Raw genomic sequence first — 144179 nt, 5'->3', positions numbered from 1 at the left:
CAATTAAACTCCTGCCAAGATCCAGAGAACTCACCAGCTGTAACACACTAACACTCCTCAAAGCTTCTTTAATCTGAAACTAGTTTACTACCATGAACAATCATAACAACCTCCTGCTGCCATTCTGTATCCTTTCCGGTTCTGCTGTAGTTTACAGTGATGGTAATGCCAGAATCTTTGATATAACTCACAAAATCACTTCCCAGTTGCCCACTTTTGACTCCCAGAAGGGACTTGGTCACTTCATTTGGCTTGTTTCCAGCATTAAAAATGGGTCCATGGCTAATATTTCCGAGTTTAAGCTGGGAACCCACACTGGAACTCACGTTGATGCCCCTAGCCACTTCTTTCAAAAGTATTATGAGGAGGGCTTTGATGTTTCCACACTTAGCCTGCAAACACTTACTGGTAAACTGGGCGTTTTTTTTTTTTGCCCTTTAGCTTGGTGTTTTCATTGTTGGAAATTTGGTAGTTCTTTGCAACTTAGCTCATTAATCTCTATGGTTTGCTAGAGGTGGGGATATTATTGATGATCATATATGTTTTATTGTTTGTGTAGGTCCTGTTCTAGTAGTTGATGTTCCAAGAAACAAGAACATTACTGGTATGATGGACTTTCCGTTTTAATTTATGATCATACATGTTTTATTTGCTACAACTTTTGGGGGTTCTAAATGTCACTTCAGCTCACTCTACAATAATTCCTGTTTCTGGGATTTGTATGCAGTTATAACTGGTTTAATCATAAAACCTTGCCTGCTAGTTATAATCAGGGATGCTTTCGAGTTTTGGCTGTTGAACATGTTAGAGAATCATGTTGATAACATGAAAAGAGCTCAGGGGCGCCTCTCGATGCCTGAACAGGCTGAAGAGGTCAGGGATGGATCCAGGGGGGTGCAGGGGCGGTCGCCCCTCTTGGAATTTTCAGATTTTTGTATTTTATATATAAATTATGATGTATTTTAGATTTGGTGTCCAGATTTTATAACATTCGCCCCTTGGTCAAGTTGTATTTCATATAATTCGCCCCCTTAAGCTCTAATACAAGGTCATGAGTGCAAGGATGCTCTAATACAACATCACAAAATAGATCTCTGTGCATCATCTTTACAAACTTTTATTTGTGTTGAGTTGTAGTAATCACTACCTAAAATATGTTCAACCTACAGCTGAAGTTATGAAGTCGTTGAATATTCCCCGGGGAGTCCATCGTGTGCTTTTCAAAACACTTAATACAGACAGGTAAACATAAACGTACTTATGTTCGCATTTTACCTATTCATAAAGCAATCATAGTAATGCTGAAACGTCGTGGAACTACATGTCAACTTTGGTGTTTAGGAGGTTGATGCATAGAAGAGAGTTTGCTTCAGACTTCACAGGGTTTAAGAAGGATGGGGCGCAATGGTTGGTTGATAACACCGACATCAAACTCGTTGGTAAGATTTCAGTTTCTCTTTGTTAACAACGAGACATGTTGGGGTTGAGAGTTGAAACATCTGTGCCATAGATTGTGCTTTAATTATGGTGCATAAATGTAGGTCTGGTCGTTATTTCAGTTTAAAACTCGCCTCAACAGAACGTTTTTAGTAACAATTGATCTGTCTGTATGAATTGTAGGAATCGATTACCTATCTATTTCTGCTTATGTTGATGCTGCCCCTACTCATCATATACTTCTGAAAAGTAGGGTAAGAACAAAGAGGTTTCTCATGTTAATTTTTAGTTATATGAACAAAGACTAGTGTTGGAGTGCATTACTAAAACTGATTGATTTTCTTCAGGAAATCGTTATAGTCGAAGGTCTAAACCTCGATGGAATCAAGCCGGGGAAGTATACGGTTCATTGCCTACCTTTGAGGATGGTTGGTGCAGATGGATGCCCAACAAGATGCATTCTTACTGCATAAAACAATAATGCTGATTTCAAGTTGGTAAGATATATGCCAAACCACTTAAGGAATGCATATATGTTGTGCTGATTTTCATGCCTTTGCTTCTAATAAATGAGAGGATATGTTTAAAAACGCATTACTACGACATGTTTAATGCATGTATCATGTTCGTATTTAGAATTTGATTCGACTAATAATTTGAAAAAAAAAATGCAAAATATGATATGCAAGCTGCTATGTACCTTCAAGTGAAACTAGTGCAGCATCCCTAAATAATGCCCTTCATATTACCCTTCATAATTTTATTATAATCACTGAGGTATAGTCATGGCAAGTTTGATTGTGGAGCTAAATTTCGTATTAAATTTTTAGAATTGATGCGTCCAACAATCTCTGTATCTCTATCGAAGCGGTCAGTGGAACTAGAGCTTGATCACCCTCAAGCTGCACCATGTCTGTACGACTCAGCTTGAGCATTGATTCGATTTTCCATAGCATTGCCAACCCCCTTTTCTACCCCAAAGCACTTCATACGAGTTTCCTCCACACTAATGATCGGATACACAGATCCATATACTAATATTTGTCTCTATGAACCAAATGCATACTCAATGATCAGATACATGGGATTCCTCCATCACACCAATGATCTCATGAGAGCATACATCAAGTACACATAAGTACACGGCTAGAAGGCATGGAGCACGAAGTGTGAAGCCCTTCAAACACGCTACAAACATGTCAACTATACCCCGAATCACATCTCTGATAGTTTAATAGGACATTCTCTTTTGAAGATTATCAAAACATGAACCATTCATAAATATCATGATAATAACATAACCAAAATCATTTTATTATTTAAAACATACCAACCAGTTTCAAAATCATCAAACCATGATAGTTCATATCATAAGTCATCAAGCTTAACTACTTAATAAGCTATGTAAGCCAATTGAATTAGGCTAGCACAAATCGTAACACATCGGTCTTTTCTCTCTTGAAGTTTCGATCATTTCTTTAACTACATTTGATAATTCAAACATGAAAATAATATTTGATTCTCACATTCAAACAACAAATCATTCAAATTAAAAATGATATACATTAATTTAACTTGATTATTTAGAACCCTAATATATGATTCTTACATAACTCAAAATTCTCCCGATCGAATCTAATTCCGACTTTTAAATTATATTATAAGGACCACTAACTATCCAAAAACACATCTAAATTCGAGTTCTTTACTTCCCCTCTCTAAAATTTATAAACATTCAACAATGGTAACTACTCAAACTACAAGAAATTCTAGAGGGACTTAAGGTTTTGGAGAGCTTCTTCTTCCTTCTCCACTTGATCGAAAATGAGAGAAACCTTCAAATTTTCGTTTTTCTTTTGTTTGCCAACACTAGAGAAGAAATGGCCTTAGTTTCCTTTAATTTTAACTTAAACAAGTTTTAGTATAATTAATCTAATGGCAAATATCTAATGGTGAAATGGTTAGTGGAGGTTAATGGAACCAATCAAGGCTTCCCACTAACTAAATGAAGCTAAGGTTTAATTACTCTCAAAGGCTTTGCTTAATTATTCACTTAATCTTTCTAATGTTTGCTACTTTACTAATCAGTCCTTATGCATTAATTACTAAGTAATCAATTCTATTCTCTAATTCTCTATTCATCTTGTAAACTTCTCAATTTAATTCTCCGAAATAACTCGGTTTATAAAATTGGGCTCCAAAATCAAATTTTTCGACATCGACGAATAATGAATCGTTACACTAAAACTATTATTTTATTCGTTATTTATTTGATGTAGGTGAAAACCATTTTGTGGATTTATTTTGAATAGGAAGTCAAATTTAATAATTATTTTTAATAATAATTATTAAATATGTTTATAATTGGTGCATGTTGGTTAACTATTTTAGTTTTTTTATTTTTTCAAAAGGAATGGCAACTTTGAGGTCAGGGCGATTTTTTTTTTTCATTTTTACCGCTCGAAATTTTATATATTAATTTTTACAAAATTAAACTAAATATTTGATTGAGTTTCTCTCAAGAATGGTTAAATGGTGCGGTTGAAATATTACAGTATTTTCCATCACTTTCCTTACCATTCAAATACTATGTTTATCCTGCTGTGATTAATTCTTTATGCAGCATGGAACACAGTCACGGGTTTTGCCTTCAACTTAGTAAGAAAAAAGAAAAATTGAAAAAGTGGTCCACAATACTACTCGTTCTAGAAATCTGGCATGCCCAAAGGCTCATCTACTTTGTACTGGATAAAACAATGGTGTCAGCAAATCCAATGGTAAGAAGTTACTGAGTTACTGAGTTTGAGCTTTGACCTTGTAGTTTAACTCCAAATTTAGTTGCAACCCGATGTGATTAGCGGATGTAAAATGATTCGCTGCATCCTCACTGTCAAACTAGATAGGAACATATATATAGCAAAAAGTGTAAATAGTATAAAACAAAACGAGGAACGTGATGTCCCCATCGTCTCCCAACTCCATTGCTAAACCACTTTTTGGATGGTTTGTTCACATCAGTATTGGCAGCAATTGTATGTCACTATGTGCTGTGAGTGGGCTTCCTTGTTGGCTCCTTTCATCGGGAGCATCAAATTTGTCTGTGTGAGAGGTTTTGTGCTGAAACGATGGCGAAAACTTTCAAAACCCTATTTTGTAATATTGTAGGTCAGTTGGGATTTTGACATTCTAACTAATTTAGTATAGTGGTGATGAACTACTAATAGATTGTTGTGAGTGTGACAATCATCACGGTGTTACTGCAGATTTATTAGTTCAAGGACAGCAAAAGGACGCTTATACTCCAGTGAACTCAATGAAACTAGGGTAATTCTATTTCTTACCATACTTATTTACTGCAATTCCTTTTTAACCAGAAGATTACCATGTCAAATGCCCTTTTCTGTCATCCAAAATTGTTATCAGAAGTTTCTTGAAATGCTTGCCTTTGCCTTTTTTACCAGCTTTAGGTAAAATGGTATTCCATAAAGTGTAATTAATATATATTTATTGCATGAACGGTATAAAATACAGTGACAAAATAAAGGGGTCTGTGGGGGCGAAAGGTCAAGAGCCGAAACCCGCCATAGATCCCCATTAAGCATAATACCAGACTGGGGTTGCAACAGGCTCTCGTAGTATGGGACCATACCGCACAAGTAAAATCCGTATAGAATTATCCGTCTTCTATTTAATATTGATTAGAATAAGAGTTTTCAACCCTTAAATAGATCTAATCGAAACTTCCCTTTTACCATTCGTTTTTCAACATTAGTGAATTTCTTCTCCTCTAATTGTGATTTTTTTCCAAAAGGATTTTCACTTAAAATATGTATTCTTATTTTTTTCTTATTTTGCAATCATTCTATTGCCATTATTGACGTCTATTATAACAAACGAATCTAACGTGTTAAAAAATATATCAATATAATTTATTCATACAATAGGTAAATATATATTTACAAATTGAGACATTTATTTTTAAAAAAAATATTTTTTAAATTTTGAACTAATTTAAAATCTGAGTTATATTAAAAAAAAAGAGTGCAATTAATTTTTTTTCCAATAATTTCTTGGCCTTTTAATAAAAATATTATATTATATAAGCAAAAAAAAAAATGTTGGATTGTAAGCAACTCCATTCTCTCGAATTTACTGAAGCCTAAAAGCAAAGGATGTGTTAAAAGAGAGGGAGTGGGTCTAATATGATGAAAATGGCTATACTTACAATATGAAAAGTTGGGTTTGGGACTTGGGGCAATCACTTAAAAAACTTTTATTGCACAAACACAGACCCTGTTTGAAATTCTGTAGCCTCTTGCCTGCAAAAAGATACTCAAAATCTTTGTCTGAGAACCAGACATACATAGATACATGCAGGTGGGGACAGATCAGACAAGTTTCAAAGTTGGGAAATTCCATTTCCGTACATTGGAGTGAGAATATTCACCGTTTATAGCCACTATAAAATTTAATTTTCAAGAGGGGATTATTTTGTCTTAAAATTAAAAATGACGTACCAAGTTATTAATTAACTGAGTTTACAAGAACTATACTTTCCAAGATCACATATTGAATCTTAAAATCTTAAAATTGTTAACTTTTTCTTGCTCTATCCGAAAAAAGATATTAGAGTGGGTTTGGAAGACGGTGTGTTTATCTGTGGTTAGTGTAAAGCCAACGGTAGTAATAAGATTAGATACTGTAACGATACTGTAGCGTAAGATAAAAAGTAAGCTAAATGCACCGCATCGTACCAAATCACTCATTCAAACTCACCCTTAGTCAATAAGAAAATGACATGTAAATCTTAAAGTTGGTTGTACATTTTTTATGTAAAATAAGATAAAAATGATAATTTAAGTACCATTTTAATAAATAACATTAAACAAGGATGGATTCAAAATTTTACATCAATGGGTTAAACTTTTAAATCTGAACGACCTTCTTTTTAACGTAAAAAAGTATCAATTATTCTTGGATACTTTTTTTTCTTCTTATCAAATAAATCAATTTAATGTTTTTTAAAAAGAAGGAATGATTTAACTGTAAAAAGATTAAAAGAAAAAAATCACATTATATAAAATTAAATATTTCTTTCTAATATGCAAAAAAATAACTAATACTATACTACAAATTTCGTAAATATCATTATAATTCCAAAAATTAAATTAAAAAAATTTGGCTTTAATCCTATTTCTCAATATTAAGCATCCTAAATTACACCCTTCGCTTTTTTATAAGATCGAATTCATCAATGATAAAATTTGTTGAAAATTCTCGAGCTATCTCTTTTTTTTTTTATGTATGACACCAAGTAACTTGAAAGAAAATCATACTCCATTCTGTTGCGAAGCCTTGTCTTCACAATTTTCATGGCTGAAGATGCTCGTTCGATTGTTGTAGTAGACGCGGGAAGAGTTAGCACAAAATAATTCTATCAAGAAGAGGATAAATACTTAACTTATTTGTCTTAGCTAGCACTTGACACAACTCGACAACAGTAAAAACTTTCTACAACTCCGTGCTTTGATGAGCATCAAGTTGAAAATGTTTCAATTGAATCTTCATGTGCAACTTTTCTATATTATTATTAAAGTTATATAATTAAAAACTGAAAAATACTTTGTTAATATAAAGTATAACCTTATGACTTAAGGGGCGAATTATATGAACTACAAATTGGTCAATGGGAGGTGAATGTTATACAATGTAGACACTAAATCTAAAATACATAATAATTTATATATAAAATTTAAAAATCTGAAAATTTCAAAGGGGCGACAGACTCGGTGCCCCTACATCCACTTTGACTTTAAAGATAAATATATGAATTAGAATGAAATTTAGGAGCAATTTGCTATTAAAGCTAAAGAAATAAAATAAAAAAGTTTTGAATTTATATGATTTAAACCATGTTCAAAGGTTTGATATCTAAAAACTGCTAAAAAAATATTGTTGTAGATTTAAACTAATAAAATTTAAAAAAAAATCTTTGTTTCTATTTTTTTTTCCAATTTTATCAAAAATATTTTTAGTAAAAAAACGAAACCCTTTTTTCTCTTCACCAAATTTCAATTTTATTTTCCAAGAATCAATTTTAATTTTTCAGTAAAACATTATTTTCTTTAGTATTTTATATATTGCAAGAAAAGTAGCTAAAATTTTAAAAGCCTAACCCATCTTTAATATGAAATGTATAAAAAAGCTTAATTATTCTGAGTAGATGGTAGCAAAGTGAAATTTGAGGCGCAAAGTTATTGTGGATGTCTGAGTGACCCTGGAAGACATAAAAACCTCCAATAGTTCATTTGTCCTTTTCTCTGACCGTGAAAAGGGACTCTTGAGGCCCAAAAGCCAACCCTACAACAAGCCATTGGCATTGCAATAAATCTTATACTGCTTTAAGAAGTGAAATTTTTTTATAATAAAAAAATGTAATAACGCAGAGCCATTAACCCAGGGAGAAGCTCCCACCCACCCCCATAACCCTCTTTACTATTTTTTTTTCTACAATGAGTCATAATGGGAACTTTTTATCTCATTTAGAGGTTAGATTTTAAATTTAATCAAAATTTAATGTGATTATCAGATTTTGGACTGTGATTTTGGGTAAGTTTTAGATGAAAATGAAGGAGGGATTGCATTATTCCAGGACAAAGGTGTCCTAAGATGGGTAACCAACCAAGCAGTCGCGTCAGTTCATTTAGTATGTTAGATAGGGTTGTTTATTAATTAGACAAGTCAAGCTAATCGATGAGCTGTTCTTGCTCAGCTTTTATCACACAGTTTCAATGTCCTTTCCTCTGTCCTCGCTCAATTTACAACCCTTTCTTTGATTATAAACCCATTTTCTTTTTCTTTTATTCTTTCAACTTTATTATATATATCAGTTTATTCTGTCGATTGAGTCTTAGTTTGATTAATATAAATGTTATTGTCAATATAGATTCGAGTGTGCTGAAGCGTATTATTCTTTTATTTATAAGTTAAGGAGGGGCATGAGTAATTCTAGACATTATGTCAAAACGAATAGATATTATTAGAACGAATACTGAGATTGTTCAAAAAAGATACAGCTTGTTCTAATCTTAATTTGATTATAAATGTCAACGGCTCGAATCTAAAAGTGATCTAAACTAGAAAGGTTCTAAAGTTGAAATTACCCCAACTTAAAATAACTTGAAATAACTTAAAATGATCTAAGTCAAAGATGACTCAATTAAAAAATATATCATTAGAAAACGCAAATGATCTGAATCCAACTAATTCCGATTCAAAATACAAAAGTTCATCATTGTAAAGTCCAGTAGTGGAAAGTAAGATTTGTAAGGTAGATAGTGGATAATATTTTAAGCAAGAATGTCTCAAAGTGGTAAATATGTTAGTAAGGGAAAAGGATTGTATAAAATTGTTATTCCACGTCATCCTTATCTTTTTCCGGTAGGAGAATGACAAATCAAATTTTTTTCTTCTGATTTTTAACATTTTTAGTTGGATTTAAACTTTTTCATGAAGAAAAAGCTAAAAATCAGAATGATTAATTTGATTTGTCATTCTCCTATTGGAAAGAGATATGAATGATGTGGAATTATAGTTTCATACAATCCTTTCTCATATTTAAGCTGTTGATATTCCAAAGGTATATTAAGTGACAGAGTTGGATGACATGTTCCCGCAATAATGAAGCAGGTTGTACAGATTGAAGATATGGTTACATTACAAGGGGTTGAGGGGGCGACATGGTATACAAATTTGGCATTTGGTGGAGATAGTGGTCACAGCCAAAACATTGGATGCCGATTGGGTACTATCGGGCATTAACTATTTAACACAAAGGGATGTAACAAATAAGGAGTTTGGCACAATTATTTGGTTCACGCAATTGATATGCATTGCCAAAGGCAAGTTGACAGTGATCTTGGGGTGCCCTCCATTTCTGATTTCATTGGGTCCATTCCCATCAAATATTGCTTCCTACTCCATTTGCTCTCCCTCTATGGTATGGTCCCCCTTGCCCCATATATTTACTTATGACTTTCATGTCTATTTTTACATATTTCTTCACTTGTGTGTAGGCCATCAATGTTACGGTGGCATATGGTAGACTTCCATATTAAGGTCAAAGTTTCCCATTCCCCACATTCATTCCCAGTTATCACTTCTTGATTAAAGCTCGTTACCGATATTAGGTATGGCAATAGGGCGGGTTTTTTTCTTTTCTTTTTTGTTCAATCATCTTATTTCGATTTCCTCTCAAGTCTGAAATTGTAACATTCAAACTTGACCTTGAAGAATGAAAAATTTTCTCAAATTCGACTCGTTCTGTCTCGAAATATTACATACTCTTTTATATTTATATTTAGATTCACGGTTACAAAATTAAATAAAATATCTTAAAATAACTTTTTTTAAAAATTATAATCAAATTATATAAAAATAGTTATAAGGTTAAAATAAAAATATTTTCATAATTTTTTTTAAACAATTGGCAATACCGATCCGACCACAAACCTAGTTTTCCAATAAAAAATCGCATACAGTTCGATAAAATCAAACTAAAACCAAATGAATTATAATACGATTGGAACTAACCCTTAATTATGTATGACAAATTAAACTTCACACCCGATTTTAAATTTGTATATGTTAAATGAACCAATTTTTATCAGGTGGAGTAATAAGGAGTTTGGTATCTCTTAAGTAAAATTTTAGATTCAAATCTTGTAGATAGGAAAAACATCTTCTAACCCCGACTCAAGATTGAATTAAATCCAAACCTAATATAACCACCGATATCGAAGAGTTTCGGACAAAAAAAAGTGTGTGTGCATATAAGATTATTATCATAGGTTAGGGGTTACAAGTGTGAAGAGAAAACAAACAAATGAGTGGAGAAAAAGTGGATTCCTACGGCTCACTCACGTTGAAATTTATGTTGTGTTGAGAAAAAAAAAGAAGAAGAAGCATTATTGATAGGTTGGGATGATAACATTTTAATTGGTTTTTGTATTGGGGATTCGGATTGGAGTCAAAAAAGGAGAACAGATGGAAGAAGGTAGTATAAAAAAGTAAGCCATGTTTTTTTCTTTATTTTCACTGCTTCTTCATATATGGTCATCCCTTTTGTTGTCCTTTTAAACTTTACAGCTGGTTAGCAAGAAGTTAAAATATACAAACCACACCAGATGGAACCAGAAATTACATGAGAATTGTGTAGGGTTTTTGGTCCAAAATTGTAGTCCAAAAGGTTTAATTTCGTGTTTCGGTTTTTATACTCTTCATACATTTTATGTTTAATCCCTCTAAAGGGATAACAGTTCGGGTTAGATTGGTTTTAGAATGAATTGGTTACCGAATAGTATTTTGGTCTTTTAAAAATGGAATGGAAATCGAGTTGAATATACGAGGTAATTGAACCTAACTGAATTCATGGATTTAAAAAAAAATTGTATATAGTTTTCTAAATATTTTTCCATTAATTTTAATATAAAATATTTTTTATATTATAAAAAAGATAAAATTAAAATTAAATGAAAATAGAATTTGATTCATTAAGTTTTCTTTTAATCTTGTGAACCAAAAACTAAACTAAACTAAATTACTAAATAGGTTTAAGTAAAAATTAGATAAAAACCAAATCGAATTAAATATAAATAGAACCGAACAATACATTTCAAATCGGTTTTTGATTTTCTCAATTTTTTTGTTCAACCCTAAGTCCCTCTACTTTTAATTCCAAGGATTTTGCTCCTTATTCGATTTCTAAATTAAATTTTAATTGATAACACTGTTAATGATTTTCACTGAATTTGAACATATGGTGTTCTAATATTCAAATGCATTTAAAGAGTAAGGGATTTGCTGTGGGATGTAAAAATGCATCGGTAGGGAAGCGTTTCGCCTTAGGGGGAAGCACCCGCGTGAGCGGTAGTAGACGAAGCGGAAGTGAGAATGTCGACTTGAGTAATGCAAACACTGGTGAGAATCCAATGTCCCGAAAACCCAAGGGTTCCTCCGCAAGGTTCGTCCACGGAGGGTGAGTCAAGGCCTAAGATCAAGCCGAAAGGCATAGGTCAATTGATTGAGTCTTAACTCAATTGACATGTGCATTGTTGTTAGTGTAAGAGGACGTGGTTTGAGTGCGTTGAAGCGCATTATACTCTTATTTAACAATGTAAATAGTTTTCATTTTATATTTTTTGAAAGCTGAAAAATATGATTGGCAAATGAAAATAGAAATTTGTTTTCAATAATGAAAACAGTGAAAACATGTTTAGTATGTATTTTTCTAAATAGATTGAAATGTATTATTCAATATAAGAAGATAAAAATAAATATATAATCATATTAATATTTTTATAGATAAATTCTTAAGGTATAAAATCATTGTAAATATATAAAATTTCGACAAGATTATATAATTACTATATATAAAATATAAGAGCAAAGCATTTAGGGTACTAATTCAATTTTAAATCAAGTTAAATTAGATTCTTAAACGAAGGATAAAATTTTCTCAAAATTATATTTTCCTTTCAAAAAATTAAAACCCGAGATTTTCTTTAAAGAAAATCGAATTTTTTACCGCTCAACTCAAAAAACATTTATATATATATACCAACCATAAAGTATAGAAGAAAAGAAAAGCACCCCAACACAATCTCTCATTATGTCAAAGATTTTGTCTCCCAATATCAAAATTCCCCTCCTTTTTCATTTAACCTTTTTATACGGGGTTGATATTTGTATTATGTTAATATTTAAAATATAATTGTAATATTATGTTTTAGATTTTTATGTTCCTATCATGTAGAGGTGTGTATGGGTCGGGTTGGGCCAGATTCAGGCTGGGCCCGTTTGCTAGGCCCGGGCCCGGCTCAGCCCGAAAAATGGGCCTAAACTTTTGCCCAAGCCCGATTGGGATAAAAATGTTAAAACCCAAACCCCGCCCGGCCCGCCCATATTAATTTTTATATTATTTTAAAATATATATAATACATCAAAAATACTAAAAACATCAAAATAAATATTTCCCAACAAATTGAAAATAAATTTTAAAAAATATGTTTACTTAAATAACACTAAGATAGATGCAACTTAACAAACAAATGCCTCTAAAATAATAATCTTTAAAATAATAACAAAACTAACAATAAAATAAGTTTTATACAATATCCAAACAATAACAACAAAATAATAGCAACATAATAGTAAAATAGTAGCAAAACAGGGAGAAAACAACAAGAAAATAATATTAAAAAGCAAAAAAAAAGATTTTTTTATCTTTAGTGAATTTAGGATGGGTCGGGCTGGGCCCGGGCCAAAAATGTCTTACCCGAGGCCCATTTTTTGGGCCTATATTTTTGCCTGAACTCTCCCACATTTCGGGCGAGCCTTCAGGCTGGGACAGGTGGCCCGACCTATGATCAGGTCTACTATCATGTAATCATGTTTAAAATAAGCTTTTATTGATTTATTTTTGTTTATGGTATTTCATGTTGTTGACCCAAAACCCGAATATTATCTCGAGCTATCGATCCACAACTCGAATAAATGTAGAGGAATCAGGGTCCCACAAGGTAGAGACATTAGGGATTAGCGGGATGAGCTTGCAAGCTAGGCTTGCATGTTCGTGGGTGCTCGTAGGAAGAAGATGCGAAGTCAAGTGGATAATTCGATGAATATGTGTTGACATGCATGGAGCCTACCTAGGACGTTATTTTAATTAACAGTAATTGTATTTTATAAATATCTAATTCCCCTCACCTAGAGAACACACAACAAATCATTCAACAATTTTAATGTAATTTTTTAAAATCTACATATGCAATTAATACATAGGGATATCAATTTATTTTATTGATTTTGTTAATTAAATTCTATTCCTTTAAACAATATATTAATGGGTGAGTTGAAAATAAAGTATAAGAGTAAGACCAATCTACATTTTACTATATTAAATGAAACAAGAGAAATGATTAATTGAAGCAAATGAAGTGGCACTATTAACTTTTTCTTCCCATTTTTTTAACTCTTTTTTAACCTATGCATTTAATGCCACCAACATCCCAACATCCTGTTTTAAATCTAATTTTCGCATTTTACATATAAAAAAAAATTCATTTATGGGTTAAATCTCGTACCAGATCAAGGGTTCTAATGTATTTTAATTCAAACGAACAGCCGTAAAGCTGTTGACATCATTCAGATTCAAAAACATATGTAGAAAATTTCAAATCAGCTCTAATTAGGAGAATCCATCAGTTTTTATTAAAACTCCTCCATTAGAGTACTATTCAACATATCCCTTGGGATGAGAACAAGTTAGCAGATAGATTAGTTAAGTAAATTCGTGACAAGAGAATAAGATTACGCCTTTTAAAAGATCCCATTTGAGGGCCTAGTTTAATTTCTTTGTTTTGCTTTTATTTTGTTACACACAAAAAAAAAATCATTCATAAAATATTTGAAATTTACTAGCAGAAGTATTATACTTATTATTTTTAATACAATGCTTAAAATTATTCATAATCCCTTTCCAATCCGTAAATAGGAGAAAAATACGTTTTAACGCAATCGAATTCATATCCTCTTGACAATACTATCTATATTAATCGAATTAAAGACTCAATTGACAAAAAAAAACACAAAATTAACATTAAAAAGAAATAGATTGATAGATCATTTTTTTTTTGGTATATCAAAAAGTGGATAAGCATGCTCTATCTTTATAGATTCAAAGACTTCAAATATTACCATTCATTCCAACACGCGAAAAAAGTAAAAGAAAATTGTTCTGCGCCCGTATAAAAAAGATTATATATATATATAATAAGATTCTATTTTTAAAGGGAACCTCCCAAAAAGAAATAATTAATTAAAGTTTTGATGTATATAAGTGATAATCTAATGTTTTCTTCTTCTTCTTTTTTCCATATTCAGATTTGATTTTGTATTTTTTTTTTAAATTCTTTTATGCAAAATAGGTTGGAATTTGCAAACACTTTGGGTTTTGAAAGTAAAATTTTAAATATATTGCATCAAACTGAAATATTAAATCATTTTTAAACTAGCCCATTCTTATTAGATTTTGAAAATATAATCGAAACTTGATTTAATATAATTTAATTTTTTTTAAATGATATGAACTCAAAATTATCTGAGCATGTAATGAACTTTCCTGAAAAACTCAAATTCAAAAATCAAACCCGAAAGCGATGCGAAAATTTTAAAGTTAAAAAAAAAAAAAAAGGAGGTTAAAGGCTGAAATAGGGAAAAAGAAAAGTGTAGGGGGAAGAAGAACATTGAAAGGGTTTAGGGTAGTGGTACTTTAGGGTTATAAAGGTGGGAAGGATTATGGTGGATTTAAATGGGAGTTAGTCTAATCTGATTTTAAGTGAGAAAGGAATGGAAAACAACACAAAGGGAAGATTCCAACAAATAAAAGTTAAAAGGAACAAGGAAGCATCCCCTCCCTGTGAGAGAGAAAGCATTTTGTCACCATTCTTTATAATTTTATGCTAAAAAGATTAGATTGAATCACTAGATTTTATGAGGGTCTAAAAATGGAATATAACCATTTTATTCAAGAGGCTAAGCCTCTTCCTATCCCTTTCGATTCACCTTTGGGAATTTTGTATGGGGATGGAAATAAAATTTTCAATTTTCAATTTTAACAGAGATTAAATTAAGTTATTGATAATTTGGGAGGGACCAAAACTGCTATCATTCCATGTAGTAGGGAGCCAAGGCTTTGACTGTTCATCAACTTCTTTTTTCGGGGAAGTGACTTTATCAGTCCCTATATTTTAAGTTTTAAGATTACATAAGTTTATTTTATTTTTATATTTAATTTTGAAGCAAATAAGTTAATGGGTAAACTACAAAAATAGTCACTTTTGTTTACCTTAGATTACATTTTAGTCACTTATGTTTGAAATGTTGCGTTCTAGTCAGTTATGTTATCGTTTTGTTACGAAGTGGTCACTCTATTATTAAACTCTATTACCTCCCTAACGGCAATCCTACGTGGTAGTCCAAATAGGTTTTTAGGACTACCACATAGGATTGCCGTTAAGGAGGTAACAGAATTTAATGGTAGAGTGACCACTTCGTAACAAAATGATAACATAAGTCACTAAAATATAACATTTCAAATATAAGTAACTAAAATGAAATCTTAGACAAATAAAAATGATTATTTTAATAGTTTACCGTACGTTAAATTACAAAGTACAAAAAATGCTAATTTTAAGATTTATTCTTAGTTGATTTTAAAAGCACCACAAGTTAATATAATTTTTAATATTCAAGGTTACTATAATTTCACTTTGCGTAAATCATGTGAGTCGGGATAAAGTTAAAAAATTGTTTTAACAAAAATGAATAAAAAAATTGTTTTAACATTAATTTATGGCTTTTTTTAATAATTAAAGGACTAAATAGAGAATTTTAAATTTTTTAGGAGCTAATATATGAAAATTCTCATTTATTAGGAATCAGAAGTTAAATAATATCTCTAATAGTTGTATTTATATAATTAATATTTTATTTTTAAAAAAAGAAAAAAGAAAAAAAGAAGAAGATGTTGATGATTGGTGACCTTAAAAGGGAAGGTTAGTCAAAGTCAAAACTCCAAATCCAAAAGTCTAAAACCAAACCACTCCAAACCCCACTGCCCGACAACTCATTTCTTCCTTTCACATGCAAACAAACCCTTCTTTTTCTTTATTTTATTTTCTTTTTTCAGGATTTTTCAATTAAAAATTTAAAACACTCTTACCATTATTTTTCTATTTTCAAGATTTAAACTCGAGATTTTATTTAAAAAATATTATATTTTTTACCACTTATTATTTAATTTATTTTATGCATCTCACTCAACAATTTTCCATAGCTAAACACACTCACATTAGGTAAGTATCAAAGGCTTAATATAATCTTTGATACTTGAATTTGACATTTTTTAAATTTGGTACCTAAATTTGATATTTTTTTCTTAATTTAATACTTAAATTTTTTTAGTTCAAGTTAGTACCTAAATTTATTAAATGTTATACAAATTATGCAATACTTTAACGATGTTAAAATTTCTTTTGTTATGCTACAAGAATATTGGCAGCATTAGAGAAAATTATGTTAAAAAATTAGATATTGAACTATGCTTAACGAATTGATATTAAATAAGAAAAAGAAAAGAGTTTTAAAAATCCAAATTAAAAGAAATTTATTATTTTCAATTAATAAAATAAATAAAACTAAAAGTAATTGAATATAAAAAATACAAAAAAAATCATATCATTTGTCACATGTCAATTATACGTTGATTATTTTTGGTACCTCATAAAAATGACATTGTTAGCATATTGGAGTAATTTGTAAAACGTTTCACAATTTAAAGTACAAAATCGAACATGGGAAAAATAGTCAAGTTTAAGTACCAGATTGGATCCCAAAAAAGATTAAATATCAACTTAAGAAAAAGTGTCAAGTTTAGATACTAAATTTTAAAAAAAAAGTGTCAAGTTTGAGTACAAAATTGGACTGAAAAGAATTTACGTACTAAATTAGGAAAAAGTGTGAAATTGATGTATGAAATGTGATATTAAGGCTAAGTAAAACAAAATTGTTTCTAAATTCATTATATATGATAATGATGATGGTGGTGGTGGTGGTGATACAGTAAAATACTCAAAATATGTACATATAAAACTATTGCTTTGAAAAGACACTTGTAGATGGAAACATGGAGGTGCCAAAATACCCAAAATACATTCTTCAATTTCAATGCACCTTTTACTTTGTTTTTTTCATTTTTTTTAACTTAACATTTGATTCCTTGAACCAAAAGGAAACATAAGCATAATAAATATAGATCTTTTTGGAACAAAGAAAGAGATGGAGAGAGCGAGGGAGAGAGAGAAGGGAGATTTAATTAAGAAGGGCTGCCAACAATGTCTACAAAGACTCGGTTGAGTGATGGCAAACGCATTACTTGCTCTTGGGCTCTGCTCTTCTTAAAAGGTGACTGCTGCTCAGGCGATAAGGACACCGTGCCCCAAGAATCGTTCGAGCTATCACTGCCAAATGCAGCATCAATCACTCCACTAGGGCTGCTAGGAACCCTCTCCTCCACCTTCCTCTTACATGCACCACCATTGCCTTGGGCCTGGGGTCTTGTTGATACATCAAGGATGAGCTTGTAACAATCGTTTACTTTTTCCTGTTTCCCAGCCAAACCAAGTGGAGCAGCAGATATTTAATGATATGCTAATAATTTGCTATTAATGGAAAATGCATAAACAATGATGAACAAGAGACCATTTTAACTACTTTTACTCATTCAAACACCAACCTTGCTAATTTTAAGAACACTCAGCAGCTGATTTTGGTAGTCAATGGGATTGAAAAGCTCAACTTGGTCTATGACGTGCATCATGGTTGCAGTAGCCAATACAGAGGGAAGATAATGGATGGGTCTTGAATCTAAAAAAGGGAAAACACCCGATACATAAAAATGGAGCAAATGGCGAGGAAAGAAAACAGGTACAAAACACAAAAGGGTGTATCTTTGTTCTGTCCTTTTGGTTGATGAAAGTGGAACTTACCAGTGATTACACAGAGGAGGAGATGCTCACATCGCTTAAGAAACTCCCAATGGAGGTGGGTTTTCAACCCAAGTCTTCTTATGATGTGATCTAGAAATGAAAGGGGTGTAATTGGATGCATCTTCCATTTCAGTGTGGAGAGCACCAAAAGCTCCATTCTTTGTATAGTTTTGGCCTCGAAAACATACTTCGTCTCCTCCACCTAAAACAAAAAACCGAAACAATTACATGTTACAGGGCGTAATAGTGTTTAAACGAGGGATAGCTGTGAAGATTGTTGTTTTGAACATACTTGTAGGTCTAGGAGCAGAGGCACTTGTGTCTCTTCAACTTTTGCAGCCAAAGAGAGACAAGTGACAGCCAGGAGTTGGATCATCCAAGGATTATCTCTTTGAAACTGAAAGGTACTTAAGAACCTGTCCAAATAGTTAATGGAAAGTACAGCCGTGAGAGTGGTGAATCCAAATCGAGCATTGACTTTAAGCATCCACTCGACAGCCTCTCGGCGAGCCATTGCTAGGGACTCATCGGTTCCCACATTGAAACAAGACGGCTGCTGCTCTGTTTCTTTAGCAAAAAGTGAAAGAAGCTCCCCGTCTTCCCAAAACAAATCCTGCTCTAACAACAACAGTGGGAAAAATGAAGGGTTTCCGCCATTGTTACAGCCCACACAAGAACTCTCTTCCTCTAAAACTTCCCCTGCATCCGCTTCTTCCTCACAGTAGAGAGCATCTAGCAAGAAGGAAGGGTGATTCTCTTGTTGTTGTTGCTGCTGTTCATATTGCTGTATTGCCATCTTCTTGTCTTTGCTTAGCTCAGAATACAGAAGAAAAAATCCATGAAGGAAAGGAGCTTGAGAGACCCATATCTCTCAAGTACTGGGTAGGGGAAGTGATGGAAGAGAGTGTAGAGAGGGTAATAATATAGGTGTATAGACGGGGATAGAGAGAGCTTGGAGGAAGAGCAAGAAGAGCAAAAGGCATAGAACAAAGAACGAAATAAAGGAAAGAGGGGATTGAATTTTTATCAGAGTGGGTTTCACGCTTGTCCTTTTCTTTTTATCAATAAATTTATTTGTATGTTTGAGAATTTTGTAATTTACGTTGGTTGCTTTTATTTTATAAATAAAGTTATTAAAATTTTCACCAACTTATGCAAATTATATAATACTAAAAATTCTATAAATTTTTTTAAAAAAAATAACGTAACATAAATAGTGAAATATATTATTAAAACTAATTATTAATACTATATAAAATATGTACAATATTAAAATAAAAAAATAAATTAAAGTGTGATTAAAAAGAAATTTAAATATGTAAATATATTGTATTAAAAAATACTGAATGCACAACACTTGTTTATCATGGTGTTGGTATAGAGTTAACTTGTGATATTAACTCAACCAATAACATTATCAATATATACAACTGATGGGAAAAATAAAGTATGTAGATATTATCTTTTATTAATATTTTATTTTTAAATATAAAAACACATGCTAATTTTTAAATGGTAAATTATGCCCAATGTTACTATATTATTAGTAAGTTTATATTTTGGTCACTCAACTTTAAAAAGTTACAAAATGGTCACTAAACTATTTGAAATTAATTATTTAAGTCAATGGGTAGTTAACTCTCTCTCTTTTTTTTTTAATTAGTTTGGCTAGCGAGCTCAAAAAAAAAAGATTCGACGATAAGTATAGTGGATTAGTACCTATTAACAAGTTGAAAAATATACCTTAAATACAAATCAATCTTGCAATTAGTGTCAAAGATCAAAGGATAAAGTTTTTTTTTTGTTTCTAGTCTATAAATTTGTGACGTTCAACATTGTATAATGAAAAAAAAAATTAAATTATAAATGAGAAGGGAAATGAAAGTTTTCGATTAATGTAGACAGTATAAACAGAGAAGATCATATAACAACGATTTAATTAATTTACAGACTTAAACAAAAATTTTAAAATAATTCAGTAACTATAACTTACCCATTTATGTATATATATTGAATTCCATTTCCATCGGACCGGAGTTCTCTTCCTTTTAGGACATTAATTAATTAGTTTATTGATAAATCTTTGTCTTCTTTTCTTGGCCCACCTCTTTTAATCCAGGTCTACCTCTTCCGACTATTATTTTTATTTTTATTTTTTTATGTTCATACGTTGCTGCGTAAATAAAGATTAGAATAAAATTCTAGAAAATGTCTTTTTTTTAAAAAAAAATTATAAAAATAAGTCGATTTTTTTTAAAATTTATGAGAATGGGTTGATTTTGGTAAAACGTTTTTTGAAAGCGTTTTTTGCGTGTTACCAGTTAAATACTTCTAGCTGGACGCGTTTTCAGCATCTATATAAAGATCTCTTTTGTAAATTTTATTTCCACGTTAATAGGTGGCATCAAAAAGTAAAAAAAAATTGGTGCCGCCACTTTTAGAGCTGATGTGGCGCGCTAGCGATTTTTTTGAGTTTCCCCTGAAGTTGGAAGTGTTTTACCGAAATCGACCTATTCCTGTAAATTTTTAAATTTTCAGCCTATTTTCATAATTAAAAAAAAGAATTTTTTAGTATTTCAGCCTAAAGATTATTATAGTTTTGATTCGGTTAGATTTTGAAAGAAAAAAATTATGATATGAATTTTTTTACTTTTAAAAATTAATTAGTAAATTTTTGCGTTTTTTGATAAGTTTTTTAAATTTTATTTTTAATGAAAAATAATAACATAAATTATATTTATTATAAAATATTATATAAACATTTCCTTTAACAATCAAAATTTATTTTATAATAATATAGTATTTTATACATATATAAAGAGAGAGATAGGGCTTGGCTATTGGGTCATGTAGTTAACTCTAGAGTCGGCCCAATAGCCCAGATACTAAATACTAATTATATACGTTTAACCTAAAATACAAATATCATCCCTATGTTTAATAAAAAAAATTATATTTTATTTAAATTTCATTAGTGAAAATTTTAAATATATATTTAGGATATCTAAAAAGTTTAATAAATATTGTGAGTATTATATTAAAATAAAGTTTTGGTTTAGTGGTCAAGTTAATATTTTATTAATATATAATCCAATCACATATAATTTTTTATTGAGTTTTTTAGGAAAAAAAAATAATTAAAATACCCTCAAATCATATAATTATTTTAATTACAGAATGTCTTTTTTTTTTTAATTTTTGTAACTGAGTTGGTGCCCGGTTGACTCGGGACATCAACTAAGGGTGGGTTTGGATAGGTGGTGGGGTGCGCTTAGCTTACTTTTTGTCTCACGCTACAGTATTTAATCTCACCATCACCATTGTTCTTACACTAACCGCAGGTAAACACACCGCCCATCCAAACCCACCCTAAGTCAAAAAGCTTAAATAATAATAATAAACATAATTTCCCTAACTTTGTTGGTGCTCGGTTGACTCTTGACACCAACTCAATCATAAGCTTAAATAATAAGTATAGATATATAATTGATGGAGGTAATAAAATATGCATAATACAATTAATGTTTTATTAATGTAAATAGTATAGGTTCAAATCCAAATGACGTGCAAATTTTTATTGGGTTTGTTTTAGATGAAAAAGACTAAAAATGCCATTGAATAATATAATTTACTTTAATTACGTAAAGACATTTCTGTAATTTCTTTAACTAGTTGATGCTCGATTCTCTCATGACACTAACTCCAACCAAAAACTTAAATAATAAAAAAAAGAGGAGGGATCCACTTACACTAATGTAAAACTTAAGTGGTTTTACACCATTCCGTAATTTTTTATACAATTAATATTTTAACAATCCAACCGGCGTATTTCATGCTCTATTCATATAAATTATGTATGTCAAATTTGGTATAAATTAAAAATTTCTAACTATTCATTTTATATAAAAAAAACTTTCAACTGTTAAATATATATCAATATAGACGATATTTTATATCGATATAATAGAGATATCAGATCAATTAAAAAATTTACATGCATGACAAGTACTAATATATTAATAAATTCAATGATTAGATTGTCAAAATATTAATCATATAAAATATTACAAAAGAAAATAAATCACTTAAGTTTTACATCGATGTAAGTGAATCCCTCCCATAAAAAATATAAATGGTAAAAAATGGCATAATAATTTTACTACTGAGTTTAAAAATTTCAATAATTAGAAAATAATAAATATTTAGAAAATATTTAGTTTTTTTTTAAGTTTATAACTTTCATTGGAATAAGAAAAATATTTTTTTAATTACGAAAAAGTTTACCAATTTACTTACCGAATGATTTTTTTTGGGAAGTACATTACACTTTTAAGGGGATGACCCAGGTTTGAACTTTTGAAACAATATTGTTGGGAGGGGTAATCATGAACCCCGAACATAAATCGTAAAACAAACATGAAGTATATAAAAAAATATTTATATATTATTTTTAATTTATACCAGCATCAAATTCAATTTTCAAATAACCCCAATCCTTTTGCTTTTGATATATTAAAAAAATGGAACTCAAATTGTAAAACTAAAATTAAAACTAGAGCTGCTCATGGGTCAGGCAACCCAGCTCAAGTCAAAAAGTGGGAGGGTTTGAATAAAAATATAGGCCTAAAAAATGATTTTGAGCAAAAAAAAAAGTCTGTTTAGAAAATGTGTTGGGCTTTGGGTAAGGCTTTTTGACCCGAACTCAACTCGACCATAATATGTGAAAAGAAAAAAGCTGTTATTTATTTTTTACTATTTTGCTACTATTTCACTGTTATGTTACTATTATTTTGTTATTATATAACTCTTATTTTATTGCTAAGTTTGTTACTATTTTAGAGGCATTTGCTTGTTAAGTTGCACCTATCTTAGTGTTATTTAAATACACATATTTTTTAAAAATTATTTTCAATTTATTGGAAAATATTTATTTTAATACTTTTAGTATTTTTGATGTATTATATATATTTAAAAATTATATAAAAAATAATATAAAAAATTTAATACAAGCGAGCTAGGCCAAACCCAAATTTTAACATTTTTATCCAAATCGAGCTTGAGTAAAATTTTAGGGTCACCTTTTTAAGCCTGACCCGACCCTCACAAACAGCTCGAATTTAAACAGAAACAGAGTAAAGGAGTAATAAGTAAAAGAAAGCAGTTGATTTATTAGGTGTAACGACACTTGGAATTATAACATTGATTTTTAAGTCAACAGCTACTTATATATATAAAAGGATTTGGTTCTCAATTGTGCCAAAAAATGAAACATGATTTGATCATATATTTATTTTTTATACCTAACCTGTTTTTCACTAAAACGATTATAATTTGTATAAAGATATTTGGATTTCGTTTAAAAAATCGTTGCAATTTAACTGATTTTTTAAACTTAAAAATTGACAAATTCAATGAATAAAATTTACTAAATTCTTAAAGGATTGAACTGAGTATCAACTAAAGATTTGAACATAAATTTATTGCCACTTCATCAATGAACTTATCAATCGAGTTAAACATTTTAAATTGATTATAAATAGTAGGAAACTATGTTACATAGGTTCAATAGGTGTTGATTGTACATAAATATCCGATATGGATATATTTAATTTTTTAAGAAGTGTTTGGATACTAGAGAATACATGCACGAAAATGTAATTATAAAGATAATATTTTAGAATTACCTATAGTCTCTTCTCAACTCTTAAATAAAAGGATAATGCGTTTCAGCACACTTGAACCCACGCCCTCCTATACTGACAATAATACAAATACGATTTCAACTACTATAAACAATTACAAAATAAATTATATTAAAAATTCAAACCCATTTAAGGAGAAAACAAGGAATAAAAACATCATTTCTAGCACTACTATTAATGTTCCACTTTTTGTGATGTAAATGTGTAATCTTGCTTCTTTTCATGCAACGTGGTTCTAATGATGACTATAACTACCGTTGATAATTAGGTTTAGGGATGTGAGATGAGACAGTCATAATAAATATGTTGTACCATAGCCACCAAATATTGCAAGCCAGCTTCTACTTCTACTTCTGTCTTTATATCAACATTTTTTCTTCTTCTTACATTTGAGTAATGGGTGTCATTTACCACCAATCAAATTTCAAACTCTTTTGACTTGTATTGCAACATGAAGAAGGATAAATGGACAAAGTCAAAGCAAGAAAGATCAAATGGAAAACATGTTAACTTCATCTGCTTTGAAAGTAACCACTTAAGATCTTACATAGCTTTAAATTAAAAGTTTGAACTAAAAAGAGAGAAAAAAGAAGCAAGAATTTCCCAACTTATAAAGTAAATGAGTAAACCAGTAGCTTGAGCTTGAGATATCTGACCCTGACTCCCAACACATGGAACAATAAGACAAGGTCCAACTACCCCCTTGAAAATGGAATGCATCCTTTGAGGCCACAGGCACACAGTTGCTTAGTTGGTTAACCGTATCGGGTGCTTGACTGTGACTTGTTCAATCAATTTTAACCTTTTTTTTCCACCCAAAATCAAATCATCACTCACTATCATAATGGACACTGTTGTGTGGAAGATTTCAAAGGTCTTAATCATATTCTTAGCAATTTTTTTTTTCACTGGTTGGCATACTAGTACAGCCTGGTTTGATGAAATGAAGTCATAATTGCCACAATCAATGAAAAAAAGAAAAGAAAAATTGCCTGGAAGTACAAAGTGGAAACAGGTTATGCTTGTAACAGTGAAACAACTGCATCATGTTATAGAACATTTTTGTCATCATTTTAAGGTAAATAAATGGTTGGTTGAGAGAAAAATAGGGTGGAACTGGAATATAGTAGTGTACACATGTCTAATCTAGTTTCATAGCTGTTTTTGTCTTTGCAAAATAGATGATTACCATGAAAATCGAAGAACAGTTTTTTTCCCATGGGAAACTCAAGATTTGTCTCACTGGGTTAAACTTACGTGAAAATATAGGGACAGTCCTTCAAGATGGACAAATACATAGCGTCAAAGCATAGGGTTTGATAATAAAATCTAGAGCCCTATGCAACATCAAAGACATTGCAGATATCTGCATGTGGATCAAAACACATGGTATGATGTAGTTTAACAAGAAGAAATATGAAGAAACAAACACAGGAAACTTCCATAAACTGAGATATATTAACAATTCGGAACAATGGAAAAGTTTGGCAAGAGCCACTCCCATCAGACAACCCCCCAAAAAGTAAAAACCAACTCGGTCCTATCTCATGACTGGACAATTAACAGTAAATTTCTATAGAATGGCAAACCTTTCTGTCACAACGGGAGGTGATCCTCTCCCATTGATAGTTCCAACACCATCTAACGAGATTCGAACACAAAGACCTCTAAGTTCTTCTAGTTGGAATATCTCCTTGGGAGAATGTTTTAGTACGGCGGTGGCGGATAAAAGCCTGGACCTGCTTCAAAACAGAACAGAATTTCAGTTGTACTGTATTTAACATGCCAATGGTAGCATTAAAACATATGCATCTTATGTTAGGGATTACCTGGGGGATAATAGGGTGAGGCTGGTGGATACGCTGAAGGTAAGGGAGGTGGAGGGTATGCAGAAGGTGGAGGATATGTGGATAGTGGAGGATACATGGATGACGGGTATGAAGGATATGCGGGATATGGTGATGGAGTTGGATATGATTGTGGAAGGGTTGAGTATGGAGGGAATTGATAAGGACTGGTTGCGTAGGGTGGCGCTGATGGAGCAAATGGTATGACCGGGTTCTGCAATGATCCAAACCAACATTTAGTTCCACTTGTTAGAATAATATCAATAAAGATGGGTGGAGAATACAGAAGAATAGATGGGACTTGTTACTTGGGCTTTTTCGTAACGCATTATGAGCCGCGCTTCTCCAGCATATCTGCAATTTCAGAACATAAGAGCCGGTAACAGATGTAGAGAGCTTAAAGAATCCGACTTGTCAAAGCCTAATACAATACATTTATCGCAGTGGTAAGTTCTACACGAGACTCTTGGCGAATTAGGAATAGGAACAACAGTGATTCCAGATTTATAAGGGAGAAACATAAGTCTGATTCATAACATCCATCATCTCATCTCAAGTGCCATTAGATCATTCATTAAAATGTGCCACTTTTAGATTTCAATATTCACCTGCCAGTTTTAGTCTGAAGGGGCCAAGGATTATCATCATAGCCATAAGAAAGAACCCTCTGCAATTGAACCCTGTGAACCAAAAACATCCCATCAAAACATTAAAGGACATTATCTTCTCAAAAAATTTTAACTTAGAGGCGGAGTCTTACTTTCCAATGCCAATAAAATCATCGTACGTTACAGTATTGCTGTTCCAGACCACCACATTTATCTCTCTCAGCCCTTCAATCAACGAGAAGGTAAACTTCTCTTGGAATATTGGCATTTTGCCACCATCTAAACGAAACCCAAAAGGTCAATTTTTTACAAAGATCACAAATCCCAGATCATATGAAAAGAGAGAATTACCTGTACAGGTACTAGTACGGTGTTGGGTGCTACCATATTCAAGGCACACGTAGGGATCTTGTCTTGAAATCCATTCAGTATTTTTCAAATTGGTACATCCGACAACTGCCATACCCAAACAAGAAGAGAAAAAAAAAAAAACCCAACATCAAAACAAACACTACATGAATTACCCAACAAAGAAAATGAGAAGAATATTCAAGGAACGTAAATACCAGTGACCTGTAGAAGATGGCCTTGAATACCCGAAATCGACATGGAATAATACTAAGAAAAAGGATAGGAAAAAACCAGCATTTACCCTGAAATTTATTCCTTTTTAAGGGGTATTAATGTTTTCTTTTTCTCTTTCCACCACTGGAATTGAATTAGCTTACAAGCTACTGTTCCTTTGATTTTTCCTTTTCAGATCCAACCATAAAAAGCTTGGATTGTTGGCATCCGAAAAATTCTTCCTTTCTTTTATTGATGGAACACGCGTCAAAGCCTAACTACTAATTAGGAAATGCACCATTGCTAATTGGTGTATTTTGTTTTCGAATGTGTATTTTATTGCTGGAATATTGAAGTTTGGATTTTTTTCCATCGCATTCACTAATTATATGAATTTCTATTACATTTGAAATTGATCTAGAGCTTTATTCTGAGTACTTAACTTATTGATCTCCCTATATGCTGTTCAATCGCAATCCATCTAACAAAGCCTTCAAATCAGAGTGAGATGATCCACCTTCTTCAACAGCTCTCTTTGCCATCCATTTCAATGCACTGGCTCTGTTCCTCAGGTCATTAGCTTCTTCACCAACCATCAGCTGAGATATTGCGCTGGTTATATTTTCTTTTGTCACCAACAATTTCTTGCCTTCCATCCATTTAGAGCATTCTTGTGCTCCAACTCCAACCCCTACTCTTACTATATCTGTCACAAGCTTTTCATTGCTGAACTGTTCATTACTGAGTGGCCAAGTAACCATTGGCACTCCAGCGGTGATACTCTCCAGTATTGAGTTCCACCCACAGTGAGTCATAAACCCTCCTATAGCTTCATGATCAAGAATCAACAGTTGAGGTGCCCATCCCCTTATAATCAAACCTTTCCCTTTCATCCTTTCTTCAAATCCTTTTGGCAACCACTCTTCTTTATCTTCTTCTTCTTCTTCATCTTTATTGGTCTTTCTCACTACCCATATGAAATCCACCCCAGAAGCTTCTATCCCCTTAGCAAGCTCATTAAGCTGAGTAGGTGAGATCCAGGATACACTTCCAAAACATATGTATAAAACTGAGTTGGGTTTCTTTGTGTCTAGCCATCTTAAGCATTCAACTCTATGGGTAGAGACAGCATTTGCATTTCCCCTCTCTAATTTATCCTCAATGTCATTGTTGCAGAGAGATAAAGGGCCTATGTGCCATGTTTTCCTCCCCAAAGTTTTCCTGCAGTGTTGTACATAAGCTGGTTCAAGCTCTTGGAAACTGTTCATGATAACCCCAGAGCTTGTAATCTCAGCTTCTAGAAGTTTATGCAACACAACTGTGGTTTCATTGTTGGATCTTGAGTCTCTAAGCTCAGCTGCTTGTTGCAGCCCTGTCATCATGATCTTGTCTGGAATTCCAGGAACTTCAAAGAGTTGATCATCTGATGTAACATTTTTCAGAGGCTCATAACGCAGGAAGCTATCTAAAACACAACAGGCGAGATAGCTTGTTCCATAAAAAACTAACCTTGGTATCCCTACCTTCCTTGCAACTTCCGTAGCCCATGAAAACATTCCATCTGCAACCAGGCAATTGGGGTGGCAGTCTTCAAGTACTTGTTGAAGGGGTTGTTGAAGCAATCTAACAGCCTTGAAGAGTCTATAACCCATTTCTTGTGAAGTGATGGAACTTATATTCTCAATCCCCTCGGGCAGGTCAGCCTCCATGGAAGGGAATTTTATCATCACAATATCAATATCAAATCCCAACTCTCTGTCTCTTTCAATCACTTTAGAGAAGAAAGAGGCATTAAGATGAGTTGTGAGAATGGTGGCTTTCACTCCTTGCCTTGCAAATACTCTAGCCATATCTATAGTTGGGATCATATGTCCATGAGCCAGGTGTGGAAAGAACAAGATATGAAGCGGATCTGGTTTTGAGTCCATTTGGCCTCGTGGGAATAATTAGGAGGCTGGTTTGAGGGAGAAAATATGAAAAGCTCATTTAATAGAAAATTTTCATAACCTGGACTCCTTACTTATAAACACTTACATGATGAGAAAAATAGATATAATTAATCTTTTAATCTGTCAGATTCATCATAGCTGCTTGTCAGTAATTTCCAAGTGCAGTTGTTCTTTTACAATATCAGCAAAAAATGTCAGCCTTTGAATATTTGGAAATTCATACTTAAACTAGGAGTTAAAGAGTATAGATCTTATCACTTTGAAGAAATTTTAATCTTGACATTTGGTTCATTTGACTCAGTCTAATTGGTATTTGCAGACTTTATGACTCCTGTGACAAGAGAGACAAAATTGATTTAAATTAATTGGCTTTGAGAATCAAAGTAGGTTTTCATTTTAATATATCAAAACTGTGATAAAAAATATATATTTATAAAACTATGCTGATCTTTAATAATGACCTCTATAACATGACCTCACCAATAAAAGAAGAAATGAAAGAAAATTTTGAATTAAAAAAAGGGCAAATTTCAATTTTACATCCCATGTCCTGATTTGTAAAGTTTCAATACTCTTGTACACTTGACTTCCAATATAAACACTGTATAAAGTTCATACATTAAGAAACAGAATAAAAAAAGGGGTTTTATTTTATTATTGGGTAAACCATCAAAATGGTCACTTTTATTTTCCTCATATTACATTTTTGTCACTTATATTTGGAATGTTACGTTTTAGTCACTTACGTTATCGTGTTGTAACATTTTAGTCACTAAGTGTTAATTGCCATTATCATGTTAAATCATCATTTCAAACAAAAATTTTAGGTTAAATTATACAATTGGTCCCTATATTTTTTTCGTTAAAAGAGATGGAGAAAGGAAGAATATAGAGGGAGAAGCAGAAGAGAATGAAAAATAAAGAAAAAAAAGGTAAAGTTAAAAGAACATGTATGTTATAGATATATACTATTGTAAATAAATCAAGCTTAAATGAATATATTTATGATCATGTTCGTTTGTTTATTTTTAAAGTTGCTCATTTCGGTTAGTGTTTGTTAAAAATTTTAAAATTGTGTTTGTATTTATTTATTTTGAATTTCGTGTTCATATTCATTCATTAAGTTAAATAAAACTGTTTGTGAACATTAAACTAACATTAACATGTTGATGAACATATAATTGAATATGTTTACAAACAATGTTCATGAATGATAAGCAAACAAGCAATAAAGGCAAAAAATTCTCAAACTATTACTAGCCCATGACTTTGAACAGTAAACATGATATTCTGTTTCCACAAAAGAAAATTCCTATCATCCAAACGAACATTGACTTGTTCGTTGGAGAACACTAGGTTAACCTTAACTTAAGAATTGTCTTCATGCTCAAACCTAGCTATGAAAGCTACCTTCATTGTGACAAACTGTCGAACACCTTATATATAACTATAAATCAATCAATGACAATGAGTGATTGGCTCTGATACCATAATAAACTAAATCTAAACAGTCATGAATCATGAGAAAGTCATATGAATTGTAAAAATTGATAAGAAGAATGATTATCAAGAACAAATAAAAACAATTGGATGAATGGAAAAGCAGAGATAATTGATTTCTAATGAAAATTGAAAAGCTAAAATACACAAATACAAAACTCCTTTATGGAGACAAGTTATGATGAAAACTAACTTCTAATTGCTACTAACCATCTCTAATAACACACTAACTGATTAATTAACTTATAATAGCTTGAATATCAACTGACTTATAGCAATCAACAAACAAATAGTAATCCACTATATAACATCAAATAATCTTAGTTTAATACAATCAGGGAAATAAAAGCATATAACATGAAACTCAAAATTTGTATAAAAAAATAGTAACCAAAGGGTCTAAATAACTACTTCATATCCTTGCCAAAGCATCGGCACATCAATTCCCCTTCTCTAAAAACATGTTTCATGGTCCATTGTTGGAACCCATTGAAGAGATTTAACAAGAAATAGGCCATCTTGAAGTGCTAATAGTTCTGCCTTGACACTAGTTGTTTTTGGGATATTCCTAATTAAACCCTTAACCCATTTCTTATCGTGTTCGAGAATAATACACCCTTATCTTACCTTTTTAGGGTTTCCTGTCGAAGATCAATTCGTATTCAATTTGAACGGCCCAATTAGTGGTGATTGCCACAAAACCTGCACAATAGACCTACATGAATCCTTTTGACTGAAGCTCGAAGAGAAAAATACTCTCTAGTTTTAGCCACAACAATATTTCTCGTATTAACACTATTCTCATTATAATATCTTCCATCAAAGATGGTATCATTTTGAATAAGTCAAACCTACGACAAAGTAAGAGAAAACAATCTTCCAGGGATTTTATGAATAATCAACCAATTCTTAGAGTTAATATTAAACTTTAACCAACTCTTCCAATTAAGACTAACATTATTGACTTGTCAAACTATGTACATTGTCCACACTTTATTTTCATAATTGTTATTGACTTGCATGTCTACGTGAAAGAAATTCCTTTCGTTAGGTATCTTTGATTCCTTACAGTTTTTTCATTCATTTTATATTGTAAAATATTTTTTATTAGAGGAATTAATTTTGAACTTGTATCAAACATTGTTTTGACGGGGTAAACTATACAAATGATCACTCAACTATACCTGCGTTCTTGTTTTGGTCACCCAACTTTAAAATTTTTGAATTTAGGCACTAACGTTTGAATTCGTTCTTATTTTGATTGCCCGTAATTAAATTGATAATGGAAATCCTTTTTCTAACTGATATAATAACACATTTATTACTCAATACTTGCATATTCTATCAATTTGATCTTAATTCTAAATAATTCAATAAATTTAGCCCTTCACATTGGCAAATTTATCAATGAGATCCTAATTCTAAATAATTCAATAAATATGAACCTTCACATTGACAAATTCTATTAATTTGATCCTCAAACTTCCTAACACAAATTTTTAGCTTTTAAACCAGAGGCATTCCACATTTATAAATTTGTAAACCCCCCCAAAAAAAATCTCTCAACTAATGAGCTATTTTTTTCGAACCAATTCCTAATACCAATGAGTTTATCTTGAAACTTTATTTCTTTTTTTTTCATTAGTTTTCTTCTAAATATAATATTTTAACTCTTGTTGTTAACCATATGATATTTCCTTTAAGGTACATAGAAATAGTTCTTGAAGTTGATCCTTGAAATTGAAAATTGAACCTAGAGTTAAAAAATATGACTTTGAAAAATCTAATTGTTCAATTAATAATTATATAAGAAAATATTATGAACATTTAATTTTCATAAAAAAAAGAAAGTGAAAGAATTAATTGATTTTTCTTTTGTTACATTGATAATGATTTTTTAGTTTTATATATTGGTTAAGAGATTTATGTGTTCTATTTATTTTTAATTTTTAAATCTATAATAAATAATATGTATCACTAATAATCTGATTTAGTATCAAATCATTTACCATTTTAATTAAAAATTAAAATTATGCTAGTTAGAGTAAATTTCTTTTTTACAAATATTAAATTATTTATATACTTTTATTATATATTATATTTCAAAATTTTATATTTTCTATTATTTTTAATGGTGTTTTGACAGTTTTTATCACTTGTAATAACTAAATTTTATCCGGCCTTTTTATAAATAAAAATAAAATAAAAAAGTCCAGTATTTTAACGAGCTGGCCCAGAATACAAGGCCCAAAATACAAGTGGCCCAAAACAAATGAAGAAACCTAGGGTTTCTAAGGGAGTCTTCAGCACCGCAACCAAGCGCCTTACACGAGCCACCTTCACCTGCAAGACAAGAAAGGCAACAAGATAGAATCGGCAGAATAACGAGAAACTCGAAGGAAAATCAGCAAGCAAAGATGCAATAGAAATTTCATACCTTTTTTTCTTTTTTTCATTGGTCTACTATAAAAAGCAGACTCAAACATTGTAACAGGGGATTTTTTTTGGAACGAAAGAGAATACAAAGAAAAGATTAAAATACAGATTCGCCATTTCTTTATTTATTTTTTTATTTTATTTATTTATTTTTACTTAAAATATATAAAAAAGAAGAGGGTAAACTTACCTTTTCGCCGGAATCGCCGAGTTGGTGCCCTCTCCGTCGCGAGTGGGGACTGGGGCATCGATAGAGGCTGTGGGAAGTCCTTGAGCGGCGGCTCCCAAGGGTTAGAGAAACCCTAAAAGAAGCAGTTTCTGCTTCAGGAAAAAACAAAACATTTTATTAAATTTTTTTTCTTTTTTTTAAAACCTAAAACAGGTAAAACGGCGCCATTTAAGAGGCTAGATCCGCGCGCCGACCCGACCCGCAAGCAGGGTCCGCGCGTTCTGGCCTAAGTGGTAAATTTCGCAATTAGGGCCTCCCTTTTCGCGAAGCGTTTTAATCAAGTCTGTTGCCTTTTTCAATTTGGCCCATATATTTTACCCGTGTGACGTTTTAATCCAATGCTGCGCAACGTTTAGGAAGGGCGGGATTAATTTCCCTTTTGGCCCTTCATATTATGCGCATTTTGCAAATCTGTCCTTTATTTTAATTTGCTTTCGTTTTTTAATTTTGTTTTGATTTCAACTTAATCCTTTGCATTTATTTTACTAATTAAGTTTAATATTAGTTTTACTATTATTATTATTATTATTATTATTATTATTATTTATTTTAATTATTATTCCCATGTACATACATACATTTTTTAAATTTATATATATATATGTATTTTTTATGTACATATTTATAATTTTTTTTAAACTAATATTTTTTCTCATATTTATATATATACACATACATATTTTTTTTTAATGTTGATAATGTAGATATTATTTAATTATTTTTAATCTATGCATATATTTTATATGTACATGTATACATATATATTTTTTCCTAATGAATATTCTTTTATATATATATGCGTATATATCCATTCTTATTTTCAAAAATGTTTAAATATCTACTTGTATTTTAACACATATTTTATAATTTATATACATATTTCTATACTCTTCTTTATTTTCACAAATACATTATATATTTTGTTTATATAATTTTTTTTATAACCCAAATTTTATATGTAAAATCATTTGTTTTTTTATTCTTCATAATTTCAATATATATATTATGTATCTTTTATTCTTTATTTTTTTGGTTTATTTCTTTCATTTGTTTATTAATTTGCGTTTTCATTTTTTTTATCTTGCTCGTTTATTTGATACCTTGCATGTCATTTTTTCCCCTCATGTATATTAGTTTCGTTTATTTATTTTTTTATATTATTTCTATGCCATTACTGTATTTATTATTGTTGTATTTGTTATTGTGACATTTATACATACAACATAACATTACCCCATTTTTTTACTTGATTTTTAAAAATAGAACGTTTCAAAATAGGGATAATACTCGTATTTAGGATTTTCAAGAAAATTGAGCCCTAACGTATTGAGTTCCGATTTTTTTGTAAAATCTAACAATCGAGGATTGCTCTTTAATCAAGCAAAATAAAACTTGTCATCGGGAATTCAATATGTTGTGTCCTAACGTATTGGATGTGACACGCTGATTTCTTGAGATAAAGATTTTTTTAAAAAAATAAAGGGAATATTGAATGTTTGGGATTTTAAGAAATAGTGCCCTAACGTATTGGGCTGCGATTTCTTCACAAATTTTAAACAATTAGATATTTTCTTAAATTTATTACACGAGTTTTTGACTAACTCATCAGGAAGAGAATAAAATATTGTGTCCTAACGCATTGGGTGTGATATTTTCCTTTTCCAAAATGAGAAAATCTTAATAAATAATTCAATTTAAATAAAGATTGTATTTATTAACTCTCGACATTAAGACACTAATTAATCAATTTGGTACCAAATTTTTGGCGTTACGAGGGTGCTAATCCTTCCTTGTACGTAACTGACTCCCGAACCCGCTTTTCTAAAACTCGTTGACCAAAGTCGTATTTAGGTGATCCAATCACACCATAATAAAATATTGGCGGCGACTCCCAATTTTTTATTTTTTAAAAAATCGACAACTAAATTTTTGTTTTAAAAAAATGATTTCGACAACACTAACTTCTCAAAAATATAAACAAGAATGGTTATATACCGAATTGGATACTTTCAACTCGTAAATAAAACAATTAATGGAATACCTTTGTTTTAAAAACTGAAAGCTTTAGTTAGTAAGTTCGAGTATCAAATTGATAGAATTTGTAAATTTGAAAGGTTAAATTTATTAAATTATTTAAAATTAAGATCAAATTGACAAAATATATAACTATTGAGGACTAAATATGTTATTACATCAGTTAGAAAAAAAAGGCTTTCCGTTATCAATTTATTAATGAGTGAACAAAACAGGAATAAATTCAAACGTTAGTGGCTAAATTAAAAATTTTTAAAGTTCGATAACTAAAACAAAAATAAAGGTATGATTGGATGACCATCGATGTAGTTTACCGTTTTTAAGTGGCAACAATCTTTATTTATAGATAAATGAAAGAGGCCAGGGCCAAAATCAGCAACAATATTTAATTTTCAGTCGAAGAAAAATCGAAAAGCTACAGTTCCAAAAGATTTTATGTTTAAAATTACTAAAAAAATAATTTATTTAAGCTACAGCTTAGCCATGTTTACGATTGGTATCATGTGGCCATGGACCATGAATGGAAGGAAGAACACATGAAGCTAGCTGCTGAGGAATTGCACCATCCATATGCAAAACATTATAGGGTCAATTGAAGATGCAAGCACTGATTGAATGTATAAAGACAGGTATGAAAATTACAGTGTAACTTTCTTATCAATATGAAATGTCCATGGATTTAATGAGAACGCAAGCTTATTTCTTCAATCAGAGCATCCAAATCTGAGTAAGAAGACCCTCCTTTTTCAACAGCTTTCTTTGCTGCTTCAGCCAGTGCTTTGGCTCTGTTTCTCATTTCTTCTGCCTTGTCACCCTTCATCATCTCCTTCACTGCCTTCTCAATGGCTTCCCTTTCCACAAACTCTCCCACCAGTCTCACCCATTTCTGAGCACCCACAGCTACTCCAATATTTAAGACTTGAGTCAACAACTTTTCATTGTAAAACTGCTCAGCAAATGCCGGCCAAGTAACCATAGGCACACCAGCACACACGCCTTCCAAGGTTGAATTCCATCCACAATGAGTCACAAATCCCCCAACGGCTTCATGATCAAGAATCAACACTTGGGGTGCCCATCCTCTTATTATAAGTCCCTTCCATTCCATTCTCTTCTCAAATCCTTCTGGCAACCAATCATCCTCTTCTTCATTGTTCTTTTGCTTCCTCACAACCCAAATGAACTGCAACTCCGATGCTTCAAGGGCCATGGCGATCTCCTTTAATTGAGAAGATGTAAAGTTGGTCCTACTCCCAAAACATATGTAAAGAACCGAATTGGGTTCTTTAGACTCAAGCCACTCCAAACACTCCTGCTCATCAATGACTGATTTGTTTCCCCTCTCAACTTTATCTATATTTTTCCTATTGCAGAGCGAAACTCGGCCGACATGCCATGACTTTTTCCCCAATACATTCCTGTAGTAGTCAGCATAGGTTGCCTCCAGCTCGTAAAAACTGTTGACAAATACGCCGTAGCTTTTCAGCTCTGCTTCCTTGATTGCTTTCAACAGCTTGGTAGAATTAGTTTCAGCATCTTGTTTGACGTAATCCGGCACTTGGTTTCTTGTCAACTTGATATCGCCTGGTAGGTTAGGCACCACAAAAGGTTGGGAATCGGACTGAACCTTCTTGTATGGCTTGTATAGACTCATGCACTCCGATGCACACAATGAAAAGTAGCTAATTCCATGAAAAACCAACCTGGGAATCCCGAATTTGTTTGCAGCATCAGTAGCCCAATGGAAGAACGTATCAGCCACCAAACAATCTGGTTTACGTTCTTGTAGCAGCTTTTCAAAGGGTTGTTGAAGCATGAGTGAGGCCTGGAAGAATTTGGTAATCATTTCCAAATTTCCGTCTTGGGAAGTAGGGATCAAGTCATCGTTTTCACACCCTTCAGGCAACCCAACGTCGACAGCCGGGAAGTTGAGAAGCTCGACACCGATGTGGATACCAGATTCCTTGCTTCTCGCGATTGTGTTGGAGAAGAGAAGAGCGTTGACTGGAGTGGTAACTATAGTTGTCTTCACTCCTCGACTCGCAAACATCTTGGCCATATCCACTACTGGGATGAGGTGACCATGAGCCAAGAATGGAAGGAAGAACATATGAATTTCTCTTCTCATTTTCCCTTGAAAAACACTCAAAAACAGTTGAATTTAGATTAGAAGTGATAGGTGATGAAACTGGAAATTTCTGGGGTTGTTTGAACTTGAAATTGTGTGATGAATTTCCGCAAACACTGAAGCGATGACCTGTATAATCTAGGATCGAGAAAGGAATATATTCCTTCCATCCTACTCTGCTCAAATTAATAAAAATTATTAGTAAATTCAACAAATTTTTAAAAAATGTTGATTATTTTTTAAAAAAAATATTTAAAAATCAATTGAACTTAACCTGATCCAATCTTCCTTTGATTTTAAATGAAATTTGTACTATTTAATGTTTTGATCGATTTTGGAATTTTGTACGGCTTTTCCGTTGTTTAATTATTTTTTTAACAGATTTAATAATTGATATGACACGTTGCTAACAATATAATATTATTATTTTCAAAACAAACACGACCAAAACTAGAAAGCATTTTAAAGGTTTAACTATGAATTTTCAATTCTTTTAATTTGTCATTAACACTATTAAATCATCTCCTTAAGTCTCTAACTACAAAAATACTAATTCAATCAATAAATTAATCAAATCTAACCATTTAAGACACGTGACAACATCATTAATTTTGTTTGTAGAATTAAATTTTTTTATCATTTGCATATCAAATAATAATCTTTTTATAAAATATAAAAAATACAAAATTTAATAAATTAAAATAGTGCTCTTATGAAACAAAGATGAAATTCATAATTAAATTCATGCGAAATTTATAACAAAAACACTTCCTATTCACGCATCAATTTAAAGACCATAATTACAAATTTTCAATTTTAATGCTTTTTTATTTATAATTATGTTCAGATTAGTGACAATGGAAACAAGGAGGGATAAATGTTACTAAATCCAACCATACGCTTTACTTCACCACCCGGCCCACTTCACCATTTATTACCACCTCTATGGATGTTACCTTTCAATTTAATTTTTGTTAATTATCTTCAATATGTTCAATATTTTAAAGTCAAATAAATATTTCAACATAATTCTTCAGAAAGATATTTGAACATAAAAAATATAATTGTTTCTATAATACATTATTACATTTTTACCTTTTTAATAGTTATGTATATAAGAATAAAATAATAATATTATATAACAGAGCAATGCAAGACAAGGCGAGACAAGTAATTACCATAACTGCTCCATACTCATGTTTTAAAAAAAATCAATTCCGTCCACTTTTCAAAAAAAAAAATCATTCCGATTCAAAATCCATGGAGGATTCAGGTTTTCCATCCATAACTAACTCCAATTTGAAGACCTCAATGTGAGTCAGCTATCTCGGACCCCTAATTGCACTAACATCGATTGACAAGACATGACATTACCAAAGGCTCAAAACCTGTGACTTGGATTAATTAAAATTTTAAGAACCCCATTCATCTATTCAAATATTTATATATGGATACGGGAATATATAAAAGAAAAAGCTGTTTTGAATATACCGTATCCAAGACTCACCTCACAAGTCCGTCCCAGTATCGGAACAATTGAGAAAGACAAAAAAAAGAATCATGCAGGTGTTATGTTATACAAAGTATGAAAGGAGGGCTCTACCAATTTAACAGTAAAGCAAAACATGCATGAAGTTGAAGAACCAAACGACAATATGAAATGTCTACGGATTTAATGAGAATGTAAGCTTATTTCTTCAATCAGAGCATCCAAATCAGAGTAAGAAGACCCTCCTTTTTCAACAGCTTTTTTTGCTGCTTCGGCCAGTGCTTTGGCTCTGTTTCTCATTGCTTCTGCTCTATCACTCTTCATGATCTCCTTCACTGCCTTTTCAATGGCTTCCCTTTCCACAAAATCTCCCACCACTCTCACCCATTTCTGAACACCAACGGCCACTCCAATCTTCAAGACTTGAGTCACCAACTTTTCATTGTAGAACTGCTCTGCAAATATTGGCCAAGTGACCATAGGCACACCAGCACATACGCCTTCCAAGGTTGAATTCCATCCACAATGAGTCACAAATCCTCCCACTGCTTCATGATCAAGAATCAAAACTTGGGGTGCCCATCCTCTTATTATGAGTCCCTTCCCTTCCATTCTCTTCTCAAACCCTTCTGGCAACCAATCCTCATCTTCTTCATTGTTCTTTGGCTTCCTCACAACCCAAATGAACTGCACCTCTGATACTTCAAGGGCCATAGCGATCTCCTTTAACTGAGCAGAGGTGAAGCTGGCCATACTCCCAAAACATATGTAAAGAACCGAATTGGATTCTTTCGAGTCAAGCCACTTCAAGCACTCGTGTTCATCAATGGTTGATTTCTTCCCCCTCTCTAGTTTATCTATAGTTGTCCTATTGCAGAGCGAAACAGGGCCGACATGCCATGCCTTTTTACCCAACACATTCCTATAGTAATCAGCATAGGTTCCCTCGAGCGCGTAAAAACTGTTGACAACTACGCCGTAGCTTTTCAACTCTGCCTCCCTGGTTGCTTTAATCATCTTGCTAAGTTCATTTTCATCTTCTTGTTTAACGGAATCTGGCAGCTGGTTTTTCGTTAACTCGATATCACCGGGAAGGTTAGGCACCACAAAAGGTTCGGAATCGGACTGGACTTTCTTGTGTGGCTCGTATAGTCTCATGCACTCCGTTGCACACAATGAAAAGTAGCTAGTTCCATGAAACACCAACCTGGGAATTCCGAACTTGTTTGCAACATCAGTAGCCCAAGGGAAGAACACACCAACCACCATGCAATCTGGTTTACATTCTTGTAACAGCTTTTCGAACGGTTCTTGAAGCATGAGCACGGCCTTCCAGAACTTGGGCATCAGTTCAAAAACTAGGCGAGTAGGGATCAAATCTGCACTTTCACACCCTTCAGGCAACCCAACTTCGACAGCCGGAAACTTGATAACCTCAACACCGATATGGATACCCGATTCCTTGTTTCTCTCGATTGTGTTGGAGAAAAAAGAAGCGTTAACTGGAGTGGTGACTATAGTTGTCTTCACCCCTCGACTAGCAAACAGCTTGGCCATATCCAAAGTTGGGATGAGGTGACCATGAGCCAAGAATGGAAGGAAAAACATATGAATTTCTCTTCCCATTTTTCCCGGAAAAAAAAACACTACTGTTTAGAGTTGGACTAAAAAGTGAAAAATTCTGGGATTGTTTGAAATTTTGTGATGGATTTCAGCTGACACTGAATCGACGACATGCTGATATATAAGACCGAGAAAGGAGTAGACTAATCCTATGAGGGAAATTCAGCATTTTTCGGGGTAATACAATATATGTCATTGCATTCGTCATCTCCTTATATATCGTAATAATCGACAAAAGCATTGGGAGAAAAGTAGAATGATAAAATCCAATTTGAACACGGAACGAGGAACACCGAACATTCATTGAAGTTACGTGGTAGTTTAAAAATGGAGCTGAAGCGAGTGAGTCAAGTCTTTGCAAGTTTCCAGAGAACAAAAACTCCTCTAATTCTTGCTACATTGATTGAACTTTTTCTACACTAACATCACTTGGTCAAATTTGCCACTGCCCGGCGTCTCTCAGTTGTCGATAGATTTTTCGGGAAAGTTCTTAAGCAGGTTTGACGAATTGAGGAGACGTAGGATATTTGTACCAAGCTAACACCTTTAAAAATATTATGAAAAAGTGCTCTTCTTTTAAAAATTTAATAATTTATAAAATATTTATTTTAAATATGATATGTAAAGTGAAAATTTTAATAAGGGATAACAAAAAAATTTAAGGTCTGTTCGATTGCCAGTAAAATATTTTCCGTAAAATGATTTCTAGAAAATGTTTTACTTTTCTGTAAAATAATTTATTGGAAAATATTTTCTGGTGTTTGATTGAATCTGTGTAAAATATTTTCTGCTGTTTGGTAGATTTTTTGAAAATATTTTTCGGAAAAGTTGTTTTTACATATATTAATATATATTAATAAATTTTTATATTTTAAATTATTTTTACATATATTGCAATGATTTATTTATAATAATACTCAATTATTAAGCTACAATATTAATCGTTATAAATTGAAAAAAACTAATATAAATAAATTATTTGTAATTGTGTTAAAAAAACAAGTATTGAATAATTAAAAAAACAAGTTACTGGAAAATCGATAAACAAAAGCAGTTTTCTACCGGAAATGAAGGAAGGAATAAAGGAGGCGATAGAGAGGAGAGCACGGAAAATGTCTTACGGAAATTGAAAGGGTAAGACATTTTCCCTAAAATGTAACCCATTTTCCCTTGTTTTGGAGTTCATTTTCCAAATGGAAAATGTTTTTGATACGCCCCGGCCTCGGTGATGAGAGTCGAGTCGTTGATGTACCCGATCGTGAATTGGAGTAATATCAAGGTTTGTCGAAGATAGGTTAAGAAAGAAGGGATAAATGCTCAAATTTAGTTCAAAAGGGGTTATGAAGTGTATTGAGGATGATAGGTGAATGAAAACCAAGTATTCAAGTTGAACCAACACAATATAAGTGTGTTAACCCGGGACTTATACGAATACTTAGGAAAGGTTAAATGTTGTATGGATGGAAAACGAATAAAATGGAACCTTGACCCACTATCAAAGATGATAGGAACCTTGGTATAACTTGAACGCCACACTTTGGATGCAAAGTGATAAGTTCGGATAAGAAGAATGGGTTGACGCCACAAGGGTTACTTGATAAGTCAAACGAGTCTTTGGAGAACAATGAGAGTTGTAAACAATCTCACAAAATGTAAAAAACATTAATTCAAGGTTCTTCCCCTTACAATGAAATTTAACACATATTTATAGGCAAAACAAAAGGGTAGCCGAATGGGTAAAATTGGAAGCCAAATTCGGCCATGGTGCTTCCTCAATTTGTTCCTTAAATTATGCATGATGTTGGCCAAATGCTTCCTTAAATTCTTCCATGAATTATGCATGATGTTGGTCAAATGCTTCCTCAAATTCTTCCATGAATTATGCATGATGTTGGCCAAATGCTTCCTCAAATTCTTCCATGAATTATGCATGATGTTGGCCAAATGCTTCCTCAAATTCTTCCATGAATTATGCATGATGTTGGTCAAATGCTTCCTCAAATTCTTCCATGAATTATGCATGATGTTGTCCACCTCTTCTTTGCCGTCCATGTACATTGTCCTAGCAAATTCAACAAATTTACTTAGCTTAAATCTCACACATTAATTCGGCTGAACCAAGAAATATTTAACTAAGACTCAAATTAAACTTAACAGCAACTAAGATAATTTAATTAATTATTTCAAAAATAAAAATAAAAAATGAATAAGCTAAAAACGAGCTTGTTAAAAATTAAGCTGGAAGAGCTTGAAGTAAAGTGCACGGTTTGCTCATCTTGCTGGTCCATTAGTTTTCAAGTAGACTGGCCACGGATTCACCCCAAACCCGATCAACCAAAGCTGAAATTGTGTCTTTAAACTTCTTAGCCCTAGCTCTGGTAATAGGTCCTTTAGGCAGCTCGAGGGAAACATCATTCGCATTTGGTAACTTATGGGGCCCGATTGCATCATTCCCTCCTTCTTCGAGGCGATTTGTCCCCAAATCGCTACCTGCATCAAAGGGAGATAAATCAGCCACATTAAAGCTTGCGCTAATATTGTAATCACCTGGGAGATCAAGCTTGTAAGAGTTCTCATTAATTCGTTCCAACACTTGAAAGGGTCCGTCTCCTCTTGGCAACAGCTTTGACCTTCGTTGGGCCGGGAACCTTTCCTTCCTCATGTGAACCCAAACCCAATCTCCGGGTTCAAACACTATTTGGTTCCTTCCTTTGTTTGCAGCTCGCATATATTGTTCGGTTCGCACTTCAATGTTGGTTCTCACCTTTTGATGAAGTTGCTTCACATAATCGGCTTTTCGTTTTGCATCGGTATGAACAAGCTGATCACGGGGCAAAGGAAGCAAATCTAATGGAGTTAGAGGATTGAATCCATACACAACCTCAAATGGTGAATGTTTAGTAGCAGAATGGACGGATCTATTGTAAGCGAATTCCACATGCGGTAAACATTCCTCCCACGCTTTGAGATTCTTTCGAATAATTGCTCGTAATAAGGTTGATAGCACGCGATTCACAACCTCCGTTTGTCCATCCGTTTGGGGATGACAGGTTGTTGAAAACAACAGTTTCGTTCCTAGCTTTCCCCATAGAGACCTCCAAAAATGACTTAGGAACTTTGCGTCTCGATCGGATACGATGGTTTTTGGAATTCCGTGAAGTCGTACAACCTCCCTAAAGAACAAATTAGCAATATGAACGGCATCGTCAGTTTTAGAACAAGCTATAAAATGTGACATTTTGGAGAATCTATCTACAACAACAAAAATTGAATCCTTCCCCGTTTTAGTCCTTGGAAGTCCTAGGATAAAATCCATAGAAAGATCGACCCATGGTGCGTCAGGTATGGGCAACGGTTTGTAGAGCCCATGTGGATTAATCTTGAACTTGGCCTTCTTGCAAGTTATGCAGTGACTACAAATTTGTTCAACTTCTTTTCTCATTCCAGGCCAAAAGAAATGTTCTTGAAGGGTTGAAAACGTCTTAGCCACCGCAAAATGGCCCATGAGTCCACCACCATGTGCCTCGATCACCAACAATTTCCGTATTGAACTTTGCGGAATACAAAGCTTACCTTCGTGAAAAAGAAATCCATCAAACCTGTAAAACTTACCAACAGCTTTGTTTTCACAAGATTTATAAATATCACCAAAATTAACATCATCATTATACAATTCCTTCAAAAAGGCAAATCCGAGCAATTTTGAATCTAAATATGATAGCAAAGTATATCACCGAGATAACGCGTCAGCCACAATGTTTTCCTTACCCTTTTTATATTTGATGATGTAAGGAAAAGATTCTAAATACTCTACCCATTTGGCGTGTCGTTTATTTAATTTTGCTTGTCCCTTGATATGCTTCAATGCCTCATGATCCGAGTGTATGACAAACTCTTTTGGCCATAAGTAGTGCTGTCAAGTCTCGAGAGCTCGAATTAGAGCATACATTTCTTTGTCATACGTCGGATAGTTGAGAACGGCTCCATTTAACTTCTCACTAAAGTATGCCACGGGCCTTCCATCTTGCATTAGAACGGCTCCAATTCCGACACCTGATGCATCACATTCAACTTCAAACATTTTAGCAAAATCAGGTAACACAAGTAAGGGAGCATTAGTTAAGCAAGATTTAAGAGCAATGAAAGATTTTTCTTGTTCCTCATTCCAATAGAAGGCAGAAGACTTCTTGATCACACTAGTTAAAGGTGCTGCCAAGGTGCTAAAATTTGGAACAAATCGTCGATAGAAGCTTGCCAATCCGTGGAAGCTCCTCACTTGGCTAATGCTCGTGGGTCTAGGCCATTCTTGAATGGCTTTCACCTTTTCTTGATCAACCTCCAATCCTTCCGAGCTGACCACGAATCCCAAGAAAATAACCTTGTTAGTATAAAAAGTACATTTCTTAAGATTAGCAAACAAGGATTCTTTTCTAAGCACATCCAAAACAGATTTTAAATGCAACAAATGATCTTCTAAGGAATTGCTATAGATAAGTATATCATCAAAATAGACAACGCAAAATTTTCCAATAAAAGAACGAAGAACATGGTTCATCAACCGCATGAAAGTGCTAGGCGCATTGGTAAGCCCGAATGGCATAACCAACCACTCGTAGAGTCCATGTTTCGTCTTAAAAGCGGTTTTCCACTCGTCCCCCTCACGCATCCGAATTTGGTGGTATCCGCTCTTTAGATTAATTTTAGAAAATATTCGAGCACCACTCAATTCATCCAACATATCATCGAGTCGCGGTATTGGATGTCGATACTTAATAGTGATCTTATTTACCGCGCGACAATCTACGCACATACGCCATGTTCCATCCTTTTTTGGCACCAATAAAATCGATACGGCGCAAGGACTAAGACATTCTCGTATATATCCCTTCTCCATAAGTTCATTGACTTGTTTTTACAATTCTTTGGTCTCTTCGGGATTTGTACGATAAGCTGGTCGATTGGGAATGGAGGCTCCGGGAATGAAATCAATTTGATGTTCTATTCCTCGAATGGGCGGTAACCCATTAGGAATGTCTTCCGGAAACACGTCCTCAAATTCCTGCAAAAGAGAAACAATCGAAGAGGGCAGATTTGGATCCAACTCGTTAGTATTCAAAAGAGTTTCCTTGTACATAAGTACAAGAACCGATTGCTGCATCAAATAAGACTTTCTAAAATCACTCTCTTTCGCATAAACACTCATTTTCTTTTGCTCTTTTTCTTCTCTATTTTTTTGTTCAATCGATTTATTATTTTCTCTCACACTTTTCAAAAGTTTTTCTTTTTTTTTCTCAGTGTGTTTTTCGCTTTCTTTTTCATTCTATCGAAATTTTTCAAAAGACTCTCTTAACTTCAATTGGTCTTCATAAACCTGCCTCGGTGTCATCGGGACTAAGGTGACATTCTTGCCTTCAAACTTGAAAGTGTAGCGGTTTGTAAAACCATCATGAGTAGCTTTACGGTCGAATTGCCATGGACGACCCAATAACATATGACCAGCATGCATAGGTACTACGTCGCATAAAACTTTGTTGGAATATTTTCCGATAGTGAACGGCACCAAAACTTACTTAGTTACCTTCAACTCCCCCCCATCATTAAGCCATTGAAGTTTGTAAGGTTGAGGGTGCTTAGTTGTTGGCAAGCCGAGTTTTTCAACCATTAAGGTGCTGGCCACATTTGTACAACTCCCGCCATCAACGATCAAGCTGCACACCTTGCCTTGGACATGGCAACGTGTATGGAAAATGTTCTCCCTTTGTTGTTCGTTTTCAACGCTTTGAAGACTAAAACTTTGTTTAATGACGAGGATTTCGCCATCAACAGCATATTCAAGTTCGTCTTCTTCTTCGGCGGCTTCATCGGGGTTTTCATCATCGTCTTCCTCCGATTCGATCTCTCCATTAGCCCATCAATATCATGTTAGTTCGGTTAGGGCATTGACTTGCAATATGGCCCCTCCCTAAACACTTGAAACACTTTATTTCTCGTGATCGATTCGGCATGACAACTTCTTTACCTTTGCTTGTTTCACCAACGGGTTTGCTCACCTTAGAAGACAAAGGGTGATCTTTATTGCGATTAGAGAAGTCTTTCTTACCCGTGCCTTGGTTCCACCTTTGAAAATTGTTAGTGCTAGGAAAGGTTCGGCTAGTTCCTTTTCTCTTCAATTATTTTTCGACTTTGATGGCAACATGTACCATATCAACAACTTCGACATAGTGTTGAAGTTCCACCACGTTAGCTATGTCACGATTAAGGCCGGCTAAGAATCGAGCCATGGTTGCTTCACGATCTTCATCCACGTTTGCTCGAATCATGGCAATTTCCATTTCTTTGAAGTAGTCCTCCACACTTCGATTTCCTTGCGTAAGATTCTGCAATTTTTGATAAAGTTCACGATAATAGTAAGAGGGTATAAATCGCTTACGCATTACGGCTTTCATTTCGGTCCAAGATGAGATTGGCCGCTCCCCGTTCCTTCTTCGACTCGTTGTGAGTTGATCCCACCATACCATTGCGTAATCGGAGAACTCGATTGCCGCCAATTTCACCTTTTTGCTCTCCGAGTAGTTGTGACACTCGAAGATCACCTCTATTTTTCTCTCCCATTCTAGATAGGCTTCCGGATCAGATTTCCCATGAAAGGGAGGAATGGATAGTTTAATACCTTTTAAATCACCATCAACTTGGCCTCGATCTCTAGGACCCCTATTCCTTTGACCTCGTCGTCTTTCGTTTTGATCCAATGCTTGGTCACTTTCCTCCTCGCTTGGCTCGAAGGGATCATCCATAAAAGGTCTTGCTCGCCCCCGCTCCCTTCTCAGTCCTTGAGGGGTTCCTTCTCGTGTTGGCCCTCCTTCCACTCGATCTAGCCTCTCATTGATGGATTCAAGCTCGTTACGGAGCATTCGTTGAAATTCTCTTAAGAGGGCTTGTTGGCCTAAATCGGGAACTCCTTCTCTTCCCACCACGTTTTGCTCGGTATCTTGAGACATGATTATATACTAAAAGAAGAAATGTTAAAAATAATAATAATAATAACAGAAAATTAAATACCTCACCACAAAATTCTCACCAATTCCTCACAAAGAAAATTTCACACAATTTGGCTTTTACTCCTCTCTAATGGTCTCACCAATCGCTCTTGCCTTTTACCACTCGATTTTCGCCTCTCGAAGTTCTCCGCAAACTAGATAGACGAATCAATACCGTTTGTCGTCGGCTTACAAAATTGAGTTGGCTTGGTGGGCAATGATGTCGGAAATGGTAGGCTATCAAACAAAACTTAAAATGAATTTCAATCACTTTTTTTTTAATTCTGAATTTTTTTTTGAATTTCTCTTTTTTTTAATACCGAATACAAAAGAAGAAAGAAAAAATAATAAATTGGATAAATTTTTTTTTACGGATCTTTCACGTTCTTTTCGTCCGCGCCTAGACCGTAGGCAAAAATTTTTTTTTTTGATTTTTTTTACAAAACCATAATATCAAAAATGATGATTCTTACTCCGATTCGGCTAGCTCTGATACCAGATGATACGCCCCGGCCTCGGTGATGAGAGTCGAGTCGTTGATGTACCCGATCGTGAATTGGAGTAATATCAAGGTTTGTCGAAGATAGGTTAAGAAAGAAGGGATAAATGCTCAAATTTAGTTCAAAAGGGTTATGAAGTGTATTGAGGATGATAGGTGAATGAAAACCAAGTATTCAAGTTGAACCAACACAATATAAGTGTGTTAACCCGGGACTTATACGAATACTTAGGAAAGGTTAAATGTTGTATGGATGGAAAACGAATAAAATGGAACCTTGACCCACTATCAAAGATGATAGGAACCTTGGTATAACTTGAACGCCACACTTTGGATGCAAAGTGATAAGTTCGGATAAGAAGAATGGGTTGACGCCACAAGGGTTACTTGATAAGTCAAACGAGTCTTTGGAGAACAATGAGAGTTGTAAACAATCTCACAAAATGTAAAAAACATTAATTCAAGGTTCTTCCCCTTACAATGAAATTTAACACATATTTATAGGCAAAACAAAAGGGTAGCCGAATGGGTAAAATTGGAAGCCAAATTCGGCCATGGTGCTTCCTCAATTTGTTCCTTAAATTATGCATGATGTTGGCCAAATGCTTCCTTAAATTCTTCCATGAATTATGCATGATGTTGGTCAAATGCTTCCTCAAATTCTTCCATGAATTATGCATGATGTTGGCCAAATGCTTCCTCAAATTCTTCCATGAATTATGCATGATGTTGGCCAAATGCTTCCTCAAATTCTTCCATGAATTATGCATGATGTTGGTCAAATGCTTCCTCAAATTCTTCCATGAATTATGCATGATGTTGTCCACCTCTTCTTTGCCGTCCATGTACATTGTCCTAGCAAATTCAACAAATTTACTTAGCTTAAATCTCACACATTAATTCGGCTGAACCAAGAAATATTTAACTAAGACTCAAATTAAACTTAACAGCAACTAAGATAATTTAATTAATTATTTCAAAAAAAAATAAAAAATGAATAAGCTAAAAACGAGCTTGTTAAAAATTAAGCTGGAAGAGCTTGAAGTAAAGTGCACGGTTTGCTCATCTTGCTGGTCCATGAGTTTTCAAGTAGACTGGCCACGGATTCACCCCAAACCCGATCAACCAAAGCTGAAATTGTGTCTTTAAACTTCTTAGCCCTAGCTCTGGTAATAGGTCCTTTAGGCAGCTCGAGGGAAACATCATTCGCATTTGATAACTCATGGGGCCCGATTGCATCAGTTTTCCTCCAATCAAACGCTGGAAAAGTTGGAAATGATTTTCCGGAAAATCAATTCCGTCAATCAAACAGACCCTTAATAAAAAATGCTTTTCCAAAAGTTCAAAAGTTCAAAATTTTAATTTGGGTTAAATTCTCAATTTAAAATCTAAATTTAATTTGAAAATTTACTTATTTATTTATTTTATTTATAATCCTAATTTGAGTTAAAAATATTTTTTTAATTTCAATGGTAAACAAACCCTAAATTCACCGCTACTTATCCCCATGATTAACAATTTGCAAGGAAAGTTTTGTTCTTTCCTTAGTTAAAATGCAAAAGAGTAAATAAGACAAAAGATGTTTGTACAGTTTGATTTCCTTAAATATACGGGGTCTTACTAAAAAGAATATTCATTATCTTAACTGGTACTTACAAGTTTAAACTTCGTACTTTCAAACTTAATATCTAAACATCTCCCTTTAATTTTTCCCATTGAAAATTTTAAGACTCTTAACTAAAAAATACATTTAATAATGCACTCTCAAGTCAGTCCTTCACTAATAAAATAATTACTTTCAATTCTCTATATAAACTTATACAAATTCTTCAATACATCTTTCAATAATGATATAAATTTCAATCATTATCTTTTTTATAGTTATGTATTTTTTTATTTTAATTTAAGTCATTTAAATAAAATGAAACAATGTGAAAAATTAATAAAAACACCCCGATTTGTATGAAATTACTCACCGAAAAGTGCCATTAAAACTTAAAATATGTCGAAAAATAATTCTCCAAAAGAAAATTATTACACTCTCACACTTTCCTTCCAATAAAACAACACACACTATAAATACAACTCTCACTACGGGTGGATTTGGATGGACGGTGAGATATGATGCAGTGCGTTTAGCTTAATTTTTGTTTCGCACTACAATATCACTATACTATCTATTCTCACCGCCATCACTATTTTACAATAACCGCAGATAAATGCACCGTCTATCTAAATCCATCTTAAACAAATCACGTAAAGTTTACTTGCACTCATTCTCATGATTCTATTCATTGAAATTCCACTAATAGATTCGATACAAAAATTATCATCATTGACTCAAGAATAACAACGTCAGCCATAATGATAATGGGACTCAAAAAATACATATAATTAAGTAGAATTAGAATCGATTGGACCTTAGTGCTTCTGTACAACTATTTTAATTTTGATGTACTAGTTCAAAAATATCAAAGTTCAAAAGCATTATACTAGCCACTCTTCTTTCCACTTATCTGGATTCTAATGAGTTCCAATATCAAATAGGAATTTTTATGGGCTGCTGTCCAAGTGGTTCTTAAGCAAAAATGGTGTTTGCTTGTTGAGGCATGGTGATTAAGTTAGGATGGTAATAGGGCGGGATGGGATGAATATTGCTAAATTCATTATTGTTCTACAACTGATATACACTTTACTCGACCACACGTCCCGTTCTATTATGGATGTATAATTTTGAAATTCACTATTACCTCCATGAATGTTAAATGCACCCATCTCTACTCTACCCCCGCTCTGCTTCAATTTAATTGTTGTTACTTATTTTTATTTTTTTCAATCTTTTTAAAGTCAAGTAAATATTTAAACATAAAAAATATATTTTTTCTATATTACGTTACTACATTTTTACCCTCTTAATAGTTTATATATAAAAGGATAAAATGGTAGGTGTATATAGTGGAGCGGGGCAAACAATTACTATAATCACTTCATACCTACTATCCAAAAGAAAAAATCCACCCATCCCACCTCATGTCCACTTTTCAAATAAAAAAAATCTATTTCATTCGGAGTGAATTAGTTTGGAATCCATAGGATAGTTCGAGTTTTGTCATCCCTAGTTTAAGTCCATGTTTTAACTGTAAAATCCACAATTTTTAAATGACTATTATTATAAAAGTCTAGTAATTTTGTGGTACATTAGCTTCTCTCTTTTTTTATCGAATCCAACTCTATGTGTAGTTTTTTTATGAAGTTTTTATGAAAGAATATAAGAAAAAGAGAGAGAGAGAGAATCACTTACAATTTTTCTATAAGAAAAAGTTAACCTTAAGGAAAGATAAGTGCATATCGATTGTAAATTTTAGCGATTAAGGTGAGTTTTGGTTTAAATTTCTTGAAATCTTTGTGTTTTAAACTCTTTTTTTTAAGTCATGTATTTTATAACCCATTTTATTTGGGTTAGTTTAATAATTTTTGTCAAAATTTGGTGAGGTTTTGATGACATTACCTTGAATTGCCAAAATATGTTTTGAAGTTATCTTGAAAATTGATTTTGAAACAAGCACTTTATGATTTATTTGGTATCACACAGGTCGAAGGTACGACTGTGTGCAATTTGTAAAATGTTAGCATTTTGGTCTACACGGTTCCTGATAGTTACAAGGCCTGGGCATACGACCGTGTGATCCCTGTTTTTCATACTTGCCATTAACTTTTGAAAGTGATGCACTTTGATCCCTGTTTGTTCCCGGGTCTTCTCTAGAGCTCACATAAGCTCATATAAGACTCGGGAAAAGTTTTAAATGACATTACATGATTGAAATGATTAGAGTAATTAAATTTTTACTGTTAAATTGTTTATAACTGTTCCGTTTTGTATTGTAACATTTTGTAACTCGATTTCGACAATGGGGACAGGTGTGGGGTGTTACACTTTGGGAGTACCACTTTATCATTTTATTGTTAGAAAGGTAAGTTCATATGAGACTTACTATATATATATATTGCTTATGTGTATTTAGTGTGGTTGTGTGTGATGGTCATGCTCAACATCATATATGCTAAGGAATAAGTTGAAGGTATTATATGCATGATAATATAATATAGATTATCCCTTTTGATATATATATGATGAGTATAATTGAATTAAGAGATGTAAGAATGGCTCATGATAATGAAATGGTATGATTAGTGCATTGAATCTCATCGAATTAGGTTGGAAAATATAAGATGAACATTTAAACGAGATATGTGTTGTGATGATCAGAAAGGCTCCATGTTAATATGGAAATGAATAGATGGGATTTTCATTTGCATTGTGAATTAAGAAAAGAAATGTGAAATTCTTGTTAAATTGTCTTTACGCCCATGTAAACTTGGTAGATGGATTAAGATACAGTTGGCCTGCCAAATAGGGTTTTATGTGCATGATTTACATTAAAGTTCCGTAATGGTGTTATGTGGGGTTTAGGGTTGTGTGATATTTTTTGGAATTATGTAATTGTAAAAGCCCATTTTTAGTGAAATCAGAATAGTGGTTTTGAGACCACAAATTCGAGGTCGAAAGAAAATTTATTTTAATATTATTTTATAGTATATGGTATGATAGGAATGTCATATGAAAATTCGTTAAGAAATTTTATTGATTACATGTCTAATTTGTTAAAAATGGCTAAATTGAAAAATGTGCAAAACTTGCTAATTAAAAGAAATGGTGATTAAATAGCTTAACCAACAAATAAGGAGGGATTTAAGCCATAAATATGCCAAAAGCTTATGGCTGGGGTGGCATAAGCCTTAAAAAGATGACAAAATGGTGTGAACTAAGGGCAAAATTGGATTTTTTGCCAAATTTAATGAAATAAATGAGAAATTAAAGAATTCTAAAGAAATCATCATCATTTTCAGTTCTAAAAAGAGACATTGAAGAGGATTTAAGCTGGTTTTTCAATTTTTGCTTCATGTAAGTCAAATCCTCACCCGTTTCTTGAAAATTTTATGTTTTTGTGATTGTTACAATTAGGTCCAAGTAACATTTACCTTGGTTTTTGATTTTATTAAAAATTTTGGGAGTTACCATTGATGAGTTAATATGATTTTAGTTATTAGATGATGAAATTGAAGTGTTAATGGTTATTTAAAAGTGTTTTATTAAAGAATTTTGAAGAATACATGATTTATGGATTAAATTGAAAAGATGTTGAATTCAAGGAAAATTATGAATTTTATGGAATTCATGGGATTTCTATTATTATGTATGAAATTTCTAGGCTTGGAATGAAGATTAAATATCATGAATTTCATCTTCCAAGTCTAGGGATGGAATTGGAATTAATTAAAAAGTATAGGTGCAAAATGATAATTTTTCCTAGGATGTAAATTGAATTGAATATGAAATGTATTAAATTGATGTTAAATTTACTCATATAGATCCGGATAGACTTAGTACGGAATTCAATCAAGGAAAATAAAAAGTATCAAATAAGTAGATTTTCGTACACGAGCAAGTGTCGAGGTAAGTTTGTATAACTAGATTTTGTATATTACATAATTGAATTAAATGTTGTATTTATGAATACTGAATTGTGAAATTGGTATGTCTATAAAATTAATCATAGAATTTGATAATGCCCTGTAAATATTAAATCTCATTTGAATACATGAAAATCAATTGGTTATAGGGCTGGGCTCCCGTATTGGTTGTGGTCCTGCATATGTTGCAGACACACCATAGCTCGAAAGAGCATCCCGTTACTAGCTCTCATGAGCTTCCTGTTAAATGGTTTTTGCGAGCTTACTGTTATAGCTCTTCGGAGCATCTCAATAGGCTGTGATCTTACATGTGTTGTGGGCACACCTTAGCTCTTTTAAGCTTCCTGATTAAATGCTCTTTGTGAGCTTTCTGATTAATAGCTCTCCGAAGCTTCCCGACATGGCTCGCTTGAACTTCTCGATATATAGCTATCCGAAGCTCCCCAATTAATGGCTCTTCAAGACTACCCGTTATAGGCTCGTACGAGCTTCCTGAATACAGCTTTTATGAGCTTCTTGCTTAGCTCAGATAAGCTTCCCGTTTATGTGCTTTTATAAGTACTCCCAGATATGAGTTGACGGATTTACCATATTATATACTTCGTGTGTACTGCCCATATATCCATCGATATTTTAAAATGATTTAACAGGTAAAGTTCTAGTATGAGATGATATGAATTCAAGATGAGTGACTGTACAGCCCAATTTGCTCGGGGCCCATTATAAAAAAAACCCATTTAAAACCTACCCAATAACCAACTACCCAAACCCAATAGGCCTAATCTACCTAACCCTAGCCCATTTTCAGAAAAAGAAAAAAGAAAAAATCAGCAGCCACCTAACCCTAGGTGTGCCGCTCCTAGGGTCATCCACTTGCACTGTCACCGCCGTAGCCACCAACTTCTCTGCCACCGGCCAACCACTCTCTGCAAGGAAGAACAAGCACGCAAGAGAACATTAGAAAATAGATAAAAAGTGTTGTAAGGGGCTATAAAAAGCCACAACCGATTTGTAATGGGGGTTCTCCTCCTTTTTCAGAAATTTGGAGAAATAAAAAACAAAAAAAAAAGATTCACAACATACGAGCAAAAAAAAAGAAGAAAAAAGAGAAATCAAATCGGAGGCCTAAAGGTAGCTCTATTTTATTTTTATTTTCCTTTTGCGAATTTTTTTTCTCTTTTATTCGAATACATATATAATTTATAAAAAAAAGAAAGGGGGCTCACCGGTTTTTCGATCGCCAAAAAAGAGAGAAATTTTCACTCGCCGGCAAGCACGGTGGCCCTCGATCGAATTTATGGAGAGGGGGAAGGAGGTTTGAGAGAAAAAGGGGAAGGGTTTTGAGCATTTTTTTTAGAAAAGTGGCAGAAATGAATTTTTTTTAAAAAAAATTTGGGCTTAAATAGGCCCCCAAAACGACGCCGTTTTGGGCAGACCTCTCAGGCACCAAAACGACGTCATTTTTGCTTGACCCAATTCGACCTGACTCGCTCCGCCAAGGATCCGCGTGTTTTTGCGGAAGGGTCTATTTGCACTTTCAGCCCTTTCGCTTTTTAATTATTTTGCAATTAAGTTTCTTTTAGTTTTTAATTTGGCCCTGGAATTTCTTTCGTATTTCAATCTGATCCACCTTGAAGCTGTGCGTTTTGGAGGGATGGAATTATTTCCCATTTGGTCCCACCTTGTTATTCGCGCATTCAATGGGGTCTTTCTCCTTTAATTTATTTGCGATTTATCCCCAAATTTTATTTTTTTTATTCAATTTAACCCTCTGTTTACATTTTGGTTATTTTATTATTAAAAGTAATAAATTATTATATCATTATTATTATTGCTATGTATCCATGGGCATCTTTTGATTCCAAGTTTTGTTATATATATATACATTTTTATAATATATATATACGTGCATATTTTTTATATGTTATAAATATATATATTTTTTATGATTCATATTTTCTACATACATATATATACGTGTATATATATATCTACATATTTTAATTCATATACATATATATGTACATATACATACTTACATATATTTTTGTTTCATAATTTTAAAATCTGCATACCTACATACATCCTTCAGATTTTTATGTATATACACACATACATATATATCATTGTACATTTTTATAATTTTATAATTTTATAATTTTATTTATTTATTTACATTTTCATTATTATTTTGAAAGAATGTTTTAATTTTATTTGCTTATATACTTGTTATTTTGTACGATATCGATTCGTCCTTTTTATTTATTTTATTTTCGTTGTTATTGTTTGTATTTCTATTACACCATCGTATCCAATATTGTTTTGTACGCATATTAACATCGGTTTCATTTCTACCATTTCGAGTTAGATTAATTCGACGAATCATGATTTTTGAATAAGTAAAACCTCGTGTTTAGATTCGAGAAAGTCATACCCTAACTTACTAGGTTTCGATTTTCGTAATAAATCTAAATACACGAATTTTTTTAAACTCAAAGTTTTTAAACAATCTCGGGAATTAAGAAAAGATCGTGTCCTAACTTACTGGGCATGACCCCTTTTTTTAACCCGAGATGGCTAAATATCTTTTGAATAAGAAAATTTTCGGCATTTATTCTCGTATCGGGAATTCGATACGTTGTGTCCTAACGCATTGGATATGACACGTCGTTTTCTCGACATGAGGATTTCTAAAAAATAATAAAGGCAATATTTTGCATTTGTGAATTCGAGAAAGCGTGCCCTAATGTGTTGGTTTTTGATTTTTTTTCGTTCGACCAAATAGCCAAAATATCCTCTTAAAAGTTTCAAAATAAGGCAATGTTTTGCGTTTGGAAATTCGAGAAAACGTGTCCTAATGTGCTGGGCTTCGATTTCTCGTTAGACCAAATAGCCAAATATCCTCTTATATCTTAATCCATGTCATTCGAGTTTTTTAATTATCGTACTTTAAATCTCTTTAAAGCGTTCAATTTTCAACATTAAGACATTAACTAATCAACTAGGTACCAATTTTTGGGCGTTACGAGGGTGCTAATCCTTCCTCGTACGTAACCAACTCCTGAACCCGTCTTTCTGAATTTCGTGGACCAAAATCGTTGTTTTAATAAAATTAAATCGTTTATTAAAAACAACCGCTTTTCAAGGTGATCCGATCACACCTCATCAAAAAAGATTGGCGGCGACTCCCACATTCGATTTCATTTTTCAAAACCCAAGTCGACCCCGTTTTATGAAAAAAATGGTGTCAATAGCTTGGCGACTCCACTGGGGATCAAAATAAGAGAGTCAAGCCACGTGTTGATTACTTTTTGTCTTTTTGTCAAAAATTGAATACTTGGTTTAAATGTACAATCATTTCATTGTATTTCATCGGTCTTTATTACCATTTTCATCATTGTGGTTTATAATTGCTCTGTTTGTTAAATTTTGGTATCTTTCTGCACATTGCATTGCATGACCGTTGGTCACACCCTTTTAAGTGGGCATGAGAAGCTAGTCCTTCGTGAGGTTTTCACCTCCTTACAGGATAGTGGATCGCTTTCGGGATACATCTGTACCTATGTCTTTGTGAGATTTTCATCTCCGTGCAGCCATAGGGAAATGTATTCCCCTGAACCAAACTCGGTCCGCATGAGCCTATAATGGGTGAGGATCAAGGAATCTGCTGGTTCGGGTACCTTTGCTTTAGAGCCGAACCGCATGTAGTGAACCTAAGAGCCTACCCTAGGTAGAACCACTTCAAACCCCTAGTGGTCACCCGAATAGGTGTTCTAGTTATTCTTGCATGCTTTTGCTTTGTACTAACCTGTTTTCTTTTATTTTTGTTATGATTGCATTGCATTTTCATTATAAAAAAGATGTGTTGATTCACGTTCAGTTGCTAAATAGAGAGCTTGTCATAAGAAAATGGGTTTCTTGATAAAGTGGATGACAATACAGTTGTCTGAATATGGTCCAAGAAAACGTGATAGGAGAAGGATGATAGTTTAATGGAGGACTACACGACCATTGCTCCGTTACCTGAGGATTCAAGATGACAAAGATTATTCGAGAGCCGCTGAACTTTCTTAAAGAGAAGCCAATGAACGTCACGAGGATGAGTGATTAACGAGTCGCGGCCCGGATCAAGCAAAAGGGAGATAGAAGAGACGTTCTTTTGAAGAGTTCGTGAGATTTATCTTAACGCGCGAATGAAGAAAATGATCGTTGTCTTGGAATATAAGGGCAAAGTCGTATATATATATCCGCTTTATGTAAGGAGATTTGTTTTCTAGTAAAGTTTTTCTAATAGAATTGAACAAAAAATTAACGTCTCTTTTTTGCATTCATTTCACGCATTTGCATTACATGACATCATATGCATTAACAACTATTAAAAGGCCCTAATTGAGTAAAATTATTTCAGTAAATCTAGAAAACCAACATTCTTGCGGTACCCAAACAAAAACTAAAGGAATGGACCAAAGGTTGGAGAGATTAGAGCATATGCAAATACAAATGCTAGAACAATTGGCCAAATTTCAACAAGATATGAAGGATCAGATGCTAGAAGTCCAAATAAATCTGATGAGCCAGTTAACCCAATTATTGGATATGAGGTTAGAAAAAGGAAAAGACCCAGTGGTCCACTTTGGGAATGATAATGAAGGCCCTGCATATCTTCTAGGCTTTACTCCAACAAACATCCAAGCACAACCAAACACATATCCACAAAGGGTAACTGTTAACATCCGACCACAATACCAGACTAATACCTCGACACCGGTGAATTTCGCGACGGGCTCAGGTTCCAATCTTAGGGGCAATCTAACTAATCCTGTTGTCCTTGATGGTTTAGCGGAAACAAAACAGGCGAGAGTAGAGTTCTCAAAACAATTTGAAGATCGTTACAAGCGGAATGGGCAAGAGTGGAACTCCCAAAACAATACTTCAAAGGTCCCAATGAAGAAGAAAAATGAGGTGAATAAAGCGGGTAGGTATAACGAGGGTTATTCAAAGCCGATTACCGTAAATCAGCAAAGGACGGTTGCTACTGGCCATCAGGTACCCCCAAGACAAGAATCTGGCACAAAGCAAAACATTAAGAAGTCTCAATTTTCACTAATCCCAATGTCGTACCAAGAGTTGTATCAGAGTTTATTTGACGCACATGTTGTCTCCCCTTTCTACTTGAAGCCTTTATAACCTCCGTACCCTAAATGGTACGACAAAAATGCGCAATGTGACTATCATGCGGGAATTACGGGGCATTCTATAGAAAACTGCACTGCCTTTAAAAAGCTGGTCGAAAGGTTTAACAATATAGGGCATTGTCAAATTTGAAGATTCACTCAGTACAGAAAACTCGCTACTCAATCATATAGATAATGGGGGGAATGCGATGAATGAAGAAATGTTGGGAAACGGTCATATCAGTGCCGTATACGAAGAAACAACTGAAGAAGAGATCTTATTAGATGTTCGCCCTTAGTGTTCTAAATAATGAGATAGCAGAAGACACCCTGTAGTATTTAGAGCCTATTTAGAGTAATATTCAGAACACACTTGTTGCTTTCAGCCTAGAGGCAATAAGAACTCTTTTGTGAAATAGGCTCATGTCTAAACGTCGTTATTTTAATGGAGTGCATCTTTGCGATCATTTTTGAGCCAATATTCTTTCATTTCTTATGAATAATTATTTTTATTCTTTTATTCTTTCTTCCAAATCATTGTTGCATTCATTCATAACCATATTGTACATAATTTCATATATTCTTTATATATTCTTTTGTACCTACAATAGGTCCGTGAATATCAACGACATGAGTGACGCTGTTACAGACTCAGAATCTCCTTTTGAGCGAGACATGTGTTTAGAGGGATCTCACGACTTTGAAGATGACATAGATTGTAGCTTATCTTCGGACTTATTGAGGATGGTAGAACAAGATGGAAAACAGATCTTACTTTACAAAGAATCAATGGAATCTGTGACTTCTCCCTGTGTGGGGCATAGGGTTATTTGGTTGATCTCGCCAAAAGAGTCTAACAGTTATCGATTTATCTTCGTGAGTAAAAGCCGCTTCATGTGCCAATGTCACAAAGTCGACAGTCAACAAGTTCATGAAAAATTCATACGTCAGTATAGAATGCCAAAAAGGGATCATATCTGGCAATGCACTAAATTTGAACAATAGACAGGCTATTCAAAATTAACACTATGTCGCCCTAAAGTGAGTAGAGCATTGGAGGCAAAAACAAAACAAAACAAAAAAACCAAACAAAAAAACAAACCTCTGCAGGGGTAATGCCTTTTTTTTGGGCCTATCGCGGTTTTGCCTATTAAAGATAAGATTCTTTCTCTCTGAGTTTTTGGATCCAATCCCAATCGAAGAAGAATGTTCAAAGTTATCCATCATGGTCAAATACGATAAAAGTAAATGGTGCGAGCTCACAAAAAAAGTTTGCCCTAGAGAATTTCATGAGAGGGACCTAGTATTGAAGAAGATCTTTCCCATACAAAAAGAACTTCATGTTAAGCTGGGAAGAACCTTATGTGAAAGGCCTTATCTGGAAAAGTGTCAATCTTGATCGAAAGGGATAACAAGGACATGTCTAATCCTATGAGTTCAGAGTCAAAAAAAAAAAGAGGCTAAGGTGAAAACCCGTAAAGGGCGCCTTGAGACTAAAGGTATTTGAGTTGAAAACCCGAAAAGGGCAGCTTAAATTTTGATCAAAATGGGACATGAAGTGATTAGAGCAGCTCAAATTTTGATCAGATTGGGGCATGTGGTGATCTTGCTATACCTGAATCAATAGGAAAGGGTAGGCGACATCTTGGGGCATCGACAAAGTACTGTAGATCTCCTAAACACATGTCAAACTCAAAAAAGTCTTTAGAAAGTTTGTACAGAGAAGTTCAAACTGTAATATCTGGAGCACCTAACATTCATACTATTTATATATTGAATTTGTTGTTCTTGGAATACTTCTTTCTCTTTCAAGATACGTGTTCCAATTAATTCTTCTTATTCTTTCTATCATTGATAATTTATTTCAAGCTATGCTCCCGAATAAATTCTATTTTATCCATCGTTATGATCTTTTTCAAGTATGTTGCATTGGAATAATGATTAATGGACTAATAATACTTTCACAATAAAAGTTTTGCATATTACTCTAGAAGTTCTAAATAATATAGGAACCTGAAACAGGACTATTGTTTTGAACACACCAAGTTTAAAGGATGAAATGTCTAAGAGGGGAAAGTCTAAATTCAAGACTATCCTGTCGGATTTTTTTGTCTAGACATTGATTGACCAAAATGACAAGATGGCGTGTTGGTGACAAAGCTTCAGTGAACAAACAAGCGATGTTCACCAAGCAATAATAAGAGGTCTTCTGGGAGAAAAAAATTCTTCATTGATGCATAGGCATTTGGTATGACACCTTAGGAATGATGTAAGAGACTAAGGAGATTTAGATCCTATACCCCTGAATTGCAGTGGGAAAGGATTAGGAAAGAGCCAAATTTTATACTTAGTGGGAGGAAGATGGTTCGAATTTTATGTCCCAAAATTACAGTGGACTTAACCTTAAAGATTACAGCGGATTGAACTTTGAAGATTTCAGTGGGGGCAATCCAATTAAGTAAGAGATGAGTGTTACCAGCCGAGCAGGATAGCATTCTGACATGTTGGCAATAAAGCCTTATTGAACGATAAGCAATAACAACTCGAACATCGAGGGATCATTCCTTATGACATTTCTGAATTCATTCAAATGTCATTCATACACGTCTAGGTAGGAGTATTTGATTCATTTTGATCATGCCATCCTAATCACTAGGCATAATTAGGTTCATAAAATAGAATATACAGGTCATGTTCCCTAGAGAACAGATCAGTAAAGATAGCAGATCTTGCCTTCCTGTACTAACAGCGAAGCAGATCGAAACCACCAGTCCTATCTCCCTAAACAGTAGTGGAGTAAGTTGAAGATTGCAGATTCTGTCACCCTAAGTAGTAGTTGAGCAGATCAAAGATGGTGAATCTTATCTTCCCAATATAGCAGAGAAGCTGATTTAAGCCATTAGTCCTATCTCCCTAAGTAGTAGTGGAGTAGGTTGAAGATCGCAGATTTTGTCACCCTAAGCAGTAGCGGAACAGATCGAAGATGGTGAATCTTATCTTCCCAAGATAGCGGAGAAGCAGATTTAAGCCATTAGTCCTATCTCCCTAAGCAGTAGTGGAGTAAGTTGAAGATTGCAGATTCTGTCACCCTAAGCAGTAGTGGAGCAGATCGAAGATGGTGAATCTTATCTTCTCAAGATAGTGGAGAAGCAGATTTAAGCCATTAGTCCTATCTCCCTAAGCAGTAGTGGAGTAGGTTGAAGATTGCAGATTCTGTCACCCTAAGCAGTAGTGGAACAGATCGAAGATGGTGAATCTTATCTTCTCAAGATAGTGGAGAAGTAGATTTAAGCCATTAGTCCTATCTCCCTAAGCAGTATTGGAGTAGGTTGAAAATTGCAGATTCTGTCACCCTAAGCGGTAGTGGAGCAGATCGAAGATGGTGAATCTTATCTTCTCAAGATAGTGGAGAAGCAGATTTAATCCATTAGTCCTATCTCTCTAAGCAGTAGTGGAGTAGGTTGAAGATTGCAGATTCTGTCACCCTAAGCAGTAGTGGAACAGATCGAAGATGGTGAATCTTATCTTCTTAAGATAGTGGAGAAGTAGATTTAAGCCATTAGTCCTATCTCCCTAAGCAGTATTGGAGTAGGTTGAAAATTGCAAATTTTGTCACCCTAAGCAGTAGTGGAGCAGATCGAAGATGGTGAATCTTATCTTCTCAAGATAGTGGAGAAGCAGATTTAATCCATTAGTCCTATCTCTCTAAGCAGTAGTGGAGTAGGTTGAAGATTACAGATTCTGTCACCCTAAGTAGTAGTGGAGCAGATCGAAGATGGTGAATCTTATCTTCTCAAGATAGTGGAGAAGCGGATTTAATCCATTAGTCTTATCTCTCTAAGCAGTAGTGAAGCGGGTTGAAGATTGCAGATTCTGTCACCCTAAGCAATAGTGGAGCAGATCGAAGATGGTGAATCTTATCTTCTCAAGATAGTGACGAAGCAGATTTAAGCCATTAGTCCAATCTCCCTAAGCAGTAGTCAGTAGGTTGAAGATTGCAGATTCTGTCTCCTTAAGCAGTAGTGGAGCAGATCAAAGATGGTGAATCTTATCTTCCCAATGTAGTAGGGAAGTAAATTTAAACCACAAATCTCATCCCTGAAGTTGCTGCGAAGAAGATTGAAGCTACAAGTCAGATATCTTTGAAGTGTAGTGGAGTGGATCAAAGCAACAAGACACAGTGGATTGGAATAAAGCTACTTGAAAAGAGAAGCGTCACAAGAAGTCGAGACTCGGCGAGACTGGGCAAAATTGGTCTTTATAAGTCTTTGCTCTGTTATCGTTACACGACAACGAGCAAAGAGGGGTAGCTGTACAGCCCAATTTGCCTGGGGCCCATTATAAATAAAACCCATTTAAAACCTACCCAATAACCAACTACCCAAACCCAATAGGCCTAATTTACCTAACCCTAGCCCATTTTCAGAAAAAGAAAAAAGAAAAAATCAGCAGCCACCTAACCTAGGTGTGCCGCACCTAGGGTCATCCACTTGCACTGTCACCGTCGTAGCCACCAACTCCTCTACCACCGGCCAACCACTCATTCCAAGGAAGAACAAGCACGCAAGAGAAACATTAGAAAATAGATAAAAATTGTTGTAAGGGGCTATAAAAAGCCACAACCGATTTGTAATGGGGGTTCTCCTCCTTTTTCAGAAATTTGGAGAAATAAAAAACAAAAAAAAGATTCACAACATACGAGCAAAAAAAAAGAAGAAAAAAGAGAAATCAAATCGGAGGACTAAAGGTGGCTCTATTTTATTTTTATTTTCCTTTTGCGAATTTTTTTTCTCTTTTTATATGAATACATATATAATATTAAAAAAAAGAAAGAGGGCTCACCGGTTTTTCGATCGCCAAAAAAGAGAGAAATTTTCACTCGTCGGCCCGGAGATCCGACGGCAGGCGCAGTGGCCCTTGGCCGGATTTGTGGAGAGGGGGAAGGAGGTTTGAGAGAAAAAGGGGAAGGGTTTTGAGTTTTTTTTAGAAAAGTGGCAGAAATGATTTTTTTTTAAAAAAATTGGGTTTAAATAGGCCCCCAAAACGACGCCGTTTTGGGCAGACCTTTCAGGCACCAAAACTATGTCGTTTTGGCTTGACCTAATTCGACCCGACCCGCTTCATCAAGTTATTTTGCAATTAAGTTTCTTTTAGTTTTTAATTTGGCCATGGAATTTCTTTCGTATTTCAATCTGATCCACCTTGAAGCTGTGCGTTTTGGAAGGATGGAATTATTTCCCATTTGGTCCCTCCTTGTTATTCGCGAATTCAATGGGGTCCTTCTCCTTTAATTTATTTGCGATTTATCCCCAAATTTTATTTTTTTATTCAATTTAGCCCTCTGTTTACATTTTGGTTATTTTATTATTAAAAGTAATAAATTATTATATCATTTTTATTATTGTTATTATTATTGCTATGTATCTATGGGCATCTTTTGATTCCAGGTTTTGTTATATATATACATTTTTATAATATATATATACGTGCATATTTTTTATATGTTATAAATATATATATTTTTTATGATTCATATTTTCTACATACATATATATATAAGTATATATATATCTACATATTTTAATTCATATACATATATATGTACATATACATACTTACATATATTTTTGTTTCATAATTTTAAAATATGCATACCTACATACATCCTTCATATTTTTATGTATATACACACATACATATATATCATTGTACATTTTTGTAATTTTATTTATTTTATTTATTTATTTACATTTTCATTATTATTTTGAAAGAATGTTTTAATTTTATTTGCTTATATACTTGTTATTTTGTACGATATCGATTCGTCCTTTTTATTTATTTTATTTTCGTTGTTATTGTTTGTATTTCTATTACACCATCGTATCCAATATTGTTTTGTACGCATATTAACATCGGTTTCATTTCTACCATTTCGAGTTAGATTAATTCGACGAATCATGATTTTTGAATAAGCAAAACCTCGTGTTTAGATTCGAGAAAGTCGTACCCTAACTTACTAGGTTTCGATTTTCGTAATAAATCTAAATACACGAAATTTTTTTAAACTCAAAATTTTTAAACAATCTCGGGAATTAAGAAAAGATCGTGTCCTAACTTACTGGGCATGACCCATTTTTTTAACCCGAGATAGCTAAATATCTTTTGAATAAGTAAATTTTCGGCATTTATTCTTGTATCGGGAATTCGATACGTTGTGTCCTAACGCATTGGATATAACATGTCGTTTTCTCGAGATGAGGATTTCTAAAAAATAATAAAGGCAATATTTTTCATTTGTGGATTCGAGAAAGCATGCCTTAATTGTTGGGTTTTGATTTTTTTCGTTCGACAAAATAGCCAAATATCCTTTTAAAAGTTTCAAAATAAGGCAATGTTTTGCATTTGGAAATTCGAGAAAACGTGCCTTAATGTGCTGGGCTTCGATTTTTCGTTGGACCAAATAGCCAAATATCCTCTTATATCTTAATCCATGTCATTCGAGTTTTTTAAGGATCGTACTTTAAATCTCTTTAAAGCATTCAATTTTTGACATTAAGACATTAACTAATCAACTAGGTACCAATTTTTGGGCGTTACGAGGGTGCTATCCTTCCTCGTACATAACCGACTCCCGAACCCGTCTTCCTGAATTTCATGGACCAAAATCGTTTTAATAAAATTAAATCGTTTATTAAAAACAACCGATTTTAAAGGTGATCCGATCACAGCTCATCAAAAAAGATTGGTGGCGACTCCCACATTCGATTTCATTTTTCAAAACCTAAGTCGACCCCGTTTTATAAAAAAAATGGTGTCAACAGTGACTATGAGAAATACTTGATATACAAAAATGTGATATGTACATGTTCATAGGAAACTAGAAGTGATAAATGTATGTATATGGAAATGGAATATTGATGAGCTCATCTATATTTCTTGGTATCTATATAAATTACAATACTAACATGTTTTGTAACACCCCTTACCCTTATTCAACTCCGGAATAGGGTATGAGGCATTACTAGAACACTTACACATATAAACGTATTAAACCGAGTTACAAAATTTCATTCAAATTTAAACTCTTCAAATTTTTAACATGCTTTTATAATTCTTTATAACATATCCTCAAAATATTATATTCATAACAAATAGGGCCTACGAGACCCGATTCTTACTTATGTAATTCAAAGCTCCATTTCCATTTTATTCAATTCACAATATTTCATGTTCACAATTCAAATTAATTTCTCAATCCAATATATATATTTCAATACCACACTCTCATACTATGAAACTTTATTTTCCCATATGAGCTTAAACCATGATCATCACATATCAAAGACAAATGTTCTTGACATTTCCATCACATAAACCGAATTAATCAATGCAACTCAATGATATAATCATCCATATATCATTATTATCATATATATATATCAAGACTAAATTTCTTATATATTTGATCAATTGCTTTTCAACACCGCAATAGTTCCTTCGGTACCAATACGTATTTACCATTCAATTTAACATTTACCAATTATAATCGGGCATATGACCATTATACACAATTCTTTCATACATTTTATTGTCCTCCTCCTCCTCTCCATTCCACATCCTTTATGTATAAAACATGCTTAAATAGCATTATACATAATTTCACTATTCACTTATATTTAAATTCAAAGCTGTCTATTTGAGTCAGCTTCACCCAATCATTTTTATCTGAAGCTAAAGAGCTCCAAATTAATATCCGTTAATTTTCCCTGAAACTAGACTCACATGTATTCTTACCATAAAATTTTCAGAAATTTTTACTTGGCCAATTAGTACAGTTTATTCTTTAAATTCACCCCTGTTTCACTGCTCAACATCACTGACCTCTCTTCACTAAAAATGAATTATCTCACTGTACAGAATTTGGATGATAATTTTGTTTATTTCATTTGAAAATAGACACATCAAGGATTCTAAGCATATAAATTATAACTCATAATTATTATTTTACAATTTTTAGTGATTTTCCAAAGTCAGAACAGGGGATTCCGAAGTCATTTTGATCCTAGCTCACTAAAATTCAAATATCTCAAAATATACAGCTCTTTTGCTTGCTCTGTTTCTTTTATATGAAAGTAGACTCAATAAGCTTTAATTTCATATCTTATTCAACCACTAAATAAGTTTCTACAATTTTTGGTGATTTTTCAAACTAACATCACTGTCACTGTCCAAATCTATTCTATTCCAATATCTCTCATTCACATAGCACTATAACCATTATTTTATAACACAATGCAAGACTTCATCACTTCAGCCACTCTTTCGTAACTTTTCACATTTCAATCACATTCTCATATCTCGTTAAACATGTCGATATAACAACAAATATTTGGGTTTTCACATAGTACCACCCATGTTACTATTATCATTCGATACACGTAATAGCCTTCACATAGTACTACACACGTGATCAATTTTTACGGTTCACGTAATAGCCTTCACATAGTACTATACACGTGATCAAGTTTTACGATTCACATAGTACTACATATGTGACTAAAGCTTTTCGGTACACATAGTAGCCTTCACTTAGTACTACACATGTGACCATCATTTATCAATTCACGTAGTAGCCTTCACACAGTACTACACATGTGACTAAAGCTTCTCGGTACATATTGTAGCCTTCACTTAGTACTACACATGTGACTATTATTTATCGATTCACGTAGTAGCCTTCACACAGTACTACACACGTGACCAAAGCTTCTCGGTACACATTGTAGCCTTCACTTAGTACTACACATGTGACCATTATTTATCGATTCACGTAGTAGCCTTCACACAGTACTACACACGTGACCAACACTTTCACTTTTATATAGTGGCCTACACAGTACACACAGTCCATGCCACATATGTGATCATTTCTGTCACTTCATTCGTTATCCCTTTTTATTCCGAATGTTCAATCGAGAAATTTCTCACTTTTTCTCATTTTTTTCACTAATCAAAGTCAATTCCTTGTCTTTCTTGACTTATAATAACACATTTAGCTTATTTAACACTCAAATTATTCAATCCAGCCCAAAAATCACATTTTGGAAAAATTACATTTTTGCCCCTAAAGTTTCACAAAATTACAATTTTGCCCCTAGGCTCGGAAATTAAAATTTATCCCTTATTCTTATGTATTATGACATGCTGAACATTTTTCCCTTCTATGAAAACACCAAATTCCCATTCTAACACTTACTTATGAACATTTAGTATTTTTATCGATTATGTCGTTTTACTCGTTTTCACTTAAAATCGCTTAGCAAAAGTTGCTTAACATAATTTCTAGCTTCATATTCTACCATAAAACATCAAAATAAACACATTTCACATATGGGTATTTTTCCAAATATAAACCCTAGATTAAATTATTGCTAGAATAAACAAAATCAAGTTACCGGGACTCTAAAAACGTAAAGAACATTAAAAACGGGGCTTAGAATCACTTACTATGGAGCTTGGAAGCTTGAAAACCCTAAAAATGGTTCCCCCCTTGCTGATTTCGTCCCAATGAAGAAGATGAGCCCAATTTGCCATCTTTTTCCCTTTAAATTCATTTTAATTACTAGATTACCAAATTGCCCCTAACTTAAAAATTTCCTATTTCACTTATCTCATGCCCATTTTTGTCTACCAACTTAACCAATGGTCTAATTACCATATAAGGACATCCAATTTAAAGTTTCATAACAATTGAACACCTCTAACATGTAGAACTCAACTTTTGCACTTTTTATAATTTAGTCCTTTTGACTAAATTGAGTGCCCAAACGTCGAAATTTTCGAACGAAATTTTTACAAAATCATTCCGTGAAATCGTAGACCATAAAAATATAAGAACAATAAATTTTTCTTCGTCGGATTCGTGGTCTCGAAACCACTGTTCCGACTAGGCCCAAAATCGGGCTGTTACATGTTTGATAAAGATGTATATGTGTGCTATGTATGCTTTTTTTTAAATGAACATGATTGGTAAGTTAAATTCTTATTAGACGAACTTACTAAGCATTAAATGCTTACTCGGTTTTCTTTTCTCTATTTTATAGTACTTGGAAGCTTGTGAAGGTTGGACGTTGTCAGAGCAACATCACACTATCCTTCAGCTCGTTTTGGTATAAATAGCAAACTTATTTTGGTATAATGGCATGTATAGATTAAGTTGGCCAATGATGGCATATATATATATATAGTTGGTTGTAACTAGCCATTGGAATGGCTAGTGATGGTATGTTTGATGTATATGTAGGAGCTTATATCATGTTTAATATATATGTGCTTGGTATGATAGATTGAATTTTGGTAAACTTATATGATTATACAAATAGGTAAGTTTGAATACTTAAAATACATGTGATGATATATCATGCATAAGAATGGTTTTTGGCTTAGTTCTAATGTCTTGAATTGGTTGGTGAAGAATGTATTCAAGTGTTGTTGTAGGTTGAAGGAAAATTTAGGTGAGAAAAGTGGCCTTGAAAATGGCCTATTTTCGTCCACACGGGTAGACACACGGGCGTGTGTCTCAATCGTGTGTGACACACGGTCATGCGCACGAGCGTGTGGTTTGGCCGTGTATCCCCCTGCATCTTTAAAATTGAGAAACAGAATGCCCAGGTATTTTCACACGGGCAGAGACATGGACGTATGTCATAGCCGTGTGTGACACACGGCCTAGCACACGGACCTATGACTTGGCCGTGTGACCCCTGCACCTAATTTTCGAAAATTAAATTATCCACATGGCCTAGCACATGATCATGTGGATGATCGTGTGACCCAAGTTAGAGAGTTGTACGGGCATGGACATGGACTGGGACACGACCGTGTGCCTTACATCGAATGCCCACACGATTTGGGACATGGGCATGTCACTTGGCCGTGTGAGCTACACGGCCTAGCCACACGGGCGTGTGTCCCCTGCACCTAAGAAAAATTTTGAAATTTTACGAAATATTCTCTGAGTTTTTGGTTTAGTCCCGATTTGATCTAAATGCATATTTTGGGTCTCGAGGGCATATTTAAGGTACAATATGAATGATTTCAGATATGAATAGTAAATGATATAAATTTTTCTGTAATTGATTTGTAAAGTCCGATAATACTCTGTGACCCTGTTCCGACGATGGATAGGGATTAGGAGTGTTATAGTAATTATACATTGGTTGAGCATTTGTAGCCAACCATTGGGTTTATACGTTATACTAGAGTTATGTTGCCTTTGGGCCTTATATTCTTAGTTTATTGGTGTGTATGAAATCCCATAGTGTTTAAGTCCTATTTTATCGAAATTACAGTAAGCATAATTTTAATACTTGTTGATAAAAAAAATGAAATTTAACTAATGTGTGAATGATTTAATAGTGGCAATAATATATATCATTTGCTTCAAATTATTAGTTAATCTAATGTTACTTATCTTGTTATGTTCTATGTATGAATTAGTTATATGTTTGTTGAGTATTTAGTTGGTAAGGCCTTTGTGAGGCAAGGTAAGTAAAGTATTTTTCTTTTGAGCTTACTAAGCATATATATATGTTTCTGCGTTGTTGTTTTTGCACGTAGATTGCACTCTCAGACCATTGAAGTCATCTCTCTCTTTAAGAAGCATCACACTACCGTCAAGACTACAAGAGTATGAAATTTATGTATTTATGTATTGTGGCATGTACTTAGGGCATCAATGTATATAATGCTTGTTTCATTTGTCAAATAGAACTTCAAATTGGGTTATGATGTAGAGGTTGAAGGCTTTAGAAAGTAGTTAAAATTTATGAATGTGTAAAATTGTGAATAGTTATAGTACCACCTAAGTGGCAGCTTATGCCGCCTAGGTGGATCAATAAAACACTTTTAGTTACTATTGCCTAGGTGGTGGGTTATGCCACCTAGGCGACTCATTAGTGAAAAAACCCCCATTAACTTTAGTATCACTTAGGCAAGAGCTTTGATCGCTTGAGTGATAACTTGACGATGATATTATTTAATTTCTTAAAAATCCCTTAAGGATTTGAGTAACATTTAATAAATTAAGTAATATTTTCATATTTTGCAAATTACTTAATTTTTTCCTTTCAAATGCGCTCTATAAGATTTTTGAACTTTGTTTTGAAGAGTATAGAACTAATTTTGGATATAATTTAAATATTTTCTAAAATTTTACAAAAATATTTTTAAGTTTAAAATTTCTTGAATAAATCAAAGGTATTTGCCATGTTAGCGCTCCGATAACACCTTTCATTCATACAGTATGTCGAGACACAGTGGCGGAGCCAAGGGGGGCTAGCTGGGGGCCTGGCCCCCCCTAAAATGGAAATTTTTTTATTTAGGCTCTTTATACTTTATAAAATTTTAAATTAGTAATGGTAAAATTTTACTTTGGCCCCTTCCCAAAAATAATAAAAATTTGATTTAATCCTTTAAAAATTATAAAGATATAGACTATTAAAATAGTAAAATTGTATTTTTTCTATCTTAAAAATATACAATTTAATTTCACCTCCCGCCAAAAAAATTTTCTGGCTTCACCACTGTTAGGACAGGTAAGGGAGTGTTACAAAGAGACTCTCTAATGTTTCTCTCTATGTTGCTTACCATTCAAGCAATTGCTGTAGACTTTAGGGACATCACCATTCAGTTTAAGAATACCGTTGACAGCCTCGAACTTGATCAATCTTTGAAGTCCTTTGTAATGCACATGGCCAATTTTCTCATGCCACATTTCCAACTCAAAGACACTTGCCTTATTAAATTAAAAATAAGTGAAAATAAATATAAAAGTTAAAAATGTTATAAAAATTAAAAAAGTATTTAAATTTCAAATCATTGCAAAAAAAAATTGAAATCTAAATACCTTTTTAGAAATTTATAATTTTATAAAAAATATATTTTTAACATTTTTTTTACATTTTTTACATTTTATTGTAATAATATTATTAATTTCAACTAAAATCTTTTGTAATTTTTTAATAAAATTTTTATATTATATATATATTTAGATTTTGTGAATATTTTGAATATTTTATATTTATTTCCATTTTTATATTTTTTAATGTGTATATACATTTAATAAAGTATTTTTTTTACATAAAGATACCATATGACACTTTGTGATTGGTTATAATTTTTTTTAAGATCTGACAAAAAATAAATTAAAAATATAACATAGGCATATTTTAAGTACCAAATTGAAAAGTAAAAAAAAGGTTGGAAATATTAAGTGAGAAAATAGGGGTTTTTTACAAAAATAATATAAAAAAATAAAAAATTACCAAAATATTATAACTTTTTTTATGTACCAAAATATATATAATTTTTTTATTTACCAAAATATATAAAAAAACAAAAAAAATAAAAACAGGAAAAAAAACCTGAACTGATTTGACAACTCCCTGGTGGAGGGAAGCAGGTTGGCGGCACCAAACAAGGGATCCCTGTTGGCGGCACCAGTGGAGGAATCCCTGTTGGCGGCACCAGTCCTGCCAACCAGATTGGCGGCACTACTCGTGTTATAAACACGAACTCTGTCCAGCTGAAACAAGAAAAATCAGAAGAAAAAAGAAAAGAAAGAAGAGGTGCTGCGAAAAAAAAAAGAGAAAAAGAGAGAAAGAGAAGAGAAAAATAAAGTATTTTTTTAAAAATAATTGATTATGTTATTGTTATTGTTTTATATAATTTGTATTTTTTTTGTTTTAGTTTAGTTATTAAGATTAAAATCAATAAAACTCAAATTGATAGTTTTAGTTAGGGTTTTATTATCAAAATATTACAAAAAAATAAAAATTTTATAGTATTATTATTATTATTATTATTAAGATGTTACTTAGTATTATTGTTAGTAAAAAACTAGTATTATTTTTATAGTTAGTTATTAATAATTTTAGTTAGTATTATTTTGTATATAAAATTATTAATATTATTATTGTGTTAGTTATTAGGATTAGTGGTTAAATGGCTTTCATGTACAAAATTGAATATTGAAACATTAATTTTTTTATTTAAGTTATTTATTATCCGTGCGAGATGTTTTACGAGATTTTGTTTATTTTTTGACAGATTAAATATTGAAGATGGATGCTAAGTTTTTTGTATGCGTTTATTTCGACGGAGTCATCTTGACAACAAGTGTTGGATGTGTATTTGAATGTCAGCAACAAATAGCAATGAGATTTAATAGAAATGTCTCATTTGATGAAATGAAGGCAATGATTAATGCAAAAATTTTAAGACGTTGAGGGAGAAGGATAGTAAAAATTTTCTACAAGTTTCCAGTTTCGACAAATCCAGTCAAATTCGTCGAAATGGAACTTGCAGACGACGAAGACGTAGAGACAATGGTCGATCTCTACTGTGGGAATGGGAGTGACAAGAATGCACCGATTCACTTATTTGCTGAGTTAGTCGGTATGGAGCAAAATGCATCTGATGAATAAGACTGGGCTGAAGAACCGCGGATGGTGGCTCCAATATCATACGTTGATAGTGAATCAACTACGGGTGGGATCGGTATCGACCTGAATATTACACCCGATGTTGATATGGTTGGTGGTGAAGAAGAATGTAGTTGCGAAGAAGAAGGTGGTGGCGATCATTGAGATGAAGAGGTCGATAGTGACGGTGATCCCGATGTGGACGATGTACCTGATGATATCGACGATGAAAACATTAACGCTTCTTCGATCGGGGAGCAGATGCGGCATATTTTGATACACAATAATCCTGGGCCACACATGTCGTTCATAGACCCCGACGAAGCGTATGTAGCTGAGTTCCCAGAGTACCCTGAAATAGTTCATCGTCACGGGTTCGCCGTAACATCTGATGATGAGGAGTTATTCATAGGCCAGAGATTCAGCTGTAAAGAAGAGTGCATATATGCCATCAAACGGTACAGCATGAATATATCAGTTGATTATAAAGTCACAGTGTCTACTCCGACAATATATGTTGGGGAGTGTTGGAAGGCAGCGGAAGGCTGCAATTGGCGGGTGCGAGCTGCATTCATTAAAATTTCTCAGATGTGGGAGATACGAAAATTTGTTGGTCCTCATACATGCACATCAACACGTATGACAGAAGATCATGGAAAACTTGATTCAAAAACAATCTGTACGTGTATCATGCCAATGGTGAAGGACATGCCGACCATTAAAGTTTTAGTACTGATTGCCGAAATGCAAGCACGATTCCAGTATCGAGTCTCATATCGGAAGGCATGGATTGCTAAACAGATGGCGATAGAGCAACTGTATGGAGATTACGATTCATCATATAACGAGCTTCAAGGTTGGATAGCTACTATGCGGGAGTATGTACCGGGGTCTGTGATTGAGTTGCAGGGAAGACCATATTACGGCCCGAACGGCCAGTTACAGTCAGTAAAAAGGATTTTCCATCTGATGTTCTGGATGTTCGATCCATGTGTGCGGGCATTTCCCCACTGCAAGCCACTTGTGCAGGTAGATGGAACCTGGCTGTATGGAAAATTTACACAGATCCTACTTATTGCGGTTGCTCAAGACGGCAACAGAAACGTGCTCCCGATAGCATTTGCTATCGTAGATAAAGAGAACATGGAGTCTTGGGAATTCTTCCTCACAAACCTGCGGAGGTATGTTATTAGCAACGATAACATTTGAATCATCTCCGATAGAGGGAAGGGTTTAATTGCAGCAATCAGACGTTCCGGTGTGCCGTGGAGATCCGTTTACTGCATCCATCACATTGCGGCTAACTTCTACAAAGATTACAAGAATGCAGACTGGAAGAGACAAGTCGTGGCAATGGGTAAATGATAACCTTATATTTTCAATAAGTTGTAATATTTCATGTTATCGAGTTACTAGAACTTATTTTTCTTAATACGTATGCAGCGTAAGAGTTAGAGCCACATATGTTCCGGCAAAAAATGATCCGACTTGAGAGTGACATGGAGGGGTAGACAAACACATCTTTCCAACAATGGTTGGGCACAATGGAGCCGTGGCAATGGGCTCAAATTTTTGACGAGGGCTTTCGTTATGGCCAAATGATCACAAACTTAGTCGAGGGGATCAACGTTGTTTTGTTAAAAACTCGTCATCTTCCGATTGCATCTGTATTTTCTGCTACTTTCTACAGGCTGGCTACTTTGATGCCAAGAATGGGTCAGCAGCAAGTCGATCAGGTTGAAGCGGGATACGTGTTTGTCGAACATGTCAGGGATACAATGGTCGCAAACCGTCGGTTGGCGAGGTCAATGAATGTAGAAATATATTCACGACGACTGGAAACATTTCGAGTTACTGAGAGTATCAGTCGTCGACCTGGTATACCAACTAGGTCCTACGGAGTTTATCTCTGGAACCGACGGTGCGAGTGCAGAAGGTTCGAAACACTTCATTATCCCTGTGCGCATGTCGTGGCAGCGTGTGCTAAAGTTAATGTCAATGTTGAACAATATGTCGATGATGTGTACACACTGGAGCGCACATTGCGTGTCTGGGAAAATGAGTTCCCCGTCTTGCCTGACCTATCAACGTGGGAGGTGCCTCTGACGACTTTCGAGCTTCACCCAGACAGAGGGCTGCGGAGGAATCCGAGAGGTCGTCCGTAGTCAAGCAGAATCCGTAATGAAATGGACATCAATGAGAAGTTTGACGGAAAACGTTGTGGAATATGCAGGTTAAGTGGTCATAGTCGGAATAAATGCCCTAATCGAAACTTTCATGTTGGACAGTCGTCTGGATCGGGTCGTAATTGACCTAATATTGTAAAATTTTTATGTGTAATGATAAAAAATTATACAAATGATTATGATTACATTGTATCCAAATTAAGTTATAAAATAGTATATGGCGTTTGGAATTACTAATATTATATCGAAAATGGAGGCACATAACCTTAAATTAAGCTTTAATATAATGCAACTTTAAAATAATTAAATTGGTAAAAAGAAATTGAACAATAACCACAATAACTAAAACTAGAATAATTAAATTGATACAAAAAAGTACAAACGTGTTAATGTACAAACATGTGTCGTACACCCCTAAAATTGATGGTTCGATGGTGTAGTCCTAGGGGTATACCTATTCGGAGGTCGACGGTCACGTTCTGGGTGCCCGCGACGACTGACATTATCATTTGGCGCAGGTGGTGGTGTAGTAAAAATAGGGAGGAAATCATTTTAAGCAGGTCCCTTGTTCGGCAGCGACGAACTTGATGCATCTGAGAGAGTCTCATAATGCTGCGGATATGGGCTGGGCGAGTAGGATCCGAATAGTTCAAAGTTGTATGCATATTCTGGCCTTGAGAAGCTCGGTAAATTGTCAGTGCCTGACAAATCCGGATGATAGCTATCTGAACCGACAAATCCAGATTGTTCCGGATCTGGCTGGGGCTCTTGCTCGGGCTCCGGTGGTTCCGGAGAATAATATGCCATGGGATCCAGATCATGCTGGGCCGCTGTGGTCGATCCCCCATGTCGCTACATGTGCGGGGGGATTACAACCGACTGGCCTCTGTATAAATATGGCTTCCCGCAACTAAAGTACCATTGCATATAATCTTCTGATGGTTGCGAGTCGGTAGCCATAACCTTCTGAGGTCTTCGACGAAATCGATCGTTCCACAGCGCCACAAATTTTTGGTGCTTAATTCCCCAATCTATCATCGATTTTCCTCTCTTATTCTTGAAGTGAACTTCTCCCACCTCACTCGGCGAATAATTAAATTGATACAAAAAAGTACAAACGTGTTAATGTACAAACATGTGCCGTACACCCCTAAAATTGATGGTTCGATGGTGTAGTCCTAGGGGTATACCTATTCGGAGGTCGACGGTCACGTTCTGGGTGCCCGCGACGACTGACATTATCATTTGGCGCAGGTGGTGGTATAGTAAAAATAGGGAGGAAATCATTTTGAGCAGGTCCCTTGTTCGGCAGCGATGAACTTAATGCATCTGAGGGAGTCCCATAATGCTGCGGATATGGGCTGGGCGAGTAGGATCCGAATAGTTCAAAGTTGTATGCATATTCTGGCCGTGAGAAGCTCGGTAAATTGTCAGTGCCTGACAAATCCGGATGATAGCTATCTGAACCGACAAATCCAGATTGTTCCGGATCTGGCTGGGGCTCTTGCTCGGGCTCCGGTGGTTCCGGAGAATAATATGCCATGGGATCCAGATCATGCTGGGCCGCTGTGGCCGATCCCCCATGTCGCTACATGTGCGGGGGGATTACAACCGACTGGCCTCCGTATAAATATGGCTTCCCGCAACTAAAGTACCATTGCATATAATCTTCTGATGGTTGCGAGTCGGTAGCCATAACCTTCTGAGGTCTTCGACGAAATCGATCGTTCCACAGCGCCACAAATTTTCGATGCCTAATTCCCCAATCTATCATCGATTTTCCTCTCTTATTCTTGCCGTGAACTTCTCCCACCTCACACGGCGGATTCGGGATAGGTTGGATGAAGCCAAACTGCCGTAGCACGCGATCCCCGTGATACCACTCGACCATGTTGAAATTTATAATTGGTGCGTTAGTGCACCATATGTACGAATGCACATACTGTAATGGCCCAAATTTAAGGTTATCAGAATAGTGGTTTCGGGACCACAAATCCGATAAGGAAAATTTTATTTTTCTTATATTTTTATGGTATACAATTTCGCAAAATGATTTTGTGAAAATTTTGTTCGAAAATTTTGACGTTTGGGCACTCAATTTAGTCAAAAGGACTAAATTGTAAAAAGTGAAAAAGTTGAGTTCTACATGTTAGAGGTGTCCAATTGTTATGAAACTTTAAATTGGAGGTACTTATATGGTAATTAGACCATTGGTTAAGTTGGTAGACAAAAATGGACATGAGATAAGTGAAATAGAAAATTTTTAAGTTAGGGGCAATTTGGTAATCTAGTAATTAAAATGAATTAAAAGGGAAAAAGATGGCAAATTATGCTCATCTTCTTCATTAGGACGAAATCAGCAATGGGGGGAAGCCATAGTTAGGGTTTTCAAGCTTCCAAGCTCCATAGTAAGTGATCCCAAGCCCCGTTTTTAATGTTCTTTACGTTTTTGGAGTCTCGGTAGCTTAATTTAGCTTATTCTAGCAATAATTTAACCTAGGGTTTATATTTGGAAAAATAACCATAGGTGAAAAGTGTTTATTTTGATGTTTTATGATAGAATATGAAGCTATAAATTATGTTAAACAACTTTTGTTAAGCGATTTTAAGCGAAAACGAGTGAAACGATATAATCGGTAAAAATACCTAATGTTCATAAGTACATGTTAGAGTGGGAGTTTGATGTTGGCATAGAAGAGAAAAATGTTCAGAATGTCATAAAACATAAGAATAAGGGATGAAGTTTAATTTCCGAGCCTTGGGGCAAAAATGTAATTATACAAAAGTTTAAGGGCAAAATTGTAATTTTAAAAAAGTTAGAGTCGATGGCTGTTTTGATGAATGTGAGTATTAAATTAGTTAAATTTGTTATTTTAGATCAAGAAGAACGAAACTCGAGGTTAGACAAAGGGAAGAATAAAGTTGAAGACTAAGTTGGTGAATTGGACTATATTTGATACCGAGGTAAGTTTACGGTAAATAAATACAATATTTTAATAATTATTATTAATGTTGTTATTTTCCAGCAATTATATATTTATTTCATGAATTTATTTGATGATGACCCAAGCATGAAATGGTAGAGAATAAAAATTAAAAAGTCCCGTTGATACATAAGGATAGTATTGGATACAAATGTCATGACATTTGGGTAAAGAGATCCCATGTAAGACCATGTCTGGGACATGGCGTTGGCACCGAGATGAGAGGTCCCATGTAAGACCATGTCTGGGACATGGCGTTGGCACCGAGATGAGAGGTCCCCTATAAGACCATGTCTGAGACATGGCATGGGCACCGAGATGAGAACATCCCATGTAAGACCATGTCTGGGACATGGCTTTGGCATGTTATTATCAGAAGAGACCCGAGTAGCCTTATTGTTCCAATGTAGCTCAACGGGCTAATAAGCGAATCATATTCATGAAAGTTCAGTTTAAAGCATAAATGGCAAGCTCAGGTAAGTTATAAGAGTTAAGAACTTATTATACCATCAATTGATGTTCAACGATGCAGCAAGAGATGAGTAAGTTATACACACAAGTATTCTAAGTAAACAAGCAAAAGAACTAGAATGAGATTAACTAAAGAGTAAACTAGAGATATAGTCACTTGAGTTTAATTATTTGTGTTTAATGTTGTTATTTATTTGCTAGTAAACTTACTAAGCTTTATGCTTACTTCTTTTATTTCTCTTTCTCTTATAGTATTGCAAAACTACTTCAAGGATCCTAAAGAAGTCGGAGATCGTCCACACTATCAACCACAACTGCTCGGTATTTTATGTCAAAACACGTTTGAGTTATGGCATGTATAGAGATTTAGTTATTTTGTATGTTTGTAATGATGATTTTGCTAATGAATGATGTGTAAGAATTTGATGATGTATGGTCATTAAAATGGTTAAGTATGAAGGTGTTTGTTGTTATGAAAGATTAGGTGATAAATTATGCATGGAAATCATAAAAGGATAAAATTTTGCAAAGAAACAGAATTCAGGCAGCACAATAACGTGAATTTGAAAAATCACCTAGGATGATATAAAATGAATTAGAGGGTTAATGATATATGGAATTAAATCTTGTTGAGTCTATTTTCATGGAAAAATAACGGTGTAGCAAAAGGAAATTTATATTTTAAGATATGTGAATTTTAGTGAGACAAGGTCAGAACTGTTTCTAGAGTCCCCTGTTCTGAGTTTAGAAAATCATTAAAACTTTTATAAAAATGGTTATGATATGTAGTTTATATTTCTAGATTCCTTATTGAGTCTATTTTCTGTAGAAACAAGTAAGAACTTCATATGAAAATCCTACAGTGAGAAAATTTATTTTCAGTGACAAGAGGTCAGGGCAGTCAATTGGTGAAACAAGGGAGACTTTAACTAATAAACTGTACTAATTAGATAAGCCAAAAATTCTAAAAATTTTATTATAGAAGATATATAAGTCTAGTTTCAGGGAAAAATTACGTAATTAAATTTTGAGTCCCATAGCTCGAGTTATAATCAATTTAGTAACTGCTGCGCGATTGGACAGGTTTGCTGTAAATAGTGAAATTAATTTTCAAAGTAAATTTTTAAGCTCCGAATTAGTAAGATAAGCTAAGTAATGCCTCGTGCTTGACTCCGGCAACGGTCTCGAGTAAGGGGTGTTTCACGTACGCAGACGAGGGTACCACAGCGGTAATTTCTAGCGTTCGGTACGGCGTCCATATAAACTGCATGATTAATAACATGGTTATAATTAGCCATAACGTGTGCGTAAGATATAGAAAGTAAGATATCATGAATATTAGAATAGCATGAATATTAGAATAGCATCTTACCCCATCCCGGGCATACTGTTCAATCATGAGGCGGTATAGCGGGACATTGTACGACTGCCCGATACCCGGACGACCATTCCACCTACAAAAAACAAATATAGCGTTTAGAGTTGGTTGGTAACATTAGTCAATATATTATGACTACAAATAACGAGAAGTTATATTTTATCACCTGTTCAGCAGTGGATAAACATACGGTTGGTGTCTAACCGATGCCAAAAATGGCATCCGATACAGTGCCAGGACTGCAACAGTGAGAGGCATCTGCCAATGTCGCGAACTTTCGGATCTGTCGCCCGACAAAGCTCTCTATAGAAGACTGCTAGCACGGCTGAGCCCCAGCTATAGGAGCTAACAGTGGACAAGTCAGCTAACAGGGGCAAGTACATCAAATGCACCTTGTCGTTGCTTGCATCAGGCATGATTTCTCCCCCTATGATATGCATGATGTATGCTCGAGCAGCGCACATCAACTCGCCTTCAGTGGCTGTCGCTGATAATTGTCCATACTTGGCTTTCAGCCATGTAAATTGCACGCCCGAAAATTTTGACTCACCGTCCCCTGGTGAGTCTCCTAGAAGCTGATAGCAAAGTGCATCCAGATCGGTAAATGCAGATAATCCCGTTACGGGACTCCCATCAATTGGGAGCCCAAGCTGCAACGCTACATCCTCCAAGGTCACCGTGCACTCCCCTCACAGAAAATGAAAAGTGTGGGTCTCCGGGCGCCATCGCTCCACTAGCGCAGATAATAAATCAAAGCGCAAGACGGTGTACCGGATCTGTGCTACGGACCCAAATCTGGCTAGCTCTAAGTACGGCATCAATCGTGCATCCGGAGTATTCTTCAAAACACTCACACGGCCCCTTAAAACTCGGTACGAGTCCTGATAGTGTTAAATTACAGAAAAAATTTTACGATAACATTATTTCTTTGTACGTCTATCCTTTTTAAATAAATAGAACCCGTGATTAATAAATAATAACTCATACCGCGTTATTAACCGCATCAGATATGTGGCTTTTGCTGCTAATCAATGAAGCCATTGCGATGCTTGCAAGTTGAAAAAAAAAGTTAGTAACAAACTCTTACTTCGGCCATTTGTTCGTATTTTTTTCTCCGCATTTTATTACTTTAAAAAATATCTTCATTTCTAATTTTATATTTTACATAATGTTTTAAATTTATTAATTTAGTGTGTTTTTAAAATTAATTTAGTGTAAAAAACCATTATCCCTGCCATTTACTCGTATTATTTAGTGTATTTAGTGTAAAATTAATTTATAAATTTAGTGTGCTTTTTTCTGTTTTTTTAATTTTTTTTGTTTTTTTACTTTTTTTGATATATTTTGATAAATAAAAAATTATATATATTTTGGTAAATAAAAAAAGTTATAATATTTTGGTAATTTTTTATTTTTTATATTATTTTTTATAAAACCCATAATAAAACATTACAAAAATAATAAAATATTAAAAAAATACCAAAATATTATATATTTTTTTATTTACCAAAATAAAAAAATACTAAAAACGAGTTTTTTATTTGGTGTAAGAAAAAAATCCTTATCCGTGCCATTTGCTCGTATTTTTTTCCTGATTTTTATTACTTTCAATAAAAATATATATATTTTTATTTTATTACTTTATATTTCATTACATTTTTTAAAATATTTGTATTAACTATTTCTCAATTTTTTAAAAAGTTAGTAATACACTATTATTTTGGCCATTTGTTCGTATTTTTCTCTCCGCATTTTATTATTTTAAAAAATATCGTCATTTTAAATTTTATAATTTTATAATTTTTCAGTGCATTATGTTTAAAATTTATTAAAGATATAATTTTTTCGCATTTTCTTACTTTCGGTGAATATATAATTTTCGTTTTTTCTTTTTGTATTTTATGTTTTCTTAAATATATTACTTTATCATTTTACTTTTAATGTTATTTTCCTAACAAAACTAATTTCAACATCCTAAATCAACATATATTTACACTCACCAATTCAACATCTGTGGCTGAAGGAGGTTTAGGGTTATAATTAATTTTTCTTTTAAAGGTTTGATTCACGATTTCACCATACCTGTTTTCTCGGGTTTTTTTACAAAAATAATATAAAAAAATAAAAAAATTACCAAAATGTTATAACTTTTTTTTATTTACCAAAATAAAATGAAATATATTTAAGAAATTGACTTAGGATGTTGAAATTAGTTTTGTTAGGAAAATAACATTAAAAGTAAAATGATAAAGAAATATATTTAAGAAAACATAAAATAGAAAAAGAAAAAACGAAAATTATATATTCACCGAAAGTAAGAAAATGCGAAAAAAATTATATCTTTAATAAATTTTAAACATAATGCACTGAAAAATTATAAAATTATAAAATTTAAAATGACGATATTTTTTAAAATAATAAAATGAGGAGAGAAAAATACGAACAAATGGCCAAAATAATAGTGTATTACTAACTTTTTAAAAAATTGAGAAATAGTTAATACAAATATTTTAAAAAAATGTAATGAAATAATATAAAGTAATAAAATAAAAATATATTTTTTTATTGAAAGTAATAAAAATCGGGAAAAAAATACGAGCAAATGGCACGGATAAGGATTTTTTTCTTACACCAAATAAAAAACTCGTTTTTAGTATTTTTTTATTTTGGTAAATAAAAATATATATAATATTTTGGTATTTTTTTAATATTTTATTATTTTTGTAATGTTTTATTATGGGTTTTGTAAAAAAATAATATAAAAAATAAAAAATTACCAAAATATTATAACTTTTTTTATTTACCAAAATATATATAAATTTTTTTTATTTATCAAAATATATCAAAAAAAAGTAAAAAACAAAAAAAAAATTAAAAAAACAGAAAAAACACACTAAATTTATAAATTAATTTTACACTAAATACACTAAATAATACGAGTAAATGGCAGGGATAATAATTTTTTTACACTAAATTAATTTTAAAAACACACTAAATTAATAAATTTAAAACATTATGTAAAATTATAAAATTAGAAATGAAGATATTTTTTAAAGTAATAAAATGCGGAGAAAAAAATACGAACAAATGGCCGAAGTAAGAGTTTGTTACTAACTTTTTTTTTCAACTTGCAAGCATCGCAATGGCTTCATTGATTAGCAGCAAAAGCCACATATCTGATGTTGTTAATAACGCGGTATGGGTTATTATTTATTAATCACGGGTTCTATTTATTTAAAAAGGATAGACGTACAAAGAAATAATGTTATCGTAAAATTTTTTCTGTAATTTAACATTATCAGGACTCGTACCGAGTTTCAAGGGGCCGTGTGAGTGTTTTGAAGAATACTCCGGATGCACGGTTGATGCCGTACTTAGAGCCAGCCGGATTTGGGTCCGTAGCACAGATCTGGTACACCGTCTTGCGCTTTGATTTATTATCTGCGCTAGTGGAGCGGTGGCGCCCGGAGACCCACACTTTTCATTTTCTGTGCGGGGAGTGCACGGTGACCTTGGAGGATGTAGCGTTGCAGCTTGGGCTCCCAATTGACGAGAGTCCCGTAACGGGATTATCTGCATTTACCGATCCGGATGCACTTTGCTATCAGCTTCTAGGAGACTCACCAGGGGACGGTGAGTCATATTTTTCGGGCGTACAATTTACATGGCTGAAAGCCAAGTATGGACAATTATCAGCGACAGCCACTGAATGCGAGTTGATGTGCGCTGCTCGAGCGTACATCATGCATATCATAGGGGGAGAAATCATGCCTGATGCAAGCAACGACAAGGTACATTTGATGTACTTGCCCCTGTTAGCTGACTTGTCCACTGTTAGCTCCTATAGCTGGGGCTCAGCCGTGCTAGCAGTCTTCTATCGAGAGCTTTGTCGGGCGACAGATCCGAAAGTTCGCGACATTGGTGGATGCCTTTCACTGCTGCAGTCCTGGACGCTGTATCGGATGCCATTTTTGGCATCGGTTAGACACCAACCGTATGTTTATCCACTACTGAACAGGTGATAAAATATAACTTCTCGTTATTTGTAGTCATAATATATTGACTAATGTTACCAACCAACTCTAAACGCTATATTTGTTTTTTGAAGGTGGAGTGGTCGTCCGGGTATCGGGCAATCGTACAATGTCCCACTATACAGCCTCATGATTGAACAGTATGCCCGGGATGGAGTAAGATGCTATTCTAATATTCATGCTATTCTAATATTCATGACATCTTACTTTCTATATCTTACGCACACGTTATGGCTAATTATAACCATGTTATTAATCATGCAGTTTATATGGACGCCGTACCGAACGCCAGAAATTACCGTCGTGGTACCCTCGTCTGCGTACGTGCATTCATATATACGGTGCACTAACGCACCAATTATAAATTTCAACATGGTCGAGTGGTATCACGGGGATCGGGTGCTACGGCAGTTTGGCTTCATCCAACCTATCCCGGATCCGCCGTGTGAGGTGGGAGAAGTTCACGACAAGAGTAAAAGAGGAAAATCAATGATAGATTGGGGAATTAAGCACCGGAAATTTGTGGCGCTGTGGAACGATCGATTTCGTCGAAGACCTCAGATGGTTATGGCTACCGACTCGCAACCATCAAAAGAGTATATGCAATGGTACTTTAGTTGCGGGAAGCCATATTTATACGGAGGCCAGTCGGTTGTAATCCCCCCGCACATGCAGCGACATGGGGGATTGGCCACAGTGGCCCAGCATGATCTGGATCCCATGGCATATTATTCTCCGAAACCATCGGAGCCCGAGCAAGAGCCCCAGCCAGATCCGAAACAATTTGGATTTGTCGGTTCAGATAGCTATCATCCGGATTTGTCAGGTACTGACAATTTACCGAGCTTCTCAGGGCCAGAATATGCATACGACTTTGAACTATTCAGATCCTACTCGCACGGCCCATATCCGCAGCATTATGGGACTCCCTCAGGTGCATCAAGTTCGTCGCTGCCGAACGAGGGACCTGCTCAAAATGATTTCCTCCCTATTTTTACTACACCACCACCTGCGCCAAATGATAATGTCGGTCATCGCGGGCACCCAGAACGTGACCGTCGACCTCCGAATAGGTATACCCCTAGGACTACACCATCGAACCATCAATTTTAGGGCTGTATGGCACATGTTTGTACATTAACACGTTTGTACTTTTTTGTATCAATTTAATTATTCTAATTTAATTATTCTAGTTTTAGTTATTGTGGTTATTGTTTAATTTCTTTTTACCAATTTAATTATTTTAAAGTTGCATTATATTAAAGCTTAATTTAAGGTTATATGCCTCCATTTTCGATATAATATTAATAATTCCAAACGCCATATACTATTTTATAACTTAATTTGGATACAATGTAATCATAATCATTTGTATAATTTTTTATCATTACACATAAAAATTTTACAATATTAGGTCAATTACGACCCGATCCGGACGACTGTCCAACATGAAAGTTTCGGTTAGGGCATTTATTCCGACTATGACCACTTAACCTGCATATTCCACAACGCTTTCCGTCAGACTTCTCCCTGATGTCCATTTCATTAAGGATTCTGCTTGACTGCGGATGACCTCTCGAATTCCTCCGCAGCCCTCTGTCTGGGAGAAGCTCGAAAGTCGTCAGAGGCACATCCCACGTTGATAGGTCAGGCAAGACGGGGAACTCATTTTCCCAGACACGCAATGTGCGCTCCAGCGTGTACACATCATCGACATATTGTTCAACATTGACGTTAACTTTAGCACACGCTGCCATGACATGCGCACAGGGATAATGAAGAGTTTCGAACCTTCTGCAATCGCACCGTCGGTTCCGGAGATCAACTCCGTAGGACCTAGTTGGTATACCAGGTCGACGACTGATGCTCTCAGTAACTCGAAATGTTTCCAGTCGTCGTGAATATATTTCTACATTCATTAACCTCGCCAACCGACGGTTTGCGACCATTGTATCCCTGACATGTTCGACAAACACGTGTCCCGCCTCAATCTGGTCGACTTGCTGCTGACTCATTCTTGGCATCAAAGTAGCCAGCCTGTAGAAAGTAGCAGAAAATACAGATGCAATTGGAAGATGACATGTTTTTAACAAACAGCGTTGATCCCCTCGACTAAGTTTGTGATCATTTGGCCATAACGAAAGCCCTCGTCAAAACTTTGAGCCCATTGCCACGGCTCCATTGTGCCCAACCATTGTTGGAAAGATGTGTTTGTCTGCCCTTCCATGTCACTCTCAAGTCGGATCATTTTTTACCGGAACATATGTGGCTCTAACTCGTACGCTGCATACGTATTAAGAAAAATAAGTTCTAGTAACTCGATAACATGAAATATTACAACTTATATTAAAAATATAAGGTTATCATTTACCCATTGCCACGACTTGTCTTTTCCAGTCTGCATTCTTGTAATCTTTGTGGAAGTTAGCCGCAATGTGACGGATGCAGTAAACGGATCTCCACGGCACACCGGAATGCCTGATTGTTGCAATTAAACCATTCCCTCTATCGGAGATGATGCAAATGTTATCGTTGCTAATAACATACCTCCGCAGGTTTGTGAGGAAAAATTCCCAAGACTCCATGTTCTCTTTATCTATGATAGCAAATGCTATCGGGAGCACGTTTCTGTTGCCATCTTGAGCAACCGCAATAACTAGGATCTGTGTATATTTTCCATACAGCCAGGTCCCATCTACCTGCACAAGTGGCTTGCAATGGGGAAATGCCCGCACACATGGATCGAACGTCCAGAACATCTGATGGAAAATCCTTTTTATTGACTGTAACTAGCCGTCCGGGCCATAATATGGTATTCCCTGCAACTCAATCACAGTCCCCGGTACATACTCCCGCATAGCAGCTATCCAACCTTGAAGCTCGTTATACGATGAATCGTAATCTCCATACAGTTGCACCATCGCCATCTGTTTAGCAATCCATGCCTTCCGATATGAGACTCGATACTGGAATCGTGCTTGCATTTCGGTAATCAGTACCAAAACTTTAATAGTCGGCATGTCCTTCACCATTGGCATGATACACATACAGATTGTTTTGGAATCAAGTTTTCCATGATCTTCTGTCATACGTGTTGATGTGTATGTATGAGGACCAACAAATTTTCGTATCTCCCACATCTGAGAACTTTTAATGAATGCAGCTCGCACCCGCCAATTGTAACCTTCCGCTGCCTTCCAACACTCCCCAACATATATTGTCGGAGTAGATACCGTGACTTTATAATCAACTGATATATTCATGTAGTACCGTTTGATGGCATATACGCACTCTTCTTTATAGTTGAATCTCTGGCCTATGAATAACTCCTCATCATCAGATGTTACGGCCAGCCCGTGACGATGAACTATTTTAGGGTACTCTGGGAACTCAGCTACATACGCTGCGTCGGGGTCTATGAGCGACATGTGTGGCCCAGGATTATTGTGTATCAAAATATGCCGCATCTGCTCCTCGATCGAAGAAGCGTTAATGTCTTCATCGTCGATATCATCAGGTACATCGTCCACATTGGGATCACCGTCACTATCGACCTCTTCATCCCAATGATCGCCACCACCTTATTCTTCGCAACCACATTCTTCTTCACCACCAACCATATCAACATCGGGTGTAATATTCAGGTCGATACCGATCCCACCCATAGTTGATTCACTATCAACGTATGATATTGGAGCCACCATCCGCGGTTCTTCAGCCCTGTCTTCTTTATCAGATGCATTTTGCTCCATACCGACTAACTCAACAAATAAGTGAATCGGTGCATTCTTGTCACTCCCATTCCCACAGTAGAGATCGACCATTGTCTCAACGTCTTCGTCGTCTGCAAGTTCCATTTCGACGAATTTGACTGGATTTGTCGAAACTGGAAACTTGTAGAAAATTTTTACTATCCTTCTCCCACAACGTCTTAAAATTTTTGCATTAATCATTGCCTTCATTTTATCAAATGAGACATTTCTATTAAATCTCATTGCTATTTGTTGCTGACATTCAAATACACATCCAACACTTGCTGTCAAGATGGCTCCGTCAAAATAAACGCATACAAAAAACTTAGCATCCATCTTCAATATTTAATCTGTCAAAAAATAAACAAAATCTCGTAAAACATCTCGCACGGATAATAAATAAATTAAATAAAAAAAATTAATGTTTCAATATTCAATTTTGTACATGAAAGCCATTTAACCACTAATCCTAATAACTAACACAATAATAATATTAATAATTTTATATACAAAATAATACTAACTAAAATTATTAATAACTAACTATAAAAATAATACTAGTTTTTTACTAACAATAATACTAAGTAACATCTTAATAATAATAATAATAATAATACTATAAAATTTTTATTTTTTTGTAAAATTTTGATAATAAAACCCTAACTAAAACTATCAATTTGAGTTTTATTGATTTTAATCTTAATAACTAAACTAAAACAAAAAAAATACAAATTATACAAAACAATAACAATAACATAATCAATTATTTTTAAAAAAATACCTTATTTTTCTCTTCTCTTTCTCTCTTTTTCTCTTTTTTTTCCGCAGCACCTCTTCTTTCTTTTCTTTTTCTTCTGATTTTTCTTATTTCAGTTGGACAGAGTTCGTGTTTATAACACGAGTAGTGCCGCCAATCTGGTTGGCAGGACTGGTGCCGCCAACAGGGATTCCTCCACTAGTGCCGCCAACAGGGATCCCTTGTTTGGTGCCGCCAACCTGCTTCCCTCCACCTAGGGAGTTGTCAAATCAGTTCAGGTTTTTTTTTCCTATTTTTTTTTGTTTTTTTGTTTTTTATATATTTTGGTAAATAAAAAAATTATATATTTTTTGATAAATAAAAAAAAGTTATAATATTTTGGTAATTTTTTATTTTTTATATTATTTTTGTAAAAAACCCCACCCTTGGATCACTTAAGGAAGAAATTATCCCAATTTTCACTTTGTATTCACATTTTAAAATTTAGGGTTCAAGCGTTGCTGAGATCAACATCGGTTTTGATTAGAGGTGAAAAAAATGGAGTTTTGATCCATTCGGGACTTATCAAGTTTTTGAAAAATAGGGTTTTAGGTGAGATGAGTTTTTCTTCTTCTTCTTTTTTTATATATTCAATCGCAAAATATTAATTAAATGCACCTATTTTAACTTTATAGTTATTTTTAGATTATTAATTTTATAAAAAAAATTATAATCTAGTACTTGATTAAGAACTCCCTACAAAAATTTAAAATAAAATAATTTAAGTTAATTCATTCGAGGGTAAAAAAACCCAAAATATTTTTCCAATAATTTAAATGAAAAATTTTAAATATTTAAGTGATTTTGTAACTTTTTTGAAGTCAAGTTTAGACCTTCATGGATCGGGCTACTCATCCAAATCAAATGCTTGGTTTGGGTAAAAAAATTAGGATTTTGACAAAAAAATTAAACCCATTTAAAATATGGGTCACACTCGAGCTCGAACATTCAAGGTCCGATCTCGACCTGACCCGTCTAGTTTTTAAGTTTATGATACTTTATATTATGTTATCTTTATAAATTATGTAATTTATAACACATTAAAAAAATAAATCTATACTAAATATATAATACTACTCTAATGTAATTGTAAACATTAAAATAATATTAAGATGACTATATAAAAAATTTAATAAAAAATAAAATTATTAAATATTAAAATAATATAATATAAATATTTTTTTAAAAATTTTAAAATAATATAGCAAACCTAAAATAAGTTTGAGTTAGTTTTTTCAAATATGGGTTGGTTTGGACAAAATTTTAGACACATTTCATGTTAGGTCGAGCTTAGATAAATATAAAATATATTAATATTATACTTAGAACCGAACCGAAGCTAACCCAACTTGGCCCATGAGCACCTAAGTAAGCAAAGTGTAAATTTATTAATAGTTAAATGATGTAAGTGTATTTTACACAAATTAATATAATATAATACATTGTATAAAATTTCCGGAGAAATTATATAATACATTTTTAGATTTCGCAAACAGTAGTGTGCATGGGTATAATAAAATATTAAGATTATTACTGCACATGATTCACCTCCACCAAGAATCTACCGTTAGCAGGCTTTTCTTTAACCTCGTCATCTGCGAGCTGAGGCCCCACAAAGAAGCAGTCCAAAACCTAATCCGACGGCGGAGATTTCCTCCTCCTCCTATGATCCATCTTAGGGTTTATTTTAGAGAAAAATAAAGAAACCTTCCAACTTATATTATAACCCTTTGTTTCAGTTGTGTATTGTGGTAGCTGCTACTTCTCCTTCTCCTTCAAAAATCTATCCTTTTTTATTTATCTCAGGCGCCGCCGTATTCTCTAAGCCGGCGGTAAATACCCATTTCTTCCTCCACCCTTCCCTCTCCTCCATTAAAAAAAAAGCCAAAAAAAAAGAGAGAAATATTCACAAAAGACAAGAAAGTTTGCTACTTTAGTAAGGTTTATCGAACGCACTTGGGATTTTAGTTTGTTTCATTTATTATCTTCTCTAGGTTTTATTGATTAATAACAAGAGGAGAGGGAAGAAAAAGAAAACAAAAAAAAAACAGAGAAAAAAAAGAAATCTGTAAAAAAAGGTTTTTTTTTGTGGGTTTTAGCTGTTCTGTTTAGAGAGATGGCGCAGATTCAAGTCCAGGGGCAAAATGGGAGTGTTAACAATGGAGCTGGAGGAGGGAATAACCAGTTTGTACCGACGTCGCTTTATGTTGGGGATCTGGATTCAAGTGTGACGGAAGCTCAGCTTTATGATTACTTTGCCCACGTGGGTCCAGTGCTTACGGTTCGGGTTTGCAAGGACTTGTCAACCCGGAGGTCTCTTGGTTATGGTTATGTCAATTATGGAAATCCACAAGATGGTAACATTTCAGATTTCTCAGTTTTAGTTTTTTTTTTCTTTTTCTTCTTTCTGTTGCTAATGGTTTATTTGCATTTTTTAAATAATGGATTCTTGCTTTGATTAGCATTTGAATGGTGATGTAAATATAAGATTCTTCTAAAAAGATGATTACAGATTAAAGTTTTAGCCTGGCTTTTTCATTTACTTAGTATCAAATGTATGATGTTGGTACAGAGAGTAGAATAGTTATGGTGTTAAGGTGCCCTGCATATTAAGGATTTTGAATAGATTTTTATACTTAATTTGTCTTTTGCTGTATTATGATATCTATCTTACAGTAAACTGTTTCTAGTGCTACATCTGTATTGTCAAGTTGATTTAGGCAGGAAATGAAGATGTAGGTTTTGAGTGTGTTCTCTAAAGGTTGTTCTTCACATGCATTTTGATTGATGATCTTCTTCTTAATATGATAACTCTCGATTTTGTTAAAAAGAATATAGCAAACGCATTTGGTCTGACCTTGTCTTGAATTCCCATGTATCAAGCAGCCAGGAAATTTGTGTGATGTAGCCTTGTTTTATACCAAGTGAGCCTTATTCATCAGCCATCTGAACTATAGTCCGTTGAGGGTATAATACATATTTGGGTTTTATCATTCCTGAATGCAGATTATGTGCCTGTTAATGTTAATCTTCCTTGTTAAGATATGGTGCCCTTTTGTGTTATGGAGATTACAACTTATTTGCTTGTTTATGACTTTGTTCCATGCTAGGATATGAAGCCTATTTTGAGGTTGTAATCGATAAGGAAGTATATCTGCCTCTTTATTTATTAATATTAACTTATTTTCTAGCCAAAAAGAACCCTAACGTCATGCAGTAATACATATCAAGCCTTTTTGGGTACTCTGAAATGGGTGGAGAGAATGATAAGAAAGTAAGAAATGTAATGTTAAAAGTATTTGTGATATTGAGAGAAAAGGAGAAAGTTTATGAAGATAAAACAGCAGAATCCGGGATACTAGCCTAATGGAAAAAGAGCAATACATAATATATCCTTGCTTAGAAATGCTTATACATTATCTTCTCAGGCTTCCGTGTAAATTGTCAATCTAGTTGGTCTCTATCAGCTAGGTAGAGACCAACTCAAGTTGCAATTTTTCATATTAATACACATTATTTGAAAAGAACAGTATTAATATTTTGACTGCGTTGATCCCTAGATAGGAAAAAAATGTTTGCACTTCATTCTGAATGTCATCTTCTGCTGTTTACGCACAGCTGCAAGGGCATTGGACCTTCTGAACTTCACTCTTCTGAATGGAAAGCCTATCAGGATTATGTATTCTAATCGAGACCCTAGTCTTCGTAAAAGTGGTGCTGGGAATATTTTTATCAAGGTAATGAAAATTTGACAATCATGCAGTTATATATGCAGATTTGTTTTATAAGTCTGTGCTTCAGAAATCTTATATGGTTTATTTTATGTTTGTTTGCCATGCTTGTTGGATCTGGCAGAATTTAGACAAGGGAATTGACCACAAAGCCTTGCATGATACGTTTTCTGCATTTGGGAACATTCTCTCTTGCAAGGTAGCCACAGACTCCTCTGGCCAGTCAAAAGGTTATGGCTTTGTTCAATTTGACAATGAGGAATCTGCCCAAAAAGCGATAGAGCAGCTGAATGGCATGCTAATGAATGATAAGCAAGTCTATGTGGGCCCCTTTGTTCGCAAGCAGGAACGAGACAGTGCTATCAGCAACGTTAAATTTAACAATGTCTATGTAAAGAATCTCTCAGAATCCACAAGTGATGACGATTTGAAAACCATTTTTGGCGAATTTGGTCTGATTACTAGTGCTGTGGTGATGAGAGAACCGGATGGGAAATCCAAGGGCTTTGGGTTTGTAAACTTTGAGAACGCAGATGATGCTGCTAGCGCTGTGGAGTCTCTGAATGGAAAGAAATTTGATGATAAGGAGTGGTATGTTGGGAAAGCGCAAAAGAAATCTGAAAGGGAGCTTGATCTGAAACTTCAATTTGAGCAGTCAATGAAAGAGGCAGCAGATAAGTTTCAAGGAGCAAACTTGTATGTTAAGAATTTGGATGACAGCATAAGTGATGAAAAACTTAAAGAGCTATTCTCTCAATATGGTACCATAACGTCATACAAGGTTTGTTAGCATGTTCTATGGACTAGTAATGTTAGATCGATTCTGTTAATTAGTTGGCTGAACCCTATTATTCTAACGTAACAGGTTATGCGAGATCCAAGTGGGATAAGTAAAGGATCAGGGTTTGTTGCATTTTCAACTCCAGAAGAAGCATCAAGAGCTGTAAGTTGATAATGCTGCCCCTACTTGTGATCTTATTATCAGCTAATAAGTTTTTCTTTGTTCTTTTTGACAGCTTGCAGAGATGAATGGCAAAATGGTTGTCAGCAAACCTCTCTATGTTGCACCAGCTCAAAGGAAGGAAGATAGGAGAGCCAGGTTACAGGTATGTGTTGATATTTGCTTTGAGCCTTGACCAAACTGTAATTGAGCAAAAGAACGGTTTTAAATTTCTTTGTCATGCTAAAACATGCGCTGCGTCTTTTACAGGCTCAATTTTCTCAAATGCGACCAGTTACAATGTCACCTTCAGTCGCTCCTCGTATGCCAATGTACCCACCTGGTGGTCCAGGTCTTGGGCAGCAAATATTTTATGGTCAAGCACCTACGGCAATGTTTCCGCAGGTAGTTATTTGTTTTGAATTTTATTGCTTGGAGCTGTTAGTCATAGGATGTATATTTTAACCTACCGGATTAATCAATGAAATAATATTTGTAAAAATCTTCTTTAGAAATTTCTGGTTTTGTTTATGATTTTTTCTTTTGTCAGCCTGGATTTGGGTATCAACAGCAGCTCATCCCTGGTATGAGGCCTGGTGGAGCTCCCATGCCAAATTTCTTTGTACCAATGGTTCAACAAGGCCAACAGGGTCAGCGTCCCGGTGGCAGAAGGGCTGGGGCTGGTCAGCAAAGTCAGCAACCAGTTCCATTAATGCAGCAGCAGGTTGTTTCATCAGTTCTTCCATTTTGTAGTATCTTCAATATATTTGTTCATATCTTGTAAGTTGTTCATCTGATGGTTCATTTAAATGTCAGATGCTACCGCGAGGGCGGGTCTATCGCTATCCACCAGGGCGTGGTCTACCTGATGTTTCAATGCCTAACATTGCTGGAGGCATGCTTTCTGTTCCATATGATATGGGTGGCATGCCAATGCGTGATGCGTCAATTTCTCAGCCAATTCCGATAGGAGCCTTGGCCTCAGCCCTAGCAAATGCTACACCAGATCAGCAGAGAACGGTATGCACCGCTTTGCTTTATTTATTATTGTCTACTCTTTTCTGTGCATACTTGTGCTGTCCCAATTTTAGATTATACTTGTCGCACATACAATGCCTTCTAGTCAATTTTTAGGCGTTAATTACAAAAATTTTGTTGAAGAGTATACCCTAATTAGGTACCCCATAATTAGAAAATATGGAGTTCCGTATTGAGATGTGAACTTCTATGTAATTTCCTTCCTATATGCATTGATGATACATAAGAAAATATTGCTATGATGTCCTTGTAATGAGTCCTTTCCTAAAAAGATTCACTACAAGTTTCTGAAAATGCTTGAACTATTTTGGTTAACTGAAATTTTTGCTTTGGATGAATATGTGTAGATGCTGGGAGAGAATCTTTATCCCCTAGTTGAACAGCTGGAGCCTGATGCAGCAGCTAAAGTTACAGGGATGCTTCTGGAGATGGATCAGACCGAGGTTTTGCATTTGCTCGAGTCACCAGAAGCTCTAAAAGCAAAGGTTGCTGAAGCAATGGAGGTTCTTAGAACTGTGGCTCAGCAGCAGCAAACTGGTGGTGCTGCCGCTGATCAACTGGCTTCATTGTCATTAAGTGACAACCTTGTCTCCTGAGTTTTAACTGCCTGCTAGAGTTTTCTCCTTGAACACCATCGTAGCGTGGCCTTTGTTTAGATTGAATCAGTTGCTTCGTTTGAAGCTGGTTATGACTCTATACTTCTACAGAGTGTTTTGGAACTTCAATACCGTCTGACACAAGACTTTCATGCTTTATAATTAATTGCTATGTGATTGAGTTATGCATTTCATGCATCACACGATATCTTTGGGATTGAATTGATTGTTTCTCTTTTGAGTGAATAATCTTGCAGATGCATTTAGCTTACGGAGATTTACTATGTTTTTCATTGCTTTAGGAAGCAGATTCTATCCCCTAGAGAGCTGTATTTTGTTTTGGTTTTGGTTTTTTTTTTAATGGAAAGGAGCTGTGATTAGAAAGGTTGTATTGCATTTTTGCTGGAGATTGTATGCATTCTCTAAACGAATGAAACCTATTGGGCATTAGAGCAGACAAAATCATGGCCATTTTATATGTAAAATAAAATAGTAATTCATTATTTATCTAACTTGCTGAAATTTTAAGACAAACCCTAATTGCAAAGTTAACGTGTATTCTGTGCACAAAAAGTAAGCGTAAGCCAAATATTGTATTGGCCAATTTCAAACACTACCTAACAAGTATACCAGCTTGTCATAAATGGAACGTAGATTCATACAAGCATTTCGAGCATCAGCATCGTTTTTAATTAGCAGCGCGCCTTAGTCTCAGCCCCACATCAACCTCTCGGTCATGCTGGATTATTCCAGTGTCCCGCAGATCAGAAATCTGTGTTTCTGAGGAAGACCCTGCCTCATTTTGCTTCTCTTCTGAGTTTTCCCCAAAGTTATGAAGTCGACGACCTATAAGATACCGATCATCTCTTATAGAATTGTGGAGGTTGGTGAACCAGACATGGAATCTCTTTGCACAAAAGCACAAGCAGCTGAAGCAAAGGCAGCCTAGCCATGCGAAGCGGTAGACAGCCGAATTGACCACTAATGGGTAACCAAGCACCGGAAACACCCCTCGGGCTAATACGTAAGGTACACACAGGGCTGTCAGCAGCTTCATTATGATGGGAAATACAATCTCCCGCAACACCCAAAGGCCCTGCAATCTAGAAAATCCATCTTCTCTTACCCTTTCAAATTTTACTCGCCAGCTTTCATCTACCAATGGCATCATATGATCCAGCATAACCTGTGCATATAAGAAAAACCGATTTCAGACCTTGAGAGAATAATCTAATAACTACAAAAAAATGAAGAAAATAAGTCTATTGCAAAAACCAAAGACAATTGCATTATAACAATTTTTCCAGCTGCACATGAAATGGTGGTCTTACCAGTCTAGTCCAGATCTTAAGGAAAATGAGACCCAATGCCCAATCCTGATAGAGTAGGAAAACTGGGCTCTCATCTACAGGCACCCGCATTGGCACAATCACCAAAAGCTCAAAAAGCAGACCAATAAGAACAGGAATGACAAAAATCTGGACATCACAGCACCAATAAAGATCTACGAGTTAGATATCTGAGCTGTGAAACAAGTAGAAAACCAGACAACACCAGATGACATACCCATATTGATAACAGCATGGAACTCTTAACAACAATGGCACTCCACTTGGAAATTTGGCCAAATAGAACTGCTGCCCTCTTTGTTTTAATGTGCTCAATGGAGTATCTAGCCCCGGCAATAGCTGTCCAAATGACATAGCTTCCAATGACGAAAGCATAGAGGTCTATGATTCAGGTGGGGAAAATAATTAGCACTGGAATAAAAAAGAGGTATATAATAAGGGGGAAAAAGTCAAACCACATTACCGTTGCACTTAATGCCATGAGTTATTGGGAGAAGAGGAATGGCATTGAAAAGAGCACGCCCAAGTGATATCGGAACTATTATTAGGGCAGAGTTAAATATAAGCAAAGTCATCCAGGCGACCACCAGCAAGAGAACAATGCGAAGAACAAAGCCGTACCTGCTAAAGCATGGATCAATATTATTAGACACTATAAAATGGAGCCAGGTACAAACAAAGCATTGACTAAATGTAGTAAAAGAAGATGAAAAAGAACAAAACAGAAATTATGTTTGAGTCTATAATAGTTAACAGACAAAAATGCTAAACATCAAAATAAACGCTGTTAACCAAAAACATCAAAAACTTCTATGACAACTCTCCATTCAGTATAAGAAAACAACTGAGTTTATGGCAATGCTAATCTTTGCACATTAACAGGCACAGGACACAGTCATTATTCTGCAATTAAATAAAGCAGAATTCATTTGGATGAATCAGATATAAAGAATAATTTGAATACTCATCCCAATATATGATCAAAGTTCAGGAAATAGTGCTTGAGAAATACATATCATTCCAATGTGCCTAAACAAAATAAATAGTTAAAATCTCTTGCACCTAACCTATACAAAATCTAACATCAATAATAACTCGTAAGTGCAAATTCAATGACCAAATAATCTTCATATGTCAATTACTTGTCATGAATTTAGAACATCAAGTAAAGCTGCATGCAAAAATATCCTAAGCAAGTTAAATTACTTCCAGACCATACTGTAAATCAGAACCATTTTGCAGACTATTCAAAAGCACCATATTACTTACTCTGAATCAGCTCGTTCATCCCCATCAAACTCCTCCAAGACATTAGAATTCCCTGATGCAAGGAGCCCTCTATTTGGATCATCAGCAGCAGCAAATGCAACCATGGCCTGTTCCTGTCCACCTAGTTGCACAATTTGTGGTCTATCTAGCTGACCTGGTTCTACATTAGCATTTTCCTGGCCACCATTCTCATCAGGTCTGGGAAGTAAAAACTCTGTTAAGCCTAATGCCCAGCCAACTGCAGTAAACCAGTAGCGGAGAAGAGACTTGATTGTTGTCCGCAATTTAAAATGCTCAATGGCAAATGGAATGCATATTTGAAAGAGAAGCATGTCAGCTGGGATCTCAGTAAATGGATCAGATACCCTGCAACAAACAAATCATTTAGTAAGCTAAAAATAAGTATACAAAAGTAAATGAATTAAAAAAAGGATGTGCAGCTCTTACGATATATCAAGTGGGAAGATAGATGGTGCCATCTTCATAGCAAACTTGACTGGCAAAAATACCAGCATCACAATCAAACTTCCATAAACTGCAACTGATAACAAGACCCTCCGAGCATGCTTGTTTACAGGATCATCAATTAAATCACGGAAGGGATTGTAGTTCGGATCAGCTGGGTCTCGAAGGAAGTACAGAACACCATTGCGTAAAACCTGTTTATAACAAAAATAATATTATCAGACTCATGCTACAATATAACAGCTTATGATAATAATTGCTATTATGGGATGGAGAAGAGGATTACCCCTCGAAGAAGGCTGACAAAGATGCTTATTTGTAACATATATACAATTCCTACAACCCAATGAATCAATGAGCTAGCTAAAGGTGAGACTGAGAAGAATTGAACTCTTTGAGACATTGATTTCCCAAACATCCTTATGGTGCATATATCTAGCCACCATCCACACATCAAAGGAAACACCCCAAGCTCAATTACAAGAAGGAAGGCAACTTTAATCATTGTCATCAAATGCCTCATTGCAGCCAAGAACTGCCTGAAGAGGGATGGAATTGTCTCGACAATCGAAGCAATTCCATAGAACCTCCCCATTGTCAAAGGCTCACCCCTAGTGTACCTAATCAAAGTGACAATGCCCAGGTAGAAGAAGACTAAAGAGAATATAAATGTATATCCAATAGCAAGAGTTGTAACATCGGACAGCCTTGATGCTCCAATAGTTGCTCCTTTCAAGAGATCTGCTGAAAATGGAGCACTTTTGTTGCTTGAAACTTCACCTACTGCACTAGAGTTTGCTTTTAAGATTTCTGCAACCTGACCAACCATGCTATTGTCTTGGCCTTCAGATGTCAAATTCGTAACTGCAGTTAATGCATTCTTCAATGTGATATTTGCTAAGGAAAGGGTAGTGTCTGTCATTGGCATGACTGCTGACAGAACAGGACCACTTGCAGAAGAGAAAAGCCAAGATACATAATGGAGAATAATGCGGCCAAGAGAAAAGGGCACAAAAATTACAACACCAAGGAATATCATATTGCTGGCTAGAACCTGCAGGAAAATCATCAAGTGATGAAATCATGCTAATCAGAGGAAAAAGGCTAAAATATTGCAGTTGGTTTATTTTCTGAGTATCTACTTATCGCAGATAGTCACAATTTAAAGCTCTAAAACAAGTGAAGGTTTAAAGAAAAAAAATGCATTGGCATGTCTCTTACAATGGAGCTAATTCTACGCAATCGAGATCCCGAAGTAGTAACATATAAACAAAACAATGAAGTTATAAGATTATAATTGGATCCAGAGTCATGCATAGAATGATAAAACCACACACTGCAATCTAATGTCTATATTTTGGAAGTGGAAATATTTGAAGAAGTGATAAGAAAGTTGAGAATCACACTCTGTAACAAGGAAAATGATTCATGAAGAATTTCCTCCATTAAAAGTATATCAAGTTTGTTATGCAACAAAATGCTAAACTTTGATTTTTTATTTATTTATCAGATTCCAAATTAGCATCATTAGCCTATGCCGCTAAACAGACAAATACAAGCACACAAATCACCCTTTGTTTTTGAGGCTGATATATCCGTAAGCTAGTCTCGGCACCTAAAGGTTCCCAAGAATATTTGCAACAAAAAGGCAAAGCAAGCACTTAAATAACATTAGTGAAAGAACACAGATTAGAAGCTAAGCATGGATAGTAAAATTGATACAACCAAAGAAACTTACAGTGAAAGCATTCTCAACCAAATGAAAAACAGGACCCTGCATACCAACAAGCTCATCAAAAGGTACATCTTCCGCACCGTCAGCATCATCCAGGCCATCAAACATCTGTTCCACATGAGCTTCAAGACGAGCTGCCTGCATTTCCCAACGAGCAGCTACATTTTCAGCATTCCTTCTGATCATTTGACCAGCTCCACCAACACCTTGTGCTCCACCAGCATCTTCACCATTAGCATCACCGGCAAAATTCCTATTAGCTTGTCCAGCAGGTCGCCTAGCAGCACGAGCACCATTCCTATCCGCTTCATCTTCTCTATCAGCATCTTGTCCTCCAAGCTCTCGTAAATGCCGGAAGTAATCCCTTAAAGAAGTTGCTCCAAGAAAAATAAACACAATGCTAGCAGATAGTAGGAACCCATGCAAACAATCAGTAAGAATGATTGTGGTTGAAATATGGCTTAAGAATAATCTCTGAGCTTCACCAAAACTCCTGACGAATGCCAACCGCCATATCCAAAAGGTAATGAAAGGTATAATTAGGAGCCAAACTGAAAGCACAAAACTAAGACGCAAGAAGAACTGCAGAATGTGACAAGCTTTCATCGCCATCCCAACAACAAACTCCTGAAAAGGAAGCCTTGCTGGAGCATTCTCCGCATACACAGGGGAGAAAGAAAAAGCATGCTTGCATACCTGCAAGAATGTCAACTAAGTTAAAGCACTAAAATGCACAGCAAATCTACCACCCAAAGCACATATATTTAAGAAAATCAATTAACGAGAAGGGGGGGGGAGATGCATGGAAAATAAGATCTTTTAGCATAAGTCTATTTCAAAGAAAAAAAGAGGGAGAGGAGGCTGAAACATAAACAGAGAAAGAGGGAGAGGCAATAGAGAACTAGCTCAGACATGCCAGTTCATAAATTTGCATACTAAAATAAGAATTGAAGAGAACCATGCCCACAACATTGAAACATAAAATACTTTAGAACTGCTAACTGCCCCAAAAGCTATAAACTCCATTCACATGGCTTTGCAAAATATGGTACAACATAGAAACACTTGTACCTTATGCACAACATTTTAGCATGAAGAACCTAAAGTCTAAGACTACCTCTGACAGCACTAAGTTTGCATCTTCAATCATGCATTATCAACATTAAAAAGAAACCTGAAGCTTGATTGCTCCACAAGAATTACTATTGCCGCCTGTATTTATTCAATTATAACTTAAAGAAGTTAGTTGCAGCTAATGACCTCTCCGATCATTCAAAACCCATGAAAATCTTCATTAAACTTCAATTATAACTTAAAGAAGTTAGTTGCAGCTAATGACCTCTCCGATCATTCAAAACCCATGAAAATCTTCAGAAAACCATGTTTTCTTCTCAAACCCCACACAACTTCAAATACCACCGAGTTGGAGAACCATAGCACATACAAAACACACAAAAATAAAAGTTGTTTCTTTTCAAATGTTCAAGACTCCAACAATGGAGAGCTCTCAAAATTTGCAACTAGAATGGAAGTATTTATTACAAAAATAATCAGAAAAAAAGACTTCAAAGAAAAGACCAAAATCGTCTTCATTTATTAATCATCTCTGTTGCTCATTCAATAATCAAAGCTAAATCAGACACCAAATAATGAAATTTAATTTTTTTAAAGAACTAAACCTTAACTGAAACTAACCTATTTTTTTTAAAAAGATACCTATCATTTTATAGCATAATTACAAAGAAATAAACACTAACCTCGCATTGGCGTGCATTGCTGTGATTAAGCCACTGAAGAAGGCAATCTTGGTGGACAAATTTGATGCTGCCGCTACATGCACAGGGGTACCTAAGCGGATTGTCAGCATCTCCAGGGTTCCGGCAGATCCTGCAAACATCTTCCTCTTCTTCCTCCATATCCGGATCATATCTCGAAGCCACCGCCCCCAACGACACCGTTGACGCCGTAGATGACGTCGCTTTTTCGTCCTTCTCTGACGACGATGACGATGTTGATGTTGATGGCGAAGGCTTTCCTCTGTCTGCTAAAACGTCGTCTGTAGAAGAAACGGGGTTTTCACCGCCCAAGGGATGAGATGGCGGAACCGCAGGGGCGATCTCCATCGTGTTGAGTTGGTTCAGTGAGTTTGCCGGAGAGGAACCGAGTCAAGATGGTATTTTATATTTAATTATCCTTTTTTTCCTCTTTTTGGTTGAGACGAGTTTGGTTTGAAAAAAAAACTCGTTCTGATGACGAGTTTGCCCCTCACGCTTTAATGTTCCTTTTTATATTTTCCGGAATGTCGGCTAGTCGGAGGAATGGAATTCTGTATACGCGGAAGATTCTCATTGGCTTCTCTTTCGTTTCTACATTAGATTTTTGTGTTGTTTCATATCAAGTCATTCAATATGCTTTGATTTGAATATAAATTCAATTTTATTACATAATCCTTCAATTATGTTTGGTATTTTGAATTAAAATTTTAAAATATTTTAGTTGAAATCTCAAAATATGTAATTAGATTTTTCCATCAACAAAGTCATTAGTTTGAGCATTAGTAAAAATATTATGAAAAATTTTGTATTAAGAGTTGGATTATATTTTGCTTCAATTACTAAAAATAGAGTAAATTAGTCATTGTACATTAAATTAAAAATTAGACGAAATAACCCTACATTGACATGTGGCGTGTCACGTGTACCTAATGCTGACGTTAACACTAAAAATTTTAAAATATTTTATTTTTATTATTTTAAACAATTTTATTTAATTTTTGAATTGGAAATGGAAATGGAAGCCAACATGGATAGTTTCTTTTTCTTTTCTTTAGTTAAGATTCTCAATATTAAAAATTCATATTTAATTTCAATTACTCGAAAATCAAACTCTAAATAAAAGAAAATTTCTCTCAACCTCCAAATAATCAACCATGGATAGGCTTATTCGAGGGAGAGGTATCATTTACTAATGCAAGAATTATTTTTGATCTTGGAAGAACTAGTCCAGCAGCGGAACAACTTGAAAATAGTCGTATGGGCACGTTAAGAGGAGGGCATGTTGTTCTTATGGATGAGACCAACACAAGAACTGTTAATAATGAACAACCTGCTATAAATTTAGGGATGATTCTATCAATTGGAGCTGAAGACCAGACTGACTAAGATTCCACTTCTAACTCCAAACATAAGCGACAAACTTAGATGAACCAAACATAGGATCCGGAGCCATACACTGTAGGCAAACGTCCTTAGTTGATTGCCATCATGATCCTTCTTTGCAACAGACAATGTTAAATGCACTTGAGGAAGGATCCTCAATTGGTGACTCGATTCTCATTTGAAGAAATATGGGTAAACTTGAAAACCTTAGAACTAAGAAAACTTAAAAATGAATTCTCTTTTTCAATCTTGAATTTAGACTGTAAAACCCGTCTAATACAAAGCCAAGTCAGTGTATATATAGTCATTGAATTAACTGCTACCTTTAACAACTAGCTGCTAACAACCTTAGCTAACACTAACTGCCTCTCTAACCAATTCATTATATCTTTAACATTCACCCATCTTCCTCACCCGAAGAAGATTTCGAAACTGAGTGAAATAAGAAACTGAGAGCGGCTTAGTTAACACATTAGCAACTTGATCAGACGCAAGAACTTCACCAACTAGTACTGAACCATCAGCAACCTTTTCACGAACAAAAAATAAATCTAATTCCACGTGTTTGAATTTGGAGTGCAATACTGGATTGGCAGCAACAGCTACCGCACTGGAACTATCACACCAAATATTAGGCGTAACAGCAGACTTAACATTTAATTCCTGAAGCAACGATGACAACCATATGACATCACTGGTGACAGCAGCAAGACTTCGATATTCAGCTTCAGCTGTGGATCTGGAAACCACTGGTTGTTTCTTAGACGATGACGACATGAGATTTGAACCAAAAAATACACAATATCCTGATGTGGACCGTCGATCATCAAAGTCTAACCCCCAGTTAGCATTGGCATACCCAACCAGAGACAGTTCGTCAGATGGACAGAAAAACCACCCCAAAATCAATAGTACCAGATAGATATCGTAAGATCCTCTTGAGAGCAACCAAATGAACCGTGGTGGGACTATGAACTGACAGATCCTGTTTACCGCATATGCAATATCAGGCCTAGTAAGAACAACATACTGTAATGCGCCAGCAAGACTCCTATACTCGGTTAGATCCGATAGAAGATCACCGTCATTTTTAGAAAGATTCGACGAACTATTCATTGGCGTATGAACACTTTTAGCAGAAGACATACCACTCCGCTCAAGAATATCACGAATGTACTTCTTTTGACAAAGATGAAGACATCCGGAGGAGGATTGAGTAGCCTCAATCCCAAGAAAGTAATGAAGAGCACCCATATATTTTAATGAGAACTCATCATTTAACACTTCACAAACCAGTCAATATAAGAAGCTAAATCACCAGTTACGATAATGTCATCTACATACACAAGAACGTAAAGTGTGGACTCAGGTCAGACACGAACAAACAACGAAGCATCCGATTTTGACCCAACAAAGCCAACTGTCACAAGAAATGCCTTAACTTTACAAACCACGCCCGAGGAGCCTGACGAAGACCATACAAAGCCTTTTTTAAATGACACATAAGAGGTTTCCCATCAGAACTTAATTGCACATACCCCGGAGGTTGTTGCACGAACACTTCACTATCAATATCGCCGTTTAGAAACGCATTGTTCACATCAACCTGACGAAGTGGCCAACCTTTAGAGACACAATAGACAAAATAACCCTGATAGTGGCAGGTTTCACCACTGGACTAAACGTTTCCTGAAAATCACAACCCGGAACTTAGAAACAGCCTTTTGCAACTAAGTGTGCTTTATGACGACCAACCGTACCATCTGAATTTCTCTTAACCTTGAATAACCACTTACAACCGATAACCTTACGGTTTAGTGGTAGAGGAACAAGGTCCCAGGTAGCATTGCGAATCAACGCATCATACTCAGCCTAAGCTGCAGCCTGCCACTCTGAGCTAGCAAATGCCTTCTCAATGTAGACGGTTCCACAACTTCAACAGCCATAACTTTTGGTTTAAAAATAACAGCCTTCGATCGAGTTGCCATTGGATGAACATTCGTATCAGGCATAGAAACCTCTGGTCCTGTAGGAGCAGATGGAACCTCAACAACGGGCGTAGGAGACTGAACAATCGTAGAACCATTATTTGATGAGTCAAAACTAACATGCGCTGGATCAACCGCAACTCTATTTTGAGGAACCAGAGACCTATTCGAGGAACTTGAACACACAAGAACAGATAACACGTCCTCAGAACAAGAAGGAACAGTCTTAATTAACAGAATACATGTGGGTACAGTGACCACCTCATGACTAGAACCCGGCATGGATGTCGTAGACAAAAAACGTAATTCATCAAATTCTACATGATGAGAAACTATAATCTTACCATCAGGCAAAAGATACCGATATCCATTGTGACGAGAACTATACCCTAGGAAAGTGCAAGATTGTGACTGAAAATCTAACTTGTGACGCTGAAACGGTCGTAAATACGAATAACAGCAACACCCAAAGACACGAAAATGATCATAACTAGGATCATGCCCGTAAAGAGCTTTATACGGGGTTTGGCCATCCAGCACTGGTGTGGGAAGACGATTGATCAAATGGACTGCACAAGTAAACGCAAAAGCCTAGAACAACATAGAAAGACCCGCTTGAGCCAGAAGAGTAATCCTCATATCCACAATGTGTCGATGTTTACGTTCAGTGACTCTATTTTGTTCAGAAGTATACAGATATGTTTGGCGATGAATGATACCTTGAGAAGCCAGAACCGAAGCAAACGCTCGATATTCACCACCCCGGTCACTCTGAAATTGTTTTATAGACTTACCAAACTGGGTCTGAACTAATTTCTGAAATTGACCAAAATAATCCATAGCCTAAGATTTTTGGCGAATCAAATATACTCAAGTAAACCGAGTACACATATCGATAAACGACACATAATACCAGTTGTTATAGGAAGCAATAGGTGCAAGTCCCCAGAGATCAGAAACAACCAAAGAAAACGGATTAGCATACTCAGTAGACGAAACAGGAAATGGCAACTTATGAAACTTTCCTTTTTTACAAGCAGTACAAACACTATCAATAGAAACTTTATTCAAATTGATATGGCATTTATTAAGAACAGTCTTGACAACAGAAGAAGACGGATGTCCAATACGTTTATGCCACAACAAAAAAATCTCACTATTTTCAGTCCGAGTCCGAAGCCTCACTTGAGCTGTAGACAGATGGAAAGTAGAAGGAACAGATACGTTTGACAGGGAGAAATAATACAGCCCATTACAAATATGCCCCGTCAGCAAGATCTCCTGTGTTACGCTGTCCTTAATAACACAATAAGTGGGGTGAAATTCAAAAAATACACCATTATCAGTTGCAAATTGAGATACCAATAGTAAATTTTTCCATGGCCGGGACACACAAAACATCAGATAATCGAAGTAATCTAGAACGTGTAGACAAAACACCCTGACCAATTGACGAAATCATAGCAGGCGTACCATCACCCATTAAAAGAAAGGACTTACCTGAATATGGAACCGCATTATGCAGTGCTGAAGAATCCCGACAAACATGATTACTAGCACCAGAATTAGGGTACCAAGATGTTATGCCAACTGGCCCAGGAACCGGTGAGTCAGTGTCATCACCACTAGTCCCATGTTGCGTGGAGTTTATATGCGAGCTGGAAACAGAAGGATCAGAATAATCAAAGGCATGAATATCACCCAGTCGAGGAAGCCTAACACACAGATTCGTCCCCCAAAAATACACGAGCTCGCGGTTTATTACGCCATGGAGCCGCTACACCACCTGACTGTGGACCATGTGGCCTGAAAGTAGTAGTGGGATCAACCTGCACATTGTTAGAAACAGGCTCACGGGCCATTGAAGGGGCGGATAGCTCATTACCATGTGGTGGCCCAAAACCATTATTTGACCCATTATTATTCCTAAACACATGCGGCTCATAATTGGGACCAAAAGAATATGGCCAATAAGCTTGCGGCCTAGGCATGAAATTTAGACCAGACGAAATATGCGGCTCATACCAATTTGGCAACCCATCAGACAGCTTACCAGTCCAACCCCACTGTTGACCATAAAACAAATTTGGATCAGCACACTAATTTTAACCAGCCCCATGCGAAGTCTGACTATGGGTAGAAATCTTAGGCCACGTATTTTGCTATGAAGGCCAACCACGAGCAACTTTATCCAGATTTGACATCGGAACCCTAGACAGAGAAACTTCATCGTGATGGTACCGATAGAAGCAGCGTTGGGTGACGTGACCGAACTGGGAGCAGATCTGGCACTGGAAACGAGGCCGAAAGTTCCTACCGTGACCACGCAAGATCGACCGACCATCACGCGTAGAACCATCCACGGTCGACGGTGAAGAATCTTCCACTAGATTCGCTACGTACACAACCTCCTGAACCGTCTGAACTTATCGATTCTCGTACTCGATTAGAGCGTCCACCAGACGCTGAAATGGCAGAGGAGTCGAAGATAACGAAGTAGAGGATACCACTCCTTTAAACTCAGACGGAAGACCCATAAGCAGCACCACCGTTCGCTCCGCCGTTGAGATGGAAGATCCAAACGCTTCCAATAGAGCACAAAGGCCTTTTAACTTTGTAACATAATCTCGGATCGTCAGACTCCCTTTCTTGAGAGAGTGAAGTTCATGACGCAATCGTGACTGTTTCAGATCCGTATCGGCCGCGAACATTTCCAACGCGGTAGTCCATACATCAGAGGCCGATTGGACATCCATAAAGAAAGATAAAATCGTCGATCTTATGGTGGAGAGAAGCTACGAATAAGGAGATTATCCTATTGTTGAAACGTTAATGTCTCCAGATTAAGCACAAGAGCACCATCATGTACTTGCACAAACCTCGACGTCGCAGAGATAGAACCATCAAGAAAACCAAATAAATCATAACCATTGACAATAAATCGAACATGTTGCTTCCATTAAAGAAAAGTTCCTTCATCGAGTTTTACAACCTCATGCCGAGGAAAGGAATTAACAACATGATCAGCAGCAAAAACAGAGCCATGCAGTTCAACAGAGTCTGAGGCAGCAGAATTTGTAATTGCCATGATCAAGGATCACCTAGCGACTGATACCATGAAGAAATATAGGTAAACTTGAAAACCTTAGAACTAAGAAAACTTAAAAATGAATTCTCTTTTTCAATCTTAAATTTAGACTGTAAAACCTGTCTAATACAAAGCCAAGCCAGTGTATATATAGTCATTGAATTAACTGCTACCTTTAACAACTGGCTGCTAACAACCTTAGCTAACACTAACTGCCTCTCTAACCAATTCATTATATCTTTAACATCATTAATACAGAATCAATGCTGAACCAACAATGTATTGTCGATTTAGCTAAAGTTGCAACAAATCAATTGAATTTACATGATGCTGACTTGGTAGGGTTCAAGTAGGCTGCCCCAACTCAGCCTACCATGGAGCCATGATCGAATTAGCATCGAATTCAAGAGCCTCTTACATTCCAACACTGCTGCAAACTGGTCCACTACTACAAAGTGAATCTGTGCTTCTTGATGGAAGCCTATGCTACTCCTAAAAAATGCATGCCTCTCACTAATAGATTAGGCTTCCATAACTGAGTTTGTTCCTTGTAATGGGAAGGGAGGAGGCTTAGTAGTAATGTGGAAAGCTCGTGTGTGAGAGTTTTTCTTTAGCCACTAAGTGATTTCTTATCATTTTTCCTACTTTTTCTTTCTTAAAAATCGTCACCCGTATTTTTAGAGTTTTTATTGTGTCGCTCCACCAGACATAGGATTTGTGATGGAGTGGACTGTTTGCTGCCAAAATTTTTGAATTGAAGAATCTACTCTACCGTGCTAAATTAATTTCAACGGAGCGGAAGACTTCTCTTTACCACTTTTTGCTCTATACTCCAAGTCTTTAATTTTTTACATGATACCTACAATGAAGAAAGAGAAATAACAAGTAAACTTAAACTAATTCTAGAAATAATAAAAATTGAACAAAATTCAAATAAAAATATAATTAATCTGAAAGACTATAAAATATAATAAAAACTTAAATGCTAAAATTACATCCTAAATACTATGAAAACTATACCAAAATAACACAAAATATGAGAGTTATAAGTGTGGATCCCATACTAAGCCGAAGAGATTGCAACCATATTTTGTCGAAAGTACGTGTGTTCAATCACGTTTTTTAATGTGTGCAAGTCGCTTATATTCTTTTCCTGTATCGAGTGGCATCATTTTGACTGGGTATTACAATAATTTGGGAGTCGACAACCAAGAGAGTCCATTTCCAATAATTGAATAGGTTGGTTAGAACGACAACAAGTAAATTTCCTAATCAATGTTCAAAACTTTGAACTCGATACCAATGGGTATCCAGGTACTATCAACTGCACTTCCCTCTTAACATGCATGGCGTAGACTCTTAGGTGAATTGATAAAACCTTGAGCTCAACCTCCAAGAATGTCAAAATGTTTCTTTTAAATGTATTTTGATAAATAATTTTTGTGGATACTAACTTAACAAATAATATTAAAAAAAATGTAATATCCCAATAAAAGAAACCAACATATCAAAATTGGATCGGATCGATTGATTGAACTAAGAAGTCGAGGGCTTGATTGGTTCAACTAATGAAAATAAAAAATTGAGACAAAAAACGAGTGATTGAATTGGTTTATGTTTTTTTATTTTTTTATTAATTATTATTGAATCGATGATCAAATAAGTGGATCTGATTGAACTAAAAATGTAATGACCCGATTTTTGTCAATATCGAAAAATTCGATTTTGAGATCAAATTTATTTAACCCGAGCTACCTGAAAATTGTTAATGGAGTAATTTAGAGTCAAATATGAAATTTAGAAATAAAATTAATTCGTAATGAATTAAATAGAATATTTAAAAAAATACTATAGGGACTAAGTTGAAAATGATTCAAACTAGTAAGATTGAATTGGGATTTCAATAAAGTCCTTGAAGTGCAATTATACCAAGGAGCTAAAAGCAATTAAACCATGGGCCGGTTCATGTTAGTGGCACTGCCTAAATCTAGCCATTAACATTATTATCCTTTAATCATGACATTAGCTTGATATAAATAGTCTAATTGTTAGATTTTCTTTAATTATTAATATTAGTAAGAGTTGTCATTAAACAATATAACAATAATTGAACATGAACCTATGAAGTACTTGAGAATGTGAACTTGATTATATTATATACATTTTTAAAATATTGTTAAATTAAGTTTAAAGTTTAGTGGTTATGTTTAAATTATTAAGGACCTATATGTAAGAGGATAAAAAAATTTGAAAATTGATAGTGATTAATGATAGGATGAGGTTTCTAAAGTATATTTATGAAGCTGGATTTAATTGAAAAATATGTAAAATGAGTTTAACTTGAATGTACATATGTTTTAACTTGAAGATTTAATAATGTAGGTTGGAAATGATGCTGGAATGTCATATGACAACATAAAAGATGAAAAACGAACAACGGTCCATTTGTGCTCTCTCGTAATTGTTCTCAATCTAGTCCTCAAATAAGTAGTTAATTATAATTGGATGATATTGGTGATGAACATAATCGAGATAAATATACATTTGACTACTTAATTCGATTGAGCTCTATGTCGAATTATATAATACGTATAATTACGATTGTGAATTATGCTAGATAATGCAACACTATAAATGGTACAATGAGTTTTAGTAATAAACAATAAAGAATAATGCCCTAAGAACAATATACGAGGATATTTCAGTTTATACCAATGAGCACTGGGTGCATTTTTATATTGGTGTGATAGTGGATTGATCCGCGTATCCGATATTGAATCTATGTCCGGTTAATAGGGACGACATCTCGAGTATACCATGTTGCATTATATGGACAAAGATATGTGATGTAATCATGAAAATGGAAAGTAGTTCACTTGATAATTATTGATTTTGGGATTTGATTATCATATGAAAAACCATGCAAGTTTATGAGACGAATGCTTTGAGGGCATATCAATATGTATTACATGAGTCATAAGTCGCATTACGATGATTCTGAGAAACAATATTAACTAAACTGTAAAATAGTAATTTACATTATAATTTTAATTGTAATTGAACTAATAGTACAATAATTGATTAATATATACATTTTAGTTCTCAACGTACGAATTTGTTGTTTTTATGCGCACGCGAGCCAACATCATCCAAATCTCACAACTTAGCTCAACTAAGCTTTTGTAATGTTTAATTATATTTATAAGTTGTAACGACATGTACCTAAGTAATTAAGGGTCCTATAAAATCTTTCGATTTGATTAATACGAATTGTTGATTAGGGCATATCACTTGGTAATCTTTGATGATGGCATTTAGTCAAATGAGTCTTAATGCTGTTAGATAATGAAATATGCATACCAATGAGTGATGCATTAGTCGAGATTTATTAGATGAGATTGTTGGATATTTGTAATATATGTTTATACTTGAAATTTGGAAATGGTTGGTTCAACAACGTAATATGACATTACATGTTTGAATTCAATAATCAAATCAGATATGATTTGTTACAAAAAAAACCCGCAATCAAAACAATTCAACTACTAATTCAATTTCAGAAAAAGTAAAAAAAAAAACACTCAAAGCTTTATTATTTATTTTAGTTAATAAAAGATCTTACACAAAACATAATCATTATTTTGGCAAATCCCCATGCTTACCAACATTCCTTTAACGGCTAGCGCGTGTCCTCCAAAACCCCTCCTACCTCTTCACACTAACTACTCCTTTTTAAGTATGTTACTTGAAGTGGACTGAAGTTAGAGATTTTAAAGGTTTTTGCTTTGAATATTGAAGATGAAGAAAAAATATTAAAAGAATTTGTCTTTCATTTGGAGGTGGATTTAATCGAAATTAATTCTGATTATTTTTGTTCATTAATTTAATATTGATTATAATTATAGAAATATCTTGCATGTGTATATATATAAACTATATTTTCAGGACAAACTTTCTACTTTAGCTGGACTTTCTCCACTGATTTAATCATGCAAAAACCCTTTTTTCCCCTTTAATTTTCTCCCGTTATCATCACTCATCTCTTTATCACTCTCTTTCACCATTTTTCATTGTTTCTTTTCCTTTTTCTTTTTTTTTTCCTCCATTACTTTTGCTGTTAACATTGACTATATAAGTAGCTTTGATGGGTTGTCGGTTGATACAGTAGCATCCTATGTCAGAAAAAAAAAAAGAAGAACCCAACACAAAACTTTTATTGCTCTTCTGGTTTTTGGGTTTAATGTGGTTTGTAATTTAAGCTACAATCATTGCTCTTTCACTTCAATGTCAGTTTCTTTACTTTCTTACTTCTCATTCAATCATGTTCATGCAGTAAATGGTGGTCTGAGACTTTGAGTATCAATCTATAGCTGTTGTTGTTCAACACTTGATATATTCTCTGCATAGCCATAGGTGAGTGAGAGCTACTGAACTTTTCAACTCCTCTTTCTTCTTCATAGATATATAGTTTTTTTTCCCTTTTATGGAAGCTTGGGTTTTTGCTTCAAGTAAGATTTGTTCATGATTTTCTAGCACAAGTTTGCAGGTTGATCTGTTAAAGATTGTAAATATTGCTGCATTAAGTACATTATCATTATAACTCTGTTTTTCTTCTTTGGTTGTGAAATAGAAATCAAAGTCATGGATCAGAAAACATGGCTTTGGAGGAAAAAATCTTCTTTGAAGCGAATTGATGAAGAGGTAACCAAAAAACATAGCACACCTCTTTCTTTGTCCATGTTTATGGTATCTTAAACCTTTGTATATTATATACGACAAATCGACAATGAACCAAGGATCAATGTTTTTTTGTACATTATAGGTACAAATGCCTGATAGTGGACGAGATAGAATTGTGAAAAATCTAAATGAAAAGCTTGCTTCAGTTCTCCTTGACTGTCATGCTAAGGAGGATGTGGTGATAGAAAATGTGCAAATGATACAAGAATCCAATGCAGGTGATTTACCTAGTAACCCTTTGTGTTAATTTCACGCGTCATAATCATGATATTTATATGAATTTTGACATCTTAATAACTTTGTTCTGTTTATATAGATTTTGATATGTTTGTGTTGATGTTTTCTTGTAGGTAGGGAGAAGGCAGAAGAAGCTTATGTAACCCTTTTAAAGGAAGGGATTGATGAAGCTTTGAGGCAGGGAAAAATGGCAGATGAAAAGTTAGCTCACTCAGATGCTGCCATGAAGGCATCGAGTGAGTTCGAGAGAGCAACAAATGAATTACAAGACAAGCTGACAGAGACAAACAGGAGGGTTGAAGAGTTGATCATTGAGAACTCTCGTCTGAGTAGGGCCCTAGTGGTGAAAGAAAAATTAATCGAAGATCAGCGGAAGCACAAGTCTCGGGCGGATGCGGAATTCACTGCACTAACGGCTAGATTAGATGTCATTGAAAAGGAGAACGTGTTTCTGAAATATGAGTTTCATGTTGTCGAGAAGGAGCTTGAGATCAGAAAAGAAGAGATGGAATACAATCGTAGATTAGCTGATTTAGCTCATAAGCAACATTTGGACAGTGTAAAGAGGATAACCAAGTTGGAAGCTGAATGCCAGAAATTACTTATTGTGGAAGAAGAGAACATGGTTCTTAAGGCAATAATGATCCATTCATCGAACTTAGCACGTTCTCAAACATCATCCAGGCCGACTGAGGTTGAGATCCATTCCATGGAGCTGGTAAGGAGTAGTCAAATATCAAGTGAACTATCTGTAACATCAGGTTTTGATATTGGAAGTATTGATGGAAACAGCTCTTATTGTTCATGGACTAATGGTTTGGTTTCGGAATCTGAAGTGACTGTACAGAGGAGAGTTAAGAATCAGATGCAGCATAACGTCATTACGGTTCCAGAAATGAGATTAATGGATGATTTTGAAGAGATGGAAAAATTAGCCTTAGTTTCTGGAGATGGATATAATCAAGTGTCTGATCACTGTGGCTTCAGCAACACAAAAGGGATGAACTCAAGAGATATGGTAGCTGAAGGATCCTCTGATTGGCTTCAGGTTGTTTTGCATGCCATCTTCGAGCACAAACGTGTTTCAGACCGAAGTTTAGATGAAATTCTCGAGGACATTGAAATCACTTTGTCTGCTTTTAATAAACCAGCATGTTCAATGCATACCATAGAATCTGATACTCTTGATGTCAATAGCTACATTGCCTGGAAATCTCTGAACACATCTCCGACTGCAGGTTCGGTATGTGGTGCCTCTAGTGTTGAGACCTTGACCGGAACAACAAAGAAGCAACACTGTCATTCTAATCTGAGAAAGTCAATCTGTAAAATCATTGAGTTGATTGAAGGAACTGCTCTAACATCTTACAATACCTCAAGCAGTTCCAGAAATCAAACTCCCAAACAATTAGCAGGTCATGAAGAGTACTTTGTCCGCGTTTTTCAATGCCAAAGTTCTGAATTAGAAACTGTTTTAGAACAGTTTCTTTGTACATGTGATGATCTGTTGAATCAAAGGGCTGATCTTGAAAATTTTGCTGAAGAACTCTCATTTGCTTTAGACTGGATTGTGAACAATTGTGTTACTCCTAAGGAAGCTTCAAGTGCAAGGAATGAGATCAAAAGGCATTTTGGTTGCAATATTTGGTGTAGCCTGGAAGAAGAAAACAAGAGATTAAAATCTGATTTGAAGAATATGGAAGCCAGGCTCGAGTCAGAAACTCGCAAGAGTGAGACCTTGACGTTACAACTTCGTGAATCAGACGAAAGCATTGGAAGCTTACAAGCAGAACTTAAGAAGCTAAAAGAATCAAACGATATGATGGAGGATCAGGTTGAAAATCAGAAATCAATAAATGAAGATCTCGAAACCCAAATCACAGTTTCCAAAGCTAAACTGAACGAAACCTTCCAGAAATGTTCTTCTTTGGAAGTCGAGTTGGAGTACAAAAATAACTGTTGTGAGGAGCTAGAAGAGGCATGTTTTGAGCTTCAACTCCAGTTAGAGAGGTAAGGTTTTTGTACCTTAGTTTTAATTCCTGTCATGTGATAACTAAAGGAACTTATTCATATAGTTCTGATTTCTGAAACATGAAACACACAGTGTGGCAAAGAAAGAAACACCGAAATATGTCACGCATCAAGAGGGCAAGCAATCTCAAAATGTAAGTCATTCACAGTGTCTCCTATTTTCAATTTACATGCATAAATTTACTACGTTACCACATGAGAGAAGAAATGCAAATGAAGATGGAAACAGATATCAAATACTGATGTTATGGTCTGGTTTTCCAACATACAGGGTTGGGAAATTACTGCAGCTTCAGTCAAGTTAGCAGAGTGCCAAGAAACAATTATGAACATAGGTAAGCAACTAAAGGTGTTGGCCTCACCGCATGATGCAGCTCTCCTTCACAGGGTTTTCTCCAACAAGGGTGGGGGTGCTGCTGCCACCACTGTAATAAACAATATAAGGGTGAACAAACGCTTCTCCTTGCGCGATCAAATGCTGGCTGATGGTGGTGCTAAAGAAGAAGGGCTCCAGTCTCCCAATATCCAAGGAACTTTATGCATCCAAGAAGTAGGGAATTCCTCCTTTCCACAACCCAATAACTGCAACAACATGCAAGCTTCAGGTTTGCTGTTAAAGGCATCAGAAGCATATCTTGGTTCCAAGAATGAAAGTGGAAATGCTGGAATTATGGCTTTGGCAATAGTGCCAAGCAAGAAGCAAGGATTTGGTTTCCTAAGGAGGCTGCTTTTTGGAAAGAAGAAAGGTCACAATAAGAAATCTTGTCACCAAGAGACTGAGCAGTGACCGAGAAACCGCGAAGAAGGCTGGGACCAAATTCCCTGGTAATAAGGAGTGGAGACATGGTTTTTTGTAGTTTTCGGCTTTTGTAGTGTGGCGAGTGGTTTCTTGTTTGATTTTTTCCACCTAAATTACCGAGTATGGCGAGATATAAATATATAGCATCCAAGAGTGGCATATGTATATTTCTCTGGTCCGCTTCATAATCTCCAAAAAAAAAAAAATCTCCAAAAAATCTGAAACAAATCAAAGATACGATTATACCTAAAATTAGCTAGATTATAATAACTGAAGCAAATCTTCAACACTCCTCCTTGCTTCAGTTGCTGCAAACACCAAGTGTTGTTCTCAAAACTTCAAATTTGCTTACTGGGAGCAGCTTGGTGAAGATATCTGCAATCTGCTCCTCTGTTTTGCAATGAACCAGTATAACGTTACCTTCTTTTTGCACTTCCGTAAAAAAGAAAAGCTTAATGTTGAAATGCTTAGTCTTCCCATGAAATACTGGATTATGAGAAATTGCAATGGCAGCTTGATTATCAACAAAAATCTTTGTGCTTTCATTATGTTCAAGGTTAAGATCACTTAATAATTTTCTCAACCACAAAGCTTGATTAACAACGATTGCTGCAGCAACAAATTCTGCTTCAGCAGTGGATTGAGTCATAGTTTCTTACTTCTTCGAGCTCCATGAGAAGACACCAAATCCAAAAGCAAAATAATAGCCTGATGTACTCCTCATGTCATCAATGGAACCTCCCCAATCACTATCAGAGAAGCCAACAAGCTTGAACTCCTTGCTTGTGAATTTAACACCAAAATTACTCGTGCCTTTGATATAACGAACTACTCTCTTGACAGCCCTGAGATGCAATTCACTAGCACAATGCATAAATCATGACAAAATACTTATAGCATTTAAAATATCAGGACGTGTTGTTATAAGATACATTAAGCAACCGATCAAACTTCTAAAATATCCCTCATAACTTTATCAGCTCCATTTTCTTTACACAGCTTCTCATTTTGATTCATAGGAGTGATTACTTCCTTACACTCTTCAAGTTTGAATTTCTTCAAGATTACCTTGGCATACTTTTTCTGGCAGATGAATACTTCATGCTCAACCTGTTTAATTTCCATTCCAAGAAAAAAAAGACATCAATTCGAGATCTGTCATCTCAAAAACCTTCATCATCTCCCGCTTGAATTCCTCAAGCAACCATGCATCATAAATAGCCTTCTTAAGAAGAAACACCTTATCTTCCTCTCCTTTCTTCACAAAACCTTCAGGCTGCTCAACTTAAATTTTTTCCTGCAAAATGCCATTTAAAAAAGCTGATTTTACATCAAGCTGATACACTTTCCAATTCATTTAAGCAACTATAGCAAGTAAAAGTCTTATGGTGTCCAAACGAGCAACTAGTGTGAAAGTGTCTGAATAGTCCACGCCAAAAACTTGTGCATAGCCTTTAACCACAAGTCTTGCTTTGTGCTTGTTGATTGAGCCATCAACATTAAGCTTGGTTTTGTACACCCACTTGACTCCAATCACCTGCCTATCATCGGGTCGATCAACTAACTCCCATGTTTTGTTTTTCTCAATCATGGACAACTCATCCTTCATTGCAACCACCCATTTTATGTCTTTCATTGTCGTGGAAAAATCTGCAGGTTCACAAACAACTATATTACATCTTGCATAAATGCCAATGAGCAATCTAGTACCCTTTGTTGGAGCATCATCCACCAACTCATTCAGCCAAATTTCATCTTTATCTGTGGTTGAAATAGAAAATTCAAGCTTCAGATCTACTGTGCTTTGGCCATTTTTCTCATCCTAGTTCCACTCTTCATTTTTCCCAAAATGAACATCTCTGCTTCTAATAATTTTCTCAGATTGCGGTTGGAAAATTTTATAAGCTTTTGCAACAGTGCTGTAGCCGATAAAGACTCCGAGAAGTGCCTTTTTGTCTAACTTGTCTCTCTTGATCTGTGGAACATAAGTGAATCATAAAAAACAAAATATTTTGAGAAAACTTGAAGATGGTTTATGACCATACCAAGCCTCATAGGGTGTTTGATCCTTGACTGCTTTTATGGGCAATTTATTCTGTAGGAAAATCGCAGTATGAGTTGCTTCTGCCTAGAACTTTTTAGGTAAATTCTTCTCATGCAACATACATCTGGCCATGTCTAAGATATATTTGTTTCGCCTTTCACTAGCTCCATTTTGTTGCGGAGTATAAGGAGCTATTAATTAATGCTCAATGCCAGCTTCTTCACAAAATGCATTGAAATTTTTTAATGTATACTTCTTGCAATTATCGGACCTCAATATTTGAATTTGGTTGCCACTTTGATTTTCCATAGTCTTCTTGAATTTCCAGAATGCTCCAGCCACTTCTGACTTGAATTTTAAGAAGAAAATCCAACACATTCTTATAAAATCATCAATAAAAGCAACATAATATCGACTACCTGCTAATGAAAGGGTTCTTTGAAGTCCAGAAATGTCTGTGTAATCAACTGCAACTTACAAGTGGCTCTCCATGTTGTCTTGGGAAATGGCTTTCTATTTTGCTTTCCAAATTGACAAGTCTTACATGTTGGTATTTGATCATCAAGTTCTAGAAGATCAATTGTCATTTTTTGGACTTCATCTGCAGTATCCCTTGATGGTGATAGTGTCCGAGCCTTTTATGCCACAGCATTGTGAGGCTTTCTTTGATTAGAAAAGTTGATTGCTCCTCATGCATTGGATTGAAGGAAAAACTCCTTTCTGCCATCTTAATTTCGAACATCTTCTGTCTTATAGCATCCTCTATCACACATGCATTTTCCATGAACTTCACTTTGAAGCCCTTCTCTATTAATTGACCAACACTAAGCAGATTTTGATCAATATCAGGTACATATAAAACATCAGTAATGAACTTGGTACCTGAACAACTTGTAATGGTTATAGTGCCCTTTCCTTTGACTGCAATGTAGTCACCGTTTCCAATTCTGACCTTTTTGGACTCGATAATCTTCAATTCTTTGAACAACTCTTTGTCATGTGTCATATGATTAGTGCAACCACTGTCAATGGGCCAGCTTTCACTTGCTTCGTGACTAGTGAAACAAGTTGCAACAAAAAGTTGATCTTCTTCTTCTTGATTTGCCACTTGCGTTTCATCTCCTTGTTGCTAATTTTTGTACTTACAAATAACAGCTTCATGTCCCATTTGATTACACTTACTGAACTTTGCATCTGGTCCTCTCCAGCACTTAGGTTGACTTTTCTTGCCACAGTGTTGACATGGAGGATAATCCTTTTTTACTCCTGATCTTCTATTTTCAGTTTTAGTTTTTTTCTCAAATGTAGAGCTTTCTCCACTCACAGTGTGAAACTATTTGTTCTTTGACCTCCTATTGTTTCCATCATCTTGATGCTTAACTGGTAGAGCACTTTCGACAGCCCTTTCTTGCCTTATTACATGCCTTTGCTCTTGTACTTGTAAAGCACTTAAGAGTTCCGCCAAAGTAATCTTTGACATATGCTTCGTGTTCTCTAAGGTGGTGATGGTAGCCTCAAACCTTTCAGTTACTGTTACAAGAATTTCCTCCACAATCCTTAAATCTGCTAGAGATGAACCTAGCAACTTGACCTTATTGGCTATGTTAAGGAGCCTTTCAGAATACTCCTTGAATGTCTCAGTCTCCTTCATTTTCTGCAGCTCGAAATCACGTACAAGATTCGACACTTGCATCCCGCGAATTCTCTCATCTCTCTCGTACTTAGTCTTGAGATAATCTCATATCTCCTTTGCTGACTTTAGAGACATAATTCGTGTGAAAATAGTTGGTGAAATTGCAGCAAATAAACAGACTTTTGCCTTTGATTTCCTTGTTTCTTTTCTTTTTGTGTTTTGATCTAATTACCAATTGTTGGTATTTTATCAGAAAAGAAAACTAAAATGATGAAGAAAACTGAACTGAGAAGTCAAGTAATTGAAATGGAAAATGTACTTTTTATTAAACTGAAACTAGTGTTTATATAGTAAATAAGTTAACAGCTACTAACTAAAAATAGGCTACTAACATAATCACTAAAATTAGCTAAATTATAATAACTGAAGCAAATCTTCAACAAAATTATCCTGTTCATCTGTTTTTACAAAGGAAGCTGCAGTTTGGGAATAGGAAAAGGGCTTGCAGATACAGAGTTAGGTAAAAGGTGATTGCATAAACCAGCTAGGCCAAGCTCGGATTTATTCCCTGCACCAGTTGGGCAAAGCTTAAAAACATTCTCCAACCTTCACCAAGCAGAAAGAAGACGAAAATATATAGAAGAACCATCCCAACTGAACAAATCATAAGTAAGAAAGCAATAACATTCTCCAAGTGAACCTATCAGAGTCTGCATCGATGATTTTCAACCTCACTCTATACAACAATAGTTTCTCGAAAATAAATAAATAAAATTATTCCTCTCTATATGAATAAAGTCATTCAAAAATTGGCAACTTCTCAACTATTGGTTTCTTTTTACTCATGCTCAAATCTTAATCTCTATACAAAATAAAATTTGCAATTTCACCGAGACCAGCCTCTTTGTAACATTCTGCGATGCGGTCCAGATAGTCCCCCCAAGTTCCATCAATGGAAGCTAAATCCAGCAGAAAAGCAGCCTCATCTAATGCTACCTGTAGAGGAGTTTCAGCATTGACTAAGTTAACAATCAACGAAAGAATTTGGCCCATTTTTTTAAAAATACCATAGAAGTGTTTTTTCCTTGTATCAATGGCTAAATTTTTGCATGACATTATTGTTTCCATGATGTTACCTGAGCCAAAGCCTTCCCTTTCTTCAAGTCTTCTTGTCTACCTTCTTCCGACACCTTCTCTTTGATGTACTCGATTTGCTCATCCTCCCACTGTGCAATACTGGCAACATCCTGAATCATAATACATCCATGGAAGAGAATGTCAAAGGAAGGGAGACAGTTTAAATCTTAAAGGAATATGTCAATGATAAAAAAAAGTTCCTTGCCTGATATGTGCAGCCTAAAGTCCACCATGGTGATTTCAAAGCCACCCTTGCAGAATCTTTTGCCTCTGATGCGCGCCCTACTCTACATAAAAGGATTTACAAAACCCTCTTTAGAATTAGAACCAGTGAAGCACAGTGAATTGATATTAAGCATGGAATTATAAAATCTTTATACTAACTTAAGCAAAATCTCTGCATTAAATACAAAAGGCCTTCCAAATCCAGGAAAGAGATCCTTCTTTGTATAGAATTCCCCTGTCACCAAAGCAGAAACCTTCCAACCCCATAGTTGTCAAAAAGAGAATAAAATGTTTAAGACAACCACAAAAAATAATATATGAAATATTAGCGACTCAAACCAGACAAATACTTACTTGATCCCCTTCCTCAAAATGTCGCATAACTTTTCGCTCCAACAAATCTGAAAACAGTCCAACCTGTGGCAGAACAATGATTTGCCACCATCAACAATCTTACTTTGAACACTGAACTCAATAACTGAGTTGTTTTCACTTTCAACTATTTCATAAACATTCTCATGTACCTTTTTCAAGAGATAACCATCAAGATTGGAGATTTTTGATTCAGCAAAATCACCCCTAGTATAGAGTTTCTTGCCAGCCTCAGATGAAGCATGAAATAATTCACCATTACTTCCATGTGATTCATCAGCATCTTCTTCAACTAGGATTCTATGGATATATTGATCTACCTGGGTCGCAAAAGCTGGAAATAGTGAGTTACTTTTTCCACATATAAGTTCTGACAAATAAACTGCTTCAAGCTATGCGGTACTTGTTCAATTCCAAGACGCTGGGTCATTCAGCATCATTTATAATACCCTATATGATTTTGATGCTTGGTTTCAGCTTAATGTATTACATTGTTGGCTAAAAGCCACACCCCATGCTTGCGAACTTCCACAACTGGCATCTCCATTCTGTGTGAATAGCAACAGTTGCATGAAGATAAATGAAGGCAATCAAAGCTTAGCCAATATAAACAAATATATTTAAGATAAAAGTTGAAATAAAAAATCATGAAGATTCGAGTCTCTTACCCAGGTGGAGCAGTTGGCCACCGCAGCAAAGCAGTCATAGAACCTATTCTCAAGGAATAGCAGTTATATATATACCTCAATCCATTTCCACAATAAAACTACTGAGAGAATGGACAAGTATTTCACATAAAGTGAGCAAAACCTTATCTAACCTGACATATTTTCTGAAAGAGGAATGGCAAGGGGGATTAACCCGTGCCTTGATCCTGGAGAAACTATGGTTTCACCTGTTTATGAAGCAAATGAAAGATAAGGGTTCAAGTGGCATACATGTGGAAGTAAAAAGAAGCTTTCTATTTTCAGGAAATGTATGTTCCGGACTCAAACATCAGTTCTTATCCATCTCCTTGTAAGTGAATTTGGAGATGCAATGATAAGCAAAAACAAGATCAAGCTCATTAAGAAATCTTTTGAAAGAAGAAACCAAAGACATAAATACCAAGCATTTCTTTAAAGGTTACTATGAAATAAATATTTTCCAGAAATGTGAGAGTTCTAATACCCCCCAAGTAATGAGGATCAAAATGGAAAAGAATGCAATAAGCAATCAGTTCATTAGGATGAACATAATCAGATGACCAATCTGCAGAAAATGCATATCTTCAATAGAGACTGCCTATCTTAATACAGGAAGCATTAGTCAAGATATAATTATAACGCTACCCATTGCCTTCAGATGTATCAATGAAAATTTATCAGCCAAGAAAAGATGTCAAGATTAATTACAGATTCATGAATTCAATCAGTATGAGTTAATGTTCCCAGTGATAATGACAAAAAGAAAAAAAAAGGGTCAAAGAGCCATAAACTTTTACTCCTAGTCAATCATTATGATCAACACCACCATTATCCTAAAATATACCATGTAATCAATAAACTAATGGTCTAAACTTTAGCAAGAACATGAAATTGCGTGAATCATGTAAATTCTTGAATCATTTTAGCTGCTACACACCTCTAGTTTGAAGCATTTTAAGCAAGTGCTGAAGATTCTCAGGTGGTTGAGTAGCAGCTACATCTTTAATGAATGATACATGGCCTGCATTTGGTGAACTAAACCCTTTTAAGTTGTCAAGTTCAACATGACCAAGAACATTTTGAAAGCAAAACAAAACAGAATCATATGCTCAATCTATATTCACAACTGACTGGCATTTAGTTTAACCGACTAGCTAGCCAACTACAAATTGGGTTCTGACCCTTTGCCACCATTTGACATCCATTTGACCCCAAGCCCCAATTTCATTTTAAAATTAGAACAGCAATCCAAATACCCAAGAATCAACTGATTGTGATTGGCTGTGGTACATAAACATTCAACACTTGCTTCACATAAAAAGGCAAGCTTAAACTAAACTCAAACAAAGAGGTACTAAAAATAAACAGCTACTCCTAATCAATTTGCATAAATAAGCCCAGAAGTTAGTTAAAGAAATAAAGTAAAATGAACCCATTTTCTAAAAAAGTAGCTGACATAACAACATCAAATAGCTTTAGCATTATCATATTAGAGTGGCGAAACTCAAAGTTGAAATGGAATGCAACTACGAAAGAAAAGCTGAGACACAATGGTGGAAGCTATGATTTTACCAGAGGAAGAAGAACAAGTAACCCTGGCTCTAACATGACGGAGAGGAACTGAGGTAGCATAAGGAGGTGAGTGCAGCATTCCCAGCAGCCCAGCCTTCATGTTGCTGCTGTATTTGTGGACTGTGAGAGTGTAGACACCAATTACAGGGCTTATTGTTGTTTGTAGAGAGAATAAGATAAGACGGCCAACCAAACCAAATCAAACGTGACATAACCACGACCATACATACACAAATAGGTCAGTTTCATCTATTAACTCCCCTTACTTTTCCAAAAATTATTACCAGTCCTAAATCGATAATATTATTAATTGCCATAATTTTACTAATTATATAATTTTTTTAGTTATCATTGGATCACACAATTAGGATGACTAGAAAGTTTAATTAATCATATTCAACCAATAATAAACTTTCATGTAAATCAAATGTTTGAAATTATTTTAAAATAAAATTATTGTAACGGCTTTATTAGTTTGAATTTAATAATATTATTATAAAAATCAAATTAATCAAATCAAAATTAAGGGATTAATCTAAATTTTAGCATAGAGATTATTATCATAATTACACACAACAATATTACAACTGTTATTCTCGGATTTAACTCTCTTCCATTACTTTTTTTGTGCATTATTACATATTTATGAGTTGTTAATAAGTATAGCACTTCGTATTCGTATATGGTTCTATCCAATTATTTTATGCAATTCAAATTAAAGGGATTAAAACAATTTCCACGCCAAATTTAATTTTATTCAATTTCTTCTTTTTTTATGTGAATTTTTCCTTCCTCTCACCTTCTTTCACTGCTAGAAGAAAAAGATCTAGAGTTTTGATAATTTTTCTGATTTTTTCCCTTTTTTTTTTCATTGTCCCTTTGCTATTAGAAAAAAAAATTAGGGTTTTGGACAATTCAAAATCAGCAATGGAAGGATCACAGGCTGAGCAAAAAAATAGAGGGATTACAGAATCAAGTTCGTTCTTATTCTTAGTGATTTTTAATCTTTTCATTCAACTAAGAAATAATTATTAAATTTAGTTCATAACAATTTTTTTTTATTAGAAACAAAAAAAAACAAAATTGAAGTAAAAATGTGAGGAGTAACCCTTTTCAAATTTCCGTCAATATATATACAATGGAGAGTGACTAGCTTCTTGTTTGTTTTGTTTTTTAAGTTTTGGTTTATACCCAGATCGCAAAGATGTTGCAAATTGCACATTTATTGTGTCTTAAGTGCATAATGAAATTCTTGTTGAAGCCTTTGTATGAATTCAATTTGTAGCGTAAGGTTAGTTACTTTGGATTATTGGTCATTTCTGGTCATCTTATTGATGTAATTTATGTTTATGTAGATCTCTGGTGTTGCACTTTTTTTCTTTGATGTCTTTCAATCAATTTGGGTCTTCTTTTCATAACGCTATTATTGTTTTTCTCACTTTTACATTTTAACACTTGAAAGTAGAGAAGTAAATATCAAAATCCTTTACACTTTAATTGTTTAAATGTGAAAGTGTAAACAAAGGTTTTTAAAACAAAGGGTTTTGATATTTAAATGTCACAATGTAAACCTTTACACTTGAAAGTAGAGAAGTAAAATTAAATTTATTTACTTAAAAACATATTTTCATCCCAGCAACTGAACATTTAAGTTGGCATTTAAAATCTATTTGGGCTGTTATGTAGGACTGCCTTTAGGGGTAATGGAGTTTAACGGCAGAGTGACCACTTCGTAACAAAACGATAATGTAAATTATTAAAACATAACATTTCAAATAAAAGTGAATAAAATGTAATATGAGGCAAAAGTGACTATTTTTGTAGTTTACCTTTTAAAATTTTAAGGAATTTTAAAATTCTGATTTTTAGTGATGTTGTGACCAAGTTTAAATAACACAATGAAAATACTTATACTATTACAAATTCCTATTTGAGCTTTTCTTTTATCAATTTGATTTTTTTAATATATTACTTGTTACTATTTTGTTTTAATTTCTCATCATATAAATTTTACACTTTTTTAAAATATTTTGTTATTGTATTATTAATTAAAACTCTAAATAGATAAAATCATTGAACATTTTTAACATGAAAATATAATTCGATAAATTTAGGGTAATAAAAATCTAATTTCTATTTTTATTTTGGTGAATTATAATTGTAATGACCCAAAAATTCACGGGCATCGGAAAAGTACATTATCGGGCCTCCGTCTTAGTAAATTGAGTTCGAAAATAATCATTAGAAATATTTACTAGACTAGTTGTGTATTTAATTAGGTTTTAGATAGATGAATTTAGCTTAATTAAGAGTAATTAGTAAAAATAATTAAATTACAATAGAAGTGAAAATTTAATTATAGATTAAAATAAAATAAGAGGGACTAAATAGGTAAATAAGCCAATGGCTTAAGTTTAGGCGGCAATAGATGGAAAAATCTTAGATTTTTTCTTGATTTATATTATAAAAATATTATTAAATTAAAATATTATAAATTATATTAATTAAAATTAAGATAATATATTATAGGAAACAAATAAGATAAAGATAATTGTGTGGTGATAAAATAATACACGTGTAAAATATATAAAAACACACTTGTAATAAAATAAAATATTTTCTTATAATTTAAGTAAAAGATATTTGTGAATAAAATATTATTATATGATTATTATAATATATTATTATTAAAATAAAGTAAGTAAAACAAAAAGAAAAAGAAACAAAAGAAGAACAGAAAAGAAACAGAGAAAGAGACGAAAACAGGGGAAGAAAAAGGGAAAGAAAAGAAAGAGGGAAAATTAAGATTTTGAAACTTGAAGTTTAATAGGTAAGCTAAATCAAGTCCTTTTCTCATAAATTTGATGTTTTTTGGAACCCTAGAGTGAAATACTCTTGGATTTAAGTTGAAAATTTGAAAGTTAATAGATTTTTAGTAGGGTTTATGTTGAATAAATGATGGAATTGAGGTTTTATTTGATAGAATTTCTAGTTAGAGTTGATAAAAGGATTAAATTGTGAAGTAAGCTATAAGTTTTATGTTTGTAGGGATTAAATTGATGAAAATTCGAAATTAATGAAATATGCTGAAAATTTGGTAGTTAAATTTGAGTTTAGAAGAAATTTGAATAGAAATAGAGTGTGAATTAAATTAGAAAAGTAAATAAATTTAGTTAGGATTAAATTGGAATTAAAGTATAAATTAGATAGAAATTTTATTATTGTTATAAATTAATGTTGTAATTGATGGTGTAAATTATTATTATTTTCGTAGCTAACAAGAAACTCGAGGCATCGGCAGACAAAGGAAAGGAGAAGGTTATTGAGGAATAATCGAGCAAAATTCGGGTTTGTATTACTATAATTCAAATTATTTATTATTTGATGTTAAATTTAAATTATGTGTATGGCAAGCATATGATAAGGTAAGTGACTATTGAATTGAATTTGGAAAAAAAAATTTAAATTGAATGAGAAAAGTATGTGTTGGTATTGAACTGTGTTTAATTAGTGAAAGGAAAAAGTATAATTGATATTGAAAATGAATTTTTGAAATAAAAGTGAAAATTAGATCGAGAAATTTATATACCCTATTAACTAGTCGGGCTGAGTCGGATATAATTGGCATGCCATAGGATTTAGAAGAGTACGGGATTTATCGGCTTTGCCGATTAGGCACTTTATGTGTCGTATCTCAGGCACTTTATGTGTCGTATCAGGCACCTCGTGTGTCGTTTCAGACACTTATGTGTCGTATACTAATCAGGTACTATATACCGTTTTAGGCACAATGTGCCGTATTGGTGTGTTTGGGTTGGAATCCGTGTATCCGTCAAAATCCAGATTGTTAATAGGGTGAATAATTGAAATAAGAAAAGTTAAAATTGTGGATTGAAATTTGAGATTGAAAATGAAAGGCATGAATTTAATGTTTATGTAGTGATTGAAATTATTACATGTGATATATGATTGAAATTGAAGAATAGCTAAAAATTGTATTGTTATTGTTAGTTAATGAAAGTTTATAAATTAATTGATATTTAAGAAATCGGATAGTTACATGCTTGGTAATTATAATTCTTTGTTGTTATTATAATTTGAATTATGGTAATACCACTGAGTATACAATACTCAGTGTACGGTTGTTTCCGTGTGCAAGTTGAAAAGGGATCAGAGTCTCGGTTCAGCATCCAGGACAATCCCGACTCCGACATAAAGATTTTGGTGATGTTTTCTTCCTTTAAGAGAAAGTGGCATGTACATAAGAATTATAATAGTTATTTTGGTATGTTATATAGTTTTGTTGTAAAGTAAGATATTATGTATTTTGATGATTATATTAGCAAATTGGTAGAAGTCCTTTATGGCATTGGTATCGAATTGAAATGACTTGATTAGTTTTTATGTGTTAATTAGAAATGGTAATAGTATTTTTATTAAATAAGTTGTTATGTCAATATGTCAAGTAAGATTTAAGTATATAAATGCCTTGGTTGAAATACTGGAATTGGGTTGGTTATGTTTGAAATTTTGCAGGGGGTTGTATGTAAAAATAAGTAGAAATGCTACCGAAATTTTTATAAAAAAAATGAATGAAGTCAATTAGTAAAATTTATATGAATTATTTGTAAATTGTTTGATATGTCATGTAATACCTCGTAACCCTGTTCCAGCGACGGTTTGGGGCTAGGGAGTGTTACAATAATGACAGGGCAAAACTTGAATAACAAATACGACTAGCGCGACTCAAACCCAGACCATAACTGGGGCAGTGAACGCCCTTGGCCATCATGCCATCGTATGGGGTTCAAAATTTTATAAATATTGAATAACATTTTATAGCTATCATGAATTACACTTTCATTATAATTTAAACTATTAAAGTATATAAATAAACAATATCATATTATTTTAAATTATTTATTGATGCGGTATATAAGAAAAATAGTACTATATTAAGTATACGTGAACTGTCGTGCAGGTTGCCATGATTATTAAAAAGAATTAATGTTTTAATCAATATTTTCATTAAAAAAGTGATTTCTCTTTTTAAAAGAAATAAAAGTCGAATTAACAAAAATAATATCAATATTAAGAGCTAAATTTGACATTTTACCTCATTTATATCATAGTACATGTATATTGTCTTCTAATATCAGCTAAAACTAAATCACACCTAATCTAACAGTGTTTTTTGGAAAAAAGTATTTGGGGGAGAACTAAAATTTCCGGCTTCTAAAAAAAGTGTTTTTAGGCTAATGTTTGGCTTGAGAAAAACATTTTCTCTCAAAAAGCAACTTTTTTAAGGAATGCTTTTATTTAAAAAGTGCTTTTTGTCAAACATTTTTTAGAACCAATGCTAGATACACCCTGAGCATAATTATATATAGAAAATTCATAATGAATTTCTCTTCTACACTTACCATTTAAAGTTTAAAAAAAAATAATTATTGTTTTGCCTATGCTTTATTGGTCCTTAATACAGCCTCCTTCATTTCAAGTAACGCATATTCAAAGCATTTAGCAAGAAACTCTGGATCAGGGATGATATCTTTAGCTACTAGAATTTGCATTTCAGCCTTACCAGCATAGCTCAACATGTGCATTGTTAATGCCTGTATTCAGAAACAAAAAATATCACTGAAGAAATCCATATATATATCATCTTTGAATTTTTATTGAGTGCCATATTCATACAATTACGTCTGCATGGGTTATGAATTTTAAAATTTTAAGTAATTTCAGTTTGGATAAAAAATGGGTTTAGGAAAATTTTTAGATTTTTTATTCAATTTTGTCATTCAAAATATTCGAATTGAATTATTTTGAATTCTGATCATTTATTTAGGTTGTTGACTTTTTATAATAAAATGGTTAAGATAGGTTTGGGTTCTGAGTTGATTACTTGTGTAAACAAAGGTGCAAGTAAGGGACTTGACACCCCAAAAAAGCCAGTAAATCTCTTATGTAGTCCTTCAGATGTGAAACTATAAATTAATATAATGATAAAATTTAACTTTGGTCCCTAAAATTTATAATTCTTTTTTGGAGAGAAACTTTTAGGCTTCACCCAAGGGTTAATAGGGTTGATAGGTTTATATGAGTATGTTTATGTTGATTTCTTTGGAGGATTGTAAGAAGACCATATCTCAATAACCATATTCTAATATTAGCTGAAAATGAACATGTCAAGAAAAATAAAAAATTGCAATAACATAATATATAGTTATATAACAAATAAACATTGTCTCCGTTAACAGCCTTTCGCAACAGGAGCTTTAAGAGTGAAATATCTCCCTAAAGAAGAGGTTGGATGGCGTTCAAGAAGGTGGAGACTATTTCTGTCCAAAATATTCCAGTGTCGATTGAAAAGAGATGGTAGTGGAAAGTCTTTCATTATTATGGTAGAGTGTGTGACATTTTTATCCTTCAAAAGGATAGTAGAAGGCAACGTTTTGGCTTCGTTCGTTTTAGTAGAGCTGGAGAAGCTAGAAGGGCAATTCAACGACTTGACGGAAGGTGTATTCGAAACTATCGTATTCATGTGAATATGGCGAAATATCGTATTGGAGGAAAGTGACGTCGAATTATGACAAGTATAGCTGCGAAATCGATGGTAGTCTAAAAACAGTAAGGAGAGGCCGGTGCAGGAGACTGAGAATCGTATTCAGGATAATTTTGTGATGGTGAGAGATTATGGTAATTTTTCATCTTTGTCTAAGGAACTAGATGATGAAGTTGGAGTTCCGTCGTCGGAAAAGGTTTTGAGTCTAAGAGATTATGGTAATTTTTCATCTTTGTCTAAGGAACTAGATGATGAAGTTGGAGTTCCGTCGTCGGAAAAGGTTTTGAGTCTAAGTATAGCTTGTTGTCTCCATTGATGATCGGGAGCAGTCAAAGGGAAAAGATGTTGCCAATGCCGTTACATGCAATTATTACAACTTGGGGAAGGGTAATCACATGCAAATTGGGGACTGTGTTGTTGGTGGCGAGAATGTGGAGGCCCAATATAACTTTTCTATTTTGACTGCATTTAGTGATATTTCTATGAATGATGTAGATAGTCATGTTTTGGGTAGAGGTTCTTTGATAATGAATTCTAATTCTAAGCCTAGAGATCAAGAGGAGCTAGCAATTGGTGGTCAGGCCCAAGACTTAGTGATTGAGCCTATGTAAAAAGGAGTGGGCTGTGAAGAAAATATCCAATCTTAGCAGCTCAAAACTGCTTGAAATTGATTAGTTTAGAAGCTTTTGATGATGAATTTTTTGTCTACAATTCTAAAGAGGGTGCAAGGTAAAAGGAAAAGAGGCAGGACTAAAGTTGAATAGTGTTGAATTTATAGCATGGTGGTGTGTTTTATTGTTGAGGGTCCGTCATGCGTTTATTGATGAAAGTTGCAGGTGTTTTGGATTGGTTTCTTTTGTTTGTGTTATGGTACTATATCTTGCTCTTTGGTGTGAGATATTTCCAGGGTGAGCTTTTTAAGTTTTCATGTTGCTTTTTGGTATTGGTGGGTACAAGAAATAGGTGAATCAGAGAGACCTTGGGTTTTGGTGATTTATATGAATTATGATTTTGGCTGAGCAAATTTGATAGGTAAGTAGCCCTTTGTTACTTGGTGTTTGTGATGAAGTAACTCATAAGGCATGTGGGTGTGGAAGATGTGGAAGTAACTCATAAGGCATGTGGGTGTGGAAGATGTGGAAGTGCAAACCTTGATCCTTGGTTTGCTGTTGTTTCGTGTTTATTTGATAGGATTTGATTGGTGTTGTTTAGATGTTGATTATATCCAAATATATATTTATATAACAATTAAAGATAGGTTGTTGCATAGTACCTGCGGTAGGCTTGATGTATTGACCTTAATGCTAGAGAGAGGGTTGCCTGCAAGTGAAATTTCCTCTAGAGGGCCAGCTACGTTTGAGAGCGTGAAGGTAGTATTACAGAGGAGTTTGTAATTAAGCATACAAGCATACTACACACGAAAAAAAAAACCTTAGTTCATAAAATATACAAGTCATAAATGTACAAACAATAATATATACCTTTGGTCCTAACAATGACATTACGAGATCTCCAATTTTGTATGAGAAATAAGCCTCTAGAGAGTGTTTCTTCTTGTCAACTATGGCCTTTGCTCTCTTCAAATACTCTAAAGGATCATTGCCACCTTTGTGATAGTAAACTGGAATTAGAATTACACCAAATTTGTTGCCCCATCGTGCTTTTGTGTTGCTCTTCATTAACTTGGACAGGTCCTTGACAAAGCAAAACTTCAATAAATTTCTACCATAGGAAAGGAGCATTAGAATTTGAAACCCGAAACCTGAAACTAACCTGCAACCCTGGTTGTGGTCTTATATTAACCATGGCTACCCCTGTTATACGTAGACCCTCATGCAAAACTAACAACAAACATTAAACCCCAATCAATTTTAAATATTGGATATTTATATCCAAGTCAAAGTCTTGGATGAAAAAAACTTTTTACCATTTGGGGTTCGATGATCCAAGTACCTAGACAGCCCAGATGAGACCATTCCAAGGAGGACGTCATTAATTGTCTGCACCATATTTATAGAAGATGAGGAATTGAGTGGATTACTGAAAATTAATCAAAAACAGCCTCCACATTTGAATCTAAAACACCCTTCTTAAATGCTATTATCTCACAACATCATCCAACCCATAATATTTGTCATACAGTCTCTTGAATGGAATTTAAATTTTAGTTCATGCTTATATGTTTTTACTTTAAAAAATTTACTCCAATTATTCATATTCCATGCAATCATGCTAATTCTGCAATTTTTTCGATAAATTCTAAAAAAGAAAAAGTAAGATGATTTAATTAGAATTTGACAAAAATAAAAGTAGAAAAACCAAGTTTCAAAACTCAAAGAGTACAGGGACTAAGATCAGAATTAAACCAAGATGTTTCTCCGTTAACAACAGAGACGTTCCCAATTTTCCAGGAAGACAGAAGAGTGGGGCAAATTTCCAATTTTACTGCTAAATGTGAAGAAGATGCCAAACCATCCTAAAAATGACAATAACTATGATGGAAGCCATTAATTTATAAATCTGCTTTTAAAACAATCCAATTCAAAGAATTTAGGTTAAAATTACAGTAATGTTTCTTTTTTTGGCGTAATCATAGCAATAATTTTTTTTGTTACTTACAGTGTCGGGAACGGCCCTTTTGATCAGCTTCATGTCGTCAAGCAAAAACTTAGCAGTAGCCAATTTCCTCGGCCACAGTTCAACCCCGTCACCGCCAGTGATCGCCGTTTTCTCGTCGGAAACTAACAAGCTCCTTAGTACAAACTCCATCGAAAACAACAAGGTGAAAACAACCATCTTCAAGAACCACCACAAGACACCAAACAACCAGAACCAATCCCTTCCTTTCTCGCCCTTAATTACCGTCTTCTTATCGGGAACCATCCTGGGAAGCGCCTCGGCGTCATCCGCCCTCCTGCAATTAGCCATCAACATGGACATCAAAGAGATCCCATCACCCAAAGAGTGATGGATCCTGAAAACGGCGCATTTGTGCGCCGTCAAGACGTGTAATTCCCACAAGGGTTTGTCCGTACTCAAAGGACTGCTCACTGACAAATCCGCCACGTACTGATTCACTGCCGCTTCATCGTCTTCTTCGGTGGTGGTGGAACCTTGTGTTTGGTCGATGAAATTGCCCGATTTATCGAGCCGGTTGTTGACGACAACTACATGTTGGCCAATGTCTATTGGGGTTTTCCTCCAGTGCTCGAATCCGTTCTTGTCACGAACCAACAAGCTGCAAAATCTGGGGTGTTGGACCATCAACGAAGACTTAATCGCCGATTTTATAGCATCCATGTCGGCGGGGTTTTTGCCGCGGATGATACAATGGATGACGATGTCTGTTTCCGGCTGAAGAAAAAGGCGGCCGGCGGGAGTCAGTGGTTCGTCGGAGGAAGTTTCCGGACAAACCATGACGGAGGATAAAAAGGGTAATTAGATTCTTCAAAAGAATCAACTGTTAATGGAAGACTAAGCTAAACAAAGCCGTAATTCGGTGAAGGAAAAAGCAATGAAACTGCAACAACGTCCTTTGTACTGTATATAACATATGGCTCCAGGTTCCTGTATCCTGTATCCTGTATCCTGTATCCTGTAAGGATTACTTCCACTAAAAGTCCTTTAATTAATGCCTGTGTTTTAAATTAGTTCTTTAGCTTAAACTATATAATCTAAGTCCTATAATTTTATTATTAGTCCTTATATTATGCATAAATTATGTGGTTGGTCCATGTGTTCTAATTTAGCTATTAGTGATAGTAAACTTGAAGGATCAACATCAATTCTAATTAAGAGGATTTAACATATTCCAGTTAAAGAAAAGAAGTGGTCGTTGAAATATATTCCAAAAAAGTTAACAATATTGAGGAGAAATTAACAAAAATAACTTTCTCAATGAAGTATTGCACATGTTTAATGATTCCCTATAAAAAATTCAAGAAATTCTACAAGAAAAACACATTAAAGGCAATCTAGCTATGAATTTGTCCAATAAAGACTATTGTTTACATTTACCAAAAAAGAAAAAATCCTATTCACATCTAAATATAATATTATATCAACTTATTATTTTCTCACATGATATTTTAATTAATAAATTTAATAAAAATTATTTGAGTTGAGATGTAAATTTTAAATTTTTTAAAAAATAATTAAATTAAAAATAAAATAAAAACAACTGATAAAAAAAGTCTTCTCATAGTCCACTGCTTACAGGTTGACCATTTGTTTAATTTAGGAAACTGTAACCTGACTTTGAGACTTTCACCTATCTCTGGCAAAAAAAAAAAAAAAAGCTTTAGGAGTATTATCTCTTTTAGATTTTTTTTTTGGTTTGTTTATTTTAAAGTGTTCAATTTTAAATTTTTTTAATTCATGTAATGGTCTAATGGTTAATGGTATTCATCATTTCAGGTGTGGTCTGAGTTTAAGTCGTGTTTGCTGTTTGAGTCTTATTTTGTTATTGTAATTTATCAAAAATGTATATAATTTTTTTTGGTTGCAACAAATTATTAAATTATAGGTATAATTTTAAGTCAAGGTGAAATTTATTTATAGAGTTAATTGTATTACACATTTCAAAACTGTGAATATTTAAACTATGTAATCAAATTTTAATTACATTTTAACTAATAACATAAACAACTTAGATCAAAGTTATTAATACGATAGTATATAGAAATGTAGTTAATATTTAATGTTTAAGCTAATGCCTAGATCGAGAGAATGAATAAGCATTCAATTGAAACATTTTGAAGTTTACAAATTAATTTAAAATATAAATCGTAGTTTGAGAATGTCTACTGTAATAAACTATTATTTATATAAATGTAAAATTGAACTAACTTTTAAATTTTTATAAAATTTTGTAGATTTTTTTTTAAAGTTTGATTACTCAATTTATCAATATTGTTTTACATGTGATACATATAAAATTTCAAAATGTTATAATATTTTTTCTAATATTGATCTAGAATATAATATTTATTCATATATATTTAATAGTTAAAAGTTTTTATATTATATAAATTATTAGAGATTTTAATTTTTTTTTCAAATTCAACTTTTATGTTATATCGGAATAAAATATGATAGTAAGATTATTAAAATGTTAAATTGTTTAAAATGTTACGGTAGTAGAAGTGGACTTCTATCCTTTAGAATTATTACAACCGAAAAAACTTTAGCAAATCCTCTCTCTAAATTTCTTCTTAATCTTTATAAAGGCCTATTAAAGGAACTCATTATGGTTCTTAGAGAAGAGGAATTGCTCTAGGCTCTGAAATCACGGGTTCATTGGATCATTGATGGAGAACGTAATATCCAGTTCTTCCATCTCTCAACGATGGTTCGTAGAAATTTTAACAGAATTGTTAGCTTGAACAATTCCTTGGGTAAATGGGTAATGGAAAGAAAGGAACTAGAATATCTTGTTCTCAACTACTTTTTCGTACTATTTACAACTTTGGAGATTGCTTCTACCTTTCACTCCACTTATTGGGATCTTAATTGGCCAAAACTCTCTGACCTTGATGTACAAAGTTTGTGTGTGGGAGTTACTTGTGTGGAGATAGCCAAAGCAGTATGGTCTTTTAAACCTACTAAAGCCCTCAAACCGAATAGGTTACACCTGTTTTTCTTTCAACGTAGTTAGCAAGAAGTGAAAACAAAGGTTGTTAATCTTGGCTTAGAGGTTTTCAACAATCTACTATTCCCGAGTCATTGAATGACACCTTTATCTCTCTTATCCCCAAGACTCGAGAAATAGTTGCTATCACTCGGTACAAACCTATTAGCCTTTGTAATACTTTGTATAAGATTATCATGAAGATCCCGGTTATAAGACTTTACCCTATTCTTAGTAAGTTAATCTTCTTGTTCCAAGGAAGCTTCCTCCTAGGGCATTAGACATTGGATAATGTTGTAATCATATAAGAAATCCTACATTCTCTTAAGCATATGCAAGGGAAGAAAGGTGAGATTATTATTAAATTAGGTATTGAAAAAGCTTGACAAGCTTGAATGGAGCCTCATTCGGAAAGTCCTCTCTTTTTTCAAGTTCCCTCCTAATTGGATTAAACTGATCAAGAGTTGTATCTCGACTATCTCTACTATGGTACTTCTGAATATCCAAATTACCTGCCTTTAAACTGTCAAGAGGTATCAGGCAAGGTGACCCCCTCTCCCTTTATATTTTTATCCTTTGCATGAAATTTCTTAGTTTAATGATCATGAAAAAATTGATCAATGTGAGTGCCTCCTCATCTGCGCCTTAAGGAGCGATCCCCTCTTCTCTCATCTATTGTTTGTAGATGATGTCATTCTTTCCACCAAGATAGATGAGAAAATGATAGTATCCATGAAATGTGTCCTACAAATATTTATGTCAGAATCAGGACAAATGATCAATTTCAACAAACCACGTATGGTTTTCTCTCCCAAATGCCCAACTTCCACCAAGGTTGTAATTGCGAACTCTTTAGAGGTTAAGGAGGTCTTTGACCTTGAAAAGTATCTTGGTTTTCCTATGCACTCAAATTGAGTTTCAAAGAGTGATTATGACTTTATTGTTGATAAAGTAAGGCATGAATTGAGTTCCTGGAAAGTGAATTTCCTTTCTCCCACTGGGTGACTCATTCTCATCCAGTCCACTATGGCCACCATTCCCAGTTATTATATGCAATTTTGTTTGCTCCCATCCAATATCCACTCTCAATTGGATCACATCAACCATAATTTATTATGAGATGGCACTGAACAGTTCGATCATGGGCACCTTGTTAAATGGGAGAGGGTTACCCGTCCTAAAGCTATAGGTAGCTTAGGAATCCATTGTGTTAAACCCAAAAATCAAGCTCTCTTGGTTAAACTTGGTTGGCGTTTGATTTAGGAAAAGGATGCACTTTGGGCTAAAAGCCTTACTGCAAAATATATTTCTAACCCTAGACACTCTCATAGGCTGAAAAACGTCTCTCCAATTTCGTCCTCTTTTAGAAAAATCAGTCCAATGTATCATTCTACCAATAAATACATCTATGTCTCTACTCGTGGAGTCAACTGCTCCGATAGCCAAGACTAGCCATCTCCCCAATTGGAATTGTAGACGACATAATAATCCTTCTCAGTATTTGAATCAACTGTTCACTTTGATTCTTTTACGGGATTATGTACTCATTAAGATTATCTACTAAAGTAAGTTGTCTTTCTTGTAATGTAAACGTTCTTACAATGCCACTTATCTTTGGTTTGAACTTAGACAATCAATGAGCTAATATTTTTTTGTCACAATTTCGTTATGTGTGCTGTAATAAGCCCAATTCACCCCGGCCCTTACAAAACAAAAAAAGTAAGCAGTCCAACTTTTTACAAAACCCAAATTACATCAGCCCAAATACTAGACCTAGCCCAAATACAATGTGACCCAAAACAAGCCTTCAGAAACCCTAGTAGCAGTATGATTAGCGCCGCAGCCGCCTCGCCCCAACGACGCGACGTTCTACACGTTGGCTCTCCCTCGCGCATCTCCGCAAACGTCGCACACGCCGTACACGTCTCCTACGAATCTGCAACAGATCACAAGCAATAGATATAAAAAAATATAGCAGGAATCAAGGGATTTATTTTGTTTTATTATTATTTCTCTAAGATTCGGCTATAAAACCGAATGATGATAGTGTAAAAGGGGGGATATTTCAGTGTAAAAAAGAAATACGAAAATACAGAGAAATAGAGAAAGAAATCAAAAGAAAAACAGAAAATACAAAGATTTTTTTCTTAAGGTGAATCGGGTTCTTGCAGTTTTATTTTTTTTCCTTTTCTTTTGCATTTTTGTTTTTTTTAAGAGGTAACAAAGAAAAGAAGAAGGGAAGCTTACCTCTCTCTGGCCGAAAGCGTCGATCGGTGCCACCTCCGTCGCGGTAGGAGCTGTGGCGCACGGTGGAACAGTGGCGCGGCGGCTTGGGTATAAAATCCTAGCAGAGAACAAAAAGGGAGGAGGGGTGCATCATTCTTTTTGTTTTAAAATGGTTTATGAAATTTTTAAAAGGAAAAGTTGGGTTTTATTGAAACCTCAAAACGGCGCCGTTTTATCCAAGCCTTGACCCGTACGGTGACCCGACCCGAAGGGGAAGATCCGCGCGTTTGGCTTTAAAGGATAAATTGCGCATTAAGTCCCTCCTGTTCGTGGCACGTTGCAATTAAACCTGCTTTGTTTCTTTTTAAATTGAGCGCAATTTTTATTTGTTTTTCAATTTAGCCCACTGCTGCGCAACGTTTTTGGAGGGAGGAATAATTTCCCTTTTGGTCCTCCACTCTTGCGCGCGCATTCAATGTGGTCCTATTTTCAGATTTACTTCGAATTTAGTTTTTTTTCCCCTTTTTAGTTCAATTTAACCCTTTTTTTTATTTTATTATGTTGTGCTATGATTTTATTATTATTATTATTATTATTATTACTATACATATACACGCATGTTTTAGATAATACACATACATATATTTTTAAAAGATTTTAAATATATATATTTTTGTACATACAAACGTTCTTTATATATACATACTTTTGTTTTCAAATTATTTTTTTCTGTAAATACGTATATATTCGTATATTTCTATTTTATATGTACATATGCATATCTTTTATCCATACGTTTTTTTATATTTTTTTAACTTTTATATACATTATATTTTATATATATACTTATACATTTTTTTGTAAATATATATACATATACATATATTTTTAAAAAATCTTATTTTCATAATTTTCATGTACAGAAGTACATACTTTTTTTATAAATTATTACAAGGTTTTTGTTTATATATTTCATTCCTTTTCTCTCACATGTATACTTATATATGTGTTTTATATATGCATTAACATTTTATCATGTTTTTTTATATATTTTGATTTCATCAAAGCATTAAAATCATCATATTTTATAAATTTTTAAAATATTTGGCATTCGTGATTCTCGAGGAAGATCGTGTCCTAACTTACTGGATCGCGATTATTTTTCGATGAATTTAGAAAGCCGAGTATTCATTTTGCAATAAATTCTCAAATTTCAAATAAAAGCTTATTCTCGGGGATTTAAAATGTTGGGTCCTAATTTACTGGTCCTGATATTTTGACTTCTCAAAATAAGAATTTTCATAAACAAAAGGCAATATTCGGGTATTTTGAAGATTTAAAAACATTATGCCCTAACTCACTGGGTGTGGTGTTTTATTTCTTTGAAATAAGAATGTCTTATTATTTTGATTCATTCATGAAATAAAAAGTTTCCTTTTAAAATCTTTTCAAATTTTTGACACCGAGGCATTAAAAAAAATCAATTTGGTACCAATTTTGGGCGTTGCGAGGGTGCTAATCCTTCCTCGTGCGTAACTGACTCCCGAACCTATTTTCTCAAATTTCGCAGACCAAAATTATTTTTTTAAGGTGGGCCGATCACACCTTAATAAAGGATCGGTGGCGACTCCAGTTTTTGTTTTTTTAAGTCGATAACCAAAATTTTTGTTTTCAAAAAAATAGTTTCAACAGCTTGGCGACTCCGCTGGGGACGTTAGAGAGTCGAGCCATGACTTGGTTATATTTTGTCTTTGTGTCAGAAATCAAAAGTTTTTTTTAAAAAAAATCATGAGTTCCCTTCATACTCATTGATTTTTTTCCCATCATGGTGTTAGCAACTTTGTATTTGCATTTACATTTTGCATTACATGGTCAGTTTTACCCTTTAAGTGGGAGCGAGAAACTAGTCCTTCGTGAGGTTTTCACCTCCGTGCAGGGTAGTGGACCGCTTTCGGGATACATTCGTACTTATGTCTTCGTGAGATTTTCATCTCCGTGCAGCCATAGGGAAATGTATCCCCCTGAACTGAACTCGATCCATATGAGCCTATAATGGGTGAGGATCGAGGAATCTGCTGGTTCGGGTACCCTTACTCTAGAAACTAAACCTCATATAGTGAGCCTTAGGAACTTGCCTTAGGTAGAGCTATACCAAACCCTAGTGGATTCCTGAATAAATGTTCTTGCTATTTCATGTTTGTATTGGATTATATCCTTTTGGTGTGATACTGACTTGGGTTTATTTTGTTTTGATTGCATGACATCATGATTGCATTGCATTTGCATCTTAGAAAAGAGATGTTGATTTGAGTTCGATTACTAGATTAGAAAGCTTGTTATGGAATACGGGTTTCTTGATAAGGTGGAAGATAATACGGTGGTCCGAAAAAACATGGCACGGAAAGCCTAACAAGAGGAGTATACAACTTTGCTGCATGACCTGGGGATCCACATTGTCAAAGTTTAATCAAAAGTCATCAAAGGTCCCAATCTCATAAAGAAGCTAATGAACGTGAATGAGCAAGGATTTACGACCTAGATCAAACAAAACGGAGATCAAATGCATGAGATGTATCTTAATATCTGAAAGGCCGATGTCTTTACTTGGAGTATGAGGGTAAAGCCGTATATATATGTCTGCTTTATGTAAAGGGATTTGTTTTCTAGTGAAGTTTTCTAGTAAAAAATTGAACATGAATCAACGTCTCTTTTCGCATTCATTTCATGCATTTGCATTACATTACATCATATGCATCAAAGATTATTAGAAGATCCTAATTAACTAAAATCATTGCTCAGTTAACTTGGAAACCAACCAACCAACCAAACACCGTTACGGTACTCGAGCGAAGATTAAGGACATGGATCAGAGATTGGAAAAACTCAAACAGTGTCAGAAGGAGATGCAAGACCGACTTCAGCTACAGGTGCAGGAGTGGTTAGACAAGATGAAACAAGAGATGTCTGAGAAGATGCGAGAATCCCAAGAAGATATAGTGGCAAAGTTAACCCAACTGATAACTAAGGGAAGTGATAAAGCAAAGGGCCCCACGGCAAATACCGATGAGGAAAATAATGATGAACCTCTCTATCCTTCAGGTTTCACCCCTCCACATATGCGAGCTCAAGCTGAATACCCACGCAAATCTACTGTCACTATCATGCCTCAGCAGTTTCGGGCTGGTATTTCAAACTTCCAAGCTGGGCCAGGTTTTAATCCTGAAAATAATCCTGTTAACTCTATCATTCCTGACTTTGATGAAGTGGTTGAGAAGGAAAGAATGAATGAGGGGTTACCAAAACAGTTAGAGGAAAGGTGTAGGTGGCTAGAGGAGAAGTTCAAGGCGATGGAGGTCACTGAGAGTTATCGAGGCATTGACGCAAAAGAGCTGAGTTTAGTGCCAGATTTAGTACTCCCTCATAAGTTTAAGATGCCTGAATTTGAAATGTACAATGGGACAAGCTGCCTAGAAGCTCACATCACCATGTTCTGCAGGCGAATGGCGGGATATGTTAAAAACGACCAACTCTTGATACATTTTTTCTAAGACAGCCTTGCAGGGGCAGTATCTAAATGGTACAATCAATTGAGTCGTGCCACGATTGGTTCATGGAGGGACTTGGCGCAAGCATTCATGAAACAATATAGTCATGTGACAGACATGGCTCCTGATAGAATCACCATTCAGAATATGGAGAAGAAGCCGAGAGAAAGCTTTAGGCAGTATGCACAGAGATGGAGGGAGGTCGCAGTCCAAGTTCAGCCACCACTCCTGGAAAAGGAATTGACCATGCTATTCATTAACACCCTGAAAGCACCTTTCATCACACATATGTTAGGAAGTGCCACAAAAAGCTTTCCCGGCATAGTCATAAATAGTAAAATGATTGAGAGCGCTATAAGGAGCGGGAAAATTGATGTAGAGGAGAGTAACAAGAGGTTAGTCCCAAGGAGAAGAGAAAATGAGGTGAACAACACGGGTTACTCTAAATCAGTTACTGTGAGTCATCCAGGAAAGGGGGTTGCTAGTCAACAAAGTTCATTGAGATAGGAATCTGGAGTGAAACCAGGTACTGAGAAGCTCCAGTTCACGCCAATTCCGATGTCGTATAAGGAGCTGTACCAAAGCTTATTCGATGCACATGTTGTTTCTCCATCCTACATAAAACCCCCACAACCTCCGTATCCCAAGTGGTATGATGCGAACGCACAATGTGACTACCATGCGGGAATTACAGGGCACTCAATCGAGAATTGCATTACCTTCAAAAAGCTAGTTGAAAAACTCATCAACATGGGTGTTGTCAAGCTTGATGACTCATCAAGTGCAAAAAATCCGCTTCCCAATCATGATTGACAATAGGGTGGATACAATATATGAAGAGGTGCTGAGGGTGTTCACATCAGTGACATATACGAAGAAACAACTGAAGAAGGGACCTTGTCAGATATTCGCCCTTGTAAACCTGAGAGTGTTCTAAATAATTGGACCGCAGAAGAAACCCTGTAGTATTTAGAGTTTGTTAGAGTAATGTTCAGAACACACTTGTTGTTTTTAGCCTAGAAGCAATGAGAACTTCTTTGTGAAATAGGCTCACGTCTGAACATTATTATTTTAATGAAATACATTATTGCAATCATCTTTGAGCAAATGTTCTTTCATTCTTTACGATTCTTTCATTCTTTTAGATTTTTTTCTCCTGTAAAATCATTCATTCGTTCATTCATATAAATTCATACATTTTTTTGTATATTCTTTGGTACCCACTATGGGTCCCCAAATATCAATGACATGAGTGATACTGCTATAGACTCAAAATTGCCTTTTGAGTGAGACATGTGTTTAGAGGGATCTCATGACTTTGAAAATGTCATAAATTGTAGCTTATGTCATGACTTGTTAAGGATGGTAGAGCAGGAATGAAATTTTACCTCACGAGGAGACAATAGAGACTGTGACCTTGAGGTAACATGCATAACCGAAAAAGCAAAGCAAGACATTGTTGAGTTACTTCAAGCATTCAAAGATGCTTTCGCATGGTCATACCAGGATGTGCCAGGTTTAAAGCACTGTTATTGCAATCTGAACAACAGCACGATATCAAAATTTTGCAGTATGTTCAAGATTAATATCATGAATGATGCAGTGAAAACTCTACCGGAGTAGTGCCTCTCTCTTTAGTTCATCACAATTTTTTCTATTGAAGTTGAAATTCTTTCTCTCTGGGTATTGGCTGAGCAAGTTTGATGAAGCAGAACGGATCCAATCGCAAGGTGATCAATTGAACTTGATAGAAGGAAGAAGGCTAAAAGCTATTCATCACGGTCAGATGTGCCAGAAATGAATGATGCGAGCCTATAACAAAAGGTTCATCCTAGAGAATTCCACGAGGGTGACCAAATGTTGAAGATCCTCCCTCTACAAAAAAATATCTTTAAAGGAAGCGGATGCCAAATTGGGATGAACCTTATGATTATAGAGAAGGTTTTTTTTTCCAAATGAGCTTTGATTTTGAGCGAGATGGATGATAAACCTGCAAAGTTCTGTAAACTCAGATTCAGCCAAGAAATACTCCGCTTAAAGAAGGAGAGGACCAAGGTAAAAACCCGCAAAGGGAAGTTTGAGTCCAAAAAAAAAGTTATGTGAAAAATGAAAAGATGAAAATGAAAAATGAAAAAGTAAAAATGGAGAGGCTAAGGTGAAAACCCGCAAAGGGCGCCTTAGACTAAAGGGGATTTGAGTTAAAAACCCGAAAATGGCGGTTCAAATATTGATCAGAATGGGGCATGAGATTATCGGAGTAGCTCAAATACTGATCAGAATGGGGCATGCAGTGGTCTTGCTATACCTGAATCAATAGGAAAAGGTAGGCGACATCTTGGTGCATCGACAAAGTACTATTGATCTCCTAAACACATGTTAAACTCATAATGGACTTCAGAAAGTTTGTACAGAGAAGTTCAAGCTGCGATATCTGGGGCACCTAATCCTTATACTATTTTTGTTATTCTTGGAACACTTCATTCATTTCCAATATATGCATTCCTAAATCAATTTCTTTGTTATCCATCTTTATTATCTTTGACAATTTATTCATTTCGAGCTAGGCTCAGAACCAACTCTATTCTTGTTATGATCTCTTGCAAGCATGTTGCATTAGAATAATGATTAATAGACTAATAAAACTTTCACAAGAGAAGTTTTGCATATTACTCTAGAAGTTTCTAAATATACAGGAACCTGAAACAGGACTATTGTTTAGAACGCACCAGGTTGGAAATCTGATAAGGAAAAGTCTAAATTTAGACTATCCCTTTAAGTTTTTACTGTCTAAAACATCGATTGAACAATATGGCAAGATGTCGTATTGGTGACAAAGCTTCAATAAACAAGCAAGCAATGATCACCGAATAATAAGAAGAAGTTGTTCTTGGATAAGAAAATT

General features: G+C 34.5%; 13 protein-coding genes and 1 long non-coding RNA gene across 21 annotated transcripts in view; 4 read left to right on the top strand and 10 right to left on the bottom strand.

The window, feature by feature from the left end:
* Positions 1-2149, top strand: part of LOC107894296 (cyclase-like protein 2) — a 2200-nt gene extending 51 nt beyond the window's left edge. Inside the window, exons 1-6 of the mRNA XM_016819576.2 lie at positions 1-408; positions 560-604; positions 1170-1242; positions 1342-1439; positions 1621-1691; positions 1785-2149. The exon at positions 1-408 is cut by the window's left edge and continues 51 nt beyond it. Coding sequence (XP_016675065.2) covers positions 93-408; positions 560-604; positions 1170-1242; positions 1342-1439; positions 1621-1691; positions 1785-1910 — 729 coding nt within the window. The 5' untranslated portion in view covers positions 1-92 and the 3' untranslated portion in view covers positions 1911-2149. The remainder of the gene's footprint in view (positions 409-559; positions 605-1169; positions 1243-1341; positions 1440-1620; positions 1692-1784) is intronic.
* Positions 2150-17189: 15040 nt separating this feature from the next.
* LOC107894295 (cyclin-D3-1) lies at positions 17190-19128 on the bottom strand. Its single transcript, XM_016819575.2, has 4 exons — positions 18337-19128; positions 18045-18246; positions 17792-17922; positions 17190-17659 (listed from the first exon to the last, which is right to left on the bottom strand). The coding sequence occupies exons 1-4, from the start codon at positions 18838-18840 to the stop codon at positions 17372-17374; spliced, it is 1125 nt and encodes a 374-aa protein (XP_016675064.2). The 5' UTR covers positions 18841-19128; the 3' UTR covers positions 17190-17371.
* A 6035-nt stretch (positions 19129-25163) lies between these two features.
* On the bottom strand, positions 25164-26906 carry LOC121225667 (protein SRC2 homolog). 2 transcript variants are annotated; one of them, XM_041110067.1, is made up of 7 exons: positions 26768-26906; positions 26553-26657; positions 26354-26480; positions 26202-26273; positions 25902-25947; positions 25576-25807; positions 25164-25488 (listed from the first exon to the last, which is right to left on the bottom strand). In XM_041110067.1, exons 1-7 carry the CDS (start codon positions 26808-26810, stop codon positions 25454-25456), a joined length of 660 nt encoding a protein of 219 aa, XP_040966001.1. In that variant the 5' UTR covers positions 26811-26906; the 3' UTR covers positions 25164-25453. The 2 variants fall into 2 exon arrangements, with proteins under 2 accessions (XP_040966001.1, XP_040966002.1); XM_041110068.1 differs by having other exon boundaries at positions 25164-25485; positions 26768-26844.
* A 177-nt stretch (positions 26907-27083) lies between these two features.
* Positions 27084-28862, bottom strand: LOC121225666 (scopoletin glucosyltransferase). Its single transcript, XM_041110066.1, has one exon. The coding sequence runs from the start codon at positions 28691-28693 to the stop codon at positions 27221-27223; it is 1473 nt and encodes a 490-aa protein (XP_040966000.1). The 5' UTR covers positions 28694-28862; the 3' UTR covers positions 27084-27220.
* Positions 28863-32376: 3514 nt separating this feature from the next.
* LOC121225665 (uncharacterized) lies at positions 32377-33024 on the bottom strand. The gene is made up of 2 exons (XR_005923523.1): positions 32841-33024; positions 32377-32557 (listed from the first exon to the last, which is right to left on the bottom strand). It is a non-coding gene; the product is annotated as an uncharacterized lncRNA (long non-coding RNA).
* Positions 33025-35334: 2310 nt separating this feature from the next.
* On the bottom strand, positions 35335-37528 carry LOC121225662 (scopoletin glucosyltransferase). Its single transcript, XM_041110065.1, has one exon. The coding sequence runs from the start codon at positions 37039-37041 to the stop codon at positions 35593-35595; it is 1449 nt and encodes a 482-aa protein (XP_040965999.1). The 5' UTR covers positions 37042-37528; the 3' UTR covers positions 35335-35592.
* Positions 37529-38503: 975 nt separating this feature from the next.
* LOC107894291 (scopoletin glucosyltransferase) lies at positions 38504-40339 on the bottom strand. The gene has a single exon (XM_016819572.2). It carries the CDS (start codon positions 40154-40156, stop codon positions 38714-38716), a length of 1443 nt encoding a protein of 480 aa, XP_016675061.2. The 5' UTR covers positions 40157-40339; the 3' UTR covers positions 38504-38713.
* A 2101-nt stretch (positions 40340-42440) lies between these two features.
* Positions 42441-44819, bottom strand: LOC107944763 (uncharacterized). The gene is made up of 2 exons (XM_041109793.1): positions 44233-44819; positions 42441-43326 (listed from the first exon to the last, which is right to left on the bottom strand). The coding sequence occupies exons 1-2, from the start codon at positions 44817-44819 to the stop codon at positions 42441-42443; spliced, it is 1473 nt and encodes a 490-aa protein (XP_040965727.1).
* Positions 44820-83039: 38220 nt separating this feature from the next.
* On the top strand, positions 83040-85044 carry LOC107892619 (protein MAINTENANCE OF MERISTEMS-like). Its single transcript, XM_041109792.1, has 4 exons — positions 83040-83093; positions 83200-83891; positions 84006-84087; positions 84196-85044. The coding sequence occupies exons 1-4, from the start codon at positions 83040-83042 to the stop codon at positions 85042-85044; spliced, it is 1677 nt and encodes a 558-aa protein (XP_040965726.1).
* A 5117-nt stretch (positions 85045-90161) lies between these two features.
* Positions 90162-94973, top strand: LOC121225661 (polyadenylate-binding protein 8). Its single transcript, XM_041110064.1, has 9 exons — positions 90162-90836; positions 92098-92216; positions 92335-92991; positions 93076-93153; positions 93227-93316; positions 93421-93555; positions 93701-93874; positions 93967-94170; positions 94536-94973. The coding sequence occupies exons 1-9, from the start codon at positions 90596-90598 to the stop codon at positions 94782-94784; spliced, it is 1947 nt and encodes a 648-aa protein (XP_040965998.1). The 5' UTR covers positions 90162-90595; the 3' UTR covers positions 94785-94973.
* A 291-nt stretch (positions 94974-95264) lies between these two features.
* LOC107894288 (probable E3 ubiquitin ligase SUD1) lies at positions 95265-101907 on the bottom strand. Of its 2 annotated transcripts, none has more exons than XM_016819569.2 (9): positions 101360-101907; positions 99606-100298; positions 98154-98921; positions 97850-98061; positions 97403-97768; positions 96597-96757; positions 96351-96514; positions 96116-96262; positions 95265-95970 (listed from the first exon to the last, which is right to left on the bottom strand). In XM_016819569.2, the coding sequence occupies exons 1-9, from the start codon at positions 101723-101725 to the stop codon at positions 95473-95475; spliced, it is 3375 nt and encodes a 1124-aa protein (XP_016675058.2). In that variant the 5' UTR covers positions 101726-101907; the 3' UTR covers positions 95265-95472. The 2 variants fall into 2 exon arrangements, with proteins under 2 accessions (XP_016675058.2, XP_016675059.2); XM_016819570.2 differs by having other exon boundaries at positions 96597-96754; positions 101360-101902.
* Positions 101908-111883: 9976 nt separating this feature from the next.
* LOC121225660 (filament-like plant protein 7) lies at positions 111884-115804 on the top strand. 2 transcript variants are annotated; one of them, XM_041110063.1, is made up of 7 exons: positions 111884-112081; positions 112170-112249; positions 112467-112537; positions 112659-112794; positions 112927-114823; positions 114918-114978; positions 115116-115804. In XM_041110063.1, the coding sequence occupies exons 3-7, from the start codon at positions 112478-112480 to the stop codon at positions 115629-115631; spliced, it is 2670 nt and encodes an 889-aa protein (XP_040965997.1). In that variant the 5' UTR covers positions 111884-112081; positions 112170-112249; positions 112467-112477; the 3' UTR covers positions 115632-115804. The 2 variants fall into 2 exon arrangements, with proteins under 2 accessions (XP_040965997.1, XP_040965996.1); XM_041110062.1 differs by lacking the exons at positions 111884-112081; positions 112170-112249 and adding an exon at positions 112262-112344.
* A 4134-nt stretch (positions 115805-119938) lies between these two features.
* Positions 119939-123535, bottom strand: LOC107894286 (protein IN CHLOROPLAST ATPASE BIOGENESIS, chloroplastic). Of its 4 annotated transcripts, none has more exons than XM_016819564.2 (11): positions 123313-123535; positions 122678-122761; positions 121875-121949; positions 121723-121765; positions 121545-121602; positions 121207-121374; positions 121037-121099; positions 120842-120936; positions 120663-120744; positions 120457-120567; positions 119939-120316 (listed from the first exon to the last, which is right to left on the bottom strand). In XM_016819564.2, exons 1-11 carry the CDS (start codon positions 123410-123412, stop codon positions 120176-120178), a joined length of 1020 nt encoding a protein of 339 aa, XP_016675053.2. In that variant the 5' UTR covers positions 123413-123535; the 3' UTR covers positions 119939-120175. The 4 variants fall into 4 exon arrangements, with proteins under 4 accessions (XP_016675053.2, XP_016675055.2, XP_040965994.1 ...); XM_016819566.2 differs by having other exon boundaries at positions 122678-122775; positions 123313-123449; XM_041110060.1 differs by lacking the exon at positions 122678-122761.
* Positions 123536-128397: 4862 nt separating this feature from the next.
* LOC107944446 (O-acyltransferase WSD1) lies at positions 128398-133513 on the bottom strand. Of its 2 annotated transcripts, none has more exons than XM_016878273.2 (6): positions 132497-133513; positions 131805-131877; positions 131651-131718; positions 131359-131571; positions 131151-131288; positions 128398-128927 (listed from the first exon to the last, which is right to left on the bottom strand). In XM_016878273.2, exons 1-6 carry the CDS (start codon positions 133292-133294, stop codon positions 128772-128774), a joined length of 1446 nt encoding a protein of 481 aa, XP_016733762.1. In that variant the 5' UTR covers positions 133295-133513; the 3' UTR covers positions 128398-128771. The 2 variants fall into 2 exon arrangements, 1 of the variants encoding a protein (XP_016733762.1); XR_005923521.1 differs by having other exon boundaries at positions 128711-128927; positions 131151-131227.
* Positions 133514-144179: the final 10666 nt, after the last annotated feature.

This window comes from Gossypium hirsutum, chromosome D13, assembly GCF_007990345.1.
Source record: "Gossypium hirsutum isolate 1008001.06 chromosome D13, Gossypium_hirsutum_v2.1, whole genome shotgun sequence".
Classification (NCBI taxonomy): domain Eukaryota; kingdom Viridiplantae; phylum Streptophyta; class Magnoliopsida; order Malvales; family Malvaceae; genus Gossypium; species Gossypium hirsutum.
The sequence above is the reverse complement of the archived record's forward strand: the minus strand, read 5'-3'. Positions and strand labels throughout refer to the sequence as shown.

Bases quoted from the DNA above. Each gene is read 5' to 3' on its own strand.
- LOC107894291 (XM_016819572.2), bottom strand. From the start codon at position 40,156: ATGGGAAGAGAAATTCATATGTTTTTCCTTCCATTCTTGGCTCATGGT.
- LOC121225661 (XM_041110064.1), top strand. From the start codon at position 90,596: ATGGCGCAGATTCAAGTCCAGGGGCAAAATGGGAGTGTTAACAATGGA. The intron at 92,992-93,075 runs GTTTGTTAGCAT...CTAACGTAACAG, and splicing joins GTACCATAACGTCATACAAG to GTTATGCGAGATCCAAGTGG. The intron at 94,171-94,535 runs GTATGCACCGCT...GAATATGTGTAG, and splicing joins CACCAGATCAGCAGAGAACG to ATGCTGGGAGAGAATCTTTA.
- LOC121225667 (XM_041110067.1), bottom strand. From the start codon at position 26,810: ATGTCGATTTCGGGTATTCAAGGCCATCTTCTACAGGTCACTG. The intron at 26,658-26,767 runs GTATTTACGTTC...TGGGTATGGCAG, and splicing joins CCATCTTCTACAGGTCACTG to TTGTCGGATGTACCAATTTG. The intron at 26,481-26,552 runs GTAATTCTCTCT...GGTTTCGTTTAG, and splicing joins CCGTACTAGTACCTGTACAG to ATGGTGGCAAAATGCCAATA.
- LOC107892619 (XM_041109792.1), top strand. From the start codon at position 83,040: ATGGCTTCATTGATTAGCAGCAAAAGCCACATATCTGATGTTGTTAAT. The intron at 83,094-83,199 runs GTATGGGTTATT...TAACATTATCAG, and splicing joins CTGATGTTGTTAATAACGCG to GACTCGTACCGAGTTTCAAG. The intron at 84,088-84,195 runs GTAAGATGCTAT...TTAATCATGCAG, and splicing joins AACAGTATGCCCGGGATGGA to TTTATATGGACGCCGTACCG.
- LOC121225666 (XM_041110066.1), bottom strand. From the start codon at position 28,693: ATGGACTCAAAACCAGATCCGCTTCATATCTTGTTCTTTCCACACCTG.
- LOC107944763 (XM_041109793.1), bottom strand. From the start codon at position 44,819: ATGCGTGAGGGGGACGAGTGGAAAACCGCTTTTAAGACGAAACATGGA. The intron at 43,327-44,232 runs GTTTGAAGTTGA...TTTGTTCTTTAG, and splicing joins TTACCTGATTTTGCTAAAAT to GGAGGTTGTACGACTTCACG.
- LOC121225660 (XM_041110062.1), top strand. From the start codon at position 112,320: ATGGAAGCTTGGGTTTTTGCTTCAA. The intron at 112,795-112,926 runs GTGATTTACCTA...GTTTTCTTGTAG, and splicing joins GATACAAGAATCCAATGCAG to GTAGGGAGAAGGCAGAAGAA. The intron at 114,979-115,115 runs GTAAGTCATTCA...TCCAACATACAG, and splicing joins AGGGCAAGCAATCTCAAAAT to GGTTGGGAAATTACTGCAGC.
- LOC107944446 (XM_016878273.2), bottom strand. From the start codon at position 133,294: ATGGTTTGTCCGGAAACTTCCTCCGACGAACCACTGACTCCCGCCGGC. The intron at 131,719-131,804 runs GTAAAAAGTTTT...GTTTGTTGTTAG, and splicing joins GGATCATCGAACCCCAAATG to TTTTGCATGAGGGTCTACGT. The intron at 131,289-131,358 runs GTATATATTATT...TTTCGTGTGTAG, and splicing joins TGTCATTGTTAGGACCAAAG to TATGCTTGTATGCTTAATTA.
- LOC107894286 (XM_016819564.2), bottom strand. From the start codon at position 123,412: ATGAAGGCTGGGCTGCTGGGAATGCTGCACTCACCTCCTTATGCTACC. The intron at 121,950-122,677 runs GTGTGTAGCAGC...CTTCATAAACAG, and splicing joins TAAAATGCTTCAAACTAGAG to GTGAAACCATAGTTTCTCCA. The intron at 120,745-120,841 runs GTTAGTATAAAG...CCTTTTATGTAG, and splicing joins AATGCAGAGATTTTGCTTAA to AGTAGGGCGCGCATCAGAGG.
- LOC121225662 (XM_041110065.1), bottom strand. From the start codon at position 37,041: ATGAGAAGAGAAATTCATATGTTCTTCCTTCCATTCTTGGCTCATGGT.
- LOC107894295 (XM_016819575.2), bottom strand. From the start codon at position 18,840: ATGGCAATACAGCAATATGAACAGCAGCAACAACAACAAGAGAATCAC. The intron at 17,923-18,044 runs GTAAGTTCCACT...TCCCTTTTTTAG, and splicing joins CCTCCTCTGTGTAATCACTG to ATTCAAGACCCATCCATTAT. The intron at 17,660-17,791 runs GTTGGTGTTTGA...GCTGGGAAACAG, and splicing joins GTGTTCTTAAAATTAGCAAG to GAAAAAGTAAACGATTGTTA.
- LOC107894288 (XM_016819569.2), bottom strand. From the start codon at position 101,725: ATGGAGATCGCCCCTGCGGTTCCGCCATCTCATCCCTTGGGCGGTGAA. The intron at 96,758-97,402 runs GTAAGTAATATG...TCCATGCTTTAG, and splicing joins GATGAACGAGCTGATTCAGA to CAGGTACGGCTTTGTTCTTC. The intron at 95,971-96,115 runs GTAAGACCACCA...TTATATGCACAG, and splicing joins TTAAGATCTGGACTAGACTG to GTTATGCTGGATCATATGAT.